Source organism: Lichenostomus cassidix, chromosome 11 (genome assembly GCF_008360975.1).
Source record: "Lichenostomus cassidix isolate B80296 chromosome 11, HeHo_3.0, whole genome shotgun sequence".
Classification (NCBI taxonomy): Eukaryota; Metazoa; Chordata; class Aves; order Passeriformes; family Meliphagidae; genus Lichenostomus; species Lichenostomus cassidix.
In genome coordinates, this window is record NC_139492.1 from 18,823,913 (window position 1) to 18,967,045 (window position 143,133).

The 143,133-nt window shown below is 41.1% G+C and overlaps 5 protein-coding genes across 12 annotated transcripts; 2 read left to right on the forward strand and 3 right to left on the reverse strand.

Moving 5' to 3' along the window:
* Window positions 1-5,488: 5,488 nt before the first annotated feature.
* On the reverse strand, window positions 5,489-32,612 carry DYNC1LI2 (dynein cytoplasmic 1 light intermediate chain 2). The gene is made up of 13 exons (XM_085072026.1): window positions 32,455-32,612; window positions 31,751-31,824; window positions 31,216-31,332; window positions 24,847-25,077; window positions 18,448-18,614; window positions 18,027-18,120; window positions 17,308-17,443; window positions 16,868-16,979; window positions 16,132-16,191; window positions 15,368-15,409; window positions 14,820-14,937; window positions 13,718-13,834; window positions 5,489-8,492 (listed from the first exon to the last, which is right to left on the reverse strand). Exons 1-13 carry the CDS (start codon window positions 32,547-32,549, stop codon window positions 8,386-8,388), a joined length of 1,470 nt encoding a protein of 489 aa, XP_084928152.1. The 5' UTR covers window positions 32,550-32,612; the 3' UTR covers window positions 5,489-8,385.
* Window positions 32,613-34,280: 1,668 nt separating this feature from the next.
* TERB1 (telomere repeat binding bouquet formation protein 1) lies at window positions 34,281-55,064 on the reverse strand. 3 transcript variants are annotated; one of them, XM_085072022.1, is made up of 21 exons: window positions 53,606-55,064; window positions 51,554-51,611; window positions 50,498-50,608; window positions 50,184-50,312; window positions 49,600-49,731; window positions 49,117-49,177; window positions 48,908-49,023; window positions 48,646-48,765; window positions 47,963-48,115; window positions 46,760-46,891; window positions 45,247-45,372; window positions 44,110-44,267; window positions 43,022-43,377; window positions 41,383-41,444; window positions 40,308-40,400; window positions 38,784-38,954; window positions 38,216-38,296; window positions 36,984-37,097; window positions 36,478-36,590; window positions 35,739-35,948; window positions 34,281-35,212 (listed from the first exon to the last, which is right to left on the reverse strand). In XM_085072022.1, exons 2-21 carry the CDS (start codon window positions 51,585-51,587, stop codon window positions 35,183-35,185), a joined length of 2,502 nt encoding a protein of 833 aa, XP_084928148.1. In that variant the 5' UTR covers window positions 51,588-51,611; window positions 53,606-55,064; the 3' UTR covers window positions 34,281-35,182. The 3 variants fall into 3 exon arrangements, with proteins under 3 accessions (XP_084928148.1, XP_084928147.1, XP_084928146.1); XM_085072021.1 differs by having other exon boundaries at window positions 48,646-48,768; window positions 54,918-55,062; XM_085072020.1 differs by having other exon boundaries at window positions 48,646-48,768; window positions 53,606-55,062.
* Window positions 55,065-55,205: 141 nt separating this feature from the next.
* On the reverse strand, window positions 55,206-68,950 carry NAE1 (NEDD8 activating enzyme E1 subunit 1). 2 transcript variants are annotated; one of them, XM_085072024.1, is made up of 20 exons: window positions 68,798-68,950; window positions 66,755-66,858; window positions 66,611-66,671; window positions 65,687-65,717; window positions 64,997-65,068; window positions 64,618-64,697; window positions 64,021-64,130; window positions 63,590-63,699; window positions 62,945-63,007; window positions 62,632-62,695; window positions 61,460-61,551; window positions 60,135-60,194; window positions 59,914-60,047; window positions 59,570-59,645; window positions 59,270-59,309; window positions 58,227-58,313; window positions 57,112-57,204; window positions 56,587-56,701; window positions 56,462-56,511; window positions 55,206-55,463 (listed from the first exon to the last, which is right to left on the reverse strand). In XM_085072024.1, the coding sequence occupies exons 1-20, from the start codon at window positions 68,851-68,853 to the stop codon at window positions 55,354-55,356; spliced, it is 1,608 nt and encodes a 535-aa protein (XP_084928150.1). In that variant the 5' UTR covers window positions 68,854-68,950; the 3' UTR covers window positions 55,206-55,353. The 2 variants fall into 2 exon arrangements, with proteins under 2 accessions (XP_084928150.1, XP_084928151.1); XM_085072025.1 differs by lacking the exons at window positions 66,611-66,671; window positions 68,798-68,950 and having other exon boundaries at window positions 66,755-66,857.
* A 6,368-nt stretch (window positions 68,951-75,318) lies between these two features.
* On the forward strand, window positions 75,319-84,945 carry CA7 (carbonic anhydrase 7). 3 transcript variants are annotated; one of them, XM_085072028.1, is made up of 7 exons: window positions 75,319-75,406; window positions 77,410-77,607; window positions 80,398-80,516; window positions 81,385-81,480; window positions 81,719-81,781; window positions 82,772-82,927; window positions 83,134-84,945. In XM_085072028.1, exons 1-7 carry the CDS (start codon window positions 75,367-75,369, stop codon window positions 83,137-83,139), a joined length of 678 nt encoding a protein of 225 aa, XP_084928154.1. In that variant the 5' UTR covers window positions 75,319-75,366; the 3' UTR covers window positions 83,140-84,945. The 3 variants fall into 3 exon arrangements, with proteins under 3 accessions (XP_084928154.1, XP_084928155.1, XP_084928153.1); XM_085072029.1 differs by having other exon boundaries at window positions 83,137-84,945; XM_085072027.1 differs by having other exon boundaries at window positions 83,162-84,945.
* A 5,820-nt stretch (window positions 84,946-90,765) lies between these two features.
* On the forward strand, window positions 90,766-95,746 carry PDP2 (pyruvate dehydrogenase phosphatase catalytic subunit 2). 3 transcript variants are annotated; one of them, XM_085072031.1, is made up of 2 exons: window positions 90,766-90,937; window positions 93,634-95,746. In XM_085072031.1, the coding sequence occupies exon 2, from the start codon at window positions 93,703-93,705 to the stop codon at window positions 95,305-95,307; it is 1,605 nt and encodes a 534-aa protein (XP_084928157.1). In that variant the 5' UTR covers window positions 90,766-90,937; window positions 93,634-93,702; the 3' UTR covers window positions 95,308-95,746. The 3 variants fall into 3 exon arrangements, with proteins under 3 accessions (XP_084928157.1, XP_084928156.1, XP_084928158.1); XM_085072030.1 differs by having other exon boundaries at window positions 90,924-91,065; XM_085072032.1 differs by lacking the exon at window positions 90,766-90,937 and adding an exon at window positions 91,106-91,126.
* The last annotated feature ends 47,387 nt before the right edge of the window (window positions 95,747-143,133 follow it).

Genomic DNA, 143,133 nt, shown 5'->3' on the forward strand with positions numbered 1-143,133 from the left:
CTTTTAACAATGAGCCATTCACAGAGCCTTGGGGTTTTGGCTTTTTTTGACTCCAGGATTAGGGACTGACATTCTGTATCATGTACTGGTCCAGTTTGGTGGTGAAGAAGTCACTGACTCTTTTCACCTTGAAAAACTTCTAAGGGCATCTGCAATCTGCAAGTGCCAGAGAGGGGTTACCATGCAGCCCAGCTGAGCTCAAGGGTAGCCGACATTCTACAGAGCACAAGGTGAAATTAATTCCTATAAAAAATAGAAGCAAAATGCCAGATTCTTAAGAAAAGTGCCAACAGACCTTTAATGGTGCTGGGAACCAGCCAAGACTGTGAGTTACATTTCTTTTGAAAGAATACTGTATAATGCAGCACACTGAAAAAATACGCAGAGAGACTGACAGCAGTGTTTATTTTATTCATGGCACTACATTTATTCAGGGAACAGAGGGGGGAAAAAGTCCTGGACCGAGAAAAAAGATGGTGGTCTTCCAATAACACCATAAAACCACACAGAGCTAGCGCAGAAGGCCAGAAAACCCTTGTTCCCTCTGCATGGACATGGGGATGCTGCCCCTGCAACACCCAGCAGTTCTATAGCAAGTGATGGAACACGCAGGCTACAGCAGGCCTTGGAGGGAAAGAGCTGGGTTTACTTTTTGAGGAGGTAGGAAGCTGAAGGGGAGAATGAAGAAATGGTATAAACCATGTTTTATAAGCAAAGTTTTAAAGGTCCCTTAGCAGGCTTAAAAAAAGATGAAGTACACTCACTACATTCTTTCTTTCCACGGACGGAACGGGCCAGCGAAAACAACTGACCTCAACTGTTTTAATCCTGTGTGTGTTGTTATGCAACAAGCCAAGCAGTCCCCTGCACTTCTGCTGGGGAGCTGCACATGGGAGAGAAGTTCATTCTTTAATTGCCCTCCTGAATTTGTTTTACTTACAGCTAACCTGCAGCTGATTGCTAACATCAGCAACCATAATAGCAGCTCAAGAATATTCCCTTTTGCAACAGCACTTAATTTCTCCATACGATAGAACTTTGTATTTGGCTCATTTGGCTCGTTCCGCCGCAGAGCATTTCTTTTGGTTACATGGGTCTTCTACATGCAAGGGAAAGTCTTGGCTTTTTTTGCTTTTTTTCAACAGGAAAAATAATTTCAAGTCTTCCATCACTGGCTATAAAGCCAAGGCAGGCATATGGCCCCAGCTCTCTAAAGCCATACACAAAGGAACTAATAAATCCTGATTCCTTGCAGACTTGTCCTCTCTTCCCACCTTCCCCAGCTCACCCCTCCCTCCGAGCCCACTGACCCAGCACCTCCCCAGGGTCCCTTAGCACAGGCAGCAGCTTAGCTCCTATTTATGTCCTCCAACTACTGCTCCAGCAAAAGGAAGCCAGTGCTGCGCCAGGTTCCGTGTGTGCAGACCACAGATCTTTGTTTGGCCTGGCTTGCCTAGGAATCAGCCAAACTTCCTTGGCAATCCTACCTAAAGCAGAGGAAATCTTTGGATTTATCGTCTCCACCAAGCCCTTAATTTTCATGCAACTGGGATTAAGTCAGCTGTCTGCGAGATCTTTCTTGTCACTGAAGCTGGCCAAAAGATTTGTTATTTTTGAGGAGGGGGTAGCACAGGACAGAGCACAAATGCAAAAGCAGTGGAAACCATGCTAAAAATATTTCAAATATGACAGCATTCCCTTAATAGTTGTGTTGTACTTCTGTTCAGCTGAAAGGTGACTTGGGAGAGATTTTGACAGGCTTTTGCTGTTTCAAGTATTTCAGATCCTGCCAATTTCTCTGGCAGTTTCTCAGCATTGCAAGGTATTGGTCAAAACATCCAAATTCAGCCAGTTAAGCACAGCTAATTGTAGTCACCTACTGACAATTCAGTGTTGTCCTGGGGCACGTGTGCTCTTCCCAGGAAAACAAACCTGTGAGTAACAATTCAGGTTCACAGCATAAACAAATCTCAGCACTAAGTCATTAGCCCCCATCTCCTGCACAGATCAAAGGCTGATACTGCACTGCTTGTTTCCAAGCCAGCCCATCACAACAGGAGCTCCCAACCCTTCCCAAAGCTGGAGCTGGTAACAGGCTCCATCACTGACCTCCACACCTGAGCAAGAAAGAGCCAGTTCTGGTGTTGGTTGGAAGAGCCCAGAGCTCTCCCTGTAGGAGATCTGCCTTGGTTTTGGATTCACGAGATATTCTGTGCAGTGACTGGTCTTAAATGAAATGGAATTTTCTCCTACCTCTTCCTCTCTGCCTGTAGGCACAGTAATTGAACTCTTTCAGAACATCAGAAAACGCTGAACATCTTCACTTTCTAATAATCTCCAGAGCATCATCAGTGTACCAAGACCTTTGTGGATAATTGTTTTCCTCCTCTGGAAAGGAGAGAGGTTTTAATTTGGTGTGCAGCGTCAAATCCAGTCCCTCTCACTGAGGCCCTGAACAACAGAGTGGAGCTGATCTCAGCAGCCCTCTCCCTCCATCCATTATTGCTCAGTGGTCTCACTCCCTCTGTTCTGTCATTTAAGTCCATTCCACTCCCTCTCTAAAAGGCAAATTCCTGGTTTTTGGAATGCTGCCAGACTGGTGAGTATCAGAGATCTACAACTGCATTTGCCTTTCCTCAACAACTTCAATATTTTACTCTGCACATGCTTGCAGTAGTTGCAAGTACATTTCTGGCATGTTTTGAGGGATTGATTTTGGTTTTAAGCATTTGGCAAGCCCAAGATAAGGATGACATTTTTACATATGTCATAAAGCTTTGCTGGGTGTTACATTCAAAACATTCATATTGAAAACTCAGACACTGTTTAAAGGCAGCTTGTGCAAGTTAATTCAGCTTTCTTGTGGACAGATACAACTGTTGGCTTTCAGTGCTGGACGCTGCTATTTCAACTTTTGTTCTAAAAGAAACAAACCTGTCAAACCAGTGTCAATTTAGTGAACTCTAAATTAGAGAGGAAAACAACTTAACTCAGTAAAAATCATAGAACGGAATGACATTGCTTTTCTTTGGGAAAAATTCAGCAGGTCACTCTTTGGAAGATACATAGATGACAAAAATAATCTGCCAAACAGCAATTACTGACGGAAGCTGACAAGCAGCTCACAAAGGCACATCCAACACTGTTACCTTCAGGCACCAGTCCCACACCTGCCATCTCCTGGCCTTAGAATATTTCAGCTCCAGAAACCTTCAGCAGAACATAATTGTAATTAAGTGTCAGGGAAAGGGGAGTGAGGGATCCTTTCCTTCAGATGAAAAGTTACTACTCGCAGTGTTGGTTCTGCTGCACGAAGTCTGCAACCAAAGGCAACAGAGAAAATGAATTGCTTCCCTTGGTCCTGACATCATCTCACAGAGCTCCTGCATGTAATTACCAACGTGCTTCCAATAAAGCCCTCCAGGAACTCACAGCCTGGGGCTCTGAATCCTGGAACAAACCAGGGCTTACACAGCTCTGTCACAGGGGCACAGTGCTCCAGATCAACTCACACTGCCACGTCACGCCTCTGGCACCAGGATTGCTACCCATGGAGCACCACTGCTGGTGCTCTGCTGCATTGGCACAAGACATGGCTGTGCTGCTAACACTGCAAGCCTTTCTGTTCTGTTTAACACAGAATTAGGTGCCATATACTTCAGGATTTTGGAGACATGCATGATTTTGAAGCATTGTAACAGCATATTTATACTACCACTTGTAAAGAACTTATTTTAGAAGTATTAACTTCCTTGAGGTTTTTTCTAAACATTTGAATTTCATTGAGGTACCTGTGCAAGCAGAGATCACTTCCTTTCACTCTTCCCAGGAGCAGAAATCCCACTTGCTCCCATCCTACCCTCACCTGCACCCCTGCAGTGCCCATTCCATGGAGAGCTGTTTGCAAACCACTTCCATGGAGTGCAGGAATCTCAGCTGAGCTAGAGGTGTCCCAAAGCAGCATCTCAGACTGTTGGCTTTTGTAGTTATTTGTGATTGTTGTCTTCTCCACACAATCTGAGTGGGTCAGTGAACCACTAGTTCATTATTACAAAGGCTGTAGCAGATCAGGCTGGAATTTTTATGTCAATGCCTTCAAGGGAAACTGAATTCCAGGAAAAGAGTGCTTTTGGAATTCAACTGCCTCTATGCTGTAAATGTATGATTTATTTTTAAATTTAAAGAAATGAATAACAGACAAGTTTGGGTTTGGTACCAATCACTCCATTCAGCTCTAAACACAGACCCAGACAAGCAGAGTCTTGTTTAGGTCATTGACAACAACCTCATAACCCCAAGCCTCCCCCCTGTAGGTATTTGAACTGCAATGACCCAGAAATTGACTGTTTTATTCAAGCAAAGGCTTTTACCTGAGAAGTTAATTCTCTAACAAAAATCTACCATACCTGGATAGCCAGAGGGGTTAACACCATTTGGAACAACACAAGCAGTGAAAAACTCCTCTTCCAAGAGTACCTTAGAGCCTCCTGAAAGATTTTTTTTTTTGCATCAAAGCCCGTTTTTTTATAACTTGGGGACATTTTGCTTTGAAAAAAATAAATTACAGTTGAAGAGCGGCAAATGTAAGAGTTATAAAGGGTGTTCTTCCACTTTAATCCATTGTCACCATCTTCCCAAAGTCAATTTCAACTTCAGCACACCTGAAGATGAAGTCTTCACTCAGTTTTCTCCCAGACTAACATAAACAATAATTCTCTTCATATACTAAAAAAAAATTTTATAAAGCCCATCTTAAAGGGCTAAAATTGATCCTTCACATTAATGAGCTAATTAAAATATTATGGCAATTCTAAAATGATAATTGTTTCATGGCCTCATTAAGGTTTCCTTCTGGAGAAATTGTAGTTCAGAAAGCAAAAGCTTAGCTGATTAACGTTTCAGAGGCTGGCTGACTCAACAAGCATTCATACCTAGAGCTTCAGTCTGGCCAGAGGAACAGAGGTAATCCAGCTGAAGTAACAATGGAAACAACCAGCAGAATGCTAAGGAAATGCCCACTCTTTCTGTGCTCACTAGGAAGCTCTCCTTACACCCAGCCAAGGGAGAACACTTGGCTACTGGCAGAGAAGAGGCATTTTCAACACTCCAGCAATTCACTCCTTAAACTTCTTATAACCTGGATTTGAATCCTGCTAATAAAGGACCAGTGCTCTGCTTTGGAACAGTATTCCACAAAATATATTGGAATGCATACATCTGCAGCTGGTGAAGCATGCAGCTGTGTCCCCATTGCATTATTTGGGAGCTGCCACAAGCACAGCTCTGCTCCACTGGCACAGGACACAGCTCCCAGCTGCAGAGGACTGGCAGTGGCACAGGCTGGGACAAACCCCCTGCCCAGGAGCTCTCACTGAGGCACACAACTGCAAAGCCAACCTGCTCCTCTTGCTCACAGAGCTCACCCACACCCTGCTCCCACAGAAACAGCTCCAGGAGGGGATCTCAAAAACAACAAAGCACAGCAGAAGGCAGTCTGGATTCATGTTTATTGAAGCCAGTAATTAAAGACGTCCTCATTTTGCCAGCACTAGAAAGCAAGGTTCCACATGACTGCATACTGCACCTGGTTAAAGCCATACAACTGGACTAAGGTTTGTTTCATACATTTGCAGTCCTAATTGTAAGTTGGAAGAAAAACCAATAAACTTAGTATACAGGACAGTGAACTTTCATTTACAGCATGTATATTGTTAAGTTCACAATGTACAGAGCAGTCACTTTCAACGTAGTTAAATTAAATAAAATACGAAATTCTGTTCAGTTTAAACAGGTTTTTTAAAAATGCCAATAAAAAAAGTGCAAACTTAAAATCAAGCAGCATAACCACAGCATTTTTATGGAGGGCCAATCTTTAAACTTTTCTATTTGCTTCAAGTTGAATGCTTTCATCTTTTGTTTTCTTAGTTTAAACATGAACAGTAGATGCAGTCACTATAATGCATATAAATATAGGCATATAATAGTTTAAACAGTCTACCATACAAGTGTATCTGCAAATAAAATGAAATTTCACTTGAAAATGTAAAGGCTGTTTGCATTTGGCCTTTGGTTCCAATGCTTGAAGACACCAGAATAACAACTGTGCAGCTCACCAAAGCCAGCAGACTTTGGCACCCACAGGATGCTACATTACTTACACGTCTCTTCAGTAAACTAGGAGCATTCACTTGCAATTAGAAACTGGAAAGCTGTCCCTGTTTTGTCTTTCTGCAAAGCTGGTAAGTTATCACACAGTAACAGTTTGGATCAATTTTAGTATATTAACATTTGTATACATCTGGAAAGTACTTCAATTTTAAGTTTTAGCCATATTGCTAGAAAAGTGCTTATCAGGTTAGATGACAAAAAAGGCAGTTTCAGACTGAGGTTTTTCAAACTATTCCATTACAATCACACACTGGTTCAATTTTCCTGTCCAATTGTTGATGGTTTAGTCTCCAATCTCAATTCTCAGTGTCAGGAGGACAGTGTGTAATTACTTCTGGTGTGGTAACTTGCAACTGGCACCCATTACACCAGGAAGTGCATCCACATCACCATCAGCCAGCCACAGTCTTAGTCTAACTGTTATCTAGACAACTGTATAACTTCAGGTCATACCATTTATTAAAAAAGTAAAAAAAAAAAAAAGAAAAAAGAAAAAAGAAAAAAAAATAGTATTTTCAACAAAAAAAAACCTGGCACAAGTAACATACTCATGTTAATGTTTGTCAAAGAGGCAAGTAAATACTCTTAGCTTTCTAGATGTCTAGACAGACTTACATGAACAGCCTCTTGCTGTAACATAGGAGTTGAGGTTAACACCCAGCACTGTGTTAGTGGTCAGTCTAATTCTGTATATTTAAGTAACAATATATATTAGGGAAGTTATATCCAGACATCAGATTTAGTACAACAAGTTCATATCAATAAAAAGTAAACTCTGTATAATTCAAATTGTGGTTTTTCCCTTCAGCATTAAGAGCACAGAATATGCTTGGTATTTTTAATTTCTGGTAGTGTGTACATGTAAAACAAGCATACCGTGTATAAAATCAAAGTGCCATTTCAGTAACCATAGCAGTTGTGTTTGTTTGTACAGAATGATGGTTTTATGGGACCATGGAGAGTTCTCCCTTTGAGCAACAGGGACAACCACAACCCATCTTTCCAAATGAAACGCTACATGAAAGAAAATACAAAACAACTTCTTCAGGATGTCCATTGTCTACACATTCATAGTTTTTAGGTTACCTTCAGAATTGGAGTTGGCTGCACCTGCAGCAGATGTGGTTAGAACTAGGGCCTCGAAAGTTTTTTTGAAAAACCTCCATAGGTGTAAGGCAGGAATCCATTTTAGCTTGGTAGCTAATAATTAGTTACAAAAAAAGTAAGAAAAAAAAATACTGAGAGAGTTCTGTAGCACTTTTCATTATGGGAAAATGATCCATCACCCACCATTCTTTATAGGCCAGCCTCTTGGCATAAAAAAGGCAGAAGCTATCAGAAAACAGGATTTAAAATTAAATACAAATTGCCAAACTACTGTTTTTCAAATAAAACCAAACAGTGACTGTTTGTACTACAGTGCACAATAAGTTCAAGCACCTTCTAAAGACACATCGCATACTGTGCCAGGCACTTGGATCTAAACAAGTTTAGTTTCTCCCTTTGTCAGCTACACCAGAAAGGGCATCCACACTCTTAAGACTTCTTTAAAAACTAAAACAAGATTTATAACAAGAATAAATTCCCATGGTTCTTAGTGTTTGGCCTGGAATTCTCCAATGTAAAGTAGTCTTTTAAAAACAGTGACTATTTACCCCCTGTGAAACACAGGATTTGACAACATTGCTCCTCTCCAGTCAATCCAACATTCCGGTTCTCGCTGTCCCAAATCTGTTTCCCCTTTTAGGGCTCCATTTCCCATCTCGGCTTCTTTCCCCAGTTAATGCTGTTACACCCCCACCACCACCACTCCAAGAATATAATGCATTGCAAACATACAAGTAGCCAATTCCAGTAACTCTGAAAGAGGGTTTCAGTTCTCTTTCTTGCCCCGTGTGCAGTCAGTAGTACTTTAAAAAGAATTCTCCGTTTTGCTTCTCTGTGTTCTTCACAACAGGAAATGCAGCTGCACCTGGCTTTACCTCCAAACCAAAAGAATTGCCCTATATAAACTCTAAATGGTTATCTTATACAGAGGGATTTTATATGCAAACTTCCTGAATGTGCACTTTTTACTGGGACAAGGCAATGATGTAGTAAGCTCATTTCCCCTGCCCCGAGAAAACTGATAGCATCTGCCATAGCAGAAAATTCCTGGTCTTATCAGATCACTATACATAGTTATTTGGTCATTTACATATGCATTGTTCTGCCCTATCAAGCCTCATTCTCTGTTGGAGGAGAGTTTGTTGTCACCATGGGGTCAGGCTTGCGAGTGATCCTGTCCAGCTCCTCCTGAGCATTTGCCAAAACTGTCTTTTGTCCTAGAAAGCAAAAGGATACAAAGCAATCAAATTTCAATGATGTTTTAACCAACGAGCACAAGTATTCAAAAAAATCACTTTTAGATGACAATATATTACTTATTTCTCATTGTTTTGCCACCTCCCCAAGGCCACAGAGCCTGGCACAATGCATGGTATTTTTTGTGTAAAAACTGATAAAGCCTCAGGTTTGATTCACTTCAAAAAAATGAAATGCTGAACTATACAGCAGCAGAAAGCACAACACGACCAGTGAGTGATATGTTTTATAGCAAATAACATTTAAAAATAACCATATTTAGAATTCTCCATAACAATCAACCACACACAATTCTATAATTAGTACTGATAGCAAGGACTTTATTTAAACCCAACTTTTAAGCACAAGGTATGTAGGACATCTGCCAAAAAAATCCCATTTGTTTGGTCGCACTTGTACTCACTGCATTTGAATATGAAACAACTAACAGGAAGAACTCTCAAATCTGCAGACAACACTTCCCTCAAAAAGGGGACAGGAATTGCATATTCATGTAATATCTCCAAGCAGTCATTTCAAAGCACTTCTTCAATTGGAAACAGACACACTGAAGGATTTCATGGAAAGGCATATCTTATGTTTCTATATTAGACTCAAAACTTTTTTAACAATCCCCTAACTGAGCCATCAACTAACTTCAGTGATTCTGCAAATTATAAACCCACAGACAAATTCATCACCAAAATTGGAACAATATATCCTAATGCATGGAGCATACAAGCATTTAAGATTAAAAAGCTATATTTTTAGACAAAAAGTAGATTATATAACCATGTACAGCTTCCTTACATAGCCAAAGAATTTAACAAGCATCTGTTTTCCAGCTCAAATGTGTGTGAAATATTAGGTGGATTTTTTCCAGGGTACATGCTGAAAACATTAAGAAGGCAAGACTTGACTGTTAGAGATTTAAGTGTTTTTTTCCAAAGACATAACCAAGTCAAAAGGTTACCTTTAATCACTAGGAAGGTTTTAGACCTAAGCACTAGTCATAAGCCACAACACTCTAAACAGCATCTACTCAAAGTAGGAGTATATAAGCAAAATTTAGGAATTAGTACATTAACTAATGTACTGTAACAGAATTTAAAATACAAAACACTTCACGTGTAAACTAATGGCACCTTGGAGTTAAAAAAGCCTAAACCCTAGAACAATAAAGGCCACACAAAATCCTTGCTTAAACAACAGCAGATCTAAACAAAAACTGTGACTTTGTGTTTTGTGTCCGATGCACTGGCTCCTCAGGCCTCCAAAATAACACCAAGCAGTGTCCTGCAAATACCGCATCTCCCCTTTCCCACCATGAGTGAGCACCTTCCAAAGGAGAAGAAATCCAAGGAGCTGTTTTTAAGAAAAGAGGAGTTTTCCCTCAATTATGAATTAGAGTGACACTTGCTTTCAGTTTTCCTATGAATTTGTCACGGGTAATGATGGCCTCATCCAGTGAAATGTGTTCTGTACAATTACATGCATTCCCCTTGCTGGATCAGAGTGAGAGCAGAGAACCTGAGTTCTTTATCTAATAGAGACAGAAGGCAACCTTAGAATTTGCAAGAATCTCCTTGTGAATATAAATGAAGTAACTTTTTAGCTACAGAAGTTCATGTGAAGAAAAATAATCCACCACAGAAACAACCAGTTGAAATTCTTTGAAATATCATGGTCTAGACATCAAATAGAGTCCAGAAACAAAGACAAACAAGAGGAATTGCACAGCAGGAAAAAAAAACTGGACACGACACTGCAGGATCTGCCCAGGGAGAGATTTCTCTCAGGTAAGAATTGTCACAGTAGAAACCAACCCATCAATTAGGCTGATCAGTACTGTTGAGATCCACAGTGTCTTTCATCCTGGACAGAATCTCAACATTTCAGCCACAGGATATTCATAGCAATGAGAGAAACAGATGGTCCCTTTAAAGATAAATATTTTTGTCATGAACCTTCTGAAAATGTGGGGCTCTTTAAACAGTTTAGACATTTGAAATGCCTACAAAGATAATTTTAGCACATTTACTCGCACAGAGGCTGCTGCTGGAAATAAGGCTTTCTCCAAGATGTTCTGCTCAACTCTTCCCCAAAGGAATAAGTCATCTCTCCTGCTCTAACCAGCAGCAGGTACCTCACAAACTCAACAAGAGCTTTTCAGAGAGCAGCATGAGGAGCCCTTACCTTCTCAGGACACTTTAATCTTACACTGGTTGATCTAAGGTGTGAGCACAGCAGGTGACAAGAACAGGCACCTTCTCCTGTGAGTGGAAGCCGACTCTGTTCCCAAAAGCAGGAAAGGAATGGGAGCTGCCAACTCGATGCAGCCAAGAAAAGCCAACCTTGAGATCATTCAGGAGAAGCACTTCCACCCAAGAAAGAGAACTCTGCACCAGGCACTACAATGAGATAGATCTGCAGTGCTGAGTACAATCATCTGATCACTCGTGTTCAGGACAAGAATAAGCCAATGATGGGAACTAATGAAGAAACTAGTGGAGAAAACAGAGCTCAGCCTCTAGCAGGAGACTAGAACTTGTCTAATTTAGTCTAACAAAATCAAGGAAGTTAAGAAAGGATGTATGATTGCTGTCTCTACATGTTTCAGGAGAGAAATTATCTATTCCAATTAGAAGTTAATGCTGACACGAGGAGAAAAAAAAAGGGAAAAAAAAGCCACTTGTTATCTTTGAAAAGTCCTGGAAGGCACACAGTGTTCTAGAAGATTGAAAGAGGAAAGAGTAGAGCCCATTACAGACTAATTTAGTAGTTTTTCCAGAAATTGCAGTTATGTTTTAGGTGCTTAGAACAGCCTACCAGCACAACAACCAACAGGGTCTGTTCCCGACAAGCTGTGCCAAGCCACCCACATTTCATTCTATCAAAGGGTAACAGGTCCTGTGGAGAAGGGAGAAGTGGTCGATATCACATCTCACATAACCTTCACAGAAATAAACTTTTAAAAAAAAGCCTTGATATTTCAGAGAAAATTAATGGATTTTAATTCATAAAATTACCCATTAGTTATCCATAGTACTGGTCAGTACTTTTATTCAGCAATCTACCCTGCCCAGCTGTTGAAGATAGCAGACATGTAGGTAAGTGTGCCTGAAGGGACAACAAAGGGTTTGAAAAGATAGGATTGGAGGGAAAAAGTTATTTACATAAAGTACCAAAGTGGTGCATGATGGTAGAATGGGAAACATGATTAATCAAACACGCAACCTTTTGAGACACTGAGATAATTTAATACAGACTAGAAACCCTCCAACCAGGAGGCAGAAAATGTAATAAACTGGCTGAATTGTCATAAAATATCCTGCTCAGTGTCATACAGATGAAAATCCATGTCCCCCTGGGAAAGATGTGAACAGAAGCACAGGGCAGAATCTGTAGCACAGATCAGTCACCCTTTTTGAGGGCAGGCAAAGCCTTGTCTGACACCCATGGTTGTTTCTGAGCACCAGAGCAAACAGGTGCCCTGAGCAGAGTCCCAGGAGAGCAGAAGTGTCACAGCCAGAACAACATGTCCTGTACACAAATCTATTGTTGAGGGCCACACAAAAGTCACAGCAAAGGGGAACAGCTCTCCAATCCCAACACTGCTGCAAAGACAAAGGGTACTGACTTCCATCTCCAGCCAAACAAGACAAAGAGTACTGAGATTCAGAGACACTACACAAGAGAGCAAAGTAACTGAGAAATTAAGTACTGCAATCAGCTTCCTAGGGAGGTGATATTACGGCTTTTATTTCAGAGTTTGTTTGCTTTTTTAATCACCAGCCAGGTACTTCCTAACTGATTTTGCTTCAGATTAAAAACATGGATTAAATAACACCTAAAAATATTTCTAGTTCTATTTCTGTAAAAAGTTATTTTGACCTTGTGGTGAATAAAACATGAAGCTGCATTTGATGAAGCAGGGGACACCTTACAGAGTTTAACTGAATAGGGCACTCTGGATTACGAAAAAATTAGTTCAGTATTTTAATTACATGGATACAATATTATGTAAATAATATATAATACAACAACCATTTTGTTGTTATCTTCATAATAAATAAATTTAATAAAGACAAAATTACAGAATTCATCACGCTGAAACAAAACACACAAAAAACCCACACCTGACATGCTCTAAGTCCAATTCTAGGCATTTTTGAGCTTTCAGAGCACAGAATCTCATATATAAACCTTCCCAATTAAAAAAACCCCACCATCTACTTCCCCTCTCCAGGAATACCTACACTCCAACAAGTGCTCTGATTGACAGAACCATCAGTGTGGTTGGGAGCAGATATTTTTCATTTCCAGTTCAGAATGTCTGGGCTTCACACTGCCCTCTCAGCATGAGGAACTGTGGGTTTGACATCACTGCTGAAGTCCACATGATTGCACAAGCTTGGGATCAGAAGTCTTGTATCTATCAATAATTTAGCATTGGAAGAATTTTGGAAGGAAAGCTCCTGAACATTCAGTGTGATGGGAATGCCAGTATTGAACAAAAACAGTCAAGTAATCAGAGTAGTAAATTTAGTGTATCAGGTGGCCAATGCATTTTCTACCACCAAGGTCTGGGTAGGTACCAAGTATTCTAACAGGTTTCTTTAATTTTCACCTAAACTGCTGCAATGATTTATCAGCAAGGATCTCACACAGTGCAGTCACAGGCACATCACAGAATGCATCCATTTGTCAGTATTATCAGCTGTGTTGGATCACAATAAAATACTAAATAATTAATGAGTGAACAACTTCAAGCTGTCATAAGTAGTAATTCATTTCAGCTTGAACTCTGGGGAGATTTCAATAGTTTGACTGCTAACTCCAGTCCAAACCCAACAAACTGCATCTCCTTCAAGCAACAGCAAAGTGTCAAGAAAGGAAGGAATTCTGACGTTGAAAAAGAAATCAGCCCTTTCTGAGTAGGATCAAGGCTCAAATGTCACTGAAATTCCAGAAGTGGAACTTCACTCAAAGAATTAAGCTACATCAAGCTTAACCGAAGGCCTGGAGTTGTGAAGTTGGAGTAGTTTAGTTCTTTTTTTAAAGACTGTACATTTTGGCACTGTCATCTGTGAAGGTCTGTCATTTTCCTGACCAGTGTAAGAGACACTCCCAGATAGACCAAGGTGCTAAGTGAAATTTTAAAAATACAATTTTTAAAAACAAGCTGCAATAACAAGTCCAATACCTGATTTCTTGGCTGTACTTTGCACGCCTCCAGCACCAGGACTTCCAGGAGAGCCAGTCTTTTTGCTCAAGAGACTGTTAAAGAAACTAGCCAAGACACCTTCACTTGCAGCATTATCTAAACAAAAAACCAAATACAGATCACACAGAATACTTAGACCTGGTAAATGATAGCAGTTATTTTCACATACATACGAAGATCTTACTAATCAAGGAAATAAACCTCAGCTCTGAGAAAGTCTGTCCTTGCTCAGATTAAAGACCCCAGTCCTTTGCATGCCTTGCATAGGCAGAGATGACTGAATGCACATTCCTGCTTTTCTGGAATGATGGGGACGTGTCACGAAATTTTAATCTAAATATTTGTATGCTTTTAAGTTTTTAATAAATGTAGATGCCAAGAGCAAGATTATTAAGTATGGACATGCAATTCAAAGACTGATAAGCCCATTAACAACCTGCACAGATGCTCCAGTGCAGCTTTTCATGCCACACTGTTTTTCATTAATCAAAACTTGGCAATTCAGCAACAGGACAGGATCCAGAAGGGCATTTTAGCCCCAAGAAGTGGGGTGTGGCCCTACAGTGCACAACCAAAAACAACATTGGCCCTGCAGACCTTTTTAATGCCCAGAGGGGAGAAAAACCCCTCAATACCATGGAGCTGCATCTCAGGGCTGGGGCAGGGAAAAGTCTCATTTCCAAGTTACTGCATCTACTACAGCAAATGACATTCCAGAGAGGGTTTAGTAGAACAGGCTTCACTGTGGATTCCACAATAAGTGATATGAAGTATACAACTCTTTGTAGTTTAAAGCAGTCTCCACCCTAATAATCCAACTGACGCATAATAAATGTATTGAGGCAACCAAAGGAAATCAGAATGTATTTAACCTCTGACTGCTTGGCAGTAACACATCTCTATTTCAAGTCATATAAATGACAAGTAAAGAAAAAAAATCAATCCTAAACTATGTCATAAATCAATTTCTGTTATTAAACTAACTATACCATTAATGAATAAATCCCTAAATCTTTCTACAAAAGAGGACTCACTTTAAGGGAAATAACGCATGATAGAACAGTAAAATGCTTATTCGTACTTTTAATATTTGGATCTGGTTTCTTAACTGATGTGATTGGTGAGGCACTGGGTACATTGGTGGGACCAGCTCTGCCTTGAGTTCTTGGGGATCCTGCAGGGCCTCTTGCAGGAGATTCCTTAGAAAAAAGTCCAAATCACACAAATCAGAGAAGAACTTCAATGCATTAGTTACATAAAGAAAATTTAACATTACATACAAATTACTTTTTCAACCTTTGTATTAGCACTGTAGTGATGCACACTGGAGAAAAGAAAACAACCACCCACACAAACATCAGTTATTTTGGGGATGTGCCTCTACTACAGGAAAGGCTGAATCACTGCAGGAAATTTTCAGTTCAGTAATCAGATACTTCTATGTTTCCACAATGAATTTATAAGCAACGTTTTAAAATATTGCCTCATTATTTATTCACTTTCTGCAGTTTGGGGAGATAATGTAGGTTACATTTAAATATAAAAAATGGGCCTCTGCAGGTTAGAATCATTTCCTTCTCCCTAGAAGGAAACAAAACACCTCCTACTCCTTTTCTTGCATGTACTTACTGATGCTCTTGTAGGCGTTGCTGGCTGTTTGGCAAGGAATGACTGCAAAAACAACATATTAAGCATATTAAACATATTGCAGAGAATACAGGGGAATAAAATACAGTGAAGCTGAGTAACCATTAATTTATTTGATCTTTTTTTCTGATATTTACAGGATTCAACTTTGGTATTTCTATACTTCCCAACTCTGCCTCTAGAGGACTGAGCTGCAAGCAGTAATTTTGGTCCTTTGTCTCACACAGCCAGTCCAGAACTCAAAGCCAAAACCACAGACACCCCAGGTTGTAACCTCCAGGATATTTATAATCAGCTGTACAGGGAAGTATTATTATATTTTTTAAATTATAGAGTAATAAGGAAAATAACAAGTTACAGTATAGCCAAATTTGACACATTAAAGTCTTTCAAGATTCTGGCTGTAAGAAAACTGCAATGCTCAGATGTTAGGTTTTAAATGTATTTATATTTTACAGATCAATACAACTTTGTGGTGAAATCCAAACTCTTCTTCCCCTTCTCCTTTACAGCACCTTATTTCTATAATCAGCATATCTTCCCTTCAGCTTGCCAAGACAAGTGACTATATTTCCTACTTGTATTTTTTAGAATGAAGTCCTACTTCACAATTACATCTGAGTTTGCAAAGCTGAAAAACAGCTACCTGGTGATTTAAATGAGGAATGAAAAACTAAAGGCAATAAGGGGGGAATTAAAGTCAAATCTTACATAGTAAAGACTTATTTTCATTCTTCCATTCTTACCTGCTGCTTCATAAGAAATACTTGCTCATCTTCTGCTGCCAGCTCTTTATCATGAACTAACTGTTGAACAAAACATTTTGTTATTACAAGTGTAAACTGAAATTACTGTAACTGGTTTTTATGTTTTGGTGATTGAAAGGGAAGAGAGAGAGGCAAATCTTTAAGACCACTGTTCACTTTTTTTATCTGTTCTTTCACATTTAAAATAATAGTAACATTAAAGAAGTTGCCATTAAAAAATGTAAAATAAAAAATACTGGAGCAGACTAACAGTGATGCCAGCCTGTGAGCACTGTCCTAAAGAAACGAGCACTTGGTAAATAGCTACATTCCTCTTTTTAAATTTGTTTATTAATCTCATCAGCATCTCTTCAAAGACCTGAGATGACCTTGCTTTGCCTTTGCATGGTAACCTCAACACCATGTAAATACAAATGTAAATGTCCTACAAGAGCATTCTCCATTTTCTGGGTGCTCCTGTTCCACACATGCAAAAAAGGTAAAATGTAAAATAGCTATTCCTAGACTGCCTTTCATTCAATAAGGTGAAGAGTTTCTGTGATTGCTTGCAGTATTTTAAATAACTAATAAATGAAAGCCTAATATTTCATATATCTGAATTTAAAAAAAAAATTACATTTATATTTGGAGTTCTTCAGTATTAATAGTCCTTAACAGCCATTTGAGCAAACTCCACTTTATTGTTGAGGTACAGGAAGAAATAACCCCTTTTTACCTTTCTTACAGGAGGTTTTACAATGAAGTCCTCATATGCATCTTCTGGTTTTACTGTTGTGAAGTTTTCATGTAAAATGGCAATTTTCTTCTCATTGTCCCAACCAGCAGGTCTGTAAAAAGGAAGAAAGCTTTGCCTTTTCTGTCACTTCTAGCAAGACCATTTACTTAATGCCCTCTATTTAAATAAGGAATTTTCTTACAGGTCAGTCCCAATTCTCAGCTAAATTCCAAGGATACAAAAGCTGGGATGGTATGCTCTGAGTCAAATATCCCAGGTAATATTCACTCAGTTGCTTTTGTAATTTGAGATTCCACAAGACTTGCATACTAAGGTTTTGAACAACAAACCATTCCATTTATTTTTATATACTTGTTACATGCAGTGTAGTGATTAATAAAAACCAATCTGAGCCCATGCTGCTTGTCCAACTGACTTACATAAAAACTGCATCCTTCTCTACCACTAAGGCAGGGGTGGTAAACTGGAAACCGTATGTTTTATGTACAATGTACTTATACAACAGGTCAAGGTTCTTCTCCTCCTTAACTGATGTATAAATCAAGGCAGCCCCATCTGAGTTCCTACTTAAGGAAAATTATGGAAGATACGAGTTTCTAAATTCTAGTAAAAATTTCAAAACAGGAGTTAATAGGTTTATAGCTACTAGACCTAGCTTTGAGAAGTAGTTCAAGGCAAAACTAGAGACATTTAGTATTCAGGGGGAGGAAGGGGATAAAACATGGCACTTTTCTTTGACATACACAGAAGTTATCCATCCTCCCAGACTTACAAGGAAATATCATCCTACTTAACTTAGAAAAATTCAAAAATTTAATACGCAGATGAGATCTCAGGGTTGCATGGAAATTGCAAATTCTGAGGGGAAAACCAAGAAAAAACACTTTACAAAATGTGAGACCAGTCTTTGGTAAAGGAACAAAAACTCCAAATCCCACACACAATTTAAAAACTATAAAAGGTTTTATACATCTGTCAACATTTAAAAAAAATCAAATGCTACACAGCAAATAACTCAATACCAAGCAATATTGGAGTGCAATTTCTTGGATTAACTTAATGTGCAATTCAACATGAAAACATCTTTTCTGCCTTCCAGGTTAGAGGCAATCTGCTCAACACAGTTTCGAAAGGATACACTGTAAGCAGAATCTGCGGATGTGTGACTGGATGAAGTCAAAGTGTTCTTCCCTGTAGTCGTGCTCCTTCTCCAGGACACTCACTGCATCACACTGGGAGAGGCAGGAAAACAAACCAGAAAAACCCAAGCATTTACTCCTAGCTCATCTTAAAACACCTTTAATCTTACACACTCACATCACATTTACTTTGAGTCTTTGGTTCAAAATGCCACTGATAAATCAAAGGCTAAAGTAATTAACATAAGGTTATTACTATTTCCTAAAAGTAAAAATGGATGTTGATAGCAGAAGCTCAGTTGTAAAACAAATCTCTTCACTGTTGATCCAGAATTCATTTTTCATGTCTGTAGAAAGCAACCCTTCTAAAAGAGAAGAAATGAAACCCTTGCACAGCAGCAAACAGAAGCAGACACTCACTTTTGTGCACACCACCAGCACAGGAATGCCCAGGTTGTGAGTCAGCACATTTTCTCCAAGGGGCAAGGAAACATGTTCATCTTCCTGGCCAGAAGAAGGGCCTCTCCTCTGTGGTGATCCTTGGTAGCCTTCCTCAGGTTCTACATACTCCTGAAACTCCTTTATAACTATCAAGAGAGAGATATTCTTAGGGTACAACAAAGCAACTAGCTCTTCTAAAGCCATAATTAACCAACAACTAACTAGAAATCCCAGTTTTGGGGTTTTTTTTATTTTTATACTACATGAGAACTGAATGCAAGTTAAGCCTTGTTGCCCTTTCAAATGCCACAACTCTCCTCCATCAAAACTTACAGGAAGTTAAATCAAGTGGGATCTGGAGCCATTACAGATAATCACAATTAGCTGCAAGAGCTATAGTATGTACAAATGCATATTCCTCAACATTTCATTATAGGGCAGTTGACAACAGAAAACATAAATGTAGTTCAGCAACACAGCCTATACCCTGCAATTTGTACCTATGGTGGAAGAAAGCATGGTTAAAATGTAAACATACACAGAAAGCACCAACCTGAAACAGCCACTTTTTCTTATAAACAATTACTTAATTCCTGTTACTTAACATTTCCATTGTAGGCATCCAGAGCTAGAAATACAAAGCCTACCCTTCATAAATACAGGCTCAGGGATGTCTACATGTTACCTGAAGAGACTCACTTGCATTCTGGAAAACTACAGTGGGGTCCAGAGGAAACTAGGTGCTTTTTACATTTTCAGTATTTTAATTTTCTGGCAACAATGAGTATTCCAATAATACTCAATACTATCAAATACTGAGGCACCTAAGGAATAGTATTAAGGCCATTTTGGAAATGCACAGTGACCCCACACATGCTTTATCAAATCTGGGCTGCAATTTCTACTTTAATGTCTTTTATTCAAGACCAAAGCCCCAGATCAGCCAATCTGTGTACCTGGATGTAGCTGCTCCAGGCACAGCACTGTCCTGAGGCTCAGGGCTCTCCCCACCTGAAGCCTCCTCCTCCTCACTCAGCCATGAGGAACTCTCACAGAAAGAGCCACACAAACTCCATTATCTGCTCCCATGAAGGCACCTTTATTTTAGAGACAGTGGGAGCAGAGTGACTGTAGGGACAGTGAGGAAAACTCCTCAGAAAAGCCACCAGTGTTCAGCCCAGCCACACAGAGTCTGTTCAATACATTCTTCGTGTGACAGGGAAGGAACTGCAATACTCTGCAAGCTTGCTGAGGCTTGGGAAGTGGTGAAACCTCAGAGAAGTTTCTTACACAAACCTTGCAAAAACAAGTCACTGAGAACCTTTTCAAAATAGGAATCATTCCTGGAGCAGAATGGGTGTGTGGAAGGAAGAATAAGTCAGAAAAACTCTTCTGTTTAAAGCTGCACAATCTACAACGTTTAGCTGAAATATAAAATTGTGCAATTCTTGTGGAAGAGAGCTCTAGTCCAGAGAAAAGCTTAAAAACCCTAAACTAAATATAGACCATAAGACTTCCAACCACCAATTCAATATATGCTAGGGTGCAAGGAAATACAAATTAAAATGGAATGCAGTTGCTTTAAACATGGGGAGGCAGTGCCTTCTGGTGGAGAGGAGACAACAGTGCTCCAAGGGCTGATTCTTCCAGGGCTGTTTCTTAGTCAGCTACAGCAAATCAAAATGCCATTACACATTCTGCACATTCCACATGTTTACCAACTCAGTGAAAGCATTTAACTAGAAATGGTTTTTTTGAAGTACTTCTTGACTTTTATTAACTTTCCCATTACTATTTAGTATTGAGGCCAAGTGTATCAGAGCAGTTTAAAGAATACCATCTGCATCTCCCACAATGGTTCAGATAAGCCTGACTATTTGACGGTACAGCTCTCAATTCGCCAGAGGGTTATGATCAGATAGGATTCCTTTCCTGGGTTTTGCTCATATCAAAGCAGAAGAATCTTTTCCTTACTGAGATACTTGGGGGCATAAACCCCTTCAAATCTGGGAAACAAAAGCCTCTCCTGGAAACAGTAACACTGGACAACATGAGAAAATACAAGATGCTCCGAGAATTTTAGTAACATAAGAGCACAATAAAAGCAAATGCAAAATAGAAATTTTAGAAGATTGATGGCTTCATCCTCATGAATTTCTGCTGAAAGGGAATAGAGAGCACAATCCAAGAGAGTCACAACTTCCAGCTCCCCCCTCTCCCCAGGAGTCAGCAGTATCCACCTCACCCATAGTGACAGAAATCCCTTCCCTGTGGAGCTGAGCTCTGTGTGGATTGCTAATGATGCACCTGGTGTGCCATGAACCCCTACCCAGACACTGAGCAGTGGGACAGAACACTCAGCTGGAGCCAACAGGGGCAGCTCTGCACAAAGAACCACTCCAGGAACAGAAGGTAAAAGCTCAAGGAGGAACCTCTGACTACAGTGTCTTGAGCACACAGAAACCACTTTAACTCAGAACCAAGTGTAAGTGCCTGTCAGCACCAGGCTCTTAAACACTGCTCAAAGCTTCCATTCAACCCCCATTCCCATTCAGAACTCCGTCCTGTTAAATCCAAGGGAACCCCAGGTACTGTCATGTGCCCCACTGAGCAAACTGCACTCTCACAGGGTAATAAACCAGCTCACTGCAGTTAGAGCATTTCTCTGACACACACCAGTTTCATACTTTTTCTTACCTCCCACATCCAGTACTCATTTGAGCTCTACTCTCGGGCTTTTAATGGATATAAAGTATCCATATTTAATGGACATAAAGTTGTGTACCCAAACAGTTCACAGAATATTGTCTTTTTCCTTTTCTTCTAGTGAGCTATGAATATTTTCTCCTTCACACAGTTCTAATTGACGAATCATCTTCTATATGGTATGGAAAACAACTCTTTTCTTTGTTAAGAAGTAGAATTACTTCAGTTTAAGGTTTCTGAACAGGAAATACACCTAAGATGATCCATATAAATCAGGAAAGCAGAAAAACAACAGTTCCTCTGGCAAATCTTTAATATTCTGCTACCAAGCACTAAGATTGAGTACTCAGAATGGCCTACTATGTTTGAAAAATTCTCACCAAGTGATGATGTGCCATTAAAATCACACCTCCACTACAGTGTGCTGATTTATCTACCAAACCTTTGGCTTTTTAGAGTTTTGCATTGCACACAGCAAATGAAAGCAAGGTTCCAGCAATGTGTTTTGTTCATGTTGCTGTTGTACACATGAGGCACTGCAAGGTGAAACTGCTGCATCACTCAGGACATGCATTGACTGGAAGCACCACTGAGACAGCAATCCACAATTATCTTAGGTTTGATTGTTCCAGCAACAATAAGATGTTTAGGCTTGGAGTGCTATTGAAATGCAATGTGGAGATGCAGGCCAACATTACAACTTAATGGATAAATCCCAAGGGCCCTGAACAGCAGAATGAGAAAAATGAAGATTTTTCTGAGACAGCCAATTCATATTTACACTTCAATAAAGTTTCACAATCAATTCACAAAACTTTTAGGTTTTTATTGCCCTATCTTTATTATCATAAATTTCAGTCTTGTGAAAAGAATTCCTAGACAAAAGATGCCTGGACAAGCTAATTTTTAAAAAATCTTTTAGCTTAAGTAATCTTTCAGTTCTATATCAGATCAAAAAAGATGGACAATCTGAAACTAATTCACCTTGAATGTGACACTGCACAATTTTCAGAAAAATGTTACTGTGTTTCATTTTTTTAGCTTCAAACGCTCCAGAGGTCATTGGTATAATTGCCATTTTACCAATACACCTCCTTTCTGCAGCTCTGGATTCCTGACAGCCACCTTATCTGGTCTGCTGTCTTAAACAGGAAGGCAACACTCACATCTTCCCTGAAATAATTATTCAAATATGTGTTATTTAAATAATGATTTATCATAATTGAGCTGAATTAGATTAGCATAGTTGACATTATGTATCTGAGTTCACATTAGCCAAGCTCTTAGCAAGGACTCTGCAGAGCAGCTGAGTGATGGGAGTGAGTGCAGGCAGGCAATGCTCTTGGTACATTCTGAACAAGGACAGCTGTTGCTTCCATGTGTGTCCTGTCTCCCATTGTGGAAGCTCTTTAACTCCAAAGAGAAGTGTCTCATCCACCCAGGAAAGCCAAGAGTCAGTACCTCAACCAACTAACCCAGGAGCAAGGACTGGGTGGAGAAGGCCACACAAACCCTGAGAACAAAGACCAGCAGTCCAAAGTCCAACTTCTCTGAGGAGGGTGGGTGAGCTAACAAAAGGATTCCTGGAAACTTTCAGGACCTTAGCGATGGAGAAGGAGCAGCCTAGCAGCACTTCAAAGGGATGGCAGTGGGACAGGACTGGGCAGTGTTTCCCCAGCGTGAGTGTGCTGAGTGTGACAGCCAGGGAAAGCACTGTGGACATGCAGCTCGGGATGGAGCAGCAGGAGTAAGGGAATACCCTGCAGGTGAAGTCAGGAAACACATCCATCCACGTGGCCTTACGCTGCAGGGGGCTTTAATTCAGCACATCCCATCACTCTGCACTCCATTTCTATGTTTTGACTGCCCTCGTGCATTTTATTATCCTGGTCTTTACATATTTGGGCTGCTGCAACCCAGGGACTCTTCATGTTCTAAGTGGCAGTCTACCCCAGGAGGCACAGGCAGCAGCATTTCAGTAAGGACAACTCTGCTGTGTAGCATTAGGAAGGGCAGCAGTCCCAAAGCATTCCTCAAGCGTGAGCTGCTAACAGAATCACAAGCCATGGTGGCCAAAGTTCTGAGCACAGAGCTGGCCCTAGGGACAGTCTGCAAGAAGCCAGAAATACACCCAGGTGACACAAGTGTCCTACAGAGTGCCTGGGAATAGGAGATGGAAGTTTGGAGACATCAGGGCCCTGTCTGCCACAGCTGAGCCAGGGGGTGGCACCAGAGCTGTGCTGGGGGAACTTGGCCTCTCCCCAGTCTCCCCTTGACTCCAGCAGAGCATAGAAGAAACCAGGAGTTTCTGTGATACTTTAATTTAGAATTCTCTGAGATAGTACTACTGGGAAGTCTTCTAAGTTCCTCAGACAGGGCACTAGAGCTTTGTCATAGCTCCTTCACAGAGTGCATTCAGCAGTGAAAGCTGAAAAGCTTCTCTTTTCAAAAGGAAAATTTAAGTGCACAAACTCCCCCTTTATTGGGATTGCCATAACATTTGCTGTGTCTCAGAAAAGGGAAAATTGGGTTAGCTGCTGGATTTTGATACTAGAACTGCCTTTCCATTTGCCATTCCCAAAAAATCTCTCACACACATAAAAGCCCCCAAACTTTTTCCCCTAAAAACTCTTACATTTTACTTTCTGTTTAAATATAACCTGATGATCAAACCCAGGTGGTTTCAATCATTGAGTTTAAACTCTAGCTGGTATGCTGTAGGACCAAGGCTTTTGGGAAGACAATATTTAACATTCAAAAAGGATTATCAGCTATACAAATACACCTGAGTGCTCACAGGCCAAACAGACCACACTGCTCCCTAAAGTGACCCTCAGGAAGCTGCCAGACCATATTTGCAAGGGTTCCACACTCCAGCACAGAGAGCCACCAACCTGGAGCAAAAGCAGCAACCAGAAAGGATTAGTCTGAATCTACTTCATCTGAAAAGGAATGGAAGTTGCTATGGTTTTTTCCACTAAAGGAATTTATTTTGGAGTAACTCAACTTGAAAACAGAAAAAATAAATCAAGAAACGTTCAAAATTACTTTAGGGGGAAAAAAAGCAGCTGCAGGATACAATATTGCAACAATGACTGCTGGCCAGTGCCACATTCTTTCCTGCCACGGATATGCCAGGAAAGGTTAATTTATACAACGTTCCTGAAGTCACAGGGTAGGAATGGCTGTAGTGAGACACAATTAGCTGCAGCAGGATCACAGTCTGAAAAACAAGGGCAAAGAGACCTCCAGAAAAACAAGGGCAAAGAGACCTGCTGAAAGACAAGCACAATATGGGAATGGGACCTGGCTGAGATATCACAGGAAAGCAGACAGCTCACTTCATCGCTGAATTTCGTCACTGTCTTTTAAAATGTGAATCTGTCATTTTATTGAGTTATTTTTTTTAATTGCCCTTTTAAAAAATCAAATTATCAAAATCTCATTATTGCACGGGATTTAGACCAATAATTCACCTGGTTTTTTGTCAGGACAGCAAAACTGGAAGAGTTGTTTTAAAACCTAGCAGAACCTATGTGAATTAGAATTGCAATCACAACTTCTAAGTAATTCTTACCCAACTCATTCTCAAAACACCAACCCAAAGAAATCTATAAAAAGTTGTGAGAGCTAACTAAAATCGAAAGGATGTATGGATGCACAAAGACTTACACTTCTGCTCCATGTGCCTCATCTCTTCTGGAGGAATTTTCATTTTATCAATGTGTTCTTGCAAGACACTGGCCCATTTCTGTAAAGACTCCATAACAGTCCAAGGTCTAGACATATCTGCAACAAAGACCACGATGGTGTCTTGCAGGGATTCAGCAGAAACTGCAAACTTCAGCAGCCCTTTGTGGTACAAGTCTCCATCCAGAATCCAGACGTTGCAGCGGGTGTGATCTGGAAGGAAAAGGCACAGTTGGAACTCAGCAGATGCCAGGGTTTGCTTTGCCAGGCCGGCAGTGACCAGATGACAGCTCAGTGCTCAGTGGAGGCTGCAGGCCCAGCTGTCAGCAAACTCTGCCTGCTTGTTTATAAGACAGGTTCCCATGTAAATGCCTATAATACAGTAGATGTGTTCATCTCTGGGTTGAGAATATTTTCCTTTAAAAAGACAATTTCTGCCCTTGGGCTTTTACTCCGGGCAGCTGACATGAGAGTTTTTAAATACCGCACAACAGTCCTGAATTTGAAACATGCACAATGCCAGTGAACCCAGAACACAGAGGATGTGGAGGTGCAGGTCCAAAGGGGTGGCTCTGCCCCTGGCCAGCCCCTGATGAATGCTGCCTTTGGTGTCTCCCACACACATAAGCTGGTTTCACACACTCAAGATACCTCCCAGCAGAAATAAGCTGCAAACAAGATACCAGCAATAAGCAGCTTAGGTTTCTAGCACAGGACTGGGAGGAGCAAATACAGGATGAACTTCCCACCTTCCCAACAAGGTTGTGCCACCTCCTCTTAACTCACTCTGACTCAACACTGGCTCCTTCTGCGGGCTCCTGACAGAATGAGCACTGCAGAAATGACCTGGTATTTTAGCTTTCGGGTTCTCCCACAAGTGTTTTGATAGTGGCTGGACACTTTGTTGGAATGCAAGGCAGAGTAGACAGGGATCAGCTGGAACAGACAGCTGGCATGAGCTGACATTTTACCCCAAACCTGAAGTCTTGGCAATACAGAAATGAAAATGGAGTTTCATCTGGGAATGATGTATCAGGTACTGTGAACAACCAATTTTGTCCAAATTAAAAGAAGAAAGAAAAAAAAAAAAGAAAAAGAAAGAAAACAATTACATTATCCTCAGAACTTCCTGCTGAAGAGGAACAACTCCGTTGTTTCTATCTTCTAGGCTCTTCCTAGTACCTCTTCCTAAGTATTCCCTATTCTACTACAGCCATCCAGAGAGAACTGCAAGTCACTCTTGCACTACATACAAAAGATGTGACTTCTGAAACACACAGCTCTGCAAACCAGTCACTGCAGAATGCAGATTTTCAAAGCAGCTTCTGAATTTCATAATTACCCTGCCTCACTGTTTTACTTCTGTGCCCTGAATCTTTCAGCTTCACAAAGTAAATCCAGTTACTATGGCTATCATAACTTTATTCTAGGAAGGAATCCATCTCTCCTGACTCCAGAAAAAGGCAAAAGCTTGGCTAAGAAGTCTGGAAGAAGAAAAGATTACAGATATATACATCCTACCCATTTAATCAGGACAAAATTACTGAGCAGCCCAGTTTCAGACAGACCACATCAACGTGCTGTGCATGGACAGTCTGCATATAGTATTTGTAATGCTCCTATTAAGTTCTGTTGGGCTGTCCTAAGACATTCCAACATCAGCCATCACACAAATAGGCCAACAGCCATGCTGTGAACTTACAGCTCTGCTTACTCCCAGCTGCACCCCTGGGATCCATTCTCCAGTGATCAGTCAGGGCAATCCCTGCAGAGCTGAGCAATGCGCCTGTGCACACCCAGCACTGCTCCCCCTCCCTCGCCCCACTCCAGGACACCAACCACTGGCACCACATGGGATTCCCACAGCACTGCAGGGCTGAATCTAAAGTTCCCAAAGAACTCTGAGGACAGAGGGAAGGTCTAGGAAAAGTCTGGAAAAACAAAAAGCAAGGTAGGACACAATGTGAACACATTTACATGTTTGCTATTACACAACAGTGAATGAAACATCTGTGCAGGACTCCCTGCACTCTAGAAACATCCTTAAGATGTGCCCTAAAGCAGCAGCCTCCCAGTAAATAAAAACCCCGTGAGCTTTCTATGAGCTAAAGGTTATTAATAGACATGAACTGTGTGTATGTACAACTGTCTCCTTGGAGCATGAATGGAAGTTTTAAAAACCTAATGCGAATCTAGCCACAGTTTATGAAAGTTTACAGCGCTCATCAGCACTGATGGATTCTCCTGTGGGCAGTACTCTGATTGCAGAAAAGACTTTCACACCTTGGCAAGTAACAAAAATTAATAATATTCAAACTCACTGCTTCTAAGTCACTTTTTAAAGCCAATATCTAAGGTTAAAAATGTTTTGTCTGCTAAGTACCTTTGTCCCCCTTAAGGATTTAATTTTTGCTTGACATCTGGAATGCAGAGTGGAACTAGAATGCAGGTGGAACAGGAATGCAGTTGGAACTACCACTCAGAATCAATCTGCTAGAAAGCCTGGAAGCCCTGCACTCACATTAAAATGTACTTTAGCAAAAAAATGTAACACAGTAGGAAAAGGAAAGGTTTTGCTCCTTTCTTACAGCACAGAGTTATGTCTTGTGATTTACACTTGCTGAAATATAAAACACACTTAAAAACACAGTGTTGTGTGGCTGCTCACGATTTGGCAAGAGCTTGATGTCAAATTCAGCTTTGTCAGCACCACATCAAGCTCCTACTTAGCCATGAATGTTAACTGGGCCCTTCTTACTGGCCATGACACAAGATACAAAAACAGAGCAAACAATTACCAGATCCTGTTGGAAAAGCAGGAGCTACTTATTACAGGCTATTACAAAAGCTGCTAAAACCACATCTCTAAATCCTGTCAATATTCCATTATCTCTTTAGTCCTGAAAAAGATTTTCCAGCTTTGATGAATTTTATTGCACATGGTTGATTCTGTGAACTGCAACTACATCTACACTTATTCAAAAGATATCAGTGGCTGTTAGATATCCCTTGCTCAAGCTCTGAAGTGAAGCAAAAAAGGAGAAAATTTTCAAAAGAACCACTTTAAAGATATTAACAAAAAAAAAAAAAAAAAAAAAAAAAAAAGACACTTTTCCCATTAGAAACCAGTGTAGCAGCAAGACTTGGCTCAATCTGGAACAACCAGTTCAGCTGGAATATGTATATGATATGACTGAGCCCAGTCCAAACCTGAGGTAAAACCCAAGACTACTTGATTTTGTTACAAGTAAGAATGCAACCCCAGAATGGCTCTTCTTCCCTGGCACACTGGGCACAGCTGAGGGGCATTTGCAGTCTGGGCAGTTTAGAAATGTGCCTGTGCTGGTTTTGACTCCAGCTGACACACACAGCACAGAGCAGCCCATGCAGTCTGGCTCCTTGTTCTGCTCTACATCCCCGCTGTAACTCTGCCCTAGCCCTGCAAGGGCCTCTGAAAGCTACTCTGGAAACACAGATCCTTGAGGGAAATTATGCACAGCTTCTCTTCTACCTCCTACGAATTCAGATTCCCAGTCCTCAAAAGCAGACTAACCAGCAGAGACACAAAACATCTGTTCAGGCAAAAAATTAAAACTTGTAACACTCTCTGAGAAATTCCACTAATGGAGAACTCTGGGGCCTGAGCTCCAAGATCAGTTAATATTCCAAGCTAAGTTTCCAGCCAGTGCTATAAATGCTTTCATCCACATGAACTATGGTGTCATGTATGCAGGAGCAGCCATATGCTCCAAGGATAATGTAGCTGGGGATTTAGGAGAATCCTCTCCCTCTAAGGATTGCTTCTCAGGCATCTCCAAACCTCTTCTTGAGCAAATAAATGCCTTAGCCTAGGCAGGATTTGGGTGAGTATCCTAGGAAAGAGACTTTTCAGGCAGAGATTCAGTGGCAGACTTACATTCTAAGTGACCCTGAGCCCTGGGGACCAAAGCCCACACTTCACACTGCCAGACCTGGACCAGCTGGTCACCAGCACAGTGGCCATGTGCATCCAGCTGCCAAGAAACCAGCAGGTGACAGGGAAAACCAGACAGTCAGTGGGCACCTGTATGAGCCACAGGGGTTCTTGCAAGGCACAGATGCTTTCTGAGCATTTGTTAAACTTTCCTACAAACTATAAAGAACAATTTAATTACTGAGCTGATCTTTAGGAGAAAAGTAACTAAGTAACTTAGTAAACTAAGAGTGCATGCAGCAATCTAGAAAAATTCTACTTTAAATGGAGGAGCCAGGTTCAAGCACCCCTTGAAGAGGAAGGGGGAGGACAAACAATGGCATAGGAAACAACATAGATTTTCCTTAAGGTTTCCAAGGGGAAATGGGGGATAGATAATGAATGACTCAGCACTATGATGGAAATATTTCTCCTGGACAGAGTAAACTTGTCTGAAGTGAAGAAGAATAAGGCAAAGAGAGCAAATAAATCTTCTACTGTCTGGGAAAAAAGCTGAGATCACCTCATGGCACAGCAGTTTCAGTTACCAGTGCTGTTCTGGCACCCCTGGAAGTCCTTGTGATCTGATTTTGGCTAGGTTTGAGTATAATAAAAAGCAGAGACCCTCAGAACCACTCATCTGCTCCTGAGTTTCTGAATGCCTACTCTGGGCTTCTTTATGGCTTCCAAGAATTGCAGGTCAATTATAAAGGCTTTGTTCCCAAATCTGTATGTGTGCATACACTCATCTGAAGCACACAGTTTAAAAACCAAATCCAAACCTGTCCTAGAGAAGAAAGAGCGTTATCTCTGCCTGCTGGGAGGTCCTGACCCACTTTGCTATTTATTTTGCTTGTGGATGACACTAATGAGACAGAAAGGAAAAAGGCACGTATTATTAGATCCTAACACACCCATTAGAGGGATGCATCAAGACCTGAATTGGCCAGCTGAGCCTGTAGTCAGTCAAAAAGATCTCTTTTTTTTCTGCTAGCACTGCCTGAGTTCTTATGACAGGCCTCTCCTAATCACTTCACATACTTATCACTTTCAGACACTCAGGAATAGCCCCAAAATATTTCCAACGTAGGGATATACTTGAGGTTTGATAGATAACACCAGGAAAAATAGCACAGCAAACATGTTTCTGCTTGCAATATCATCTCCTTTGAAGCTGCAAGAAGCCTGATGACACAGCCTGTCTTAGCCCTCCTAATCATAGGGGTTTTTTTTCCCCCTGAAGTGTTTATGCAGGACTGAAGCAGATTGGTGCATGGTGGAAAAGCACTTACACCCAGAACCTGAAGAAGCCAAGAATGTCTCAGCACTTAAAATTACAGCCCAGAAGATTTTTAGGAGCTGCAAGGAGGCCACTGGAAGGCATTGCAATATACTCATCCTTTCATTGTGCCTAACTTAGTATCCAAAAGCAGCTTCCTGCCACGTGAGTGCAGGACCAATCTCCATAACAACCAGTCACATATGGCACTTAATCACTCCTGCAAGCCTCCAGTGCATCTCCAGTTTCAAAATACCATTATAGGATCTTCTTAGTCTACTTTGTTTCAGGAACAAGGATGAACCACCACCACTAGCTCCCCTCTGCTGAACTCAGAAGGAAGTCATCAATAGGAAGACTGTCATTCCCCATTTTTATAGGCAAACCAACCCAAAGAGATCTAGCAGCTTGACCAAAATGAGATCAGAGAGGCAGATTTGGGAGCAAAGATAACAAACACACTCCCCATCTCTTCCTGTCCCCAACCTCCCCAAAAATACAAGTAATCTGACTACGAGACCTGCTTTTAAATGGTCTTTTGGCATAATGTCCCCCCCATACAGTAGAGACAAGCGATCATCAGGAAGAACAAAAAGACAAGGGGCAAAAAAGACTAGCTTCAACTTGAAAATAGGATACACTAATTCTGACTTTCTGTTCTTCACCCAGTCAACTACAGCAAAACATCGGTTATAATTAACCAAAATTCCACACACAGCCCCCATGAGAAACATCAAACCCCTGTGCCCAGAAAGTCACCCTGAGAATAAAATTCTCATGGATGTATCACTCACTTTCTCTAGTCACAAAGTATCCACAGCACTGCCATTAGAGCTGCTACAAAGACACCATCAGCACAGGGATCTCCCCTACCCGGAAAGCAAGTCCCAGAGCTGCCTTTCCCTACACACAGGTCGGGCTGTCAGAGGGGCAGGAGAGAGAGCAGAACTGACGGTGAAACACCTTTCCCTCCACAGAAATGGACACAGCTCCTAAAACTCACAGCACCACGCTGAACCAGCTACTTGGGCGGAGCCCAGAATGCACTCATCAAACCACAGTTTATTAACATAGCATGTAAGCCACTTAATTAAAGATATTACATATGAAATGAACTTACCATCTCTGTCTTCATCGTGAATATTCAGATACAAGTATTCCAGTCCTCTTCCTTTCTTGCCATGTTCTGCTCCCTGTATTTTAGCCATAAGTGTGGTTTTACCTGAACCATCATCACCTGCCAGTAAGTTTGTACAGGAAAAAAGGCACCTTCAGGATTACATTTAATTTCATAAAAAAGATTTTTTCAGAACTTGCTTAATTAATGAGAAGCATCCTTGTACACTACTGAATCACAGTTATTTGCTGTTCTCTTTCAAGTATTTCAGCTAAATCCAATGGCTTATACCAGAACAATAAGAATGAAGAACTGTGTTATTCTCTATTATTATTTAAAATATGTTACAAATCCAAGAGTATAAACCAAAAAGAAAGTAGATGTATAAGCAGGAAGACAAGACCACAGATCAAATTACATAACCCAATTGTAACAAACCCATGTGTCAGTTTGCTCCAATGGTGGCTTGAAATACACTTTGTTTCTACAAATAAAAATGCAACAAACCAGCACCTGACTGGTTGCACATGTTACTTACCGAAAACAAGAATATTCTTGCCCGATGGCAATTTAGATCTGGACCGTGTGGAGACTTCACTGAGTATGGAGGACCTGGGAAGCAGCAGAGCAGCAGCGTTATCCCGCGGCGCGGAGCGAGCGCAGCCTGACAGCACCATGAGCTCAGCACATCCGCACCGCCAGCCCCGCCACATGCGGGCTATTTACAAACCGGGCTGCTGCCACAGCTGAAGGCCAATTCCAGTCTGAACCACCAAAAGCATCCCACCTTCTTGAGAAGACCTGTCATGATTTCTAAAACGCCGGCAGGAACGTTTGGAGTTCTCCCTTGTAAGAGGCCCCATTACTGCAGAACATTACTTTTCAACTGATTCTCATCACAATCGAGTGCTGTATTCTATATGCGCTTTTCTGCCACTAAGGGTATTTTTAAGGCGTTCGTCAGAAATAAAAGCCGGAAAACCAAGAGCTCGCCTGTGCCGGAGCCGACCCGGCGGACATCCCGCACAGCCGCGGTCCCGAGCGGCACAGCCCGCTCTGCCTCAGCCCCGCTCTGCCCCAGCCCCCCGGTCACGCACCCCCGGCGCTGCCCCCCGGCCCCGCCGCTGCCGCCCGCGGGGCCCGAGCGCGGCCCTGCCCCGGCCGAGGGCCCGCGCTCCGCTCCAGCCCGGCCGAGCCCGGGCTCGCCCCGCCGTGCGGACCCCGGCGGCCGCCGGCGCTCACCAGAGGTTCTGCCCCTCGTCCTCCTCGCCGGGCAGCTCGGCCCCGCCGGGCCCGTCCGGCCCCAGCAGCTTCTTCTCCGCCAGCACCGGCGCCATCTTGGAGCCGCCGCCACAAAGAGTGACCTCACCGGGCCGCGAGGACCCCGCCCCGCCCCGCCCGCCCGCGCGCGCCGCCGGCCCCGCCGGCCCCTCCGCCCCGCGGCCGCCCCGCCGGGCCCGCGCGCGCCGCGCCCGCCCCGCGATCAGGCGGTGCCCGGGCAGCCCCGGCCGCGGCCCGCCCTGCGACGCGCCGTGCGCCCGGGACCGCCAGCGCCCCCTGCTGCCCGCCGCGCCCGGGAGCAGCGCCGGCACCCGCTCGGTACCTCCATCCCCGTACCTGCCCCGCACCCGCTCGGTACCTCCATCCCCGTACCTGCCCCGCACCCGCTCGGTACCTCCATCCCCGTACCTGCCCCGCACCCGCTCGGTACCTCCATCGCCGTACCTGCCCCGCACCCGCTCGGTACCTCCATCGCCGGTACCTGTCCCAGGACCTGCTCGATACCTTCTCCTGCATCCCCGGTACCTGCTCGGTACTTTCCCCTACATCCCCGGTACCTGTCCCGGCACTCGCTCGGGTACCTTCCCCTACATCCCCGGTACCTGCCCCGTACCTGCTCGGTACTTTCCCCTACATCCCCGGTACATGTCCCGGCACTCGCTCGGGTACCTCCTCCTGACCCTCGGTGCCTGCCGCGATGCTGTGCCGCTAGTCCCAGTACCTTCTCCTGCACTCCCGGTTCTTCTGAACCCCCCAGTCCCCGCTGCCGTGTCCCTGCCCGGTGCAGTCCCGGTGCCCGGCGGTGCCGGGGGCAGTGCGGGATCTGGCTGAACACACGGTCTCAGTTATTGCCGACTGATCAAGCTGTAATTACTACCCAGTCCTCACACCCCTGACACCCTTTGCTCGTCCAACAGAACCACAAAAGCACGGCAGGGTTTTTGCAAACAGACCTTCCTGAGTGGTTTGTCAGTCATTCCAGCCTTTCAAAGTGCTGAAATAGTGCCTTGGGTGGCCCAGCCAGCCTGAAAGTGACATCAACTATTCTCATGCAGTTTTATTTTGGTGATGCCTGTTACGTGTGGATTTCAAAGCACTTGTGCAAGAAAATTAAGCTGATCAAGACTGTGCAGTCAATCCAAAGGAGAGCAAAAGACTGACTTGCACAAATTCACACCTCAGGTTTCTGCTTGCTCCTGGTCCATGATTTCCCTTTTGGATCCCACCAGAATATTCCAGTGATGTCATTCCAGCTCTTGCTTTCCAAGAGGAGGTGAAGCACCAGCAGAGGCTGCAGGAATTTCTTCCTTGAAGAGACTCAGAACTTGGCAAGGCACTGAGCAACTGGACTAACTTGGAACTCAGCCCTGCTCCAAAGAGGAGAGGAGATTATGGGCTCTACAGGGCCTTTCCAACCTCAGTTATAGCTAAGGTGAGGGAATTGTTGATATTCTCACTTTGAGTCATGTAAAGGTTTACACCTGACATATTTTAGCCACTTGAGACATATTTCAGGCCAAGACAATATGGGTACTAATACACAGTCAATCAATAGATGAAGCTGGTCCAGACCAGCTTTGAGTCCTTGGAAAAATACTTGGAGTGTGCAAGGGACCCCAATGTCCCCATGGTGGACACCTCACGTCACACTGCCAATAGTTCCATTGACACTCAACCCTGCTGCTGGCAACAGCTCCACTCAGAGACATCTTTTACAGCTGGTTGAATATTTTAACAACAAATCAATAGCTGAAAATATTAGAAGATGTATTTATTATATTATTGGCATCATCTTTATTGCAAGTCTCTCAGGTTTTGGTTATCTTGCTTGTTTTCAAGAATTTAAGTTACATCATAGTGAAAACCTAGTGCTAATACAATAACTAAACTTCTTCCATCATAAATCAACTATTGATTCATTATTTCTTTATCAGAAAAAGTAAAAAATACAACTGAAATACTAAGGCTATCAGCGAAAAATGAAGTTACCAAGCCTTTCACTAAAGCTTCCTTTAAAAAATGTGTAAGTAGCAGAAAATCTAATTTCTGCTCACTTACTTTAAAAATGCACAAAAAAATTGTCCAACTGTAAACAGAATCTAAATTTTTTCAGTACCTACTTAGTTTAACATGAGTACAGTATTTCTGTAACAATGAAAGATTTGCCTCCTCTATCAGCAGTGTTTAACCACACATTCAGTATTTTCTGACAGATACATTTTTCTGCACATGCAGCACATTCAGTGCATGACAAAATATTTTACCTGCTTTAAATATTTCAGTTATTTAGAGGAAACAGATTCAGACACAACAACATTAACACCAGTTTCAGACATAAAATATTCATTTTAGCAATATACCCTTCTCTTACAAAGGGTAGAAAGCAACTTACAAAAAGTTAGATCAAAAGTTGCAAAAATCAGATGATCAAGAAGGGTTAATTAAGTTCCAGAATAATGTAACTTTTATGGATAGAGATTTTGCCTATGATAGCATCACTTAAAGAAATTGTAATATTATGGTAAATCAAGTATACAAAGCATAACAATTCTGTCAGTTGTCACTGAAAAACACGAGTCCAAGCCAACCTAAATTCTCCAAGGGCTTGTGTTGTTCTGGCAATACCTCACTGTTACAAAGGCTGTTCCTGAACATTCTGCAATGAAATCCAAAGCACTCTTAGATGGGGTTATTGATGTCCTTTGTGGTTTTTTTTCATCTATAAAATGGAGATAAAAGAGACAATATCAAGGTAAATGTTGCCCCCAAACACTGCACAATTAAAGACCAGCTTTTGGTAGGTAAGGGCTTGTCATTTAAATGCTCCCATGGTCTCCAAAGCACAGGAGCAATGCTCCCTTTTGAGGGATGTGTGGATGAACCCCTGGGAAACTGCTGGAAAGGCTGTCACAGACCAGCATCACAAGAGAGGCTGAGCAGAGAAGAGCCCAACTTCCTGACAAACACAGGGATTAATTTGTAGCCAGTCAGGTGGCACTGGCAGGTTCAAAGGCTCTCTGGTATTTCCCTACTTTAGTTCTCTCTCTCCAAGCACCAGCCCTGACAGAATTGCACCAGAGCCCATCCTCATGGCAGAGTGCACAGCACTGCACTGACACAAGGCACAATCCCATGGGCTGCACATTCTGACAGCCTGTCCTTATTTCTGCAACTCAGTTCAGGAGCTAACAATGAAAACTGAGCTCACAGCATTCACAATTACTAGGAAATTAAATTATTAGTACCTGCATCTGTAACCTGTAGTACTTCTTGGAAAGATCAACACTTGTCCGTCCTTTCTGGAAAGGGTAAGACCACAAAATCAAATTCCAGTGGTCACCCATTTTTTGGACTCCTTTCAAAAGCCAGTTGATTTCTTCAGTTGTAAAATCTTTTCGGGTCCTTCTCTTTCTCAAGGGTCTCATGTTCATGGCCAGGGAACATATTTCATTGCTCTGCAAATAATTATTTTGGTGTCATTAAGAATTATGGAAATTTATGTTCTATTTTGCATGTGGAAGTAACATATTACTGGGAACACAACATTTAGTAGTTGTAAAGAAATGGTCACACTGTCTGGGTAACAATGGTTCTTCAAGGTTTCTCCACTGTCACCACTTACTGAAATATAGCATTTTTCTGTGATCTTTATTTCTGTTGTGCCTACATAGATTACACCTTTAGTAGGTTTATTCCTTTCGGTTTCTGTTGCTTCTATACTGTGCAAATTTTCATCATTACAGGAAAAATAATACCTCCAGATCCATCATTCTGAAAAGATGTCAGCTGAAAAATGCTGAACTTAATTCAGGGATAAATCCATATGACTGGAGTAGAATCAACACAGGAATATTTTTTTAACAAGGTTAATTCTGTTACTGGGCTCCTGTTACAGGTGACTAAAAAAGAAATTATGCAATTCATAGTACTTTTATGTGGACATTTATTAATATGGAGTGTATGATTAGGCTGTGCATAACTAACCTCATCTTTGTCAAGTGAATGTGTGCAATTTTCTTTTAAGTGCTGACATTTTTGGCTGCACATCTCTTTGACTCTCTGTCTCTTCAGGTTAGCATCTTGGGTTTTTTGTGAAGCTAGAAATAGTGAACAAGGAGGCCACTTAGTCACTTTAAACTAACTAAAATCTACTGAAAATCTGAATATAGAGCTGTAAAAGAGCTTTTATTCTAATGAATATGAATATGTAAATGCTATTTTATTTATAATATCTCATTCTCCTTAGATATTTTTCTCATAATTGATATTAACACATAAGGACTATTTATGCATTGGAAGCAAATAGCAATTAATTGTATTATTGATGTTTGAATGAATTTCTATGACTGAAAGTGTAAGAGTTTATTGAAATTCTCAGCCATTTGTCTCCAGTAGCAAGGACAGGTGCTTCTCCCAATGCCCTGACCTAAATGCAAACACTGATCTTTCAGTTGTGCATATTAGAAAATTAACCTTCTGGTAATACTCACACTTTCCATATGCAGGTGTCAAGTTATAGTTGCTAGTCCACCTAATATTTCTACTATGTTCATCTCTCTTTGAAGTATGGGGTTTGTCATTTCTACTTGGAGTCAAAAGAATACCTTAAAAGAAACCCCAATCAATAAAAAATTATACATCTTTCTTAGAAAAAAACCAGAACAAACAAATAACAAAACACAGGTTATGTTTCAGGAATTAAAATTTAAGAGTGAACCATCTTTTGAGCCATACCACTAATCTGGCCTTGGAAGAAAGACTGGAAATTCAGTTGAGTTCAGTTTCATTCAGCTTACAGAAAAAGTTTACTTGCTAAAGATAAGATATTGCTGTAATGGACTTTCAAGATGAAATACAGTTGTTTTGTTTGGTGGTTTGTTTGGGTTTTTTTTTTTTAATTTTAAATACCTTTGTGGCTTTTGTAAGACAAATTAATTAATTTCTGAATCTGAAGGGGAAAATATAAACAAATTTAAAACTCAACCTACTAGCTTTTACTGGGCATTAACTGAATAAAATAACCATGTAAACAAGGCTTTTTAAAATAAGAGTACTAAAAATAAACTCTTGGTGGGAATTTCAAAATTCAAATTTCAAGTCTCTTTTCAAAAGAGAATGCATTTGAAAGGGTTCCCCTTGTAGCTGTTTAGAACAAGCCCTAAGTCCTTAGCAGAGCTCCCAGCAGGAACAGGAATAACATGGCTGGAACTGCATAATGGAGTGGTGCTGAACCCAGGAACAGGCAGCTGAACTCTGCTCTGAGCCTGACTAAACCTCTTCATTTTAGAAATCAATGCCACAAAACCAAAAAATACTAAATGCCATGGAAGTAACCCTGACAAGATTCAAACCAGGAACAACACAGCAAGTGCCAGAGAACTTTGCAGTGAAATAATGTGTATCACACAATTTCATGATTATGGAGTATGCATTTTCTGGCCTAATAATATTCAGATTATTCTCAGAATCTTGAGGAAAAAAAAAAAAGAAAAAGAAAAAGAAAAAGAAAAAGAAAAAGAAAAAGAAAAAGAAAAAGAAAAAGAAAAAGAAAAAGAAAAAGAAAAAGAAAAAGAAAAAGAAAAAGAAAAAGAAAAAGAAAAAGAAAAAGAAAAAGAAAAAACACAACATAATTTCCTGTCCACAGCCACCCATGGTAAAGATCTGCAAAAGAATTAATAGACAGTAAGGGCTTTTTGCATTCATTTCCAAGCCAAGCCCTTACTTTGGAAACTACTCTTTTTACTCCTGAAAGTTGGTACTTCTTTATGTAGCCTGTCTTCTTTCATTGGGGCCAGCGGTACTTCTGGAAAATATAAGATGAACACCAGTACAAATGCCAGTAAGTAGTAATTGTTTAACTTCCAAAACCCTCTCTTTAAAACAGAAAAATATAGGATGTGCTTCTATTAAATTCATTAAGAATTCTAAGTATCCTAGACCTGTAAGTGTGTAATATTAGAATAAAATTACCTTGTTATGATGTCATATACATCTATTCACACTTATTTCAACTTAATACATTCCTTTCTCTTAGGACTTGACTGCTTCTGGCACATGAGAGTCTCATCAAAGCCTATAACGAGCATCTGTCACCATGGCAAGAAATACACAAGATCCTCGAAACACAAGTGGCCAGTTCTGATCTCACTTAGTACACATCATTGTAAATCAAATGTAATGAGTGAGTTTAAAACAACAGGACAGTCAGAATCAGATTTAAAAAAGTGCAAACTTTTGCATGCAATTTAAAGCAATGGTTCCAAGTACTGAAAATAGAACTCCATAGTTACTCTGGTGAGTTGCAGATCTGCTGTTGTTACCAACAGCCATTTTGCAGAGCTCCCTTCGATATCTTTCCTCAGCTTCCAGGATGACTCTGTGATGCTCACACCTGTGCAGACACCTCTGTAACATCTTGGTGAAGGTTTTACTGTTGAAGGACAAACCTCCTGCTGTACAACCTGAGAAAAACAGGATACTGTAGACATAGCAATCACAGCTTTAAAGAAACCACCACAAAGTTCAGTGTTTCATTTTGCTCACTAGGATCAATTTGACTTCAGGTTTTCCATATTCATATCATTCTTATGTGCCTTCTTGGAAATGCTTTGTATTTGCTCTCTTGAAAAAGAAAATTGTTTTCAGCCTTTTATGGGACCATGTTATAGTGCACTTCAACTCCAGAAGTGATGAAAGATTCATGGGATCCTCTACAGAAGTAAAAATGAGCGGGATGGAAGACAGGGGCCTAAGTTCCATTTACACATTTCTCCAGGAGCCTCCATATATTTATTTATTTATTTATTCATATATATATATATTGTATACTGTAAACATTTTTGAAACTTTGTGTTGTAACAGTTACCTGTATTAACCTGAATCAATGGTAAGTCTAGTTGAGGCATGAATTCCCTCACAGGAAGGCTTCCTGTTTATTTTTGAGCACCCTCCTAGGGTAATTTATGGTTTAGGTATCCTTGGATCCTCTCACAGTTAAGTTACATCAGCTGAAGGAGAACTTGTGTGTGGAATCATAAGAAGGGCACGAGGTCATATCAGTAACATTCTACCATAAGATAATGAAATGCTAAAGCTCAGGTTGAATTTAGTTTGACAACTTGGATTAAAAAAATGTTCAAAGATAGGTTATGGGCTGCTTTGGGGTTTCTTTGGTTTTCTGTGGTTTTTGTTTTGTTGGGGGTTTTTAAATAAAGAAACATTGGCTTGATTACAAAATCCACTCACAAATTCTGAGTACCAGCAGCATTCCAATGACTTACTGATGGAACACATTGAGGCAGTAGAACCTGGGGTAACTGAGGGCTGCAGTCATGGATTATGAGAAAACTGCCTGCCTGTATTTAATAGCAGTGAGGCAGAGAGAACAGAAGGGCTGCAGAACAGTTAGGAGCTTTAGCAGGAGAATAAACGAGGGAAATGAGCAGGGCTTCGTGTTCTTCCTCCCTCTCTGCAATCAGAGAAAGGAGGAAAACACTGATCAAGTATTCTTCTAATTAGTGGGTAATTTTTTAAGCTACTGTATGTTCTGTTTGTCAGTAAACCCACATTATTACATGGACCAAAACTGCAATATGTCAGCTTTATTTCAATATTTATCTATCATTTTCAAGGTAGAAAAAAGAAAGGAAAGGAAGCAGCTCAGGTTTTATTAATACGTAATAGGTAACAGAACAGATGTGTTACAATTTCTGTAAAGTCAATCCCCTTACTGCATTGCTGACTCTTTAAGGCTTTTTCTGCATAGTCTGGTAAGAAAGAATAATAATATTAAATAATATTAAAATAATATTTACCTGAACACCTTAAATCTGCCGTTTTATGGGATGAAGACACAGCTGAAATACTTTTCACTTTCTCAGTTTTCTCTGAGCAGAATGAATGTTGATCTAAATGAGGGAGGAAAAAACATCGCTAAGAAAATGTAACCTATCTTTTGCCATGGTAATCATGCATCATCTTACTTACATTCAACTTCATTTTCTATTTGCAGATTATTAAACTTTGATTAACATAACAGCAGAAAATCTAAATGAATTTCCTCAAGTTAAATGCATCACATTTACATTTTTGCAATTCCAGAATAACCACGTTCAATTCAGTGTTTTTTCATCACTCTCCCAAAGGATATTACTTCAGTTTGAAAGCAGCAAATTAACCTTGTAAACCTATATAGTTTAACTAACCTCTATAAACTTTATTTTTGTTTGGAATCAGATGCTGAAAAATGTGAAGTACTGGAATACTACATATTCTCAGTTTAAATAGGTGTAACCTAGAGATCAGCTTTTCACCTGTAAAGCTCCCATTCTGGCAAATTCTAACCCAATGAATACATGTCAACTTTACAAATTAACAGGAAACTAAACAACGAATAAAGGCTTGGTTGAGCAGATCCCCATTCTGAAATAAATGTATCAGACTTAGATCAATGCAAATCTGAAAAACAATTCTCTTAAACACATGCTCAACACGCAGGAACAGCATCAGAAAAAAGTCACTCTCAGAGGCAGGTGGAGCCTTACAGGCACAATGTGTGTTCTTTTAGTGGCTTTCACTGGTCAGTGCAGATTAAAGACTAAGCTTAATCTCTGATACATTCATTTGAATAGTTAAAATCAATTTAATAAAAAGAAAGCTAAAATATGTATTAGACAAAAAGCAGAATGAATGCTCTCCTGGTAAAATTGCGTACAATATAAAATCCCAACACTATGCAAACCAGTTAAAGGATGTTACACATAATGCACTCTCTGTCATCTAATGATATATAACAAGTGATAAAAAGTAGTGATAAAAGTGCACAAAACCAATTAAAATCTCATTAAGAACAAAATCAACTAAGGAAGGAATATGTGTAGCTATTTGTACCTGATGTGCATTTCTCCTTCGTATTTCTAACAGTCACTGCTGGTTGTTTAAATAACTGTTCACTAGGAAAGGCAAAATGTGAACAAATTAAAAACAATAAAATGTCACAAGGTACATTTACCTGTAAATGAATACACACATTCCAAGGGCACAACAAAAAAACCCATATTAAATATATAAAAGATAAAACTCTAAAAAAAATATTCTAATTACCCCAAATTACTGGATTTATGGCACCCAGCATATAATCACTGCATGTTAAAACCAGTTTACCAGACATCTGTGATTGGCATTCCTTGCAGTCTGTTCAGCAGGGAATGCAGAGCTTTCAAGGGGTACAGGTTTCCAGAGTAATTCTGATTCACAGAAAAATTATTTAGTGCACATAAAGATTTCACAAAGTCTTCAAAATACTGTAGCCTTCACCTTTTGTAGCAAAAGCTCTAAAAGATAATTAGCTTTCTTCTTTTCTTACACTGATTAACTTCTGTGCAGTCAACACATTGCTATGATACCCTGATTGAGCACTTTTGTGTCTCTGACTGACCCTGGAAGCTGCAGGAGCAAGGAGCCTGATCCATGGTTACCTTTCAGTAACTCCTGGATTCACACAAATACTTATTTGAGACATTTTTTTTTAAAATTATGTCTTAATAGTTTTGTGCTTCAGCACCCAGAACAACAAATAAAGAAGCTGTGAAATTATACTAACCAGTAGCAAAGCAAAGTTTACCTGAACATACCATGAAAAATCTCCAAGCTCTTGGTAGTTGCAAAGTAACAATATAATGCATACTAGGAAACTGCAAGGTTTCATGGAGCAAGGTGCAGCCAGACACATAAAAAAAGCACAATAAAAATTTGGAACTCAAAAAGCCCAAAACAGAACATAAAAGCCCCAAAGAAATTTAGTTTTGCTTATATTCTCCCATTGACTGTCTTGAGGGATATTCAAGATATAAACTCAAGAGAATACAATCTGTATTTATCATTGCAAGTTGACTATAAATAATTTTGGGTTTATTAATAGGAAAGATAACCATAAGAAGCAATAGAAAAGGAGGAAAATAAGCATTTGTGTGAGAGCAACGTGTAAGAGAACAAGGAATGACTAAACAGGGCTGCTCCTTTCTCTTCCTGTGCAGGGGAACAATGGAACATGAGAGGAAAGCAGAGGTGCAGAAACTTTTTTCCCTACTTTGCAGACACTCCAATATCTTTCTGAGCATTTCTCTACCTGTTGTTTTCCTAGTAACTGCATATTACAGAAACTATTGTGGTTTGGTCCAAACAAAGGGGCCAAATCTTGATCTGTTACATCAGTGAGAACTTTGGGGCAAAAGCCATGGATGATTTTCACCACTGTGCTGGAGGCACTCGAACATGCCCTGGAAGAGGCTCTCTGTACACCACCACCACTCAGAGAGAGGTCAGGAGCTTTTGTTACTACAACATCTATAAGCTTGGATCTGTGATCTCAAAAACAATTCCAGAGAATATTCTCTAGTGGGCCCCCTAAAGGCTGTCTTTTCTCTGGAAGAAAAAGATAGCATTAGTAACAGAAAACTTAAAAGACTGACATTCAGCTTGGAAATTACTAAAGAAAAACAGTATTTCTGCTGAGGTGTAATATTCTTACCCTGCTTGAAGACCAGACTGATTTTTCACACAACCGGTTTTTCCATTTTTCCTGTGATTTTGAGGTCCACTGTCTGTTTGCAGCACATTAACTGAATGTGGAGTATTCCTCTGTTCAGTTTGTCTGTTAGAAGCTGCATCCATAGTGTTCAGTGTTAGACTTTTTTGTGGAGCAGAAGTTACAGATGGAGCAAGAACCTGCTTATTCCATTTTAAGGTCAACTGTGGACAATATACTTGTTCATGTGTTCTTTCTTTGTACATTTTTGGATCAGCAGGATTCACTTCATGGGATTTTAATGCTTCAGAATTGGCTACTGAAAATTTGTCTACAAATATTTCTCCTTGCAGTCTTTCCTGTATTGAAAAATACTGGTTAGTGACAATGTGAGCTCTATAAAAATGTTAAATCTAGTAACAGAATTGACTAGATAGACTAATCTAACTCTGAGGGTAAAGCAAATTCCAGAGAAGCTTCAGAAAAAACCCTGACTGAGGTGAGAGCCACCAAGACAGCAATGCTACTGAAGGTGCTGAAGGGGTGCCTATCAAGTGGGAATTTCCAGCTGAAGCAATAAATTTGCTACTAATGCAAGGTGCTGCTAGAACTTAAGATCCATCTAAATGACTCAAAAACTTGCTGTTTCAAGTCCACAGATACTTTGCAGCTTTAAAGCACAAGGGAAAAATGAAACAACTTTATCTCAGTTTATGTTCACATTCTCCTTTATCATCTATCCCACCACAGCTGCACAACCCTGGGCATTTCATGCAGGCAAATATTAAAATTATAGGTTTGAATGTCCAGCAATTAAAAATAAATTCAACTTCTTTTTTCTCTATCTTGTTGAAAATCTGGTTTTATAATAAACTGAAATACTTAATAAAATACAGATGCCTTTATTTTTTGCACAGGTGTAACTTGGTCTCTTCTACAATAATGACAAAAGTTGTAGGTTGTAGTTTCACACATATCCAATGTTTTTCCTGGCTTTTTTGCTCACACTGAAATTATCTTAAAGGTTTACTTTCTCCCTAAACTCTGGAAAGATGTGATTAGTTTTATCCTATTTTGGTAAATAGGCCAACCTCATCATGCTCTTTTTCGATCGAGTTTATTCTGTGTAAAATTTCTTTTGCTTTCTTCCAGTAGTCTTGTAGACATCCTTTTCTGACTTGCACATCCAATTCTTCTGCATTGTTCACATTTAATGAGTTATTATATAATTTCAGAGACAACTGTTTAGCTTTATAAAATATAGAAAAACATTAGTATTTAAAATGTTATCAATCAACATTTTTAAAACTATTTATTATATTTTAGTATGCTGAGGGACAGCCCCAATAAATTAATGCAAAATATAATCTCCAAATAATAATTTTTACGAAGTATTTATACATAAATGTTAACACACTTGAAATACAAGCTGCAGTCACAAGATGTGAGCTTGCAATTATAGTTACTAAAACTCTTTGAACAATGATGCTGTGAAAAAAAAGAGACCTTTTCATTGACCTAATCCTAACTTTAGGGGTTCCTTACCACTATGACTATTTGCTTTTTAAAAAACAGTTCCATATCAATGGAATCTACAAATCCCCACACCCCCTTAATCTTAAACAAACCTCTCAGTTATGCTTTCAGCACAAAAATGTAGATACAGTTTTGTTTTTTTCCTAACTAGCAATTGCACACCCTCCATGAGATTAGAGGACAAGGTCTCTCTGTTTCATTGGTGGTATTATACAGATAATTAATAAAAAACTGAAACAGGGGACCTAAAAATACACCCTCCTTCAGAAAAAAAAATCAAGATTTCCTAATGTTGGAAATGAATGTAGCCACTGTGATTTCAGACTTGGTTATCTACTGGTTTATTCTCTCTCTATAGTGGTACATCCCCAGGAAGAGAGTATCCATTGGGTGTTAAATGATAATGTTAATATTTTCCACAGAATTTATAGATGGGAAACCTTTTAAGGACTGGCCATACATGGATAGCTTTCACAAATAAATTATAGCAATATTGTTGGAATTTTTACGTCTCTATTTTCTGCCTAAATCAGTTCTTCGTGGCAAATAGGCAACTTTCTCTGCAGAAAACAAACATCTCTTGCAGTACACAGAATTTCAAAGCTGCCACAGTTAAAACCACTAAGGAAATCAGCAGAACACAGAGATGGAAATAATCAGTGCCATTTTTAAAGCAATACCAGCAAGCTTACTCATTTGTTTGCAGTTCTGCAGCACAAAAGTAGCAGCTTTGATGAGTTCCTCGTCCTGAGATTCTGTCAATACCTGAATCATAAGTGGCAGACCATTGTTCTGAAGCAGTTCACACTGGTTTTCTTCTAGAACAGGACATGGTGAAGGAAAATAGGTTGGTTTCAGCCTCAGACACCTTAACCTTACAGTAATTTTAGGAGCTAATACTAGGAACTTTCTGTAAGTTTTGGGGGAAAAGAGATTTTCATTACAGACCCAAGCCTGCTGCAATGACCCATGACCCAGCAGGAGAGGTTTACATCACACAGGATGATTTGACCAGAACTCAAATTTCTGCAAGAAAACTAAAGGATGACTGAGACAAATTGTATCATGGGAGTTCCAAACTCACTTAATTGTAGCCTAAAGCATTCAAATAATGACTTCTGTATTTCTTTTCCTCCATTACATACTCTTGAAGTAGATATGGTACATTTCTGTAAACCCTGAGATGCAGAAATATCAAAATCTTGAAGTTTACAATTAGCAAAACTGTAATAAAATTAGTAGTCTAATCCTGGTCTAGCCAATCTGTTCTTCCTAATATACTATTTAATTAGCTGTATTTTTTTATTGTGATCTTATTTGCATATGTACTCATAAAAATGATAGAATAGTTCTTTCCTGTTTAAACTGAACTAAAAAAGGAATAAAAAACCAAAACATTTTTATTTCAATAGTGTTGACATTTTAAGAGAAACCTTTTTTCTGTTCATTTAATCATATTTCTATTCAAAACACTTTTTCCATTAAGCTTTGTTTCAATTAATTTTTCATGAAAAAAAGTCTTTAAAAATAGATTTATGAGCTATTGAGCTAATTATTGAACATGTAATTGACATTCAGAAGATGATAATCAATCAGAATTTTTGAACATAAACCCCTCTACTCATTTATCTGAAGATACATGAAAAAACCAATAGTACAAATGAACCTCCTTTTCTATTTGCTTGTACCACCATAAAATACCAACTGAAGTGTTACAGTTTTACCAGATATGCATAGGCAAGCCCTGAGGAACATGATGAAAACATTTCAGGGCTGTCTACTGCTTATGTTACTTCAAAACCAATGTATTACATGGCTTTACAAATATAACAAGCCTTGTAAGCAGTGGACAGAAGCTGTATGTACCAAGGAACAGTAAAAAAAATCCCAAGACAACTCACTTGCTATGTCTGGATTGCAGGATTTTCAGGTCTGGATTAATTTTACTCTGTGATCCCTAAGCCCAGCTCTGAATTCTTCCATAATCTACTTTTTCAAAGCTATTGAAAACACTATCTGCTAACAAGCTTTAAAGTTTAAAGATGGAACATAATAGAAAACATTTTTTTCTGAGTATTAACATTTTATTATTTAATAGAACTCTCCCTTACATCCGAGTCTTGATGAAGCGACACCACTGGAGGAGTTAGTTTATGAGAATTTATGGGAAGCTGAGAGAAAGAAAAAAGAAAAAGCAGATCTTACCACAAACCTCAGTACAGTGTCCAATTGTTAGAATAACACTGATTTTTTCTCCTGTGTTCAGTGTCTCATTGGATAGCAGCTTCAGCAGCTCTGACACAGTGTGATACTTTGCCAAGACAACACCCATGGCAGCTGTTTGTTAAAATAATTGGAAGGAAAATAAACTAGATAGTAAGTGTATGGGCATCATCCAAATATAAAATGCTGTTCTTTCAGGGAACTCTACAGACCCCTCAAAGCCTTGGGCCTGCACAGCCCTGCTCTGCTCTGCCTTTCACTTTAACACTTCAGATAGCCACATCCCTCCCGTGCAGCTCCCAAATCCAGCCCTGCCCTTCCTCCCAGACTGTGCTCCATGGAGATGAGGCAGAAGATCTGATAAACAAGGGCTTTGCACTGTGCAAGCCTTGGAGATCTTTGCTGAGTTTCTCCAGATCCTTTATCAGCTCCAGTCCAGACCCAGAAAGAGCTCAATAAAGTTTGACACCAAGTATCTGCTACAAAAAGAGCAGAGGGCAAGCCCTTCCTGAACCTGGGAACACCACTGCTAGTCCATCCATGCTGAGGCTTAATCCTTTCACACACCAACTGATTTGAAACTTCACTCAAAACTTTACACTTCTAAACTTCTGTGAACTTCCATTTTAAGCCCTTATGGCAGAAGTGTCAGATATAACAACATGGCCACAGCACAGATTGATCAGGATCACAGGATTCTCCAAACCTTCTGATGGAATACACAAGACCTCATTTGGAGAGCACTGCCCAGCCAGCAAATCAGAGTAGAGGTGTGTTGTGCAGAAATTTCACATTTGTTCAGCTCCACCTCTGAGTTACTAAAGCTTCCTAAAGCTACAAAATTTATTATTCAGGCACAGGCCTAACTCCAGGACCCAAAGTGACTGCCATGCCCAGAGCTCAGCTTTACTTAGTCAGGACTAGCTCTAGCACCTAACTTGTAATTTTCAGTATGGTTTAAATGTCACTATGTTCATTTTAGCAATAACAGGAAGGTAATCCACCTCAGATGAAATGAATCACTCCCCATATACACCTTTGAATTAAAAAAAACTAGGCAACATCCACTGGGATGTATATAGCTAAATTGCCTTTTACATCCATTTATATACATTTTCCACCAACACGAGACTTTAAAAATTGCATTTTACAATTACCATAGATAAAAAATGTCTTTTCACTCACAGTTATTAGCAATGCAGGCATCCAGAGTCTTTGTTACTACCACTGCAAGTTTTGTGCTGGTGTGACTCAAACAGGAATCATGCATAACCTCAAGGAGAACTTTAGCTAACGTATCCAATCCTCCAATAGAAACAAAATATTTCTGCACAAATGCTTAGTGAAAAAAAAAAAAAAAGCATTTTAAGCAGTACAGTTTGCAAATTATTTCAGCATTTTACCAAGTAAGTTCATCACAGTTTTTTTGTGCATGTATTAGTCATTACATTTCTTATACAGCAGAAGCTGGATTTATATTAATCTCAAGAAATGTAGTAACTGCATATAAAATAGTTCCAGGAAACAATGACCCTAATATGTGCATACAAATTGCAAACATTCTGCCCAAGTTCAACCTAAGTCATTGTTTTCAGTTACGTAATAGTGAATTTTATTTAGAGAACACTTTCAATCAAAACAGTTTCCAAATGTATTTTACTGGCCTTAGGAAATGTAACCAGTTTGTGGCTATTTGAGGACTTAAGCACAGGGTAGTCTAAGTGAAGATGGTGGAATAGAGTTGTCAAAGTTGCAAGAACAGCAAATGAGTTGGTAAAGATTCACACGAAAGAAAGAAAAAAATCTAACTCTTTAATTAAACTTAGTGTTAACAAATGCAAAACATGTAAAGCTTGAACTGCACTTACAGTTATTTGCAACTGTGTGACCCAGAAATGAACAAATGGGACGAACTATCTCAGGCTCTGTGCAACTCTCGAGCCACTCTTTGGCAAAGGGAAGAACTGAACAGCAAATGTTTTGATTATCTTCTGGAAAAATGAAAACAAATTACACCAAAACAAAATGTAATTAAATGAAATTTCAGCCAAACAGTAAAAATGAAATCCAAGAGTTGCCAGTTTGGAGAATGACTATAAACTTTTTCACAATTTTTAGAGCAACACGTACCATTCTGGGGGTTGTTCACACAGGCACAGAGAGTGCTGCACACTGAAGACCAGAGCTGATAGCAGGGATCAGTATTTTCATCTGACAGATTCTTCTCAGAGGTGGAGAGAGTTGTTCTGTTAAGGGCAATGCAAACAAGTTCCAGATAGTCAAGTAAACATAACTCCTATCCAGTTCATGATTTGTCTGTTTGAATTGCCCCTGTTTACCTGAATAACTGCAGCAGCAGGCTGATGCAGCCTGTATCTCTGACACAGGTTTGCCCATTTTCTAAAAGAGAACACATATGAGATTCCTGAGACAAATGCAAACAGAGACAAAATCTGAACATCAATTTACATTCATACATTCAATTTCTTAACCACTTATCCTCCCCAAAAGTAAATACAAAATCACATCAACATATTGGTAAAAATACCTTTCTATGCCTGTCTTTTTCTATACACTTTCAGAAACTATAGGTTTGCATTTGCAAACTATATTTTTAGAACTAAACCACGTTCTACTGTTTAAGGAAATCCCAGTGAGTAATGACCTACTTAGACAATTCAGGTTCAGTTACATACAAACATTCATATCTTTATAAATTAACTTTACCAAAACATGACTTCTTGAATGTTCCAAATTTTGTACTACAGATTGGCAAATAGAAAAAAAAGTGTTGTCGCAACATAGAAAAAAACCCAACTTACTATTATTTGAAACCAGTACTAAGATGACATACACAGACATTCTTTTCAAGTTCACACCAGAATCCTTTTTCATTAAAAATAAAATGAGGTCTTCAAACAATGCAGAAGTACACAAAGTCTGTTGACAATACACTGAAAACAGAAAGTGAAAACCATTAAGTCCTAAAATAAGCCATTCATAATCCTAAATTATTAACTCTCAGTTGTCCCACTCTGTGGGGAGTGGAGACAAAGCAGGACTGTGAAGGGACTGAGGGCTTCCCCCTGCAGTGAGTTCTACACCAACCAGGGCCTTGGCAAGCTTTGGAACAATCTAGGGGACATTTAACACTTGCAGCTGAGGGAGAGAGTGAGTACAGGTGTCTGGTAACTTAAAGAGATGCTGTGTGCACAAATCAACAAGGTATCGATCAAATCTGGGGATGGACAGTGGAACTGGGGCACCTTCACTGTCACTTGCTCCAACTGACAATCTTGTAGTCTCATTTTGTGAGACCACAAAAAAGGGAGACAAAGCACAAGCAGAAGTAATGACAGAGGGCCATAACTCACTCAGAAATATAGAAAATATTATTTCTGATTACCATTACTCTCTATAATAATCCCCAATGTAAATAAAGCAGCTTCCTTTACTATGCAATGAACACTCGACTTGGCAAGGTCATTTATAAACATCAAACCACCAATTTCTCGGAAGTATTCACTCGCTTCACCTACAAGAGGAAAAAACAACAAAAACTTTTGCTTTTGTTTCTTTCCAAAATGAAAGCCTTCTAAGATTTTACAACATCTCAAACCTTATATCCTTTAGACAACATTTTTACAGTGATCACCAGTTTATTAACACACATGGTGAACTTAAATGACTGCATTGTTTCTAAGGAAAAACATTTCTTACTGTTTTGTTGACAAATTGAATAGATAGTGATCAAAGCCTCTTTCTGAGACTGAGGGCAGTCCATCTGATATTTAAGGCACTCAAGCAGTAAGTTCAGATCTGTTTTCATATCTAAGAGCAAACACAAAAAACTCAGTGAAAATTGTTATCTTTTCTATACATTAATCTGTTCAGTATTAGAAGAAACCTGTCCAAAATGTAGTATGTATATGTATTCAAAAAAAGGGGGAAAAAGTGAGCCAAAATTGAGCCACATCACTTATATTTATCCATAAACAACAAACATACCAAGCCTAGAAATATTCCCATTCATAGTTTGTTGTTTGAGTATGATTTCCTCTGTTAGAGTAAAGCCTCCTTTTAATACTTCTGGCCTTTAATTACTAGTAACTGTTAGTAAGTGTGATGTAAACTACTAAATATTAAATTCACAATTGCAAGGTGCATTAAGTATACAGTAAATAATACAGGGTCATTACAATAGTAACAGTGAAAAGACAGTTGAAAATCTACAGAGTAGTAAGGAAAGAGCCCAACAGCACAAGGCTGCTCCACAGTACTGAGTTACAGGAGACACAAAACATGCACTACAGCAGCAGAGCCTCAATCAGGTGGTTAGAAAGGTAACACAAAGTATTCTCTGGGCACCCACATACAACCCTAGGGGGGTAAACAAACTTGGAAAATCTGTTTCTTAGTCTTTGGGGTATAAGAAAAAGATTTACTTGATAATTATTTGCAATAGTACACAGGAAGTATTGTATATCGTAAACCCTTGTAAGGTTTAGGGTTTCTTTAAGAAGTTAAAATACGATAAAAATGTGGATAAATATCAGCAATTTTTTTTCAAAAAGTGAGTTGGTGGTGGTATGCTTTACTACTTCAAAGTTTGTCATTGGAGTTACCCTTTATGTATCCAATATAGTATCCAAAATTTGGCAACCAGGAAAAAGAACATTTTCCCAGCAGCTCACCACCCCATGGCAAGCCTATCACAGTCTACTCAAGCTTTGCAAAACTGATGCAGATTATGACAAATTATATTGTATATCTTACCACATTGATATTTCCGCACCTCTTGAGTGTTCATTTTTGATTTATCTCTGTTCTTTTCCTGTAAGGAAAAAGTGGTTTTGTTTCTGTTCAGATTAGCAGTGTTTATAACATATGCAGTATAAATTACATAATTTTTTTAAAAATGCACTCTTTCTGGTTTTCTGTCTTTATTCTGTCATTTGACACACGGAGTTTAATGTGTTCTTGCATGGCAAAGTTTTCCTTTGGAAATACAGTATTTTATAATAACCCTGCATTTGTACCTACTGGGTTATCATCTTTTGAAAGGGGACATTTTCAGACATCAGGGAATTCCATGTTACCATCGAGGGGCACTGTCAATGTCTCTGTCAGCAAAGAATTTCCCCTGCTCTGTGTCAATGATCATAATGAAGCTGATCCAATTTTCCTTACAATAGTGGTCAACTTTGCTATCAGCCAACAACTGGCACTAAGACCAAGTAATGCTACTTAGGGGGTGAACACTGTGCAGCTGTACAAAACACTCAGCCTCCTGCTGCCCAGGGAGTCACTAACCCATCAGTGCTTTTCTAGTGCTACTGATCAAACCAAAGACAATGAGCTCAAACTGAGGCATTATTCCTTAAATTAAGAATTTATTTTAATGCACCAAAGACATTGTCACATTGCATGAACCACGTAACCCACAAAACCCCACAGCATTGATTCTTCATAAACCCAGCATGGGAGGCTCTGAGAGTTGAGCAGCAGAGTGACTTTCAGGTTTGGAGGCAGAAGGATGATCCCTCAAACATGCCCCAAGTCCCAGACACAAAGGGTTGATGCTAGCATCACAGTAACTTACTACAATTTCTCAAAAAATTACTTAGCTCCAGGCAGGAACTTTAAATCAGTGGTGAATCCAGCTTAATAATGGATTAGTTTTCCTTCTCAAAGTGGAGCAAAGGCTCTAAGCAGTATCAGTGTCATCTTAATGAAGACAGCCAGCCCTGCTTTCTGTTTAGAGTTACTGATTGTCCCCATTCCTTTGCTGCTTCCGTTAGAGAGGGAAAATTCATCTCCCTTTAGCCTTTCAAAAGTGATAATACTCATACATTTTATTTTCCAGCAAATCCAACCCTGCCACAACAGGGAAAAGCTTGCAAGTCTTCCTCAGCTTTTTTTGCCCTACTGCAACAACCCTGCCAGCCTAAAACAAAACAAGAACCAACCTAACAAGAGCAAGGCTATAAAAATGAGTTCGCTCCAGAGCAAACTGCATTTCAGAACAGTTTAGTTTAATATATGTTTATACAGTTATACAATATAGGAAGCACATGGGTTTTAAAACTGTATACAAGGATAGCTCTTGAGCTTACCTGGATCTTTTATTTTGCAACGAACAGAAGGTATGCAAAATAGCATTTATAAACCAGCCTACATTAATTAGATGCAAATAGCTCACCCCTGTTGTTGCATCACAACAGGGCAAAGCAACTAGATTTGCTTCAACAAACATCTGGCAAATTTTGCATACAAAACAGACTACCTCTTCTCCAATAGTTATGGAAAATAACCCAGTAATGTCCCTTCAAACCTCAAAAACCACTTCTAGGGAAGTGTAGATCTGTCAGTGTATGTTTTCAGCAGCGCTAGAGCACATGGCTGGCACGGTCAGTGGGATTTATCCTTTGAAACTCAGGGACCAAACTCCCTAGGGAAGACAAGTCCGGATTGTTGGCATCCTGCGGAAAACAAATCCCGCAGCAGCAGCTGAGGCCGTGAGGAGGCTGTGCTGTGAGGAGGCTGTGCTGCGGAGCAGGACGGGGAGGTGCTCTGGCCTAGTTCAGCTCCCGCCCACTCCTCCCTCAGTGAGCCGAGTGTGATTTATAGCTCACTGCCAGAGTTCCGCTTTGAAGTCTTAGTAGGGATCCCAGAGCAGCCCGAAGATAAAGGGAAAAGAACATATAAAAAATTTAAAAAAGAAGGGGGGAGGGGGAGGGCAACAGCCTACAGATGAAACAGCAGCTGCATTCTGTGGGAGGGCTGGGGAGCACCAAAGGGGTGGGAAAGGGGGCACGGCTAAGGTACCTGTGATCCGGCGGCGCCGCTGGCTCCGGGCAGACCCCGAGGCCAGGCGGTCCCGACTGCCGGGCGCTGCCCGCCGGGCTGAGGGGTGCGATGGCTGGGCTGAGGGGAGCGGCGGCCCGGCGGGCTGAGGGGAGCTCCCGGCCCGGCCCCTCAGGAGCCGCCGCTGCCGCGAGAGCGCCTCAGGGCGCGGCCGCCCTCGGGCTTAGGACAGCCCTGAGCCTTCCCCTCAGCCCGGCGGGAAGCACTTGGAACTGCGGAGTCGTCAAGGGGGGAAGAGATCTTTAAGGTCATTCAGTTCAACGTCAGCCCAGCACTGCCACGGCAAACCCTAAACCAGTTCCCAGTGCCAGATCCAGAGGCCTCTTTAACACCGCCGGGCATGGCGACTTCCACCACTTCCCTGGCCAACCTATTGCCACGCCTGAACACCTGAACAGCTAAAAAAATGTTTTCTAAAACCTCATCCGAATTTCCCCTCTCAACCTGAGGCCATTTCCTCTGGTTCTCGCTGCAGACACAGCAGAAGAGACTAGCTGCACCTCACTCCACCTTCCTGTCAGGGGAGCTGGAGAGAGCAAGGAGGTCCTTTCTGAGCCTCCTCCACACTGAACAAACCAGCGCCCTCGGCTGCTCCTTGTAAGACATTTTTTAGACCCTTCATGAGCCTTGTTGCCCTTCTCTGCTCACACTCCAGCCCCTCAATGTCTTTTTTCAAATGAGGGGCCCGGAGCTGGACATAGCACTCGAGGTGTGGCCTCAGCAGGGCCCAGCACAATCACTGCCCTGGTCCTGCTGCCCTCACTGTTGGCTAATACAGACCAGGGGCCATTGGCCTCTTGCTCACTTGGGTACACATTGGCTCCTATTGAGCTGGCTGGTGACCTGCAGGATGTGGCACTTGGCCTTGGGGAACGTCACGCCGTTGTCCTTGGCCCATTGATCAAGTCTGTCGAAGTCTCACTGCAGAGTGTCCCATCCCCACAGATCCACACTCCCACCCAACTGGGTGTCTGCAAATTTACTGAGGTGCTCTCCATGCCCACACACAAATCATCAATAAACACGTTAAACAGGACCAGCCCCAGATCAGAGCCCTGGAGAACATGTTTCAGTGTAGCTCAGCTTGCACACTCTGCAGTTTGGAGGCTGCAGTGTTCCCACAACAGAAAGAGCTGCCATTGCTTGGCATTGGCCACACAAAAGGGTGCAGGAACAAAATACTTCTGCTAGGTGAATACAGCTGACAGAACAAAGCTTTCAGGCACACATTCCCTTTCCCTAATGCCCCTGAACTCAAGAAAAGGTATTTTACCTTCCAGTTACTCTCACCATTGGATTCTCAGACCATCAGAGCTCCATCAGCCTCTCTCACCCTTTTGCACCTTCTCCCCACTCAAGCTGATGAGCAGCTTTGACAAAAAAATACTCAGCTCTGCTGCACACCAGGTGAATCAATTTGTAAATGCAACTTACCCTGCCAAAACCAGCTGTCTTTCTTTCAAAGGTGAATCTAGAAAATTCTAGATTTAGAACAAATGTCAGGATATGGTATGATTTTTTTTCCTCAGGAAACAACAACAACAACAAAAAAAGAAGATAATTACAAATAAAGGAACTTTAATTAGCAGGTAATACAGAACAGTCCAGTCAGTGGCAGAACTCGACAGTATTTACAGAACTGTAAATACTGTAAGATCTGTAAATACCGCAGCAGCAGCGCCTGGAGGCATCAAATGCAAGAGCTTATCCTACAGCTGGAAAGTTGCTGAAGTCTGTGACATTCCACTGTAAATAAAGGTGTTATTAAAAATTACAAACTGCCCTGTAATGACTTTGATAACTTCCTGTGCAGCAGCTCCTGTAAAAGAGAAGAAAAAACAGAAGGTAATTAGCAGGTCATATTTAAACAATAATAAACTAATGTTATTCACCTAGAAGTCCCTACTGGAATTATTTCAGAAGTGCCTGATAAATCTCCTAGGAGACAAAAATGACTTTCAGTACTTCCCACTATAAAAAAGGATCAGAAAGCTGCTACTTCAAAAGTTAGCTTTGCATACACTTTCTCTCCATGTACACAAACACAGAGTAAAAATATGTCAGCAGACAGACCCATGAAAGTTGTGACCTCTCTAAACTGAGAAGCTGAATTTAAAAAAATCATGTAAAACTTAACTGCAAAATAAACTGAAGGATCACTTCACTGTGACCCCTCTATGTCTTCTTGTGGCATGAAACATTTGGTCATTTCTTCAGAAGTTACCTTTATGTATTTTTCTAAAGAATGATACATACCAAGCTTTGCTTTATCAGGGAAAAAACTCCTACATGCACAGAGTATTTAATACATAATGCATGAAGCCAAATAAAGAAGGTAAGTTAACTGATTTATCAGTTTTGAGCATCCATTAAAACGTATCTGCAGGTTGAATGAAGGTAAGAAACCAAACCTATTTATATTTCATAGATCTTTAACATAAGTGTACTGTGTTAAAAGAAAATGTGTTCTGCATCAATTTAAAAATTACTATAATTATCACTTTCCTTTAGAAAAAATTAAGTCTCTTTCAAGCATTTTATTTTTAAACACACTTTTAAGCTTGAAGAACTGATGTGCTCAGATTGTTTTAGAAGTTTATTTGGTTTCTTTAAACACTTGCTGTGCCCACTTACTCTATATACTATGGGAGGTCACATCTAGAGAATGAAGGGGAGGATTCTGCCCTAATCTCATCTTTGACTACAGCCTGTGATTCCAGCCTTTGCTCTGACATTCTAAAGTAATGAAGCCAGCAGAGATTGTGCCTCAGCAGGGTGGTGTTTGTGTGGCCCTGGCAAAGGCAGTGTCACCCTTACCTCCCATGAAGGCAGCAACAGCGTGAGGCTCAGCAGCTCCGTAGCGACAGCTGCACAGGAAAGGAACAGTCAGAAAATCCCAGGCAGGTTTACTAACGAAGCCAAACTTTCAACTGAACACTTACAACTCATGAACATAGTCGTCTCTCACCACTACAGACAGCCCATGTTCTTGGAGGAAACCAGTAAGGCATGATTTTAGTTTTCCAATATCATCTTCTACCTGGTAGTTGTAGACACCTGGAAAATAAATTAACTGTTTCATCTTACAACTGGTAACACCACAGTCAAAGCTAATGGGTTTAAATGGCAGCCTAAATACTTTGTTTTTCTAAGAAGTTTCTAAGCTGATTAATATATTATTAATAGTAGACTGATAATAAGTGAATATTCTGTTGATGCTACTCATGATAATGACAAATTACTGCATAGCTGAACTGATTCATAATCCACACAATCCACTCCAGTGGTACTAATTCAGATACATTACTTAAGTTCCCAAAGAGAAAAAAAAATCTCTTTAAGTTTCATGCTCTTGAAGTTGTATTATGGAAACAAAACCACAACTAATGCTGTATTTGTAGTTTATAACTAGTGCTACAGTAACTACTGGAAGTCTGTATTTCTTTTGATGATGTGAAGTAACATACCTGGGTATCTCCCATGCTGCTTGTAAAACCTATTGACAGCCCTCAGCATCAAGTATAGCACTATCTCACTGTCTGGGTTATCCATATGGGAAACTGAAAACAGCAAGAGAACTGGTTAGCTGGTACAGATGAACTAGAAAAAGAAAGGTTTTGAATTCCCTGAAAACAAACAGTAAAACAGTTCTGACAAAGAAACCTTAACGAGTACAACCTGTGACAATCTTAATGAGTCAACTGTCAGACACACAATTTTGCCTCCAAAGTTTATGACAAAACCATATGCATTTAAAAGAAACTATTCAGTGAAAAGACTCACATTTCAATTCTGGCAGCTGCTTCATTTAAATGGGGTACTCCTTAGTTATAAGTTTAGGATTTGAAACAGATGCTTTAAGTATTTAACTGTAATAACTGTAATTATAAAACAGGTCGTAAATCCCTTACCATGCAGCTCAGTAGTCTTTGTAAATACTAACTACTGCTTATATCCCACTGCACATTACCACCTAATTCAAGGAGCTTTCACTGAAATTTCAAGTATTACAAGAAGTATGTACGCACAAAAGAGATACATATTTTGTCCAAAACATTCAGATGACTTGTATAAGCCTAATTTCAACAAACTTAGATAAAAAAAGTATTTCTAGCTTTTCCTTTTATTTATGCAGGCTCAAAAAAAAGGCAATATAAAAACCAAAATCAGTATTAAGTAACTAGCTTGCTAGTTCACATACTAAAGAGATAAGGTGAAAAGGGTCAAGATAATTATTTTCATTTGGTCAGGTTAAACCACATTTTCACCTCTGTCAGAAATAACTGAGGTACAGAAAAGAGAAGTTTGAAGAAAACAGTATTTTATTTATAGAGTACTACAAGTAAAATCCTCAAGACAAAAAAGAGGTGAAACATACATCAATCTGTAAGGTCATTTTTTAAATTTCAAAATCCAATTGAATTCAACATTCTAGACTTAAATACTCCATACTTGTAGTTGATGCCAAATGAAAGAACTGCCTAATGCAATAGAACATGTCGCTTACAGTGCTTTTCCTCACAAGACAAGTTTCTTGGCAAGGTGGAAATGCAGTGAGGTATGTGCCAAGAGCAGTACTTACTGATGGCATCCTTGTTGAAGGAGGTGAGGCTGTACTCCTCAGCCAGGGAGCGGCAGCGCACCACGCGCAGGAAGGCGGCGTTGCTGCCTGAGCACAGGGGACAAGGAGACATCCTGTCAGTGGCACCCTCACTGCAGCTCTGTGTGTCTGCCTCACTGCTGGGGGACGCAGCAAAGACTAGAACTTCACAGGATTTTATTGAACACTTTCCTGTTTCTTCTTAGCTTGCAGTATTGAATATCTGTTTAACTACGTTTAGAACTATGGTCTTGAGTGTTTTAGGGAAATGCTTTGTGCTTATGTGAACCTCCATGTCTCTGCCACGTTAATGTAACAGCTACACTGCAGCAGTTCATCAGTCACAGCCACCAAATTCCTGTCTCTCTCTTCCACACTGCAAATCAGCATCCATCTTCCACTACATCTAACACTGCCTCACATGTTCTCAATTAATACTTTAACAGCACAGCCATGAGCTGGCAGAGGTTCTTCTCCAGTATCACTGCTATGAACTAACCCAGGGTGCAGCTACATCCCAGCACTGAAAAAGTGCTGTGAGGTTCCCAAATGCTTTATCAATGTAGGGGCAGCATGCTCTTGGCTGTATGCTTACAGGGGAGTTTTCCAGCTGCAAGGAGCCTCAGCCATGCTGCTGCTGGACAGCTGTGCATATCCAGAACAGGCACAGCCTGGAGTGCCATCAACTGGCTTATAGCATTTCAGACTACGTGAAGTTTACAGAGCCTACACTCTGAAATCAGTACCCCAGCATGGGCAAGAGTGCTCAGATACTCATCACAGAAGGCAGAAGGCAACTCTTTTTTGGAGTGAACAGTACATCTTTTAAAAGTCAACCTTTACAGACTCACTCCTGAGAGATGCTGAACATCTACTTCTCCTGAAAATGAGGGATGCAAACCACTTAGCACATACTTGAAAAATTCAAATATTGACTTATTGCTTAATAACTACATGATCATTTGAAAGTTTTTGATTATTTGATTATTTGCATAAACCCAGCAGCAGAACTCAAGCATACTCACAGAACAATTTAAGTTCTCTCTCTGAAATAGACTCGGGTGCCTAAAAGAGAGAATATACTCATTCCAGTACACACAATGGTCCAAGAATTTCTGTTTTCAGATATATTAATAAATTTATTGTGAAAAAACAAGTAACTTATGTACAAAAAGAAGTGTCTTAACTTGTAAATTTACAGTGTATCCTTGCATGCATTTTATTTTTATATGATCAAATCAAAAGTGATAAATAAAGCAGATGTTTCAGAGATAGTTCACAGGTACTTCATTCCATTAAATGCATGGCCATAGGTTTGAACTCACCTTGCCCAGGGACTGTAACAATTTAGCAGCATGGTTACCCACAGCAGCAGCATCCTTCTTTGCTTTTTCACGGTAGCTGGTAATAATAAAGAAGTAAATAATTTCAGCATAAAGCCATCAACTCCATAGTGAAGGCCATTTTTTTGTTTGTTTGTATTATAAAGGCAGACAGCACCTACACAGGGAGCAGTGTCAGGCTGCTGTGCTTCCCACTCCCATCCTCACCTTAGTCCCACATACACACTTGTTCCTTTAAACACAGAAATTGATGCACTTTGTGAGGTCTGACGTCCTCGCCATTTACCATCATTAGTAACTATTAAAGAAAAAAGTTGTCTACCTACACATTTTGCAATTTGATGAATTTACTGGAGTCTGCTGTCATATCAGGAATGGTGCCCCGGACAGGTAAGCTTCCTTGCCCTTCATTTTCCACAAATTCCTTTAAAGCTCGAACCAAAATCCAGAAGGAAGGTGACTACAAATGCACAGGAGACAGTCATGCACACAGATGTTATTTACGATGTTTTTTCTACACGTAAGTCTTACCCTTAAGTACTCATACCTGCTCTGTGAGCTTCAGGCAGCAATCATCATGAAAAAGCTCTTCAATGCCTCTTGGAATCTATGAAAATAAATAAATTTGGTTTGTAATTATTTGACTTTGGCTTTCTTGAATTTCTCAACACTCACTACATAGGTGAGGCAATTCCAAGTGACCTCAGAGTTTCCTACCAAAATCTCCTCTGAATCCTACACAGTCAGTGCTTCTCAGACATGTTTCAAATAGCAGCCCTGCCCAAGAACAAGGCAATGCTTCTGAGCAAGATCAATGTTACAATCAGAATCTCACCTGATTTCCATCTCTGACAGAGTTTTAAAAAATCTGCAGCAGCAACCATCCCAACTGCCCACCCTGCCTACCAGGGAAGAGCAGCAAAAATGCCAGAGAAGGGGAATGGAGTTACAAAAGTCAGTATTTTGGCTCCTTAACTGCTGCAGGTCAGTCTGGCACATAAACTCAAATAAATATTAGTATTCTGGGCTATGTCTTGTGGTGGCTTGGATGACACCACTAAGTTTTTACCTGCTGCTTTCTTGGGAGACTTAATTTGACTGTTCAAGCAAGGATCAGCACAGTTCAAAACAACAGAACATAATCTAGAAAGAATCACAGAATGTGCTTTTGCCCCATGTGGCCTTTGCAGTTTATCAGAAATGAGAAACTAAGGAAATCAGAGCTCAATTCTAAACCACAAGTTACTACATGAGGATTATTTAAAAAACAATGACAACATCACTTCTAAAGCTTTTAAGCTGGACCGGTTTATGAAGGGAATTTAGTAGTAAGTTTCTTCAAGAGGAAAGAAATGAATTCGTTGTGTCAGGAGTCCCTTGCAGCCCTTCATTTCTACACAGAATAAATACTACAGCCTCTGGCTCCAATGCAGCACAATTTCAGTAAATGCTCTCTTGTCTCCCTCCCAGCAGTGTCTTTAAATCAGCGCCAGCCACACCAGTCACTGCTAAGTCCTTACAATTGTACGCAGCACTTCACAGAGTTTTTTACAGACTAAACTGTACAAGTCTGAGACAAGAACTCACTGCTGATGCACTCTGGTTGCTGACTCATTCTAGACTTGAATTCATGTCTTCAGGAGGGAAACGCAGCTTTCTTGCGAGAGCAAGGGAGTGAGAGAATTTCCGTAAGCTACAGTGCCAGCTAGTCTATTTAACTACATGATTTCAGCTCTAAACATTGTACTAATCCTGTTTTATTTAAATACAAATGTTACAAATGGGATTTCTGTAGTAAAAGTGCATAATATGTTCTGAGAAAATGAGGCAGTTGAAATTGCTTCCATTTTATCACAGAAATGTGTATTTTACCTCTGTAGGATTTAATGCTGTGTTCACATTTTTTATAGCTTCTTCAAAGTTTTCCTCATCTTCTGGGGTCCCATTTTCATTCTTTAAGATACCTTATTGAAAAAAAATTAAAATACACAACTGCTTGAAGAAGTTCTCATCATTTAGCTCTTACCAGCAGAGTAGACTGGCTTTAGATGTATTTGTGGCGTAACAGCTACCAGCAAAACAAAAAAACAAAACAAAACAAAAAAAACCCCAGATGTAATTATAAAGTCAACTTCATTTAAATTTTGCATAGGATTCATTTTGCTGTGATGTTAAGTACCAGTTACTTAGCACAAAACCACCAGTTTATTTGCATGAGAAAGAGATAATGAAGTTCCATAAGCACTAAATTAACAATTCAACTCTCCTTCCCATCCCAGTCATGTTTTGCTGGGGTTTTTGGATCAAATTTGCAAACACTTCTGCATCCACAGAGTAAGCCAGCCCAAGAAAGGGCCTCCACCAAAAACGGTAATCACTACAGATCAGACCAGATCAGTTCCCTATCACAGCCTGGGGATAAGGGTGACAGAAGCACTCTAGATTTCCACACAGGCCACCTTTAAGTGAGGAAATACCAAAAATTCAGTTATGGTGTTTTTCTACAATAATTTAAGACAAAGTATTTATAGATCTTGAAAATGCCACATGAATTTTAGCATCCTGTAAAGGTATTGGACTGAAACACCTGGATGAATGAAGTCATTCACACAGTGGTTACAGAGCACTCAGTATTACAGAACCTCTCTCTCCTGGTCATTCACAGATAGATGAGTGATTACCAAGTGCCTGCTGGGTCAATGGACACACCAAATATTTGCAGTTAATAACAATCCCGGTGTCAAAAGCCACTTGCTTTCCTCTTCATCACATTTTTAACAGGATTTGAGGCTTTTCCTCCCACCCAAATCGAAACATACTCTGGATCTTAGACAAGATGAAACACTGACAATGCACATCTATAAGCAAGTCTGGGATCTTAAGATCCACCTGTACAAAACAATCATTTAGCAGAAGAATCACACAGTATATACCAGCAGACTTCTCACAAATTATACCAGAGAGAATTTGTGATTACTTTTCAGATACCAGCTTGTGTCTATTTCTGCCAGTAGGAAGAAGGGACTCCTGGGATATGGGATTACCTTGCTGAATCAGTTGTTTGAAGGCTTCTTTCTCTTTGTAACTCTTAGGCAACTGTTCACTTTTCTAAATTTAAAAAACACAACAAGATTTTTGTCTTTAAAATACCTACTATTAACCTCACTGTGTTCAGACTGCTGAACTCCAAGAAACTGTCACTGCTCACACACATTCACCTGTATTTCAATTAATAATCTTTTTTTTAATGATTCCACCTTGTTTTCTTTATGTTACACACTGCCAAAATAATTAACTAGTTCAGAAAAGACAGATCAATACTACTGATACTACTACTATTACAGCTTTACAACATACCTCATTGAACCATTTTGATATATACTTGGCTACAATCACAATCCATGGAGTGTGGCTGTGGTCCTGTAATTGAACAGCAGAGAAATCTTTGTCAGGTTGAGAAAAAAAAAAATAGGAAACAAATTAAAAACCTATTTTAAATGTAAACTACTAACATCCCTTCCACTGTTCTAAAGACATAAGACATGTTCTAGATTTTGATTCAGCCATAACATTCTCTAACACTATAAAAGAAATTACCAAATTATTATTACTTTCTTTAAAAAAGGGTGAGCCAAATTCTCCATTTTTCTTCTGGAGTGGAACTTATCCTATGCACAAATCCACAGTGCGAAGCTCTGCAGTAGTAGCTAACCACAAAAATTAAAAAATAAATTCGAAAAGAGGGTGTGAGGGGGTATTCAATCTAACAAAAGATCAAGTTGTGCAAGAATACTCCTCACTTCCCAAGACCCCCACCTGATTCAGATTTAAATAAACTGGAACATTTGGGGAAGAGGCAAAAATAGTTCCTCGTGACTGATTCTAGAGTCGCTTCTGTTCAGACGAGACTTGGCACCAGAGTCATTTGCCAAGAGCCATTTTCACAGAATCCCTGTGCTGTGTCTGCATCTGTCCTGGGAACACTGCAAACCACACACCAACCTTTTTGTCCATATGATCCAAGTCATAACCCTGAATGTGTTCTGTCAGTTCTGGAAACGGTTTGTCCAGTCTCAGATCTTCTAGCATATTGTCAGGGTGAGATTCAACAACTGTGAAAAAATGACACAGTGCATTTCCCAGCTTTATGTCTGGCCTTTAAAACAGAGCTACACAAACAGCACTACCTGCTCCTTTGCCTGATTCTCAAAGTAAGTGTTCTGTGTAAGTCAACCATAACATCAAGATAGTCCCAAATTTTATTATTTGTTTCAGTCTATAACCCCTATGGCATTCCTCAAATAATGCAAACTACCTAAGACTTAACAAATACTAAATATATCACAAGATGAAGAAAAACAAAAAAAACCCCAAACCCCAAAGTGTCATTAGTTATTGAAGCTTTAAACCTTATAGAGAAGACTTTATCTCACCTGTATGTTCTTTAATAATGACTCTCATATAACCAACCAGTCCATAAGTCCTGCAGACCAGCAGAGGAATGTTGGAATTCCAGAGAACTTCAGCCAGGCGCAGCAATGTACTGTAAGGAAAAACATTCTTTTTTCAAATATACAGAAGACAACAGTTAACGATAAAGTTAACTTCCACACCAGCTACTTGTGAAAGAGTTCTGTCAGAAGACTTCTCTAATATCATCATAACCCTGAGCACATAAGGTGATTAATTTCATACAGGAATTTACAGTGAGTTGGAAAAATGTTCATCCATTATCATACTTATGCCTCATTCCATCCTCCCAAATGCTCCAAATATCAAACAAAAAGCCTCAATGAGTTGTGAAAGAGAGAAAAAAAATTAGATCCATGTGTTGGACAATGATGACTTCCAGCAGAGGCAGTTCCAATCAGAGGTACAGAAAGGTCTCTAGAAAATGGCATCACTTGCTGTTAGTTTCCTTCACTATGACATAGTTCTGTTCTGTTGAAGTTTTTCTGCAAGAAAGTGCCTGTAGCTGAAACCTGCTTTTACAACTGAGTGGAAACAAACAACTTTAGGTGATTCTTTACCTTTCTGGTAGTTGTGTTGCAACCACTAAGTTAAACCGATTAAAAAAGGAAGGGTCGTTGTCTAAAAGCTTTTCTGGACTCTAAATAGGAGAAAAAAAAAGTATGTCAATGAACACTGAAACTTTCTGAGTACAGAGCAAGTCTGTTCAACGTTGAATATAAAGAGTTAAGTGAAAGTTACAAAATTAAGATACAAAATAATGTTTGAAAAACATAAAATGATTTTTTGCGAAGAACTTAAGATCATCTTCCTCAATTGCTGTTTTATCCTTTAAATCTCTTTAAACTGCAACATGATAAAGCAGCACAGAGTTGTTTTTTCATACTTTGATCATCACACTCTATAGCACACACACAGTACTAATTTAGGAAGACAAACCTCTTCAACAAAGTTTCCAGAAACATCACTGTTCAATTCCTGCAGGAGCTCCATGGCACTCTGGGCACGATTCTGTTTCCGAGCAATAAAAATGAAATGTAGTTTATACAGTGTATCAGTACTACATAAAGTCACATGCTAACAATGCCAACCAAAACCTCAGAAAACACCCCACAACAAAACTCATCGTAAGTTAGGCTCCTTATTCCAATCCTTGCTCATCTGGAGCAAAAATTCATCCCGTAACAGCTGGCACTTAGTTTGAGAGCATTTTCAGTAATATCGTTTTAAAAACATAAATTGCATAACAGCTATTTCCTAATTTCCAGTTTTATTACAGAATTTCCAGGAGTTATCCATGCCTCTTGTACTCCCTGCTGTGGTGGTATTTTTTTTCCCCATTCACCTCTCTACTCTTAGCTTTACTCTTTCAACCACAATGATCTTCTACCTTCTCCTTCCAAAGATTTTAACCATTAGCTCTTCATTTTTTTCTATTCAATCTTGCCACAATTGAGTTTATCTTCTCACTTAGTGCAACTAAAAACTAAACGTGGGGAATTCTGTCAAAGAATAAACAGACTTTAACACGTACACATTTGTTTTTAGCATTATCCATAATACTTTATTTTAATACTCAACATTTCCATGCTTTCAATACATATAAACTGACGTGTATCATGTCCTTACCTGACCAATATGGCTTTTCTGTAGAAAGAAACTGAAAAGGAGACAAGAGAGAATTAAATGTAAACTTTTATTCTGAAGAAAAAATAGCATTAAAGTTACATTGTGTACTGCAGAATATGTTGCTGACTGTCACACACAACAAACCACATTCCCCCTTAAATCTGCTTCTTCCCACCACTGTTGTATTTTCCTCAGAAACAGTTTCTTAAGAAAGAGAAATGCCCAAGCGATAAACTTAAAATACAAGGCATGCCAAACTCCTCTAGAAGACAGGATCATGCTGCAGGTTCTTTCTCACCATATTAATTGAAGACTCACTAGCACTTATTTCTTCACATAACAGAATATCCTTGCCCCTCACATAACCCCTGTACATATCCATGTGCACCACAGGAGAACTTGACCAAAAATTAGTAACCAAATTATTTTTACAGGATTTGCAGTTTCTTATCCTTTCCTCTGCTGTACAGAGCCTTTCAAAGCTATGGAAGCTAATAAACGTCTAGCAGACAGAGTTGCACAATGAATAATAAAAATTAAGTCATCGACATCACCAAAATGAGGGAAAATATATTGAGCTACACTGAAACACAAACAAATCTTGTGCTGTCATAGCTCAAGACTACAACAAACAAGCTAATTTTAAATATTTTTATATTGAGTAGAGCACTGGCCTTATAAACTTGATGTGTGAAGCAAACAGAGCTGTAAGGTCCATACCCAGCAAGTAAAACAATTTAGCAGCTAATATAAAAATGACCATGCATGCTGTCTGTCACCAACACCCAAACCCACAGAGGACTTGGAGAAACACAGAGAGGCTTTTAAAGAATTTTACAGGACTTCTTAACAAATATAAAGATGGAACTATCTATGAAACTCTGTCACTTTTCAATTTGAAACTGAAATCAGTAAAAAACCTACTTATTTCCAACATCTTCTCCAGAGACTTGATTCCCATCGACAATTGTAAATGAACCAATACCTTGGGGGGAAAAAAGCTCCTATGAATAATTTGGCATTATCAAGTTATCAAATTCATTTCAGAGAGAAGAAATCTCTACTTACCTGGCAGCACCAAGTTTTTGAGTATTTCGGTTCCTGTTGCTGTCGCATTTATTACACAAACGTGGGCAGATTCCAATGCTTCTTGGCCATGGTCACCCCACAGTCTGTATTGGGAAGGAAACCAAAACATAATGAAGTTGCTTAACTTCAGATTGCAAAGCCAATATAAACAAACAACAACAAAAAAAGACAAATGGAAGGCTGCTGTGCTACTGTCCACTCACTGCTGAGGGCTTAAATAGTACTAACCAAAACAAGCATCCTTAAGGAAACTCACTGTGAAAACTCTGAGGCTTCCCAAAGAGCAACCCAATTTCCCTGACATTTCATTTGCCTCAACTTGACACCATATGAATGCCCACACTTCTTTCTGTTGTAGTGTATTTACCTTTTTAAAAATCAGCATGGGTTAAAACATGCTCGCCCAAATTTTGTCCTAATGCTGAATGCTCTGTTTTTCCTAACTTTTATTATAAATAATAGATTTTTTTCTTTTTTATGATTTCTCATACAAGATGTACAGGAGACAGAAATCAGTCTTGCTGAGTCTGGTATTTCAGACCCCTAGAAAACGGCACTGAGGCTAAAATCCACCTGGGACAGTCCTGAGTCACACATCCTGCTGATTTCACGGAAGCACAGAATAGCTGGAGCTGGAAGGGACCTCCAGAGGTCCTCCAGTCCAACCCTCCCTGCCCAGGCAGGGTCACCAGGAGCCGGTGACAAAAGAGTGTGTCCAGGTGGGTTTGGAATGTCCCAGAGAGGGAAACTCCATGCCTGCCCTGGGCATTTGCTCAGGTGCTCCCCTCCAGGAAAATAAGTTCATATTGAGATTAAACTTTTTGTGGTTTAGTTTATGGCCATTGCTCCTCCTCCTTTTACTGGGCACCACCCAAAATAATCTGGCACCACCCTCTGACACCCACTTTTGAGATATTTCTGTGCACTGATGAGATCCCTCTCAGTCTTCTCTTCTCTGGGCTAACCAGATCCAGCTCCCTGTCTCTCCTCACCAGAGAGATGCTCCAGACCCCAAATTCTCTCTGCGTCCTCTGCAGGACCCTCTCCAGCAGCTCCTTGTCTTTCCTGTACTGAGGAGCCCAGGACTCTGCACTCCTGAGCTGCACAAAGCTGTGGAGGGGACAGCATGGAAGGAGACAGCACAGTGGTATCACCACTGCTGAGCCCGTCCCTCACAAGTATCCATGTGAAAACTAACCATCCACACTGGAGACAGATACCCCTGACTCTGGTGCCAGCCACCCTTCCCCAGTAACCAGGACCTTTTCCGCCCTTTCACAGAATCCAAGAATGGGTCAGGCTGGAATGCCCCAGGGCTGCTCTGGTGCAGGGCAGCCCAGAGCACAGGGACAGCAGTGTCCATGTGGCTCTGCAATGTCCCCAGGGAGGAGACTGCAGAGCTCTGTGCACAATGTGCTCAGGGCTGGCACTGCCCAGGGAAGGAGTTGTGCCTCCTGTGCAGGGGGAGCTCCCTGGGCTCAGTCCTGCCCTTCCTCTGTGCCATCGCTGCCCCTGGAGCAGAGCCTGGCCTGCTCTTCTTCTTGGCACCTCCTTTAGGTATTTATATATATACACAGAGACGTATATACACACAAATATACATAACAGAAATACATATAGAATACATTTATGTAACACTGTAGAAAGATAAATAACTGACATATGTTACATAAACATATATAAGTTACGTATTATATAGATACGTATCTATCTATAATCTCCCTTTTTATATATATAAAGGTATAATTAATATTATGTATGAATATATATATGTGTATATATATATCTTAGCATATCCCCCATAATACATATTATTTATTTATTTATGCATATCCATCTCGGTGTGCCCCCAGGCTCCTCCCGCCCCGCCGTTCGGACAGAGCCTCCTGCCCGCCGCGGCCCCGGGGCCTCTCTGTGCCCCGCGCGGGTCCGTGTCCGCCGCGGGCAGCCGGAGCCGCGGCCCAGCTCCCCGCCCGCTCGGGGCCGGCAGCACGGGGGGCAGCAGCCCGTCCGCCGCGGTACCTGAGCTGGCGGTCGTAGCGCTGCTCCTTGAGGCCGGCCCGGCCCGGCCGCGCCATGGCCGCTGCTGCCGGCGCGCAGGCGCGGGGCGGGGCTGGCAGCGGGGCGCCTCCTGCCCTCAGGAGCGGGCCGGGGTGCCGTGCCGTGCCGTGCCGTGCCCGGGGTTTGCTGGGGCAAGGGCGTGTTTCTGCTCCTTTCGGCCCTGGCTGAGAGCGGCCCCTGCACTGCGGGAAGCTCGAGCCCAGCAGGGCCGCTGGTCCCCGGAATTTCCCGCTGTTCACCGCCCCCGCCCTGCCCTGAGCGGCCCCTGCCGGCTCTCTCCGCACCTTTGCCGCCATATGCGGCCAAACACGGACCGATAGCAAAAAACCCGGCCTTCGCCACATCAGTTAGGACTAGTAATAGTCACAATGGGACTAAACCTGCCCCCAGCAGCCCCTGCTGCATCTCAACCCACCCGTTCTTTAAAGCAGTGTTACTCTTCTCAGGGTCCATTATACACAGCCTCAACAGAGAACAAGGCATTTGAAAAATAGGAGGCCTCCAAAAAGTACTTTTAACAACCACTTCATGCCTAACCATCAGCATTCAGCCCTCACAGGACCCCTATTCCTAGCAGGAGTCTACTCAAAAGAGCTCACTGAGGGTCTAAAGACATCCTGCCTACACCTGAGCACTACTGCTAATAACAATTATAAAGTGTGGAATATGTAAAATTTGGTAAAGAAAGGATGTTGTTTGCTGTTAGAGGCTTGTAACTGATTCGCCCCAATCGAGCTCAGAGGCACTTCAGAGACCAAGTCAGAGAAGTGGGTATTTGCTTTATTCGATGCACCAGGTGTGTGGGAATTGTTTCCACCAAACACACACCTCAGTACCCCCAATGACACAGTGTTAGAGGTAAAATTCATGAATACTCATTACATTCTTCAGGATAGGAGAGGTTATACAAATAATTTCTTGGAAGTCATTAATATGTCGTGGTGGTCTTTGGAGACCCCTCCAGGGTGAAGGTTTCTGTGCTGGTTTCAAATGCATGTTTAGCTGATAAGCCATCAGGCCAGAGCTGTTACCTACAATTTGAATTTGAATCAGGAGTTCAGCCCTCAGCTCGGACAGGCACCGTGGAAGGGGGGCAAAAGCTCAGAGAAACAAGGATGATTGAAGTGCAAATAGATTTGGGGTTTCTATTTGACCATATCTTTCTCATAACTTTCAAGCCTAATCAACAAGGAGGGAGATTTGATCTGTGAAACAGAACAGCCGACAAACTCTAAGTGATGTCCAGGTATTGGAAATACAAATTCCTGCTCAGGAAGGAAGAGGAAGAATTGCCCTGTTAAGGTTTAGGGCTGGACATGTTTCAATGATCTCAGCCCAGGGGAGGTTAACAAATCTTGGGGAGAAGGATTTCCACTGATACACGAGGAATGCAGAATTTACGGGCAATGAGGACACTTGGCAGAAGCCCAAGGTAAGGAAGAAACCAATAAACTAACTCAGGAACAGCACGGAATCAGCTCTGACCGGGTAAGGAATTGCAGCAGGGCAGATCACACCCACCAACCCACGGACCATGGACACGAGAATCCCCCGAGGCAAAGGAAGAGAAACACTGAGCACGGCACTGATTGGCGGGAGAAGCAAGAGACTCGATATCCAATAGAAGACAGAATGCTAATTAATAAGAGAGCTATGTAACCTGTAGCCAATGAACATTCATGCCTTTGTTTGCTGAAATATATAAATAGGAAAAAGTTTGGGTAGTCGGGGTGTTTGATTTGTGGAACACCACTGAGCACGAGGCTTGGCACCTCTGACAGAAATAATCAATGTCTCTCTCAAGTGTGTATTTACTGGCTGTTGCATACCAGGTAACAGATCCAATTTTTCTCTACAACAGTGCCATTTCTAGAATTTATGTTCAAAATGTGCATTTCTCTGCACCTCTCAACCCATTTTCTGGTATGGACTTTCGAGGCATTTTCAGGCAGACTGAGGCAGAAGCCCTGAAGGTACCTGCAGTCAGGAAAATCTGGTAAGATATATTTTGCAGAGATATTGTACATTATTGCAGTTATTCCTGCATAGTATGGCGACAAGAACATGGGAAATTTGTTGTTCCTATGTGCTTCTGTTATGAAGATCTTTCCATATAGGATCAGCTTTGGCTGGACCTTGACAATGTACAAAAAAAAGAGAAAACTTCCACATCTTAAAAACTTTCAACCAACATTTCTGGCACTAAGTTTCAACAAGAAAAGAGAGGTTCTAAAATATCTGCATCATTCCACCTAATTTGTGAGTCCATAAAAAGTTCATTATTCTTTTAATCTGCCTCTCTTCAGTAAATTTAATTTTCTGTGTATCTGCTGGGATGATGTACACAGCAGTGCATTATCGTGGAGTGATTTCTATCTTGCCGGTGATGTACTACAATACAGTGCTTCCTCTTTTGTTTCCCATCTACAGCATCTCTACCAATGTTCATTTTTTCAGGCTTTGTGCTTGTTGTGCCACAGTAAATCCTTCTTTTTGCTGTCATTTCAGTGATTCTTGCAGTATTTCAGGAACATTCTGTTTCCCAAAATCAAAAGCAGTCTCCTGTTCTCGCTCTCTGCTACACTGTTTAATCTGAGCAAACCATAAATTGCAAGAATTAATATTTCAGGCTTAGTTCCAGAATGTAGTTCCAATATCTGGTATAGGGCAGCCAAGTGTGTATAACTTTAAAAGTCAAAAATAAGTAAGTAAAAAATGGTGTATGAAGGCTGGGAAAGTCCTAGAGAACCAGGTACCCCATTCCCCTTTTTCTGCCTCACTTTCCCAAGAGTGTTCCTACTAAATTCCTTCTCCCCCCTTGGCCATGTTGGCCCATGTTTGATTCAAGCTTTTTCTCTTGCATAACTGTCTGTTAATTATGTGCATGTCCTTTTTGTTGTTTTCCTCATAATCCCTTCTTTACTTTTGCATCCTTTTTTTGTTTCCCCCTGATGCCAGGAGATTCCCAGTTGAGGTTTTTCCCTTAGAAATCTCACAACTCTCCCTTTGTAGCTGAGGGAGAAGGATTACCACTTTCAGCTCCTGAAGTTACACTACATGCATGAGAATCTCAATATATCTCTACCTATATATAATCTTAATATATCAATATATACATAAAAGCCATCACATTTTTGTGTTTGCAAGGAAAAACTCGAGAATATAAACTTTGGTGGTCAATCAAGAGCTGTAGGCAGTCTCTTTTAAAATAAAGTACTAAAAAAATAGAAGAAGTATCTGGAATGATTGTGCTTTTTAGTGTTCAGTGTTGGCAGTACACCATTCTGCTTATATTTACTGTATGGGGTATTTTTGTACAGTTCCTGGATTCGTTATAAATGCCTTTAACACACATGTAAAGAACAGATGCCAGCTCAGTGTAACCCGCTTTGGGAACTGCCAGCATCCATAGTGGCAATGTAAGAGGAGAGAGGAGCTGCCTGGATAAACAGATACTCTGTCGAGAACCTGAGGCACAGACAGGCTCTGGAGTGATGAATGTTTTATTTAACATTTCATCTGCTCCTGCCCACGGTATGTGAACGGCTTGGGGTGTGAAGCCTGTATCTAGACTGGTGGGATTTCTGCCCTGTTTTTGTCACTATGCAGTGACACACCAGACACATTGGGGTGCATTAAAGAAGGCACATGACACCTTGTTGAAATGTGTTACCATTATTAATGATGTCAGCAGATGTAATTGCCAAGTTACTTAATACACTTAGAGTGCCATTGAGCCATTCACCTTGGAACCAAATAACCCTTATTTCATCTTACATGCCTTAGAATGCAGCTCTGCCCTTCCATAGTGATGCAGTAATATTTATCAGAAGCATTATCCTCAAGTGACATCTGCTTGTGCAAAAACCTCCCAGTGACTCCAGACCTGTAGTATTATAGAAACATTTTACCAAAGAGATTAAAAAATCCAGCTTCCTCAAACCTGCAAGGCGTAAATATGTCCAACTTCAATTCAGAATTCCAATCTTATTTGGAGTTTTCTAACCATCATGGTTAGTCCTTATGTGGAAATTTTAATAAAGGGAGCTCCAATTAAATCATAAAGAAAATTAATTCTATAAATACAGGCGGGAAACCTTGAGCTTTTGTTGTTAGTTCTGTATCACAACCTGGTGACATATTCAGAAGAACGTGTGTAGTTGTTCTGGGCTGCTGCTCTGTTCACTCATCACTTCTGTCAAAGGGGAATAAAACCATAAGTGAGAAGGCTGGGGAAGACAGATTTCTGCTTTAAGGCAGCTTGAAACATCTCACTGCAGTGAATGGAATTATTTCTTCCTGTCATTCATTTCTAAGCAGACACTTCTGAGATAGGAGTCAAGAGCCCAGGAGAAATTTGTGGACATCCTGAGTACTTCACTTTTAGCTCAGCATTGGAGAAATCTACCCCTTAAGCACCTACCACCCAGTTGTTCTCACTTCCGTAAGTTCATGAGTGTGATGTCATTGTCCTGGATGCAAAAAAGCAAAACCGAGAACAGAACTACATGGTGACTGCAGTTTTTGAAGTGATAAATGATTATTTGAGGACAGAATCAGTGAAAACCCATTCTTAGAGTCAGCCAGTTTCCAGAGGTGTCAGGGTTACAGAATAATGTGATACTTGTATACCAGCAGTGTTACCTTATATTTAAGGAAAATTAGGATTTTCCTCATAAACAAAGAAGGCTGATTGGATTGGAAGTACATTATGTTGTCATATACACACTGACTCTCATAGCTAAAATTTTATTCAGGCTCTCTTTCCTTTCCTGTCAGGTATTGTCATTGCCTCTTTTCACTTTTTTCTAAATCCATCCATTTAAACCTTCATTTTGTGGAGTTTGCTTCCTGCTGTGTCTTCAGGATACTTGTCTCAGAGCTCTCCCTGTGCCGTGCATTTGTAGTTCAGCTATGCAGATGTCTGTGTGGACTTGAGTGGGAGGAGATAAAAGCTGAAGTGGTCAGTGGTGTCAAGTGCAGGTTGGGCACTGCAGAGCCTCTGTGCCCTGTGGGCTCACCTGAGCCCAGTGTTGATGTTTCTCTTGAAAACATTTGCTCAGTATTTCCTCCCTTGCATGTGGGTTTCCCCAGTTTACGGTCTGCTCTTTAAACGCACAAAATTCCTCTTCCATTTCTTTTCGCTGCTGCATTGGTATTTTTTGTACTTTTCCCTAGAGCAGCTTTCCTGACTCTGCATCTGAGTGAGTATTTTAAGGTTCTAATTCCAGTGTAGGGTTCCCATGAGGGCTTGTGTGCCCAGACTGTTGGGACACAGCTGTACCCACAGTGTCTGTGCCAGGTGTGGGTCAGGGACCCAAGCAGCTCACAGCAGCTTAATAGGAATAAATAAATGGAGGAGTTGACCTGAGTAAGTCATTGAAGATCTCCTGTGGAGACCTTTGCAGCAGTTTACATCCCTCAGTGAGTGATTTAGCTGGCATCAGCAACTCTCAAAGGTTTTATAGCTGACTCTCATGGAAGCCTCCTGGAAAGGGAAATTAATACTTACAAGGCAGTACCACAACATAAAAGTTGCATAAAATGTTCTTATTGATTTTTTTCTTCCATATTCTTGATTGCATAATAGAAAAATCCTTATTTTTGTGTGCTATTGTCTTTGTGAAAATCAATGTGTTTATAAAAGGTAGCCTTGACATACAGCATTTCTGCAGATCTAACAAAATTACTACCAAGGAGCAATTTTCCTTGCCCCAGGGATGTCTTAAGACCTTTTACAGCTGCAGATTGGGTATCTCATCATAGCTTCTCCATGGGTTTAGCAGGGTCCAGGCAAGTACTGGGTAATTCCAGATAACTGAGGCTTCACAGATCAGCTCCTTTCTCTGGAGTCTGCTGTGTTCTGTCTGCTAATATAACCACACTTTTAATTTTTTCTTTTTAAAAAGTTTCTTTAAAGTTACACAGAAGAATAAAATCAGATTTTCAATTCATTCTTACTTCATGTGATTTGTACCTTGTTTAAAAGTAGCATAAGTAATTTTTCCCAAGATGAGAATGTTCTCCATCTCATCTAAGCACTGATTGTGATTATTTACAGAGCTGGTGAAAACATCACTCCTTTTTTGCAGCTGGAAGGAGGGTTTCAGAAGAGAGGCAGTGATGTGTCTCCCTGCAGAACACAGATGTGAGAAGGGCAGGTCCCTCCTGCACCTGACTGTCCTGATGCTCAGAGCACCTTGTGGCTTTTGCTTCCTTGGGGTGGAGAACAGGAAAACACTGATATTGTTTCCTAAATTTGATCCAGAGTTTGTCTTTCTCTCTTATCTTATCTCAGTTATCTGAGTTTTAAGTTTTCCTTCACGTGTGCTGCCTTAGCAAATAGGGGGAGCAGGAGCAGCAAGGCTGGCAGAAGCAGAACTCGGGTGCTTTCCCTGTCCTGCAGGAATTGCTTTGGCTGCTCTGTATCTTTAAGGGGCTGACCCTATCCCACGGTGAGCCGGTATAAAGGCAGGTAGGCAGCAGTGCCCTGCTCGGGGAGCTGGAGTCAAGCAGGGGCAGCTCCCAAAATGACTGGCCACCACAGTTGGGGATATGGGCAGGCTGACGGTAGGTTATGGCATTTCCGTGCTGCATCTCTCTGTCTTCCCCCACTCGTTTTCTTTCTAGAGCTGTTGCCTGAGCCCTGCAGAGCTGCCTGCATTTTGATGTCTGCAAGAATCAAGTATATACAGCAGGTAATTAATTACTTTATTGATAATCAATAGCACCCAGAAAGTGGCACCAAAAGATGCACAAGTTTACATTTGCTGCCTTTCAGTGTTGCAATCAACATTCCTAAGCTGAGGGAAGCAGTATCGAGTGGTTTGGGTTTTTTTCAGACTGCAGATATTATAGATGGGTCCCTTTCCAAAATGCTGTTATAAAAAAGATTACCTGTGTCTCTCTCCAAAAGCAGTTCTATGAGGTAAAGAAGATTTAGTAGAGCAGTAATAGATCTCCTGATTCTGTGCCGCTGCTGAAATGTGATATCTAGGCTTTCATAAAAGTGAATAAAATAAGCTATATGTTATGTATGTCTAGTACATCAATAAATTGTACAGATCAGTATCAGATCTCTTACAGAACAACTTATGCTTTCTGGTTTGACAGTTTTTAATTTAGTCCTCCTCCTTTGCTTCCCACCTCCAAGGATGCGTGTCACAGCCTGAGGGGGGATGTGGAGCTCCTGAAAGATTCCCTCAGTAGTGTTTTATAGTGCCTGTATCCTTTACAGAGAGGATGGATGAGTGGCTGATGCTGGCCAATAAGACAATTGCATAACTTCCAGGAGTCTCTCTCTTTACAGCAATTATTTTAACTGCTGAGTGTCCGACAAGAGTCTTTTGCATAACCTTCAGGGGCTAGTCTCTTTCTTAACAGCAATTAATTTAGTTTCTGTGAGCCTAAAAGCAAGTTTGAATACTAAGTGGAGCTGGTTAGTACTAGTACATAATGTTATGTGTTTGTGCATGTAGGTAGCAGTAATAAAGCCATGTATACTCTTAGGAAGCTTGTGAGAGCCAAATGATATTGCCTTAGCTTGTGTATCAGCATTTAATTCCTAAATCTGCTTTACAATCAGGCTGAGAAAAGATATTATTTTATAAGCTTAGCTTTGCAGAAAATGTCAAAGCCAAGTAAGAGTGTAATAGATCACTGTTTTGTTATGTAAACTCAAGGAGACTAAATACCTATGCTTGACTTTAAAAGAGCTTCCCCTCATGAAAGTATGTGAGAATGCTACAATTAAAAATGTGCTTCTTGAGAATCCTGAAGTATAGTTGATACTGTTATACTTTATGATCAGAAGCAGCTGAAGAATTTAATTACTGCTTTCACTACCATAGCAAAGTAGAAAATGAGCCATAAGAAAAAGAAAATATGGATAAGCTTTTGTTATCTCAAACGGCTTAAGAATGTTCTAGCTCTGGCAGCAGAGCTGGGCTATTAAATTGGACTTTCTCCCCACTCTATTGAGGTCAGGAAGTCCCAATGTGTTAATTATGATCCTGTACCCTTCACTCAGGTTAGAGAGATACCATAACGGGCATGAGTGAAGAATGGAGCTGTCTCAAAGATTTACTGCAGTCATAAAATGATTTTAAAAATAACTGCATAGTCAGTAGCTAAGAGATTGAGTCATCTGCATCTAATTTGAATTGCTGGAGCTTTTACACTCTCTTTCCCAGGGAGAATTAAATGCTGTTTCTTTGGGGGAGTGTTTGTGCGTGCAAGTGTTTACACCTGTACCCACCTTGGAACACCTTGGCAAGCTAACTGCAGCCTCTGCAGAGAGACAGTGGCACAAGGAGCTGAGGGTACAGCAGTCTGTTGATGTGCCATGATCTCCTCAGTGTGTTCTGTACAAGATATTTGAATCCCCATCTTGTTGCAGCCTGCTTGTGCTAATAAAAACACCAGCCTGGAATTTAAATGGATTTCTCACATACCAAACATTCAAGTCACTCTTGCTGAGCAAGCTTTATTTCAAGCTTCATGAAAACCCGTAATGACTATTTTGTGTATAGTGGGAAGGAAATAATGGTGCTTTCCTTTCTATGCTTTTGAAGGACCTTCGGAGTGGCACAAAGCTTACCCTATTGCCCAGGGGAACCGCCAGTCCCCCATTGACATTGTCTCTGCAAGGGCAGTCTATGACCCCAACCTGAAGCCACTTGTCATCTCCTATGAGTCCTGCACCTCTCTCAGCATCTCCAACACTGGCCACTCAGTCATGGTGGAGTTTGAAGACACTGATGACAGGACAGGTGAGATTAACACAGCCAACTCACTCAGAACACCAGTTTATGACTTAGTGGGGGCTACATCCTGTATAGTGTAATTATATGAGGTATAATTTAAGTTTAGAACAAGGCATGTGACTGGAGCCATTTCTGTTTTGTCTCTCTGAGCCTTGTGTTCCTTGTCACTTTGAGCTTCTCCAGCAATGCAATATCACAGATCAATACAGTGTTCCTTCATTAGGAAAAGCTCCTGCATCAGGACAAGTAGAAGTTGGGTTGCAGTGCTTTTCTTTTAGATGAGAATTGAAGTTTGCTGGGCACACCTCCAGACCCCATGCAGCACGCAGAGCAGGGATGTAAGCTCCTCGGTGCCCAGGTTCATGGTCACCCAAATCAAAGATGCCAACTCACATGCCAGCTCTGGCTCAGTGCCCAGCTCTCACCCACAGGGAAGGGAAGAGAAGAGGATTAGCAGAGATGGGTCATACAGCACAGTCATCATAATTATAATCACTGCACCAAGCTCTACCTGGACTGGTCACTCTTACCTTGCATTTTCTTCTTTCCTCCCCGACTCATAGCAGTTTGGTTTCTTCAGAAATTATAAAATCTTTAGCTAATTCTGGATTCTGAGTTGGTAGCAGCCAGCTCTGGATGTTGGACTGTCTGCAGTTGTACATTATTCTTGTCTCAGCTCTTGGCAGAGAATGTAAATTCCTTAAGTGATTGACTGTTTCTTGTGTTAGGTCTGTTTCCATGGTAGACTGTGCTTTTACATCTGGGGGTAGGGGAAGAGCATTCAAATGGAGATGATAAAGCAGCTGATAAATGGAAAGAGTGCATTAAAAAAACCTGAACGATTTTTAAACCCATCATGTGTTCTCATGCTCCTTTTGGGTGTGCTGATTGATACAAGCTAAATAGGTTACTTTGATATTGAAAACAAATTACTTTTTCTGTGAAGTGGCTTGTCTGTGCTGGTAACCCTTGGGAATAAGGGCTAGAGGTTAAAATTCCAGCCATTTTGTTTTAAAGTTCCTTTTCTGGAATGAATTTAAGAACCTGCCCAATGGAATGGCCACGTTTTCAAGCATCTTACCTTAACTGAATTTGAAAAGAAGATTCTGGGTGTGTATTTTCCATTTTTACTGCACAGATCTGTTCAGAATGTCACCCTATAAACAGAATTTGTAAAAGATCTCTGGAAATATTACCTTAGCTTGCTAACTACTTTAATGCAGCTTTCAGGTGAACTGTATCTGTGTAAGAGTGAACTTTATTCAGCTTTGGAAGTCTAAGAACATCTATTACTCTGCATTTAGAGGTACAGCCTCAGAGCACCTGTCAGGAATGAGACCCTCTCTACATTAAACACGTCTTGTTTCAATAACACTTTTTCAAGGAAGATGACTGCTAGGAGTGGAAAACATGGTTTAAACTGGTTTTAGTGTGTTGAAATAGATCTAGTGACTCAAAGCTCTGCATAAATGACACAACAGAATTTTGACAGTAATCCATAATAGCTAAATTTCTTAAAATATTTGGGACAGGTGATGCATTCTTCTGCTAAGTTTAGAAAAACATGCAAGGAGATATTTATATCCTTAATTAATACTAAAACCTTTGCTTTGGCAAGGCAGATTTCCTGCTTAAAGGCCAGCTGGAACCATGCACGTGTGGTAGCACTGTGCAAGTCCCAGCTTTCACTCTCAAAATAAAATGTCATGAACTGTGCTGAGGATACAAGCTTTAGAGATACGAAATGTAGTTTTAATTTTCTTAATGTGAGACTCTGATCAGGTTTTGACGTCTGTTGGGCTAAATGTATTAGATGTGGTGGTATATAAAATTACAGGGGATCCTGATGCTGTTGATAAAGTATTTTCTATAGGTGGCATTTTAAACATTCACCTGTTCTTACATGTTATTTCTAAATTATGTATGAAGTGTCTCTGTGGCATTTCCTTACCTTTAGAAGGTGATTTGAGGTTGAGTGGTGTTGTGTGAAGTACCAGCTATTATATTTCCTCTTTTATAGGATCAGGTGCTTAAAGGAAATGGAATATAGATAACCTCTACTGGAAGTAAAGACACTGTAAGAAGGAAATACTTAGCTGAATTGTCTACCTGATGTTCAGGGTATAAGGTTTCCTTGGAGCCTTTGCTTCTCCAGGCTGAGCAATCCCAACTCTCCCACCCTTTCCTCCCAGCAGAGCTGCTCCATCCCTCTGCTCATCCTGCTGCCTCCTCTGCACTCTCTCCAGCAGCTCCAGCTGCTTGCTGTGCTGCCCAGGGCTGGGGCAGCTCTGCAGCTTTGCTCTCACCTGAGGGGCAGAATCCCCCTGCCCTGCTGCCCACGCTGGGCTCAGCCCAGGGCAGGGTGGGTTCAGGGCTGGGCAGGTGCAGTTCTCACCCACAGCAACCCCAGATCCTTCTCCCACGGCTGCTCCATCTCTTCCACCTGTAGTTATTGTGTTTAACAGGAAAGCCATCACCACAAGGGTGGTTATCACATCTTCATGTGTCACATATACTCTTTCAAGAGAACTACAAATTCTGTACAGGTAGTCACACTATGTTTTTAGTTTACATTTTCAAATGAATTTAGGCATTTTCCATTAATAAATCCACCCCTCCTAAATGCCTGGATGATGCATCTTTTTCATGCTGGCAGCTGGGAGAGGCTGCTGGGAGAGGCTGCTGGCTTTTTTCGACTGTTGTGCCAACAATGGTTAGTTTTACTAGCAGGAAGATTAAAAAGCCAAAATGCTAAAGCTTTTTTCTCCCTTTTCTCATTTTTGCTCTTCTACCCAGCAATCAGTGGAGGGCCCTTTCAGAACCCATTCCGGCTAAAGCAGTTCCACTTTCACTGGGGCACCACACACAGCCAGGGATCAGAGCATACCATTGATGGAAAACCTTTTCCATGTGAGGTAAGGATGTTTTGTCACACACGGGATTATTTCATGCAAATACTGTCGTCAAATGACTTTATCTGCAGTGGGGACAGGATTAGGATTCTGATTCCTTACACACCAAGGGCAACCATCCCTGCCCTTCTCAGCTGGATGGGCAGAGAAAATGGGCTTATGGGTTGGGATAAGGGCAGGGAGAGATCCTTCACCAGTTACTGACAAAGCAAAACAAAAAAAATGTTTTACAATCAAATGTATCACTTTTTTCTCACCCCTCCTTTCTTCCTGGGTTTAACTTTATTCCCAGCTTCTCTGTCTCCTCCCCTGAGGGGTGCAGGGGGCTGGGGAATGGGGGCTGTGCTCAGCTCATCCCAGGTTGTCCCTGCTGCTCCTTCCTCCTCAGGACTCCTCACACTCTTCCCATGCTCCAGTGTAGGATCCCTGTCACAGGAGGGGAGACAGGAGGGAGCTCTATGAACTTCTCCAGCCTGAGAGCTTCCTGTGGGCTGCAGTCCTTCATCAGCTGCTCCAGCCTGGATCCCTTTCCATGGAGTGCAGTCAGTCCTTCAGGCATTGCTCCAGCCTGGATCCCTTCCTTGTGATCACGAGCTGGGGAAGCTTCTGGCAGTTTCTCACAGAAGCCAACCCTGTACCTCCCACTCCCAAAGCCTGGCCATGCCACCCCAGTGTGGGCTGTAAGATAGAAAACTTGCCTAGTGCCTGCCCACACTTACAGACCTGTCCAGAAGATTGAACTTCATGTTTCCAACAATGCCTTTGATACGAGACCTTTCTGTTATGAACAACTGTTAGTGCTGTCAATGAAGAAACCACGTTCACAGCTTCTATCACTATTTTATTTCTTATTTGTTATTTTTCTTTAAAGCTCCACTTAGTTCATTGGAATGCCAGAAAATATGCAACATTTGGAGAGGCAGCAGCAGCTCCAGATGGCTTGGCAGTAGTTGGTGTTTTCTTGGAGGTAAGAATTGCAAAAATAGCATGTTTACATGATGAAAAGCATTATGCTGTAAAGTGTTTGAGGACCATGCCACACATTTAAGAAGTGCTTAAGGAAAACAGATGACTTACTGGAAGCATTAATCCATTGCAAATTGCTGATAAACTTTGGTAGGAATGTTAAGATTCGGGGAAGAAAACAACACCTATTCAAAGCATGGTTGTAGTTCTTATTTAATCTGTCTATTCCATTATTTTAGATTGGAAAAGAACATGCCAGTATGAACAGACTCACTGATGCTTTGTACATGGTAAAATTTAAAGTAAGTTCTCAGCTCTTTAAATTTGTTCCTGGGATATCCTTTAAAAATCATGCTCATGTACATGTTTGAGACAAAATGAAAAATCACCCACCCACAGATCCTCCCATGACTAGAACATAACTGTAGTTGTAGTTTCTTCTCCAAAGTTCATGTTTTCCTAATCTCAGGTGCCTCACAAGGCTGTGCTGACCCCACTGGCCATCCAGAGGTTCTGCCTTTCCCAAAAAATCTAAAATCAACAGGTCCATGACCCTTGAGGCTCAGCTCTTCGACTAAGCAAAATAATCCTTTTCTGTTGAGCCCAGACTGGAACAAGTGGAAGCTGCCTGTTTGTGTTTGCTGCAGAGCTCTGTCAGGAGCAATCTCACTGAGGTCCAGAGCTAGTCTGTTCCTGAAGTGACTGAGACCCTTTTGGATGCTCCTACACTCTGAAGGGTTTTGCTCTAGACTGTGGTACTGAAGACAATCACTACTTTAGGCAGCACTTCCTATTTCTACCAATCTTTTGGCTGATCTCTCTTCCTCTATCAATCCACCTTCCTCTAATTTTAGTCTTGAAGATTTGATTTTTTTTTAAAGCCAATATTTAACATAGACAATGACTATAGGATTTAAATTTTTCTTCTAAAATAGATGAGAAGAATAGAAAATAGGAAGTAGTGAGACAAGAAATTCTGCCATGATATTATCTATAGCTCACACTAAACACTATGTACAAAACACGCCTTCTGTGTTATTTTTAGGCCTGTTGTGATGAGAAGTGATTTTGGTAGAGACAATAGGGCAAAACCTCTAAGTCCAGTCAGCATTAGGCATCACACTTGCTGTGCTACTTTTGGCTAACAGTTATTATAAGGCAGCCAAAACTTCACACACTTTTCCTTTGCCCTATTTTTAATATTACTTTAACACTTCTTTGAAAGAGAAAAAAATATTTAACCTCCACTTAAAAATAAAAGGATACATTTCAAGTAAATTTTCTTTCCCCAGGGAACAAAAGCTCAATTTAGAGGCTTCAACCCTAAATGTCTCCTGCCCTTGAGTCTAGATTACTGGACATACCTTGGTTCTCTGACAACCCCACCCCTTAATGAGAGTGTGACATGGATAGTGCTGAAAGAACCCATCAGAATCTCAGTGAAGCAGGTAAACCTCTGATACTCTCTCAGTTCTTGTAGCATTCAGTGCTGGATAAGCAGGCAATGATTGTTGATTTCATGGGCCTTTTGTTATTTTCTGTTAATGCTGTCTAGGAGTGTTGCTTGAACCTGCTCTATTAACTGATTAAAATATACTGGATACTTCCTTTTAGTCCTTTTAAAAAAACCGTTACTGTTGATTGGCCCCTTAAGCAGTGAATTGTTTCCCCTGAACTTCCAGCTGGAGAAATTCCGCATGCTGCTCTTCACTGGGGAGGAAGACCAGAGGATCCAAATGGCCAATAATTTTCGCCCCACTCAGCCTTTGAAGGGGAGAATTGTTCGAGCTTCCTTCAAGGCCTGAAGAAAACTGATAATGGTCCTCAGATATCCAAGAGCTTCCTTGTGTGAGATATTATAAACAGAAATGCTGGTGTTCAGACCACTCATGGAACACACAAGACAGGCATTTCCATGAACCCTCTACTTGGAGTGGGACAATCTTCTGGCTTTTATTTTATTTGAAGTGCTCATTCTTTGGAGAAATGGGATCTTTTTAACCAGCACTATTTAATATAAGGGATAGTTGAGTGAACTAGGTTGTTAGCCAAGACCTGAAACTCTATAAAATTAAAATGAAATTAAAATCTAACTTGATAGAAAATGGGAAATTATGTGGTCATCTACTTGTGCTGATGGCCACAACTTCTACGTGTCTAATTTAATACATAAGGAAACAGTAATCAAGAATTTTGGATAAATTTGACTTAAATTTTTCTTACTGATATGTTGTTAGCATTTGCTGAGCTCTGATTTAAAGATTGATTTCACTGTATTTTTGCTGCTTGATGACACAGAGTGTATGAGTAGCGCTAGAAAAAAGGTTCTTTACTCGCCTCAAGTCGGTCCGGGTATGAAAACTAGATACATACTTTAAATTTACTGTTATAAGATGCTATCTTATAATGAAAATAACAATGTAATGCTGTGATGAAAAGCAGAGCCCTTTACTGCACAGTGTTATTTAGGTATTTGTCCTTTTAGCCCATGCAGAACACAGGACCACAGTGCCCTGGTCAGGCTCAGTTTGGTTGAAGAGTCCATCTATAGTGATCCAGGTGTGTTTTGTGGTCCTCAGTTGCTCAAATTCTACCTCAGTTAAGTGATATGCTCTGCAATGTGACCTCCTTCAGTGTCTGCCCTACAGAAAGCAGGTATTTTGTTTACTTTAGGGACCTAATATGGGTAGATCTTGTCTGCAGTGAGTGTACATTGCTGCACAGACCGTCTCTGCCCCAGGGCTGCCTGGCAGGGATGCTCCCTGCACCCACGAGGCTTCAGCACTCCTGAGTCCTTTACCTCTGCAAAAGTTGCTTTAGAAAAGCCATGTGTTGGTTCTGCAGCTTAGTGACAAAATTCCAACTCTGGTACTCAATACTGTGATGTTCTCTGTGACTACCCACAGTCCATTTCCAGTTCCTTTAATTCTGGGCTTCAAATGGCCTGTTCTGTCTGTATAGTTCAGGTAGAAATCGCTGATGAGTGATCAACATCAGCTGAGATGGAGAAATCAAAGATGTGCAATGCCAAGGGAAGTGGGGGGAAGGGAGAACAGCAGCTGCTGTGGTCTGCTCCCCTTTCTCAAAGGAAGGAAGACTCCAGATGTGGAGCACAGTGCAAGGAAAGAAAGACTAGAATTCTGCTCCTCAGCTCTATGTTTTTTCTGGTATACTGACCTAAAACTTTGTTTCTCAGTTTCCTCTTATGTAAAAAGAGGGTAACACTGACCTCTACCTCACAGGGCTGTTGTGAGGGTGAATCTGAATTGAACAACAATTCAGCATTGTTTTAGATGTGAGATTCTTATCCAGCAGATGCTAAAGGCAATGGAAAATCCTTACAAAATGCAATGGTTTTAGCTATTATGAATGTAACTTTGCTAGTAATGCAAACTGGTATTGCAGAAAGTCTATTTAATGTATCTTAACTTCTTTAATAAATGAAATAAATGAGACTTTAAAATCACATGTGGTATCTTCATCCTTTATTTTGAGAAGACCCACCTCTCCCTATTTACAGCACTATTTTTCATGGATTTTCATTAACAGAAATGTTTAGTGGTTTCAACCAATGCATCTGTTTAGCATCAAGGAATGCTTTGATTGTTCACCTTCTTGTTTCAGTTCTATAGAAACCTTGTCTAAACTATAGTGGAATGATCTAAGTACAGATAAGAGTTCCCCCTTCCAAGTTTGTGGGCATTTTTTTTTAAATTCTAGAAATAATTTCTGGCACCTCTTTCTAGTCTATATCACAGTTTTTAGCTTTTCTGGGATTAACAGTTTCTGGTTCAGCTCAGTCCTTTCACTTAAGTTCTGACATGCTGTATACTTGAATGACTTTTTGCCCAGAGTTAAATTTGTTGTTACCACTAATTTTATGTCCCTGTTAAAATTTGCATGAGGAGATGCATTTTAAAATGTAAAAGTATTTCAAAAAAACCTTACTAATTTGCTAGCCCAAAACATTTTTACTGGGGCAAATTTAAAATACTTTCCTGGTTAAAATATAACCAATTTACTTACCCTATGTAGCATAGTACTGCTGCATTAATATTAGTGCAGATGTTCAGAGAGCAGGTCAAATCAGTATTTTCAGTGTTTTCCTCTCATTTTAGGCACAAGAGAGACAGGGAGCAGAAACCTACTTGACTCACAGCAGGTAATGAGGGCTTGTGCACTGAAACTTTGTCCAGTTTTCCCCAGCTCCAGCCCCTCAATCTAATTAAAAGTGTATTTATGCCCAGAATGTGTCTGTTCTGTGACCTTGCACACAGTACTTAAGCTTCTTTGAGGGTGGTTTAGTCATGAACAACAGAAGGATAATGTTTAGCTTACAAGGTTATTGTAAAAGCTTAGCTATTGCAAACAGCTTTAAATGCTGCATTGACCCAATGAGTTCACTTCCAGGGAGAAACTGAACTGTACCTTCCTTCAGAAATAAATTTGGTTTTACCTACTGGGGTTTTTGATTGTTTTGGGGTTTTGGTTTTTGGTTTTTTGGTTTTTTTTTCAGTTATTGGATTGACAAACATGATCTATTTTTACCACAGTGAAGCAAAATAGAAAGGGAATGCTTTGTTGTTGCTTGAAATCCTGATCATCCAACAAAAAAGCACTAATATTGTATTCTATACACACCCATTTAATGCACTTCATTTATTTTGAGATTGAATGATTCTAAAACATTTTTCTAAAACAAGATTTGGTTATCTTTTACCAAATGTGTTGAAAGAAAAAGGGGAGTCGACTGTAATTATCCCAGCAAGAATTCACTTACCCTCTCCTGGGCTTGCATCTGTCCTGCTGAGAAAACAGAGGTCTCACATTCAGGACTGTGACGGAACTTGCACAGCTGGAAAAGCTGGATTCAAAATGCCATCTAGTGGCTCTCCTTCCATTTCTTGCTGCAATGCTTAAAACAATTTTTAAGGCCCATTGACTCGAAATACAAGAGATGAAGGAATGTAACTCTGACAATAATAATTTTTAAAGATGTAAGTGATTGTAATTGAACACCCCTTGCTGGCTCTATGTATGTAGTCATTGGAACTCCTTTCTCAGATAAAAATCAGTCTGACAAAAGAAACTTGATAAACCAGTTACAATTCCTTGTTCCTCATTTCACTGCTGAAGGCAGATAGCCTCTGCTTGGTGAACTGCACACTCTTTAGCTTTTAAACTTTAATAGTTATAGTTACAGTTCAGCTTTGGGGTTTTTCCCCAATCTTTTCCAAGCAGAAAGATTTTTAGGCTGTTTCAGTCATACAGTTGCTATGATGTAGCAGAGATTCACAACTATACACTTCATGATGAGTGTAAATTAATCCAAATACAAGCATCAGGGGAAAAGTTTTGCAATGTACCTCAAAACCAGATTGTCCTTTTGGTGGAGTTCAAAGGTCAGATAGATAAAAAAGGGAGCATTTCAGGAAAAAAACAGAGATAAGCCTGAAGAAAAATGGATGTTATCTTAAAGTCAGTGTAGGTGTTTTCCCCTCTGAATTCCTTTGCATGCAGAAGTGACCATTCAGTAATAGCACAGAGTATCAAAGCACTGTCTCCACTGGGCCTGTGAGAGTGGAGGTCTCATTTACCCTGAGGAAAGCACAGCAGAGGAGGAAACCTGACTGACTTGCACAGAACTACTCCCAGCTTGCACAGCTGTAAGGCAGGGAAACTTTAATTCCTCTGATTTTTTTCATTTATGCTCCTATTTGCATTACACTTGAAATTTAGTAAATTTTCGGCACCTTACTCCAGGCTGTGAACAGCACCATAGCAATGCAAATAATTTAATTTCATATCAATATAACAGAATATTAAATACAGCAATTTAGGAGCCAGCTCACCCTGTTTGTTTGTTGGAGGGGAAGGTGGAAAAAGGAGAGGGAGGAAAAGAACGTAATCACTTTTTTACACATGAGCACTCCTCCCAGGTCAAAAGACTTTCCTGCACGTGAAAGCTGACCCCAACAAAATGTAAACTTACTTTTACAGTGGCACAGAACCTTAATGATAATTTATTTCAGTTTAACTTAAACCAATTTGTAAGCAACATCCAATAGAAACAATACATGTGGAGTTCAGATCCCATTATAGCAACTGGAAAGACCTTTGCACCAGTGCAATAACATTGACTAAAACTGGGTCTTCAGATTAACCCCTGCAACTCCAGCCACACTGCTCAGCCTCTGCTGCAACAGGAGAACAGTTGGAATGGCACTTTTCCTACAGTTGTTCATTGTGTTTACCTCTGTTCATCGATGTTTCTTGCAGCTTCCTTCCTTCCTAGCATTTAGGTGTTTGGTTTAGATTTTTTAGGAAGATCAGACTTGAAATAGCTGCAACCAAACTAGAAAATGCAATTGCTCTAACAGAACTCAACCCTTCTTCATTTTCTCATTTGTTTGAGGGTTTCGTTTGTTTATAGTATGAGATCTCTGCACCTACGGTGCCAATTTGCCTTCTGTGAAAATCCAAAATGCCATATACAGCAAATGAAATGTCACTATTCACCGGACAAGATACATCCAGCAAACAGTGGACATTCTCAAAGGCTCTCAGCAAGAAGATTTCCAGGTGTTTTGTGGGCTGGTGCTGTGGTTCCTTTCCAAAAGCTGGTTATTAGACTGTTGAGCTTTTTGTGCAAAAAGCACAAAACTCAATCTGTGATCACTAAGATGGGCCAGAGAGACAATTCATGCAAAGGACCCACCTTCCTTTGCATGATAGCCACTCACAAGTTTCCAAAGGGTTTGGATATATGGCTTTTTTCTAATCTGTATTACTACACTGAGTCTCTATTTCAGAAAAACTTCTGAAAACTAGGAAACTACTTTTAGTAGTAGTTTACTACTTTTCTTTGGATCCAAATCTTTTTTACTAGTCAGCTTTTGGACAAAAGGATTAGCTATTTGTTAGAAATAATCCAATTTCTAACTTGCTTTCTTAGGGATATCTGGCTTATTTGGTGGTTCTGATCTTTGTGTGTCCCCATAACAAGAAATGTTTACAAAGCATCAGGAGTCTCATGCTTTTCATGAATAACAATGAGGTCATGGAAAGTAATCCATCCTAGCACCTGCCGTGAAGGCAGTGGGGACTGAGGGGCATCTGTTTGCAGCCTCTGGAAGCAGAGAAGGTTGAAATTGCACCAAAGTAGCCACAGCCAATTGTCCAAACGAACAAGCAGGGGGGAAAAATAATTTACATGGGAAAGAAGGAAACCACTAATAGTGCCGTTTGGCCTAAACAAGAGCACAGAAATGAGTTCAAGAATGCATTTCCAAAGAAAACCAGAGTTCCTGACTGTACAAATCAGCAGATAAAATTGTACCTTGAAAAAATCTAAATATAGGATTTGCTATGTTTTAAATTATCACTGCACCTTAATACAATACCTTGAATTAGACTCATTTTCTTATAAATATAGGTAAGGATTTTCTTATGTCACAGGGCATTTTGGTACTGAATTTTAGTGCACCTATAATCAGCAAAAACCAAATCTGAGTTTTATTTAAAGAAACTTGGGCTGTAATTTTTTCAATGCAAATTAAGAACAGAGTGCTATGGCAACCAAGCACTGTTGCTACAGAATTTTGCCATTTTCATTAGATATTCCTTAAAGGCAAAAATACTGCAAGCCTGAGCAATACTATTTCTTTCCTGAGATCATATCAGAGAGAAGCATTTCTACTATTTTTCCTTTAATTATACACCATTTTAGTTCATCAGCATAATCAAACAGTCCAAAGCAGAATGCAAATCTCAATTCAGCTTAATATCCAGTCCTGTCAAATACCTTCAGTATGGTATTTTCTTTCTTGTGTTTATAAAACATGGAGAGAAAGGGACATCTCCTGCAGGACTGTTAATTGTTTCACTTAGTTTACATGGTTCCCAAGTCACTTCAGCTTATGTGTATGAGTTTATGAAATTACTGAACCTGTGAACAATAAGTTATGGCTTTCAGCTGAAGAGGAGCATTTAACCCTCATGGGAGCATAGGAAACTCAGAGAAGTCAGGTTTATTTTCAGGCTGCTGTATGAAGGTTTATCAGTTTTGTAAATGGTACAGAAGCTGAAAATTGGTAAGTCAGAAGGAAAAATCATTGAGTCATGGAATCTCCTGAGTTGGAAAAGGCCCACAAGGATCATCCAGTCCAGCTCCTGGCCCTGCACAGACACCCGAACAATCCCTCCCTGTGCATCCCTGACAGCATTGTCCAAACACTCCTGGAGCTCTGGCAGCCTTGGAGCAGTGACCATTTCCTGGGAGATCCAGACTGCTGTTGGTGCATCTGAGCATTGGACAGAGCAGACAGACACAGGCAAGGGCTGCTGTGGGGATTCTCTTTCAGTTTAGCAGATTTGTCAGGCAGATAAAATAATCATGCCAAAGTTTTTTTGCACGTGCTAAAATATTGTTCTGAAACTTTTCGTTAAGGTGACCTATTTATTCCTACCTTTTTGCATGCAACATGCAATTGTGTTTCATTGTTCTAATAAAAACAAGAAGCAAGTGATAGCTCAGACTCATTGAAGATGATCCGCATCTTTCCGCACGAGATAACCTGGGAATGTGCTTATCTCATCTAGGATACTTGCACCACATTATTTAACTAAAAAAATCCTTCCGTACAAAAACCCATGCGAATTTAAAAATGCACTGATAATATCAAAACCTCTTGTGACTTCCGAGCCTCCGTTTTTGCAAAAATCAGCGTTAGAGGCTTTAGAGCAGGGAGTACTTAGTAAGCACTGCGTTAACAGCACTAACTACTGATTAACCGCCATGCACTTTGGGCCCATTCCTTCCCCTCGCCACCACTCACTGGAAATTTTAACCGAGACAAGCAGTCATATGAAACCAAAAAACCCGGGGAGTCAGCAAAATGAGCCCTTTTGTTCTTCATAATTTATATGGCGAATCAATTACGAAAGAGCTTTGCGATTTTGAGCCTCATCAGCCGGTGTGCTGAGCGCTGAAGGGTGTAGAATCTTACTGAAAAGAAACGAAAAGCCATGGGGCCTTCACTCAAGGGAACAGCGTACTTTTGAACGTTATTAATGAGGAAGAAACCCGTTCTGGTGATTTTTTCCCCTCACACGAGTCACTCGCTTCCTTTCTGCCCACGTTACAGCGCTCGGGGCCAGGCCCGGCGCTCCCTCAGCCCTCAGGGGCGGCGGGCGCTGGGCAGGGCCGGGGCCGCTGGGGAGCGAGGGGGACGCGGGGCCCCTCAGCCCGGGCGGCTCCGCCACAGCCCCGCCCGCCCTCAGAACATGGCGGAGAGGCTGAGCCGCGCCCGCCCCGCCGTGTCCTGACGGGAACCCGGCGGCGGCCGGGGCGGGGCGCAGAGGGCGGGTTGGGTGGCGTGGCTGTCGGTCAGCGCCGTCTCTCAGGCCGGCCGGGGGCAGCGCGGGGCCGGCGGGCGCGAGTGGCGGCTGCTCGGCCGGTGGGTGCGCCCGGGGCGGGGGACGGGGCGGGCCGAGAGCGGCCGCCGCCGGGCAGCCGTGCTGGGGCACGGGGAGCGGAGCCGGGCCTGGAGCGGCGCGTGTGCGGAAGAGGCAGCGGGAGCGGGAGGTGGGAGTTGTGCGGGGCACGGGGTGCGGCGGCCGCGGGGTCGGGATGGTGTGGGGTGAGGGTGAGTGTGCGGGAAACAGGGCGTGTTCTGTGCGGGGCAGGGCGGGTGTCTGTGTGCCGAGCAGGAGGGCGGTGGGTGGGTGGGTGGCAGGCGGGTGTGTGCAGGGTGCGGTGTGGGGGGACACGGTGTTGAGCAGAGGGGTCTGTGTGTCCGTGTGTGGGCCTGGGGCAGTGGGGAGGTGTGTGCCGGATGTGTGTGGGATGAGAGCTGGGTGTGGGCACTGTCAGGAGAGTGAGTGACGGGAATATGGTGTTGTGGGGCTCTCAGAGGGGCTGTAAATCCAGATGTAACGGATATCTGTTGTTTCACTGGGAAAAGCGGGTTCTGCAGCACTGCGCGCTCCGGCAGCTGCGGGCCGTGCCGGGGCCGGCCGGGCTCAGCCCGGGCCCCGCTGGGACTCCGCGTCCCCGGGGAGGCAGTGCCGGCGCTGGAGCGGGACCGAGTTTATGTAATAATTGGATCTTACATAATGGTCTTTAGCACATCGCTTTAATTAGCACTGCTACCGGGGACGTCCTGGGCAGCAGCGTCTGCACACTGCGGCTGGGGAGGACCCCGAGGATGGGGACGCAGTGAGCAGCGCTGGCTCGCAAGTGCTCCAGGACTCGTCAGTGCTACCTGACCTTAGGAAGTGCAGGGCTAACTGGTGTCAGTGACTCTGCTGCTGGGAGGAAAACCACACCGCCTCGCTCTGTCAGCCAGCCGCTGTGAACGGGGGAGGTTTCTTTAAAACACTGTTTTTATCGGCTTTTTGATCAAATACGTGAAAGTCATCGTTGTTTCAATCTCATGTGTCTGAGAGGGGCAGGAAGAGAAAGAAGGATAAAGAGGACGGGGAATGGACTGAGAAAGGTTGGCAAACCTTGGCTTGTCTTGTGCTGTAGGTGCTTTTTGGATTTAGCTAGTGCTGGAGTTGGCAGTATCAGCTGTCTTCCTATTAGTTTGGTTGCATTCTCTCTGCAGTACAACAAAAGGCATTGTGTGTGTTGGGAAATGCAGTGTCCCAGGAGACTGCAGGCGAGCCTTGGACAGTGAACTGGCATTGCCTTTTCCGTATGCTCTCCTGACGTCGGCACTAAAATTATGTTCTGTCTTTGCCTGTTCTCACTGGATCTCCAGAATCGTAGTGGTGGGGTCTGTTGAAATGCTTGTCTACTCTTTTCTGCATTAAGGCTGGGTAGCGCACTTCAGAAATGTTTTGTGACACGTTGCTTTGCATTTCCAAATGGGATTTCAGCTGCCCTTGGGTAGTATCAGTAGGCCTTCTGTTTAGAATAGCTCAAGTTCACTTTTACTTCCTGCCGATTTCTTGGAAACATTTTCACGCGTCTGATCTGGCTGTTTTTTCATTATTTCTTGTGAAGTGCCCTGCTAGAAAAACAGTATTGTGGCAGCATGTAATATATTTGGCCTGAGCAAGTCGTCACAGGCCACAGAAAAGTGTTTGAAAGCTCACAGAAAACTCTGTTGTTCTCAGTGGCTGCTAGTGGGATCTTTTGGGAGTAATTGTACTTGCAGTACTGCCATACAGTGAGTTTTTGAAATCCATGGGGCAAAATTCTGTAGTGAGTGAACATCTGGTTGTACTTAGCAATATCCCACAGCTGGAATACCTCATTGAAAGCAGGATACAATGTAAGGACCTCCCCCATGGCAACTGAAGAGCTTCAGCTGCTGTAGTGCCCTAGGTTTGATTGCTGTTGGCAGCAGAGGTCTTCACTGCTGCTTGTTCTAGTTGCCCTCTAAATGACCAAGCCAAATTGTGAACCTGTAAAAGTTGTCAGTGTGACTATGTTATAACTTTCACTGCACCAAAGTGCACAGTGCTGTGAAAAAAGCATTACTTAACCAGCAGTAGATTCTGCCTTCATCTGTGTAAAAGGTCCTGCCTGCCTGAAGGTTGGTTAAGACCTTGAAGGTAAAAAAAAGAACAGCTGAGCTTATAAGCTGTAACAAAATTGGAAAGGTAGACTGGTTTGTTCTAGTTGTGAGGATCATGGTAGTTCACATAAATCATTAACAGGCCACATCTTTCAGTCTTTCCATAGGGCTTAAGTACTTATCTTCTCTTGGGTTTGACGTTTCGAGTCTATGAATAGAGTTGTACTCTAGCAGGCTTTTTTGAGAGTTGTGCATTAATTGTCACTTAAGTCCCTATTTTCTAGCTCGTTGCATCTGTTTGTTCTGTGTCATGTTAGATGAGGCTTTTCATTGTACAGTTTCCAATAACATTTCTTGTTACGCTGCTGTTTCTTCTTGGCCTTGCCACAATGAGGAAAAATCTATCTGCAAAGTAAAAACATTCTTTTCTGGTGAGACAACTGAAGAGGAGCATTTGTATCCTAGGTTGTAATTAAGTGATGGAAATTGTATCACTTTTAAGATGCCTTTATCTATGGCTATCTCTTTTGGAAAAATTCTGAATATTTCTGAGAGCTCTAAATGTGCTTTTGTATTTCTGTATGGAAAGCTTCTTAGGAATTTTCTAATTATTTTTCCTTTCCTAGATTTATATTCCAGGCTGCAAGGACATTCCGTGTTACTGAAGGAAGGTGCTCTATTTTTTGGAGTGACTTATGATGTCAAGAACTGTATCATCCTGGATTTTAAGCTCAGCCAGAAACAGCATTGTTTTACAAGGGAAAGGACGTCGGTACTCCATCTGTATCCCAAATAGAAACAAGGTCAAATGGAAGCTTGTTTGCTCCAAAACATGTCCCTACCCTGCTGGGAGCTGCAGCTTAGACAGTACTTTCTCCTTACGCAGAGCATTCCGACACACTTCCACCGAAGAAGAACATTTTTCTTTCCAGTTGTCTCCAGCACAAATCAACGACATACTCAGAGCAGGTGAACTATCCCACAAAATGCTGAATTTGAATGGTAGGAATGCAAATTCCGTGCTGAGGTTTGAAAGCAACCAGCTGGCCTCCAACAGCCCCATCGAGGACCGGCGGAGCGCAGCCACGTGCCTGCAGACAGCGGGGATGATGTTCGGGGTGTTCGATGGCCACGCGGGTGCCGCCTGCGCCCAGGCCGTGAGCGAGAGGCTGCTGCACTACATCGCCGTGTCCCTCCTGCCCCGCCAGAGCCTGGAGGAGATCGAGCTTGCCGTGGAGGCCATGAAACCAGTCCGGCCTATCCTGCAGTGGCACAGGCATCCTAGTGACATGGAGTACCAAGAAATCACCTCACAGTACTTTGAAAATCTCCGTGTTTACTGGCAGCACTTGCTGGACCTGGACACTGAGCTAGGGTTGAGTTTAGAAGAAGCCATGATATGTGCATTCAAAAGGTTAGACTCAGACATATCGCTGGAAGTTCAGGCTCCTCATGAAAATGAGTTGATGAGAAATATTGCCCTGCAAGTAGCTTTTTCTGGTGCAACAGCATGTGTAGCTCACGTTGATGGTGTTCACCTACATGTGGCAAATACCGGTGATTGCAGAGCGGTTTTAGGGGTTTGTGAAGAAGACGGAACATGGTCTACTCTCCCTCTAACCCGAGACCACAATGCCTATGATGAATTTGAAATTAGAAGATTGAAGAGAGAACATCCTAGATCTGAGGAGAAAACCCTATTTGTGAATGACAGATTACTGGGTATTCTCATGCCCTCCAGAGCTTTTGGAGATGTGCAATTAAAATGGAGTAAAGAATTGCAACACAGCATTCTTGAGAATAGCTGTGATGTTGAGGCTCTAAACATTTACCAGTATGTTCCTCCAAACTACCATACCCCCCCTTATTTAACTGCAGAGCCTGAAGTCACATATCACAAATTAAGAAGCAAGGATAAGTTTCTCGTTATTGCTTCAGATGGGCTGTGGGAGATGCTGAGTAATGAGCAGGTTGTAAAACTTGTTGCTGGACACCTTACAGAGCTCAGTGTGCAGAAACCACCACTGACTTTTAAGAAACCAGTTAATTTGGGTTACATGCACAACTTGCTGCTGCAGAGGAAGAGCAAAGGCCTGGCCTCCCTGGACCAGAACATTGCCACCCATTTGATCCGGCATGCCATCGGCAGCAACGAGTACGGTGAGGTGGACCCAGAGAAGCTGGCAGCCATGCTGACACTGCCTGACGACCTGGCCAGGATGTACAGGGATGACATCACAGTCACTGTGGTGTACTTCAACTCAGAAACCATTGAAAATTACTACAGGAACCACAAATAGAGCCTTGCACTGCTGCAGTTAAATACCACTGGTGGACTTTGATACTGAACCATTCCTCTCCTTCTCTGGTAGTTGAGCTACTACCAGTGTCTGCAAGTTCCTAAATCTTTTTGTTACTTACTGGCTTTGAAAATAACTTTCTAGAAGGTGAAATTTCCCTGGATTTCCAGGTTTGTATACACTGAAGAAAAATGTTTTCATAAAACCTCACTGAAATGTGACGGAACTAAAGATCGTGGACCAGTTCTGATTCCGTGAACACCTCTGGTAAAACTTTCAAATGAACAAACAAGGCAAATTTCACTGAGACTGGTACAATTTAATAGAGGTGGATAATAGGTGTAGCTGCATGGAGTGTCAGGCTCTGCTCTTGTGGAGAACAATTAGCATCCTATTGAAGCACTGTAACTGAATTAAATAAATTAACTACCCAACCTTTTTTGGATGTGTCAGGTATTTTAACTAATTGCCTCATATTTATAAAACAACATGGAAGAAGGCTGTTCAAAGAGCCCTGGGACTGTCAGATTTCTTTCCTAATTCTCTTCCTTAAGTAGGGAAAAATTGTATTTGAATCTTGTGCAATTGTTTTTAAGTGTGAATGCATATTCTCTTAACTCTGTGTGGACTTGTGTGACAGCTTCCAGCTCAAACACATGAGGATCTTCACATTTCCCTGTTTAGGATTTAACAGTATTAGGTGTAAGCATTTAAGTATTTTGCTTAAAGAATGTACCCTTTGTCAACTATTGATCTATGAAGCGGTGTGCATCAAATCCACCAACTATAATTAAAGTTTGTCCGAACTAAAAGTTCAAATATTCACCCGAAAGTAAATATTGCAAAAGAGAGCACTTTTCTCTCCAGATTTAATTTAGAAGAAATAACAGTGCTGATATTTCACCACCACGGGTTTAATCTTATTCTTGATTTTGGACATCAACTTTTCCTTATAGGTACAGAGTTACTTTCTTGAACGGATGTTTTAGTGTATTACACTAAAACGGATGTTTTAGTGATACACTTTTGTGTATTTTACAATGGTTTGCTTTTATACTGAGCTTTCCAAAGTGTCATCCAAGCTTGCAGATTAGCTTTTACATATGGTGTTCTCTGGTGACTCTTCTTTGTTTGCACACAACAGGAACTGTTGCCCAAAAGGATGTGCATACTGGGAATACAGGACTGTTTACTGTTCTTGCTGCTGAGTAAGAACTCATGTGGGTGCAGCAGAGCAAATGAAAATATTGGGTTTTTTCCTGAAATTCTCTTAAAATAAAAGCATTCTCTTTCTACAGTTCAGCAGATTAAATGTAGTTATTTTGTTCTCAAGATCTTAAGTAGATGAGGTCTTGGGGCTTAAACTGGTAGTAATTGTGGGTTTGGGGCTCTTTTTTACATTTCCTTACACATGAAATTTCTTAGCGCTTTTTTCAGCATTTAAGTAATCTTTTTTGAAGATGGGACTAAAGGAGAAGAAAGCTAAAACTTTTCAAAAAACAGTCATGATTTTGGCTATTCAGGATTGACTCTAATTCAGTGCTACAATTTAATTCACTGAATTCATCCTTAAAAACCCTTCTCTGAAAAACTAATTTTTTTTCGTCTAGTACATATTGGCATACATCCAGCAATTCAGCCTGGAGGCAGATTAAATGAGTAGGTGTGTTCCCCTTGACATCAACAAAACAGGATTTACCTCAGGAAATCTGACCCTGTGCTCTGGGTGATAAGGGCTGCAGGCTGACCTTAGGTTTGTGCCAGAGACTACACAGGTTGCTGAATTTCTTGTTGCTGGAGTCCAGCTTGCTTTAAAGTACGCCCTGCTCTCATCCTTGAGGCTGGTGCTGTGGAGACTGACATTCCATCTGCCAGGAAAGGCAAGCAGGGAAGGTCAGGCCTGTGTTAACCTCGGGAGGGATCTGCTCTGCCTGCAAGGCAGTGCCTGAGGAGGGGAGAGCTCAGCAGCATCCCTGAACCCTTCTGGCTTCAATGGGCTGTTTCTGTTTGCTCTTAAAAATTGAGTCTCTTGTGTGATCAGTTACATGCTTCACTGCTTGAAATTTAGCCATAAAGTCGTCCAAAGAAAGCTACCTCTAAACTTCTAAACTCTAAGCTTCTAAACTACCTCTTAATGGAGAAATTACTTAGCGATGTAGCCAGAGGCACAAAGGTGCTAAACCATCATCAGTGAACTGAGACTTGTTTTATGAAGGTAGTCTAGAAAACATTTAATGTAGAGCCAACCTGCTGCTGCAAAAGTAGTGTAGCAAACCAGCAAGGGTCTAATAAAATAAACACAAATTTCTGTTCCTTTCACCATCCAATGGTGAAATCCAGGTCATCTTTTGAAAGAATCACTGTGGCACTTTGTCATGAAGTGTAACTCCTGGAGACATTGTGTGTAGGTTGTAACTGCACCTGCAAATTGGAAATGATTGTTTTGGGGAATGTGTATTCCCATTTCATGGTAGGGCTGCTCAGTTTTAACATGCAGCACTATAATCATCCTACAGTGAAAAAGGATAATGTTAAAGTAGTTAGAAGTTTGATTGAGGTGTTTTGTCTGGTTGTTTTTTTAAATACAAATCATGGATTCAACTGCATATTCCCTGAAATTTGTTTCTGTCAGTGAAGGCAACCCATCCATCCTTAGAATCGTTCAGGTTGGAAAAGATCTCTAAGATTTGAATCCAGCCATTAACCCAGCACTGCCAAGGCCACCACTAAACCATGTCCCTAAGCCACCACATCTATGTGTCCTTCAAATATCTCCAGGGATGGTGACTGCACCACTGCCCTGGGCAAGCACAGACACAGGGCAAGACAGGAACTGACAGAAACTCTTCCCCCTCCACAAAGTGAATGGGAACTAGAGCTAAGCAGGATGAGAAAACTCCTGGGTAGAAAGTCCACAAATGCAGAAGTGTGTGAGAACTCTCAAAACCCAAAACAGATTTGCTGAGATGCTAAGCACTTGGCAAAGACAACCTTCAGGTAAGCAAGATGTTATTCCGCATTCTTATCAGAACATTGCAAGGTTTGTATTCCTAGGTTGTATCCTGGGCCTGTGAGATTGCAGAGCTATGGATTCTTACCTCAGAAGCCCTGGACATCCACTCTCTGTCACTGTAAGAGTCACACAGGTGACTGAAGCACCCACCTGGAGACAACACCCCCCAGTCACCTGCTGTGGCACCCAGGCTGTTTTATTCATCCAGTGGAACAGCTGAGCAGCTGGAGGCACCTCAGCACTTGGATTCGTTTGCACTTCCATGCTTGCATACGAACAAGATGACAACATTGTCCTCCCTCCTGACAGCTGGGAGACAGGTGACCAAAAACTGTACCTCGTGAAAATCAGGGGATGTCCTCTCAAGCCTGAGGGGTCTTCAGCTCTGAAGAGCTGCTGAAACAGAATAAAGTGGCACAATTCCATCCTCCAACATGCTGAGATGTTGCACTTTTCTTGCAATTCATTTCGGTTTCAGTTCTCTGCAGTATTAGGTATACATATTTACTCAGAAAAAAATCACATTTTAAAGTCACTGCAGAAATTAAAGGTGGTACTGAACTGGGGCAGTGTACACACAACAAAATGTTTAATGGTGAATTCTACAACCATGGTAAGTTGCACGAGTTCAATAATTTACTGCACCCTGAAATTACCTGAATTGGCAGCAATTAATTGTGTCTTCTATCCAATGTATTTAAAAGAAGTTCCAGATTTCAGTCAATCTAAAATCTCAGTAATGTGTACACTATACACTTGTGAGGAAAACAGTATTTGAACTGTATCATAGGCATTTTCATCTCTATTTGCTCAATCAATTAGTGCAATCAGAGCTAATTTTCACTAATAAACTTACTGGTTTGTGCCTTGGAGAGTCAACAATGTTTGAGTGAGCAAACTAACTGCATTAACCTGCTTCTGCCAGCTTGATGATGTGAAGATTTGTAAGAATATTTAGATGCAGCTCCTGCAGTATTGAAAATCTGTTGGAATAAACATATTTGTAGGCAGTCTGTCTGGTTTTGATAGTCTGTTTGCCTTTTGTGTTCTTCACTTCCTTAGCAGTCAGAGAAGTAATTGTCAATAGCAGTCACACAAATTCTGTGTCTTAAAATGTGGTATTATGGATATTATGACCCTTAATTGGAACATCTGAGGTTAAGCATGGATACAAATAGAAAAAATATTATATTCTTCCCTAGAGCTTACACCTTGAGCTCAAATACAGCTTTGTCAGTTTTTTCCTCCAGACCTCCTAAATTATGATGCTTTTTATACAATACTATTTAAAGTATTTAGACCTCCATAATGTAGTTGGAGTTTGGAGAGGGGTGGGGTTTTGTTTTGTTTTGGTGTTTTTTTTGGGGTTTTTTGTTGTAACTTTTTTGGCAAATGGTAAGGGGCGATCACTGTTTTTTAAGCAAAAATGTTCATTTCACACTTAAAACTAATCTTTATGAAACGAACGGAAGGCAATGTTTTGGTTGCTGCACTGGAATGTAGCTCCTAGGGAAACATGCCAGTTCCAGGTCAGAGAACACAAATGTTCAGCCTGAGGTAGAAGTAAACAACTTGAGTAGTGTGAGTTTGCTGAGGGGTTTGTAGCTCTGTGGGTTTTCCACAAAGAAAACAACTGTTAATAAATGAAAGTAAAGGCATCTTGACACTATTGAGGTTTCACTAAATTAACCAGGCAGCACAGGGGGTACAAGTTCACTGGCCCAATACCCAAATTAAGCTTTAGTTAATTTGACACTTCCAGAAAGTTATTTTAAGTTTGATATGTATGTGTTCATCAGCAGTTAAAACATCTTTGTAAATTTCAAAATGTTGTAATTGTCTTAAAATAATGCATAAACCCCCTACAACACCTGTAGAAACAATGAATCCTTAAACTGTGATAGACCAGTGGCAAAGCAAGTGTTCCTGTACTTAGTCTTTGAGGCTTAACTTTATTTTCATTAATTCCAAGTATTTATCCTTCAGGGCAAGTAAAAAGAAAAGAAAATTATTTGAGACCGATTTTTTTGTTCTTCCAAAAGAAGATACTTTTTTAAACTTTGAGGAAGAGTTTTTTGGTATTAAGTTAGACATAGGTTCTCTGTTCAGAGCTGTAGTTGTAATGAGAACTGAAGGCAGAGCCGTGCCCACCTTGGGGTTTTGTCAGATTGGTGACACTGCTGCTGTGTGCTCTGTACTGCCGCAGGCTGCAGTAGAAAGTAGAAAGGTGAGAATCCAAGGTGTTTCTCTTGGTGTTCCAAAGCTTGGTGTGACACGGAAAAAAAGTTTTCCCTTCTTTGTATCTGGGGTGATGTTGACCTTCAAAGTGTTACTGTCCCCTAGAACACTCGGCATTTTACCAAATCCTTGTGTTTATCCTGCAGAGCTGTTCACTCTGCTCCCGTTGGATCTCTGCCCTTGTCAGTGGGCTGACAGTCACGTCTGTGCTAGTGGCTCAGGGACATCACAGCCTGTGCCACAGCACCCCTTGGCACACAGGGCACCTCTGCTGGAGCTTGGCCTCCTGGAGCCCGAGGGGCACAGACTCGGGGTGCTCTGACTGAAGTTGTTGAACCAAGCTCAAGGAAAAACAACTGGGAGCCAGCAGCTGTGGCAGGGAAGCATAATTATGGTTTTTGTTTGGGCTGATGGAACTTATCTGGGCACTTAGAGAGAAAAATAGTATGGCTTGGAGAGCTTTTTTTGAATTAAACAGTGCAGAAGGGGAAACTGTGGTCAGTGAGCAATGTTTAAAATTTATGGGCAGCAGATAAGTGGGTCATAAAGTATACTTGCCATACTCCCTTGCTGAAACTTTGGAGCCAACCCTACAGACACTTGTTCTAGGGTGGGTAGTAGTTCAGACTCTTTGTACTTCTCTCAAACCCGCCCAGAGGTGTTCCCTGTAGAAAAATCTCTTCCCATCTGTAGGTGGGAGCAGTGCTTCAGGAGCCAGCATCCTGCTGCCGGTGCTGCCAGGGAGTTCTGAGCTCCCGGGCTGGAGCCTTGGATGTGCTCCTTTCTGTTTGTGTTCAGTTGCTTTGTTCTCTCCTCTCTGAAATGGACTTGGTTGCTTTGAGGATGCTCTCACACCACAACTTCCCACTCCACTGTTCTGTGGTGGTTTTATTAACAGAATTCCCATTTCCGTGTGCTGCTGGATATTCCTCGATTTGGCGCCTGCAGAGCCAGGGTTGGCCAGACGATGTCACCTGAGCTTTGCAAAAGGATTGCTGTGCTGTGACCAGTCTCTCGCTCTTACGTGTTCATAACATAAATTTCAGATGCTCTTAAAAATGGAGAAAAAACCCCACCAGTCATCTACACGCATCTCAAAAATTCTATGTGATTTATTAGGACTTCAAACCTATGAATGGAGTAATCTGAGCAAGAATTTGATTAGCCAATTCTTTTTCAAAACCAAGTTTGAATGGCTCAAGTACCCTAAGGGGTTAAGCCTTGTGGAAAAGTCTCCTTGTCCTGGCACTGTGAGGTACAAGAACATGCAAACTTGTCTGAGCTTCCCGGAGAATCTTCAGGCACAAGAGGAAAAGATGCTTCCAAAGCTGAGGAAATCTTTGCTCAGCCATAACCTGGGTGTTTGGCTGCTGCTGTGGTGCAGCTCCAGGCTGCCCCAGGGCCGAGCTGTGGCTTAGGCTAAAACGTTTTCCTTTGGACAAACTTCCAGGCTGGGAATTGCATTGGAATGCTCCTGGAAGAGCTTGCTGCGGGGAGGAATGGGGATACACTGTTAGTCTGGGTGCTCACAGAGTTGTCTTGCTCCAGCCTCGTTGTCAGCTGGCATTTTTGAGTAAGACGAGGGTTTCCCCACCCTTTTTCCTTTTCTTTTATCTCCAGTTCTTTTTTTCTGGACATAGTTGCCTGCTCGGGATGCAATTCATCCAAACTTGCATTTTCTGTGTATTCTTGCTGTTGCATTTCCCACCTCTCTCCCCCTCCTATTCTGTTACTCCATGGTATTATCTTTTCTGATTATTGTTCTGAGCAACTACATCAAGAAAGAGGGCAACATTGTAATTTTAGAGTAATATGAGAAGGGGAATATTATTTTCTTCCACACAGGAAGGTGAGGGAATTCCAGAGTGTGACCAGACATGTTTTCAGCCAAGTGCACATGTGAGTAATCCACAATCCCTAGAGAAAAGCTTCTCCCACTGTTTGCTGCTATCACAGCAGTCCAGTTTTAGCACAGTAAATTACACTCATCTGAAGTGCTGGGGGACAGAGGAATCACTTTGTCCTCTTGGTTATTTGATCAAAGTAATGCATCCTCCTCTTAAACCACTTTTGCCTTTTGTGTAATCCCAAACTTCAGCCTAGGATTTGTTTGAGTCTGTTTCTAACCACTCACCATGAAAATAAAATAATTGGACAGTAAGTGGCAACTCAGCTGAAAGCTTAAGACTCTGGGCAGGGGTGGGGCAGGGCAAAGTTGAGGGGTTTGAGGCACAAAGTTGGACCTGCTCCACATATGGCCTTGGATCAGGTTTTGCTCTCAAACCCATTTGGTGTCTTTGCTAACCAGACCTCTTCTGTGCTCTCATGCTATTAGAAGTAAAATCCAGTCATTTGGCCAGATTTTCAGAGAAAATAAGTCACAATTAAAATCTTCCAGGGTTGGGGTTCACATTGCATCATTAAAAGAAAACTGGAATAGTTATCTCTGACTGTTTGCAAGCATATGTAAAACAAAATCAGTATGTCCACCCCTAATTCTGATTTTGCCATGCATTCAGAAACTTGCTGTCTGCCAGGGGTTTTCTCTGCTGTGAAATCCCCTGTGAATTGCCAAGGCATGCACATAGAACCTTCCCCTCATTTGCAGATCTCAATTTATCAATAAGAGATAATTGCTGTCTTATTGAAACTGTGACAATAGCAGTAAAATCCTGACACTGCTGAAAAAGTGATTTATTTGTTTTTATTATGGCTTTGTTTGTGGTGAGCGCTGTGTCTTTGAAAGCTTTGGCTGCAGTAGAGCAGATGGCAGTGGCCAACTCTGAGTTTCTCTGGTGACATTTAGGGTTCTCTGTAAAACCCACAGAAACAATGGGGCGTTGTTGCCCTTCTATGACCATGTTACGTAAAGGAAAAGGGGCTTCAATTTTTGTTTTGGCTTCAATTTGGTTTTGACTTCAATTTTTGTGTGGTTTTTTTAACCACATGATGTAAAAGTAGGTGTGCTTGGTTATCTTCATTTCCTTTCCCGGAGTGTGAGTTAATTTTTAAATGGCTTTTTAATTTTTTAATTTTTTTCCCCAGGCAGGCTTTTAGAGGCATTCTAGTGTCATTCTCAGTGCATGCTAGTAATAAATATTTCTACTTGATTCACCTGCCAACTCATCTTTTATTCATCCTGCTGATGAAAACAATCTCCCACGAAACTTCTGTCACTGAGAGAGTTCAAAAACTTTCCAGTTATGCATGTAATAGATCCCTTTTTCAGCTTAGTGTAAGATTTTTCTATTACTTTTTACACATTTTTAAAGAGGTTAGGAATTGTAGAGTTCTGCTGTTAATTAGAGCAAGAGGAAGAATGTAACCCAGAATGTAGCAACAGGTGAAGCTGCTCTTTATGCTGTTCTTGCAAAATATCCAGGTGGTACCCAGCAAATAACAGCTGTAATCAAACAGCTCTCCTCAAGCTGTGGTTTGCAATTATGTTCTGTGAAAACTGCAAATTGCTGCATGAGCCTACATATCTAGCTAAAATATAACAAAAGTACTAAATAAATTTGAAACAGGTTGTACTGTTCACCAGACCAACTGGTTGCTGCAGCTGTATATATTATATGAAAGTGTGGCTAAACACATAGTTTGATCTACAGAGGAAGATCAAGACCTGTAGGCAAGCTGGGATCCTGGACAGCCATAAGCACAAGGATCTTCCCACTTTAAATACATTTTTGTGATGAAAAAATGGTCTGTGAAGAAAAAGGAGAGGTATGAACATGCATCCATTTAATCTTTTATTTCTATCTAAGGAGGTTTTCTCTACTTAATGAAATTTTAGCTGCTCTAAGAGCTTTGCCATGATGTGAGAGGCATGACTGCATTTCTGACCTGCTCCTTAGGAACACATCAAAGTCTGGCTCTGATTCCCAAGGTGCTGTTGAATTAAAGCCAAACGTGCTAGTGATGTAAGCATTGCACCTGCAGGCAGAGCTCCTGAGGCACTGGTCAATAGGATATTTCTGCTGGGAAAGTAGAAAGAGAGCAATTTTCCACCTCTAAAAAACCAGAGGGTTTTTGATTGCTTGGCCTGGAGAAGGAAATGCAGTGTTGTGCTCTCCCTTGAGGTCACATAAATTTTCACTACCACGACATCCTGGGATTCTGTCCAGAGCCAAGTGACCTCTCCTCAGAAAACTTGGGAGGAGTAAGAGTAGGACCCTCTGGATGTGCACATTGTGATTTTAGCTCATGACACTCATGACTGATGGTCAAGGATCTCTATTTTTAGGGCTGTGCAGGGCTATTTTGGCTACTGGCTGATAGGGTATATTTTTGGTTATTGCTGACCAGTCTTTGAACTTTGTTCTGTTTGTTTTTGTAGCAGAAATAGGTTGGATCAATAACCTATTAATAACCTATTCAAGTCCAAAGTTCTATTCATCTGCACTTTCCAAACAAGAGATATTTCCATTGTTCATTATTACGTGCCATTTCCATTTCAACCCTGAACTCATAAATCATAAATGAGCTTGAAGTATTCATTTCCCTCTTTCAGCACTGCCTTTATCTACTATTTGCTGACATGGCTCATTGTAAGTTATTTCTGAGCACAGTCAGAGCTTGTTTTCTGAGCAGATGAATTCATTGTTGGAAAACTCTATAAATAGAATTTAGGGGCTCCCAAAATGAGAAATTTTAGCTCATTAGGATCTCAGCTGGAACAATGTGAGCAGATATACAGAAATTTTGAGGTGATGAAATTAAAGCAAAGACTTAGCTAATTGGTTCTAAACCTTTAAAGGACACATGGGCAATTTTTGTATTACTGTTAAGGGTGATAGAAACCATCTGGAAAAAGAGATTCAAGGCAGCATATACTGGAAGGAGAAAAAGGAGAAAAAATGAGGGTAGTTAATGCTAAGGAAAATAAATGAAGTGTATACAATGGGATAAACAAATTATTTCTGGTATCTCCTGCTATTCTGAGCTATCTACACAAGAGGCTTGCATGAAAATAAAGTCTAAGTAACCTCTGCCAGTCTTCCTCATGTGTAAGAGGCAGATATGTCTCCTGTATCAACACTTGGTGCTGAAGTGGTGAGGTGAATTTATGGGTATGTGACTCTCATTCACTGTCTCAAGTAGGATTGGAAAATACTTAATCCCCTGAACTATCTACCCTGGTGGCAGAGCAAAGGCTCAGTGCAGCAGGCACAGCTGAGTGCTCTGGGAACTGGGGACTCTGAGCACACAGTGACTTCCAGAACTGGAACTCAGGAGCTGGGCATGCATGAAGCCTTTGCTCTAATTCCTCCCTCACTGGCATGTTTCAAACCTGGCTGGATGCCAGACTAGTCACTTTTATTATCATGAAATAAAACCCTAACTGATGTCTTGACTTCTTTCCTCACTGAGGAACAAACTCATTGTGCAGGATGAACACCTTGAGGCCCATAAGGGAAGGAGGGGGAGCTGGAGAACATTTTTCTAGGATACGAACATTTGATATTTAAGAATTACAGTATCATAGTGTCATGGAAGGATTTGGGTTGGGAGGGACCTTAAGCCCCATCCAGAGCCACCCCAGCCCTGTCAGGGACACCTTGCCCTGTCCCAGGCTGCTCCAAGCCCCAATGGCCAAGCTGCCCTTGGACACTGCCAGGGATCCAGGGGCAGCCACAGCTTCTCTGGGCACCCTGTGCCAGGGCCTGCCCACCCTGCCAGGGAACAATTCCTGCCCAAGATCCCATCCAGCCCTGCCCTCTGGCACTGGGAAGCCATTCCCTGTCTCCTGGCCCTGCAGCCCTTGGCAATTGTCTCTCTCCAGCTTTCCTGCAGCTCCTTCAGGCACCAAAAGGCCACACTGAGGTCACCCCAAAGCTTCTCCTCTCCAGGCTGAACAATCCCAATTCTCTCACCTCTCCACATACAAAACATACAAGAAAATACATATATTGGAAATGCTGAAAAAGGAATGAAAGGTAGAAAGGGCAACCATTGAAATGAGAAAGTTTTCTGGGATCAGATCATGCTGGAAGCAGATCAAAGCTGTGAGCTCTGAGCTCAGACTCAGCCTTGGCAAAGTCCTCCTTCCAGTTCTGAGTATGGAAGAGTGAAATGCCTTTGCCATCAGGTGTTTTTCTTGTTTGCAGCCAGAACTGCAAAATCAATCTAGTTATACCAAGAATTCCATCTTTTGAGAGGACTATTTACAGAGATACTTTCACAGTACTGCATTAAGAAAAGAAGCAGACGGGTGGTTGATTTTCCCAGCTGTTTCTCACATGGTTTTTGGTTGGTCAGAGTGGCTGCTGGATTTAGACAAAACTGCAAATGTTGTTTTAGGCTTACTTATACCACCCCAGTGGGAAGGACAGAGGCAGGACCTGAAATTACAGTTAGGTTTTGTGTTTGTGACTTGTTTGTTTCTTGTGCTTGTCATTTCTGCTGTTAATGCACAGAACTCGCATAACTTCAAGGCGATATCTGTCTTTGCTCCTGTGTTTTTTTACACTTTTTAAAAAGATCATTCTTTCACTTCCCTAAAACTGGAAATTTCTGATGTAGCTATGTAGATGTACATGACTAAGCATTTTGTGGCAAAATTAGACAATTAAAACAGTAACTAGAGTCTTCTGAAGTAAGAAGAAGGAAAACTGAGGCTCAAAATCACTGTAATCCTCCTTTGAATTGGGCCTCATTACAATTTTGGTCCCTTCTCCAGAAACTAAAATAAAACCCCCAAACCCCTCAAGCTCCATGGAAACAAATACCATCTTCTCAAAACCAAGCAAGTGTAAGTGGCAGTCTGTTTAAGCAGATTTTGTAGCATTTGTGAAGCTCAGAGGACTTGGAGACTGTGGCAAAAAACCTGTGCACACTGTTCAAAACTACCACCTCACATTCAGCTCCTGCTGTGACTGTAGAATCCACGATAGCACAGTCTGACTTTTAAAAATCTATTTCAGTCTTAAATTAAATTAGTGATCTTAATTACACTATAGGTAGTGTAAGCCAGGAATGATTAAGGAAAAGAAAGTAATAGAAAATCATACACTGACCTGAAAAATAAATTTGTCATGCTTGTTTCAAAATTACTGAAGTAATTCTTGCATGATTGTCTTTTTCCTTTGGTCTCTGTGGATTGGCAAACTTTTTCCCCTCTTACAAAGGATGTGTTGATTTACATCATATTACAATGCTTATGAAAAGAAGAGGTTAAAAATAATGTGTTTCCTAATTGTTTTAGGCATACACACGAGATTCATAAGGACAAATCTCAGCAAAAGCAGTGAGGAAAGAATATAAAATACTCATAAAAGTCAAAACATTGGCCAGCAAAAGTAAATTTGGGTTATTCAATAGGAAAACCTCCATGGTGTACCTTGCTTTGTTGTTAGTGGTTTAAATATAACCATACCCATCCTTAAAACATAGATCTGGTACTTGGATTGCTGCCTCTGCTCAGGGTTGCCAATCAGCATCAGTTCACTGAATTTCTCCAGGTATTGGTGCTGCCCTGCCTCGCCAGCAGCAGCAGCCACCACGGTCTGCTCCTGACTCAGCCCCTGTTTAACTGGCACTGAGGAGGAGGGAATTGTTCAGACGAAATTAGAAGCTGTTTATGATTGTTGAGCTGAAGGAGGCCCTGTGGCTTGGTGGCAATGTCCCTGGAGGAGCTGAAGGAAAGCCTGGATGTGGCACTCAGTGCCATGGTCTGGTCACAAGGTGGTGTTGGGGCACAGGTGGGACTCGATGATCTCAGAGGTCTTTTGCAACCTGGTGATTCTGTGATGTTGTCCAGCCCAAGTGAGAGCAGGGGACATTCCCAGAGTGCCACACAGAGGGTGTGTCCTCGGGAGGGACACTTCTGAGCTGCAGGTTAGCTCTGGGACTCTGGAAAAACTCCAGCGAGCTCTCAACCACCTCTGGCCATGCATTTGCCATCACAGACAAGCTCAGGAGCCAATTTTAAGAAGCTGTTACATTTCCCAGTCTTAAATCTTTTAAAGATGATGATTCACAATCTTTATTCATTAATGGGCATCTGATTCATCGCTGGTTATAGGGGAAATAGATTTTTATATTGCAGCATAATTGTTCAGATTGCTTTATAAGGACCGTGCAATTACTTCTATTATTGATGTCCCTTTGGAAGGTTTGCAAGTTGTCTGTAAAACCCATAACATGCCAAGTTACAGCATTAGGGCAATCACTGAAGTGATGGAAAGTGGTAATTTTTAATTTATGAAAAGGTTTCTCTTTAGAAAAAAGAAGTTTTAAAGTGCTCACAGCTTTTTCAGTAGGGTATAGAACTCTAATTTTCATGTAAAAATGAGAACTGCAATAATTTTCTGTTGGTTTAAATAGACTGAATTGTTCAGTCACACATTTCACAGTCTTACATACTGATTTTCACAGGATAGAACCTCGAATAACAAAAAAACCTCGAATCAACAAAATATTACAGGGAAATAAATTCTGCAATAAATGTTTTCCCTCCCTCAGGGTAGGGACGAAAAATCCAAATCTCCTGTGAAAAGGCAATTCAGAATTTCCATCAGCACTTCTTAAAGTTAAATGGCTTATTCAGGAGCAAAATAATTTTTAGAGTTTCGCTGTCTAAGAGTTAAGCAGCCTGGTTCAGATGGAATCATGACAGTCCAGTGTCATTAGTCCTTAAGGACTAATTTGTTTCATCTTCCCTTGGGAAGAAATTTGTGCCATGGCAGAATTGGGAATGTGCTGCTTCCTGCACAGGACAGATGGGGATCATTCCTTAGGGAGAGCTTTACAAATCCCTTTGGGAATGGTCACTGGCTGCAGGCTGACTTCTGCTAGTGGTTGAGTGTTGTTTTGGGGTTTTTTTAGTGACGTTTTGGGGGTTTTTATTAGTGTTTTAGCACCTTATCCTAATTTGCCTGGTAATTCCAGGGATTTAGCTTATTGCTAGGAAAGCTGAGCTGTCCAATGACACCAGATTGTTCCTGTTCTTTAGCACCTCAAGATTAAAGAAACTAGCTCATCTGGGGATACTTTTATTCATCATTATAATAATGACAACAATAACAGTAAAATAAACGTTGTTGCTATAATAATAATAATAATGATAATAATGATAATAATAATTATTATTATTATTCCTCCAATAATTTGGCCCCAAATACTTTGGCTTTCAGCAAGCCTTTGGCAAGCAGTAACTCTTAGATGTCCCCTCTGTAGGTGTCTGTTGCAGAGCCTGGGACTGCTGAGCTGATGGAGTTTATGCCAATGATGCTGTGAATTAATTATCTGAGAACAGATTTGTCCTGGTAACAAGGACAGAAAGCTTTCCCTGTTGTTTAGAAATGATTGCTAGAAATCACTGCTCCTTCTTAGTTGCAACATGTGTAGGGAGTGGGTGCAAACACAAAAATAGTTAAAACCTGGAGTTTTATGGGAAAAGGGAAATCCATGAGAAGTTTTCAGCCTGTTTTCAAGATCTGTTTGTGTCCAAAGGCCAGGCAGTCCAGCTTAAAAAATGCTAACCATAAACTTCTAGAAAATGGAGAAATCTTGAAGCCAAATGAGTGATTCTGATCTCCCTTTTCAAATACAAAATCTCTGCATAATTCTGTAACACTGAAAACTCCAAGTAGGTGAATAAAATCCTCTTGGATCAGGCAAGGATTGGTGGTCTCTATCTGATGGGTGGTGTGGAAGCTTTATCTCTGTCCCCTTTGATGGGCTCTCCCTGAAGTTTCTATCTCTGGCATTCAACCCTCATATCCTTTTGGACACTTGATTTTCATAATGTATTTTTTACAGTTTTGATGACAACTCTCTTTCAGTTTCATGTGTTGCTTTTTACTCTCCAGGGCTTGTTATTTCTTTCCTATGATTATCATTCAAATTTTGTAAGAAAGGAGCTCACTCAGTGTGAAGGCATTTTTTTAGTTGTAAAAGCACCAAATGGGGAGCCAAACTCCTCTGTGAGTTATACTCAGGAGATGTGAATGACTAAAACTGTATTTATGTGAGCAGAAAGCAGATGAACCTCTGAACACCCAAAGTGCTACTGAGGCTCTTCACAGTATTCTCTTCCTTTTATTGGAGCCCTGATGGAAATTTCCATTTTCCAACTTCACAGAGCTCCCACTACTTTCACAGTAACTGTGGAAATGTAGTTTGTGCAATTTTATTTGCTTTTACAACAATCTTCTATGCATTTCTTGTTTAATATAAATAACTGATTGATATAAAATATTTCACCTTTTTTATTGTCTTCAGAACTAATAACTGGTGTAAAAATTAGGAGGGTGAGTATTAGGAGGGTGGGGAGGAAATATATCTGCTTAAAAGATAGCTAAAAGTGTATTTATATAGATAAACAGACACACTTCATAAATACAACGATAAGAGACAGCTTGAAGTGTGTATATACATATATATATATATATAGTTGTATTTCTTTGAATGGGGAAAAAAGGCTCCCTTTTGTCACAGTTTTCTCTGAGGCTCTGAGGATTGAGAATTGTTAAGAGACAAAGTTAGGGAGTAACTGCAGCAGTGGATGAAATATGTCTGCTTTCTACTACATTTTAGACTGGTCAAAAAGAGCTGCTTTTGTGTGTGAATCTAGGTGGGAGATTTGGAATGTGAAGATTCCTAATTTAATCTTCTGCTTTTTCAGAAGCTTTGGCAGCATCCACAGCTTTGCTCTGATGCTCTGGTGTCAGACACCACTTTTCAGTTGCTTTATTTCTGTGTTCTTCTGTCTGGTGTTTCCCCTCCTGGGAGGGAGCACAACAGGATTAATGAGATAATCTTATCTTTTACAAAGCAGTGGAAATGGCACATAATGGGATCTATTAATGCTGCCTTTAGCCTGATGTACGAAGGATTTTAAACATTAATTCTATGATAGGGTTTGCCCTGTTGCATTTAACTCAAAATGCAGTTTCAAGCCAACACTTGTGCAGAAAGACAGGGAGATGGAACAAGTGGAATATCACTTGTTTACAGCTCAGAAGGCTTGTGATCAGTTAAAGCACAACTGGATGCATGTGAACTTGTGTTAATACACAGCTGCCAAAAACTTGCCAAAACCTGCACTGCCAGAAACTGCACTGCAAAAACCTGCACTGCCTCCTCTGCCTGAGCACTCAGACTTGGTGTTTTGGGTTTACAAGGGATCAGGGATGAAATCTCAGCCAAGGACACAAATTCATGCATTCAATTTACTTGCTTTTGCATGGCATCCAAGATGAGCTCTGTTTTACTGGAGAACTGAAAAGAATTGTCCCTGGCTGGTTAATTGCTGCTGATGACATGATTTTGACACCCTATTGCTAATGGCTGTGCATCCCTGTCACTTGGGACTTCTCTGCACTGCAGCTGTGGCTGAGGATTTGTGTTCTGGAAGTGAGTGTGGGGACCCTGTGTGGGGAAGTACCAGGTGAAGTTCTGTCCACTTCAGACAATAATTGCAAGATCCATTCATCATGTAGTTTTGCATGCAGATGGATTCAAAGTTTAAGCTGGAAGTGACTGAGGTGTGTAAAGCCCAGGCTGACTGAGCAGAATGTGTGTTTGCATTTCAGTGTGAATTCCCTGCTACCTGTGTTTGCACTGACTTCACCCTTGGAAGAGAAAAGCCAAAAGCTGTGTGACCATAAATGTCTGAAATCCTACTGAGGTCTCTAAGCCATCCTACAGAAGGGCACCCAGCCCTCTAAAAGTAAGGAAGGCTTGAACAGAATCTGTGGCTACCATAAACTGTTCTTTGGAACTAATTTCATAATAAAAGTTTCCCATATTTTTAAAAAACAGCAATACTCTCTTGAAGACTGAAGATTTTTTCTTTTTTTAACGTGAGGATATTCTAAAATTATCTCCTCCTGAGTGTAGAAGTACTAGTGCTTCATTACTCTGCTGAAACTATTAACCAAGCTTCCCAAAGAGCTCCTAAAGTCTCAAATACCCACAGTTAGAAACAGCTCTTGTCATACCAAAGTTGAAGGTAGCTGCTACCAATACGGGATATGTCCACACAGGATTCTGGTTCCAGAGCTCATGCACAGCAAGATCTGCCATCTCTAAAGCAGCAAAGCAGTGTCTGATATTACAGCACCATGTTGTTGGGTTTTTTAAAGGCAAATTTGTGAATAACTATAGCCAGAACTTGCATGCTAAAGAACCAGCATTCCAATAACTTGTGCACAAGGAAATGTGGGATTAATGAGTCTGATCCACCAGAGAGAGCAGTGTGGGAACTGGAGTTATGAAAACATATACACACTTTGTTCAGGTGGGGAAAATCACTTACAGAAGCAGCATTAACTGTGTCCCTGGCCCAATGCAAGAACAGAGCTGAGCTGTAACCAAACCACAGCATAGAAAAAGAGTAGAAGTAGTAGCTGTTCAACTTTATTTTAGCTTTCAAAATTTGTCTAGAATGATCCAACTAAACCAGAACAATTTTGCAATGGTATGACTGCATATGAAAGCAAAGTAGGTAGCACATTTCGCTACAATCTAAATGAAATGTAATATAATAATTTATTTATTTTGGCTAACTTTTTGTGTCTGTTCTGCAATTAAGAGGCTGACAGCCTACATTTCAACCAAGGCTTTTTAGGAGCAAGAGTGCATTCTTTTTACAGTTACTCTTGGGCAAAGATGGCTCCTCCTCTGCCTCCTTACAATTTATTTTTTTCTAAGTATAAGGTGGAAATGGAAGAACTGAGCTAAATACAAGAAGGAACCATGACAGATGTGGGTAGAATGTCCAAACTCTCTGTGTTAATTAAAGGAACAAAGGCATCTCTTCACCTTTCTGCTTCAGGAAACAAACAGCAGTTGTGAGTTGCTTTGCTGCTGCCTTCCAGCTCAGAGCAGGTGGACAAGGAGTTGGTTTGAAAAACAACTCTGAGCACTGCCTGCTTACTGTAAAAATATCCCAGTCCTTCCAGAAAACAGGCAGGAAATCTCCTGGTGAAATCTGGAAGTAAGAGGAGCAGAGGTACTGTGTTCAAGATGCTTATTTTCAAAAGAAGGTAAAAATGTTCAGGTTTCGCACCCTTTGCCATGGCAGGATAAGTCTCCTGCAGGACTTCTCTTGGTTTCCAGCAAGAGGAATGAGAACTTCTACCAAAAATGTGTTTCCAGTGCAGCTACTTTTTAGTACAGATTCTTTAGACTTTTACAGTTCTAATTATGGAAATTCTTCAGACTTTTATAGTTCTAATTATGGAAATACTTTATGCAATTTACTGTGATTCCAGTCTTTCACCTGCGAGTTTAGAAATCTGCTAACCCACACTGCATTCACATCTGCTGAAAAGTCTATTTTGGTTTGTTTCTGGCAAGGGGAAAGCTTATGGCAGCTGAACACAGCTGGCTGTGAGTCCAGAACCCCCAGCTGTGGCTGACAGGGCAGGGAGACAGAAAGATAAAAGTGTTCAGATCTCAGTGCTCCACCTGTGAGCCTCACCTGCCTTTCCCAAGGTCAGGGACACCAGTGTCTGTCCCTCTGGCACGGGGACGAGCTGGGATTGTGGAGCATTTGAGTCAGTGTTAGATGTGTGTTTTATCAGCCATTGCCTGCTGTCAGCAGCCCTCCTTTCCCCCAGCACCTCACACTGGGGATGAGAAAAGCCTCCTAAAGATTACATGCTTGACAATTTGCTTTGTACTCAAACAATGGTACTCACATCTGACACCAAGGTTTTTTAGAAATCTTGGAAATAAACTGATAACACTTAAACGTAAAAACAACAGTCCAATATTTTTGATCTTTACTTGATAGTTGTTTCAATAGTTCCCCCTAAATGCTAAATTACAAGGGTTTTTCAGACATTAATTATGAGTTGTTTGTAACTTGCATAATTCACCTTTTTTGGCATCATTTCATGCTGAAATTAAGAGAATTTGGAGTTACTTCTCTCTGCTTGCCAATCTGCTGTCAATTGTGGGTTGCATGCATTGCTCCAAGAATACTCATTGCTTATTGCTCTGAGTAATGTAACAATAAACTTCTGTATTTCAGCATGTAAAGAATATTTCCAGATAAAAACAGACATCCAAGCCAGTAGAAAAAGAAAAGAATCAAGGTTTTGACCTATGGTCAGACCAATCAGTCTGGAGAAATTCTTGCTCCATTGGGGTGACACAAGTATAACGTACTGGGAGACTTGGCTTGGTATTTATTATGGATCAGACAGTTCCCCACGGTTATAATAATCATCCTGAGGTGTAAGGTGATAAGTCGCTGATAAGATGAGGAGCAGTGTGAGCCAGAGTTTGTTTAGCAAGGAAATCAGAGCACATCAGTGGTGTGAACTGTGCTGCTGTGCTCGGTGTGCTCCTGAGGCAGGGCAGAGCCACCCGGAGCAATGGCAGTGAGCAGGGGCTGAGCAGTGCCCAGCTCTGAGCCCAGAGCCCCAGTGGCTCCTGGGCTGTGCTGCTGGTTCTTCTTTCAGCACTGGGTGCTCTGATCCTCACCCTGGTCTGGTCACAGTTTCCTGAGGGAGGTTTGCACCATCTTTTCTTTCTGGGGGAAGGCATTGCCTTCAGCTCGGCACATCTGTGTGCACAGGGACTGGTTTCCTTTCCGAGGTGTTTGCACACAGGAGGTTGTGTAAAACAGATAATAAACTGTATTTCCTTACCTTGACTGACTGGTCCTGCTGCAGAGAGCCTGAGAGTCACTCCCCAGCAATCACCTGCACTAGAAAATTTCAGCAAAAGTTTCTTCCACTTTAATTTTCTAACTGACAGGTTTTATAACACGAATAAATTGAGAGAAATATAGTTATGACAATGCAGCTCCTCTCTGATTATGGCTGCATCTCTCTTAAGCTTTGATACTTAGCAGTATTTTAGTGTATTTTCTGACAAATGTCAGAATTAAAAATCACTGCTGAATTTCTAAGGTAAAGAAAGGGAATTTCTCCCATCCAAACCAGCTCATTGTTTTCCTACACATTTTTCTGATGTCTGTATTCTGGTTGGCAGTGTAAGTTATAACTCTCTAATGTCTTTTCTATGTTGTTTTCCCAAATGAAGTCGTTTTGGCAGATACAGCATAAGATATGTCATCTTCAGTGGGCTTTCCCTGGAGCCAGGCCAGACTGTGGAGACCTGGAAAAGGTAAAGAACAAATCTGCTAAAGCACAGGGATGCACATACACAGATATATGGATATACATTGCATAACAGCTTTTAGAAATAAAAGGCAATTTTCCCCACTTACCTTAACCATAAGCATAGTAACCTTTCATCCTCTTGTTTTCCTTTGTTCTGTTAAATTTAGTGATTACAAGAAAAGCTTTCCATCAAAGGTCATAGTCCTTCTTCCAGCATTTTAAATTGTCAAATGCTAAAGGAGAGGAAGATTATGGGCAGAGGGAGAGGAAAAATTTACCAGTTGGATTAACATCCATGAATAAATTCATTAGCATGCCTTAGGGGAGAAAGGCTGAAGGACTGAGTGTTTCCTTGATGACCAGTGGATTTTGCCATCAGGGAACGACTGAAATGGATAGGTATATGAAGATATTCAGCTGCAGCAATCGCTGCCCAGGTTTTGAATCTAATCTGGCCAGGTTTTTTATCCTTTCAGAGTAATTGTGAAATGAATTGCATTCTGTATTCTTGAAGTATACCTTGGGTATAAAATAGAACAAGTTGGACTCACCCAGCCTTAATGCATTGCTATGTAGGACCACATTTATTTCCAGAAGAAATAAGGCCTTATTCACAGACTTCTTGTGAAATTACCTTTTCAATTTATTTCAAATATTGGCAAAGTGCCCACAACACTGATTTTTTTCCGCTTATACATTTATTGCCTAGATTGGCTGTAAACTTATATTGAAAGGTAACATGAGCAAGAATCTTCAGTGAAATATTTTAAACTGAGAGCTGGAGATCTTTTCCAGTTTTTCTGATGCTGAGCCATGGATTTGTTTTTACTGTATTTCTTTACCTGCCCGCCATATGTCTGTCCTGGAAAATGTAAAGGCTGCTCCCTTTGTTCTGTGAATGGTGTCAGGTACAGGGAGCAGAGACTTTCTGAAGTTCAGGTATTAGACAGCAGCAAAGCCCACACTGGACACACAAGTCCAGATGTGGCACCTTACAAGGCTTCTTCCCCCTTTTAAAGTTGTCCCTCCAGAGCATCTACTTGTTCCTGCCTCCTGCTGTTCTGTTTTCTTAGGTAGAAGTTGATTTGCTAGTTTGGACTATTATTTAATCAGCTGTAGATGAGATGGCTGTCATGAAAATCATAATCTTTCTTTGTAAAATCTTACCAGTGATATTAGGATTTGTAAGGATGGGAAAATTATAGTATATTCCAGATTCTGTATGTACTGTGGTGAACTGGATCTAATCTGGTCAGCATTCCTCAAGCTACAGAACATTTACTATGTATACACCTTTCCTTGAGATTGGGCTCTGAATGCAATAGTAAATATCAGAAATATAATTACCCAGAATGTTGATAGCAATGACTAAACCTGGTGGTGCTGCCAAAATGTTTCCATTCTGTTACCCTGATGTACTGAACTGATGTGAGGTAACATAACAAGGGCTCTGCCCACACAGTGGATTTCAGTGCTGTTTGTGGTTGGTGGAGTTGTACTAGAGGGATATTTTGTTTTAAAAAAACTGTTTGGATAAGGACATCTGCACTATGAATAAATAGGGAACTTCTATCTGCCAGAAGGGTGAACTGGGCATCTGCCATTAGTACCACATTCTCTTGTTAAATATATATGTATATATGTAGGTATGTATATGTGTGTGTATATATATCCTCTCCTGGTCATTAAATGAGGAAATACATCAAAGTGATCTCATCGTTACATTTCACTTCTAGTTCATTCAATTCAAAATTATCCTTTTCAGTTACGTTAAGTATCAAACCATCAGACATCTTAGGACTTCTTGAAGTGAAAGGTCCTTTAGACTCCAGCAACAATTTGGAAAACCTCATGTGATAGTACAGTCTCTATTTTCTCGGTTGGTTATCCCTCTAGTGACTGCAAATGTCCAGTTTGATAAATATATTCCCTATCTCCAAGAAGAGCCACGAGAACTCTGACAGCACCTGTGTGCAGAAGTAGTCATGTAAGCTAAAGATCACGAAAGTTTCTACAAGCCTGTGTGCCCAAAATAGCCCAGGTTTGGTATCTGGAATCAAAGGGCTGCTATAAAAAGCTGCCTGGATGCCTGTGGAGTATCCATGCCATCCGTCAGGGGTTATTTTTGGCCTGAGCGTTGACACTGCCACTTACAGTCAAGGCAGACAGAGAGGCACTGAGCCGTGAGCTGCAGGAGCGACGCTGCTCGCAGAGCCTGGGCCCTCACGTGAGGAGAGCCAGGGCATGTCACTGTCTGAGACTGTCTCTGAGAAGAAATGGTCATTATATAACTGTGTCCCTCGTGCTGAAGGCTTCCAAGATCTGCATTTCCCAGAAGAGCTGCAAGCCCTGCGTGTGGTGACCCTTGGTGGAGCCAGAAGGGCAAGACGCTGCGTTGGTTATCAGCAGCAGCAGCGCTGTGTAAGTGTCACAAGACATGTTCATTACCCACCAGCAGAGCTGCAAGGCTCTCTCTTATCACAGCCTTTTTCGACCCCCATACTTGAACTCTGGGGCAGTTGGGTTTTTTTTGTTTTGATAGTTGAAAGAGAAAGCTGTGTTTCCAAAAAAAGTTTGTCCACTTTTCTGGTCCTCAGTACCGTTGTATTTGAGGGCTTTGCAGTCTTATCCTCAAGAACCCCTGCAAATATTTTTCAGGCAGCATACTGAGGCCCAAACCAGCCAATTGCTTGTTCAAGGTCACAGAGGCAGATGTGAAATTTCCCAAAGCGTGGCTGTGCTCTGCAGGACTGCCAAGCTCTCCAAGCTCTGACAAGAGGTGTCCTCTGGTAAAAGAATTTACTCGGACACAGAGGCTGGGAGGAGTTATTTTGCTGGGCTTCTGGGGTGGGGTTTTATCCAAATGCCATCTTCTGGCCTCCTGCAAATCCAAGGTGCCATTCCAGCCCGCTGGGGACGAAGGTGTGGCAGTGGGAGCAGAGCTCTGCTGCCTGCTGGACCTGCTCTGCCTGCCTGGGAAAGGACTCGAGGTGACCCCAGGCTCTGACTGCACAGGGCTTGTACAAGGCTCTATCTCAGCCTTAGCATTTTTTCTGCTAACTGAAACTAATAAACTGTCCATCTTCACATTCCAATTTCTGGCTGGGGCTGAGGAAGTTTAGGAGAGGCCTCAATGCATAACAAATGGGCAAAACCCAGCTGATGATACAGCAAATATTTTTTATTGCATAGGAGATGTAGATATTCTGTTTTCAGGAAATAGATGTGAATGCAGTATTTTTTAAGATTCATAACCCATTTTTATAGATATTCTTGCATTCTCAGAGTGATCTGAGCCCATTCATTTATTGAATCTCTGTTCAGCTTTTGCTGGTGATGATAACTCTATTCCTACTCTCCTTTTCTTCCTTTTAATAAGTTTTCTAAAAAGGCTCTTCCCTAAAACAAGGCTTTCCTCAGGAGCCAGTATATCACATCTTTTTCCAGTGGATCCATTGTGATGAGTTATTTACTCCATCTTGTTGGGACACAGTTTGGGCTGGTTTGGAGCAGGGTGTGAAGAGCCCCTGTGGTTCCACAGATGGTCTGGGAGCTCTGGGGCTGTTCCATGGTCTGTTGTGTTCAATTTGCACCTCTCTGTTTCGGGCAATGTGCCCACAACACACAGACACTTTCCACAGGAAAATGTCAGGAAAACGACAAGAAACAAAGTCTAGGGGATACCCCTCTTTCCCACAGATTATTAGACAGAGACACAGTGCTCTGACAAAGCCCTGTCTTTCTGCAGGGCTCTGTTTTCATTTAGAGCCACACTTCCATTGCTCCATGTGTCTCTGGTTTACATGGGATCCCCTTTGAATATGGAAAATAGCACCCAGTCCTTGCATAGATCCCTCTGTGTTTGCCTCCAGCCTCAATGGTATCATCTTTAAAGTAAAAACTTCTGTTTTCTTCCTTATGGAAGGATTAAATAGACTAAAATAAATTGAGTAGTGTGAATGCAACTTGCTTCTAGTACAAATGTGAAGCAACTCTACCAAAATTGGTCAATTAACTGGATTCAAAATCAATTTAACCATAGCAAAATTAGACTTTGAATGCTGCTGACAACAAATTTTCTGTTGTGTGTTGGTAATACAAATCTTTCTGCACAAACACTGAGAAATTTAAATAAGCCTGAAACAAATGCCATTAATTTACGCTTGAATTGTTGTAAAACGAAACCCCTGCCAAGTTTCCAGGGAATGTGTTTGATAAGGATTAGGCATCCTTGTGACCTTACTAAATACTGTCCTAGTGTGGGAATAGATCTTGCACGCTGTGCCCAGTAAGAATAGAAACACTAACTTTGTACCAGATAGCTAAAAATGGGCTCCTTCACACCTTGGGGAGTTACTGCAGTGTCCAGAGGCTGAGCTGCCAGACCCAGCGTGGGAGATGGGAGGTTTGATTCAAAAATGAAAGGGTCTGAGCAGAAAGGGCTCAAATGACAACTCCTGGGTCATTAAAACTGCCTAATGTGGCTCCTTTCTGACTCTAAAGTTACTCCTGAGGGTTTACATTGCAACCCAGCCCATTAATGATGGATAATTGGAGTTGCTCACATCACCCTTTCCATGCTTTGTTGATAGAAAAATGGCACTTCCAAGGTTAAAATGTGAGTCACACAAAAGGTTTAGGTGACATCGCTGAACAAAAATACCACAAAAATCCTGTCCACATTATGTTTGGGTCTAGAAACAACCTCCTTTCTTCTCTCCTCTCTTCCCATTTATTTTATATTTTTAATGGACTGAAGAGCTGCAGAACCTGACGTAGGTACAGAAATCTGAATGGTGCATTAATTTACAGTTTGATAGGAAACTTTGTTAACTCCCAGTTTCTAAAGCAAGCACAGAAGTTGGGTTTTTTTAATTCAAGGTGTATAAACTCTGCTTTGTAATACATTTAACACACTACATAAAATGTTACAGTTTAGCCCAGGTGCATCAGTAAGTGAGCCTCTTACTGAAGGTGACTTTGCAGGCTTTGTAGCTGTATTTTATTGTCAGACTACAAAGTCCACCTCATAATGAAGAGTACAATTTGTTGCTGGACTGATTAGCTAACCAACAAACCAGTGAACAGAGTTTCACTGTCTAAAATAGACTGGGACATCCCATCTATAAGCCAGTTTTGAAATTGATGAAGATTGTAAAGTGTGTCAGAATGCACTGGCATGCAAATGGTCATTGCTTGTTATATTTTTGAACAGACTTGACCCAAACTTGTGTCTGTATTTGATGTTTCAGTGACAACCTGGGATGACTCAGTGATAATAAACTTTGTAATAGAATTATGAATCTGCTTTGCTTTTGGCAAAACATAGATAAATTTTCACAATGGCTCTCATTGAGCCTGCCTTTCAGAAATTCCTGCTTCATGCTTCAGGAGTGATAAATCATTTGAAAATTAAGAATAAGCTCTGCCCACTGACCTATTTCAAAGCATAAGAGTACTTCAAGTTTACATGGCATAAGAGTTGGGGGAAAAGAAATTGATGCAGGTTTTTGCAGTGTATTTGCGTTGAAAGCAGGGATGTTGAGTAAAATATGTGTTTTATTTTTATATCAGTGTAGCTCTCTTACTAAGTTGCTTTTCTTGTGGATTATTAAGTTTTTAAATGTCATTGAAATTTTTTAAGTCCTAGATTTATTACTTGGTATGTTCAACATGAAAGTGTGAGAAATTTGTAATGTTTGCAACACAAAACAAGCTTTAACTGTAAGTTCCTATCCCACGGCTGAATGGATAGCAACGTACCGCATTTTGTCAGAACTTTGAAAGCACATTGACATTAAGATATTGGAATTCAGATATTCTTATTGAAATTATTCACGTTCTGTCACACTTTCTAAAATGCCTACTGTCTCAAACATCAGAAAAATCTCACTTTTCAATCAAATGAATGATTTATGTCAAGTTTTCAGGCATTTTAAAATGCAACTAATGTTTTAGGGTTTTTTAAAGATATAAATTATTCAAACTACCTGGCAAACAAAACCTAATTAACTTCTTTATTGTATGGAATCTACCCAAATTTACCTCAGCTTTTCCATAGCTTTAACTGCAAGATGCTCACTCTGCTAACAATGGGGTTTAAAAAATATTGCTTGATATACTCCAGGCTATGCAGATATAATTTCCAAGGGGAGTCTGCAGTGTTCTGGGAATCCTTGCATAATCTGGCAGGTGCTATAAATAGCCCAAGCCCTCGATGGCAGGGAAGCATGACTTACTGAAGTCACTGAGTGCTGCCCAGCCCAGCTCCCCCAGCCCCATTGCCCCTGGGGCTGCAGGGAGGCACAGCCAGCGAATATCCCTGCTGATAATGGTGATAACCTTGATTTTTGCTGTGTTATATCAAAAGTAGGTAAAATGTTTAGTCAAAATATACAGAAATTATACTGTGCCTTTCAAATCCTGACATAGGGTTTTGCACTGCTTTAGTTAATGTACATACCTGGATTTCAATATGCTTTGATTGCTCTGATTTTCTTTCTAGTTAGAGGAAAGGTTGCAAAAATAAAATTTTTCTGTTTTTTTTACCATTTTCTTTTCTTACTGTAAATAAGGTTATAAAATGTTCTTTGAATTAAAGCTGTTAGTTAGGCTTGATGGAGCTGTGCCACTGGGCTGAGGGGAGCAGAGCACCAAGGAGGTTTCCCTGGTTTAACTGGTTCCAGTTCTCTTCCCAGGCTGCTGGTGCCTCTGGTGAGGGAAATCCCCAGAGGGATCAGAACCACTGCCCAGGAGGGCTCTGCCCTCAGTGTTGGGCTCTGCTGCCATGCCACAGCTGAGCTTTGCCACTCAGAAGGTAATGAGGGCATAGTTAATGAGCAATTAACTGTACCTTCAGCCCATTTCCAGGTGCTGTTCACAGCTGCTGGTTGACAGGAGAGCTGTCAGAACCACCTGCAGCCCAGCAGTGCCCAGGGAAGGTACAGCTCCCAGACTGAGGATTCCATTCCTTCCCAGGCTTCTCATCCCAGCTTTGCCAGCCCTGGTGGCAGGAACAGGGAGAGGAGACAACAGCAATGCCAGAATCACCCTGAGCCCAGATTCCTGTGTGGTCGATGGCTTTCTTGTTTCCTTTGTGTTTGTTAGGTGCCCATGTTTGAAGGCATTTTGGAGGAAGAAGGTGGCTCTTTCTGACTTTCTCAGATGTGTGATCTAAAGGTGTTTTCTGTCTTAGGTCTGTTCTTTTGAATTTTTCTGAATCTGTACAAATGACTTGCTGCTGCTGCTGTTACTATGGAAATCTCTGAAGTACAACTCCATTTTGTGTCATTTCACTCACTTTGTCTGTGAAAGACAATTGCTGCTTCTCATTCCCTTCTGTGAGTCATCACATTCTCTCCTGTCAGGCCATCAAATAATTGCAAAAGTCTTCACTCCCAATAGCTGAAATGAAAAAAAAACAGCCTTTCTTACCTATTTTTTCCAAAACTCCATTGTATCAAAAGACCGAATCCTGAACATTGCTGAAATATAAATCAAATTGGAGGATGACAGGGAGATGGACAAGGGGAAACTCATTCCCATATCCCGGCTTTCTGAATGATTCACTGAAACAACTAGATTGTAAAAGTAAGAAAAAGGCAGAAGAAGGTAATTTTGGGGTTCTGTCATCCTCTCTGAATGAGGGGAAATTATTTTGTAGCTAAACCATTACAAGGAGGCAGCCCCTTTGGGAGTTACTGAGATCACCACAGCCAGGGGAATCCTGAGCCTGACATTTATTTCCCAGCTCCAGTGCACCCCTTTCCTTCTCCGCCAGGAAAATTTTGTGTGGCTGCACCACTTGTCTTAACTATTTCTATTTTAATGGACCTCTTGAGCTTCCTGGCATTGGTGTTACTGAGAGCAGAGCTAATCCCACTGCTCCTCACGTTGGTGAATTTGGGCACAAATCCAACCCGAGTGGGAACAGGAGACCTTTTCTGCAAAACTGTAGGATTACAGTGGTGTTAAGAGATTCATGGAAACTCCAAAAATAAGTTTGAAAGCAGTTTCCAGACACGTGGTTGCAACTGGGAGGAATTTTGGTATTTTTCACAGCCCAGTGTTGTTTTGATAATGTGCAAAGAGAATCAGCCACCAGTTTCAAACAATTCCTGTGAAAGTCCACCTCTAGAAAGGAGAGCTTGAACACAAATCACAATTCTAAGGTACTAGGAAAGAGTAATCAAAGAGATGTAAAGTTTGCCTCTTAAGTGGTTATGATTTACAATTTTTAAAAACAAATCAAATGAATCCTTCATCATTTTGAAGGTTGGAAGCCCCAGGAAACATTTGTAGAATCATTTTTAGCACTGGCCCTTGAGTCTGAACTGTCAGCCTCCCTCTTTGGATCCAATCTGCTCCAAATCAGAAGAGAAGCATTTTTAATGAATTCAGTAAAAATAGCAGACAACAGGCACCTACTTATTTGAGACTTGCTAGAGTGTCAGGCACTATTCAGGTTTTATATCCAGATACACATTTTCTGGAGACTTTTAATCTGTTTTCCACCAATATCCAGGAAAGGTGAAAAAGCAAAAAGGCAATAGGAGCTGGATCCACAAAATCCTCACCAGGCCTTCCCGTGGAATACACACTGAACTTTTTTCTTCTGTCTTTTGTCAGTGCCTCTGGAAAATCTGCAGACAGCAGAAACATCTTACACTCTGGATGTCACTGTCCTGGAATTTCTTAGACAAGATGGGAAAAATACTCTCTTTGAGGACAGTGACTGCAATCACTGGATATTCTCAGCCAAAGAAAGAAATGAGTCTAATGATTCCTTCTCAGGTTTGCCTTCTGAGATAAGGAGGAATCAGCTGAAGCCCTAAGAGAACTCCATTGAACTTGTGGAATTTATAATCACTGATGGTCATTTCCTGTGTAGCTTAGCTTCTTATGAAAATGAGATTTACACTCTCATATTATTAGCAATAGCATCATTCTATTTCCCTGGAGATGCTTTATACCCACAGGATAATTTTAGCCAAAGCTGACAAAAATTATGGACATCTGATTCATAATTAAGTTCCAATAAAACTTGATGGCTGTGCAGAAGAGAAAATCTGTGCTAAGTGAGAGGAGGAGAGGAACACCCTGAGTGCTACACTCAGCCCAGCAGGCCAAGCCACAGGCAGGGACATTGCAGAGCAGGAGAGAAACGTGTTAATAAAATGTGTTAGTGAGCATTTGTGGAGATGAAGGACACAGACTGACAGAAAGCAGTCCTCTTGTTATTTCCAGGGCTCTCAGAAGGACTTTGCCAGCAGTGGAGTTTTTAGAAGGCTGGAGACCTGCAAAGGCGCTGGAGTTCTTCCCCAGCACTAGGCTTTGACTCTGAGCAATAAACCAGTTTGGTCAAGCAGTAAAATGAAAAGCTGCTTTTGAAAATTTGACACAGAAGCTTATCCTCAGTAATTTAGGTTTTCCTTCAGCAAGGCACATGCATATATCTGAAATATATATTAGCAGTAAACACTTGTTAAAGTACCTTGCTGAATTATATCCAAATACCATAAAAAGGTGCATGTAATATTCTTCACTACAGAATAATGAATCCCCTGAATTACTATAATCTTGATTCAAGCAGCTTTACAGAGATAGTTTTTTTTTAAGATATTGGTAGAGAACCCAAAGTCCTTTTAAACTCCCATCAAGCTGTGTCCCTGGCAGAAGTCAATATCTTGGCTTGATGTGCAGTATTGGAAGTGTGATTCCCAAAATAGCCTGTGGCTGCCAACAGGCTGGTATCTAACTGGAACAGAATCTTTTCCATTTTATCAGGCATATGATTTTTCAAAGAAGCTCAGTTGGTTGCTGTGGCCACATGAAAGATTTCCTGCATGAGGCAGAAATGGGCACAAAAATTCATTAGTGCTAAAAGAGACCAGGGTTAACCAGGATTATTGAAATGAAGTCTCTGTGTTTGATGTTATCATATCCAGCTTGGGGAGTTTGCATCACATTTATAGTACATTGAGTCTTTTTGTGTTTGGCTGAGTGTCTTTAGCAGTGGTGACATCAAGGATTGTCACTGTCCTTTATCAGTTCTGGCTGTGCTCAGACTGTAGCTCACCCAGGTTCTGTTTGTAGCAGAGCCCAAGCCAGAGTGGATTTCTTATTTCACTCGATGAGCCATGATTGCTAAGAAGCTCCTGTTCTCTTCAGAAGTTTTGTTTGGCTGGTATTTAGAAAGGAATGACAGATCCTTGATAAGTAACCCAGGTATTTCCTCCAGTTGCCTGTGTTTAGAGCCATGATCAAACCACAAACTACCATTTCATTTGATTTTTCACAAATAGGAATGTGTCAGTTAACAGGAATCTCTAATGGACGGAAGAAGTCAACCCCAAAATCCTATGTATTTGAACAGTTTTGATTTGTATCTCACCACCTTTATTTGAGTTTTCTGGGTTCCACTGTTATAACTCCTGGGTGCTTGCATGGAATGTGTTCAGTCAGTGCTGTCCCAGCAGAGCAGCGCAAAATGGGAGTGCTCGGGAGCCAGGCTCTGCCTGCTGCATTCCTGTGCTTTCCAACCCAAGTGGCAGTCACAGGGCTGGGGGAACAGTAAAAGGGCTTGAGACTGAGCCGATCGGCAGCTGATCATTGTGGGATTGTCTATTACTTGGAAACAATAATATTTCAATCTTATACAGAGAACAAAACTCACTGGAAGCTCTGAAGAGCTTTAAACCAGAATAAAGTGGGAAGTACTTCCAATAAATTCTTCTGAAAGGAACAACATGCATTTCAGCGAAGTGAAGTGGAACTCACTTCCTTAAGTTTTTTTCTTATTTCGGCAACTTCCTGAAACATATTTCTTCTGTGGGTCAATCTGCCTGTGGAATCCCTAGGAAGGGAATCTCTGTGGATGTCAGTGAGCACAGACACCAAGAGTAGCTCCAGGCAGCTGCTCTCAACACAACTGGAATAATATCCCAGCTATTTAGGGGAAAATCCAGTTGAACAGGCTGTTTGTGAGACTATCAGCTATGACAGAGATTAATTCACACAAATAGACCATCTTATTAGCAATAGGTTTCTGTTTGTTTCTGAAAGGCTCCTTCTGAAAATGTAAAAATGCAAAGAGTTTACTTTGTTAAATCAGTGGTTTTTAATATGTAGAACAACTTTATAGTGGAAATGAGAAAATTATTACATTAGGGTTTATTTATCCATTGACATATTGTGTTTATTGAAGATCCCTAACTGATAGAAAGGAGCAAAAGAAATAATTTAAGGTTAAATTCAAGAAGATATCTAACACAGAGAGATGTTTTTTGGATATACCAGCACTAAGCTTTTCAACTTTGGTGTTTTGGGGCTTTTTTTCCTGGGTTTTTTTAAAAGTGAAGTTTTTAAAGAAAATTTTGTGCAGCTGAAATGCTGCTTTTATCTGTTCTGCATCATATAAGGCGAAAATTTCACTTTTGACTGCAAGGAAAAACTCTGGCACTTGAGGCTTGTTCCATATATGAGGTTATAATTTCAAAGAGTATCTGCTTCAAGTAAAGTCACTCACAAAATAAACAGAGATGTTGTAGTATTTTTCTTTTCACCTGAATAACAAATATTTATTGCTTTTACACCTGTATAGGGCATCCTCTTTGTGTCTGTTAAAACTCCACAACATATTTATGTCCAAGTATCTTCACACACGGCTTTAGTGAGTTTATATCCACTTTGTTGCATTTATGCAGGTAATTTATGTTTTGCAAAAGCAATATATTGGATCATTCTTATCCATATCCTACAATTAGATAAATCAAGATTGTTATTGAAAGATATTATGTTTTAAATACAGCCATTAGAGAATGGGGCAGTGTGGACAGAATGTAACCCAGCAAACAGGCAAGGGGATGCACAGGAATATCTCAGTGAACAAATAATGTACATGCAAATGGACTTGTCAGTAATCCAGAATGGAGACTCATTAGCAGCTGGAGAAGAAATCATTCTAGAAAGTCAAAGAGAATTGTTCTAGGAAGCCCCAGCTTCTCTCCAGGTTCATCCCTCAGCCATACGGCAAGAAAACTGCACTGTGCCTTTCCTTAAAGACTGTCAGTGCTGAAATATTCCAGGGTCAGCTCTTCTGAATTTTTTCTATTATTCTTCAAAAGCCTTTCTAACGTCTAACCTGAACATTATTGGGTGTTTGGGTTTGTTTTTTTTCTGTGATTAAATCTCTTGTTTCTTTTCCTCTCACTCTGGGGAGTATTTCATTGTTTTCCCACTTTCAATCCTTGAAGCAAGACAACCCCATTTTGCTCATTCCTGCATGGAATTTAAGAGGTCCTTCATTGTAGCTCTCCCCTGAATTTTCTGGAACTCAGCAACAGCTTTCTTGAAGAATGGCTCCAAAACTGGGGCCCAAAATGCATTCCAGCCAAAGCTGCACAATTGCAAAGTAGAGTAAAGGTTCCTTCACTTTCATTTAAACATCTCACTCTGCCATCTCCCATTTTTGTGACTGTATTATCAGTATTGGCTCCCTGACTCACATCCAGCTTGTGAGTCACTGAGTCTCTCAAGTTCAACATTAATGTTTCCTCATCATTTATTCCCCATCTTTTATTTTTGCAGTTGGCTATTTCTATTTGGACCAGTATAGCACTTCTTCCTATTGACCTGCATCTCTTTTCAGACATTTATTTTCCAAATTTATCCTGAGTGCTTGCAGGCTCAGCTTACTGGCATTTGCAAATTTAATAAGGACACTCTCCATTCCATCTTCCAAGTCAGCACTGAGAGCATGAACAGGACTTTTCTGGGATAGGATCTGGCCCAAGTCCTTCAGTTCTCTCTGAATCACTGAACGTTGCAGTCTCAATATCATTTCCCTGCACACATCCTGCAGTAACTTCATCCAGAGGACACTTCCTTTCTTGGATGTCACAGGAGACAACAGCCAAGGCTTTACTGGAGCTCAGACATTTGACTCCCACTGCTTTCTCTCCATTCCCAGAGCCAGTTGTCTTTGAGAGAAGGGAATTAGATTTTCTTGGCAGAATTTTTTCTCAATAAATCCATGATGTCTGTGAATCTTTGGGTTTCCCAAATGCTTTTATAAAATGTTTGAAAATATGTCAGCATTTTCCCAGGAATTTTAATTAATGAGTAGAAGTTATAATTCCCCAGCTGCTGACTGCTTCACGCTTTCTTGGAATAAGAACTGTGTTTCTTTTTTTTTTTCCCTTGGTACCCTTGTGTAATACTCTTTGAAAGAGAACTCTAATGAGCTGCAGAGCTGCTTCAGTTATTTCATTAGCTAACCAAGGATAGCAAAGCTCTCCAAGCCCAAATGAAAACACCATAATCCATATTTTTCCTCTTCTAGGTTAAGATCCTTCCCCTCCCTCACTGGTACTAATTATGTTAGGCCCATGCTATTGCAACCAATCTTTGTGTAAAGGGTGATGACAAAGCTAATAAACACTCCAGTCTTTCCCAGAGCTGCCATTTGTTGATCTGTTCCAGGTCAAGCACAGAGATTTGCCTCAGACTTTTTTTTTGCAAGCAATGTGTGGGTCACACAACACACTGATATAAAGACTGGATCCTACTCCAGGAGATGCTGTTCTGGAAAATGTTTTTACTGCTATTGTTCAGATTGCTTAAAATGCAGTTACACAAAGTGTTTCCTTTTTGTCCAACAGTGCCAGAAGCAGCAAGAGTTTGAAAATCTCTTTGGCCAATCCTAGCAAAAACCTTTGTCTTGAATAGAGAACATAATTCACCAGGTACAATTTATGTAATTTCTAAAATGTGGTTTACTTTAATCTACATACACTTAATTGTACCATTTTCAGGTTACAGGCAAAAAAAATGTTCAGAGAAAATAAACAAGCAGAAATTAGGAAATTATCTTCAGAGAGATCATGAATTTAATCCCAGGACTGCTCACAAGAGCACAGATGCTCAAGTAAGAGTCACGTGGAGGATGGGAAAGCACTCATCACTGGGCTAATGGCATCTTTAATTGCTTTCCTTACTTACAAACAAAATTGCATCAGTGGAGAGAATTACAATTTAGCTCTGTTTATACCGTGAACAAATGTAGATGACATTTTAGTTATTTTGAGCAAGATAAGCTCCTAGGAGCATATCTCCTATATTCTCTTATACCCTGGGAGATACATCCTAAATTCTATGTATTACAGAATAGAAAATGCAAATATATATATATATATATACACACACACACACATATATATATATATATATATAAAATCCTTCTCCACAAGAGCTTCAAGTGGTCTGGAATTAGGACTGGCTTCAAGGACATTTCTTTTCCTAACGTTTTAGCACTTCATCTCAGGAGCAGACTTTATATTCCAGTGCTGCAGAAGAGTTTGGAGGAGCACAGGAGGGACCTGGAGGAGCCCATGCCAAGCAGGCTGCTGTGTGCTGTTTTTGGGGAAGTAGTGGGGACAAGCTGCATCTCACACACTGAGCTGCAAGAGATTTTATTCTCTGCTGTCAGGGGGATCTTCTCTCCATTCAGATTCCACAGCTCTGATTCCCCTTCCAAACAATGCCTACACCTCTGACTGCTGACTCCCAGAACAGAGTGGGATTTCCCTTCTTGTCCTGACAGGTTCCTTGGGAGGAAAGGTGGTGGTGTCTCCTTTTCTGGTGAAGGCAGCTGCTCAGGAAGGGGGTATGGAAATGTGTGTTATTCATTCTTCTTGCATTAAATATGTCAGAGTGAAAGAGCTCAAGACTGATTTCCATATTCCCTGTGCTACAGAGTTGTTCTATCTTTATGCCTCTCTCAGAAAAACAGGGAAAACTAAAAATATATCAGGCATCTCCAGATGGTTGAAAAGAATTCAGAATCACTGTTTTGGTGCCAGTTTTCAATTAAGCCCAAGTTTATTTTAGGTACCAAAGGCCTGGATCCTCTGAGGTTTATCTTCCTAAACCCCATTTGACTTTCATGACAGTTTAATGAGAGTTAATTGCCAAGTTACTCTCATAATTCTGGGCAAGTGAAGTCTTTGATTTACTCCGGCCCTCAGTTTTGAGCAAAAGACCCTTGGCATTTTGCAAGACCACTCCTGGAATGGCAAAGTAGGGAGAGGAGGAAAATGTGGTTTTTCTTCCCTGTTTGATTCCCTATTACAATTTTTCCTCAGTTATAGGAGTTCATGTTCTTCAGTGATATGAGCACCTCCTGCCTCTGGAACTTGACTGCTCAATGTACCCTGGATTAGTTTAGGTTACTGCTTCTCTTCTGAGTTGTTTATGTGCTGTTCCCTTGTCTTTGCTGTTGGGCAAATGCTAAAAATAAGAATTTGCTTATCTAATTTGTATGGATCTTTACAGTGGATGTGATTTCACTGTCTCCCTTCCCCTCGAGCACTGGACAGATTTTCCAAGCCTTCTGACTGTGGACTCTGCATTCATTGCTGTCATAAGTCCCAGGATTTTTCCTTTCAATGCTGACATGTCAAAATAAGACACCCCAAATTTTTCCATAGGGAATACTTAGAGTTTTACAGTCTCTGCTTGTTCTGATTGAGCTCTGCACCTACTGACTCTGTTCTGATTTTATTGATTTCATGTCCTGGAAATCTAATTAACACCTTGAAAATCTGTTTACTGTAAGCATGCCTAAAAATGTGCTTACACCTATGAAGTGATTTTTTGTATTTCTTTGGACTAGATGGGTAGATTTTATTTAGTGTCAGCTGAATAACTCATATGACAGAAGGAGAATCAGAATAAGCTTCCCTGTGCTGACAGCCCCTATGCTAAGAGCTTTGCTTGAGATGCCATCTCAGAGAAAGATCAGGTTATTCTGCCTTCAAGCCTGTCCTGTCACTGTCCATCCTACCAAAACAGCTCAGTAGAAGTTCCTGTTTGTCAACTGCAACATTGCTTTTTGCTTTTTGGAAAAACAACTGGAGTACAGAGGTCACCAAAAAGGCCTTTTCTGGTCCGGTTTGGATTTAATCGGAATAGGGACAGATTTCAATTATCTCTCTCATGAATCAGAGGAGTTTTAAAAGGTCACCTCAGGATGGCAGTTTGGGATACAGAGACGGTCATTTAAAGTCACGCAGACACAGTTCAGTCTGTACCCTTGCAGATATTCCAATATACAGCCAGGTGAATTCAAAATCCAATACAAAATGTGGTGCTTGCAGTGCTGAATGTGTGTCTCAGGAGTGCCTTATCTGTATATCCCTCATGAACTCTGGTAAAGAATCACAAACCCTTGGAAGCTTACAGAGGATAGGGAGCATTAAAATGCACCCTCTCTCCTTTCTATGTGCATCATTCTTTTTTGGATTTGAGCTGAGGAAATGATATTGAAAAACCCCAGAGCAGTAAGTTCTGTTTTGACAGTCTGGAACTTCTTTGAGTGAGGTCTCCAGCTGTTTTAGCACTGAGCAAACACAGCAGAGCAAGGACAGTGATCACCTGGCAGTGCTGGCTTGCAGGGGCACAGGGCTGTGATGGCCAGGGAGGGCTGGAAGCTTCCCCAGGGACAAGGAAAAGAATCCTTGTGAGTATAACAAAGTCAGCTGTGAGACCAGTCAAAATAACTACATTTTAAAAAGGGAGCCCAGGAGGAATAAACAAACTGTGATGTGGAGGGGAAGGTGAGCAGGGCTGAGCAAGGATCCTGGAGGAGCACAGCCTCAGCCCAGGGAGCGTGGGAAGGGCAGGGATGCTGCAGGTGTTCTGGGCTTCTTTAGAGCTGCACAGTTCTGGGACTTCACAAGCATGGGTGCACCTATTCGCTTCCATGACTGTGTCCTCTCTGGCTGGAATGTGGAGGAGCAGACCTGGCACTGAGTTTGAGTGAGAAGCTTTTGCTCAGCAAACGCATCAGAGATGTCATGAGCACCAACACCCACACATATCTGGAGCTTACCTGGGCCAAAAGCATTTTAAGAGCATAGGAGAGACTCAGTTTAGCACCCAGTTTAGTAACCAGCTGGCAAAACTGTTATTTTGAGAGCAGCTCTTTAGCAAGAGCCTGGCCAAAGCCACAGTGGGATGGATGCACTTTCATTCCCAAGACTCTGAGTTTGTCCAGTGAGTTCATTGTCCCTGAAAAGAGAGTTTGATCCTTCTCGTGCAATCTCAGTTTTATTCTAGGATAGGTCAGATTCCCTGAGGGAATAATGAAACATCTCAGACATCTGGCACATCTCCCCTCTGACAATGATACAGTGCTAAAATAGGTCAGTGTAGTCTAGGGCTGATTTTGAGTCCCTGAGGTTGAACACACTGGAGCCTTTTCTAATGCAGGAGGCTGAATCCTAGGGACAGGGAGAGCAGTTATTACAGAGAAGATGTAGAGAGATAAAGCAAAGCTCTAAAAAAAGAAATCCAGGAGATTCTGAGGCTGCAAAACCAGACAAAATTAAATAAATTAAATACTTTAAAGTAATTCAATACAGGGTTGACTGCTCTTTACAAATGCTTGAAAGGTGGCACAATTCTGATAAGAGAGTGTTGTACAGTGTAAGGTGGATATGCCAGCAGGGTATACAACACATATCTTACACATATCTTCTGGATATATCAGTATACTAAAATTTAAGAATAACCTAAGAAAAGCTTGAAAAGTGAAACCTCAGAATCAGGTCCTGTCAATAACATTTGGAATTGTCTGCAAGCAGATATATATTGTAGTTTTTAAAAGGTAGATAAATCAGTATTCTTGACAACATGAGTTTTTCTCTTTAAATAGAGAAATAAATCCTGATTCCAGGAAATCTAGTAGCAATTTAGGAAGCCATCTGAAATTAACCATAGTTCACAAGATAATTTCTGAAGGTATGTCTAAAGGAAGAGTTTAGCCTATTCTCATGACAGACTCAGATCTTTTAAAAAATTAATTTTATGAAAAAGTACAAGAAAAATAATCAGTAGCTGGAATTAGGTCAAGGCCAACAGAATATTTAATTTGGCTCCAATGAAAGGGCTTGGATTTATCATTTGTTGTTAATCTAGGCACTCCACTTGTCCTGATTTATCTTCCCTTCAGAGCTATTGAGAGGAGCTTCAGAAATGCATTTCAGCACATTGTGGAAACAGTCTATGCTCACAGCTAGTAATGAAGAAATAATGTAATTAATTGCTCTTATGTAACGGCACTTGGCAAATTAATGTGGACTGCTACCCAGTAAATAAAACCATGTGCTATTTCTGGAACACTGCTTGGAAATAGCTGGACCAAAGACCTGGAGCATCCAGACATTTGGCTGCTGGGTTTTCACCCAGCAAACATTTGCATCAGAGGCTGCTGGCTGAAGGGTTGTGAGGAGGACTCTGGGGATGAAGAGCCTGAGTGTGCCCAGCTGCCCCTGGCACAGCCTGCAGCTCCCGAGCTCCTGCCAGCTCTGCCAAACTGGGGCATTCCAGCAATTCCAGCAGCTCCTGGGGTGCAGGGATGTGTCTGACATGAGGCCCCCAGTGCACAGGGAGCCAGCAAGAACAAAATCCCCTTTTCCAGGGAGTTCCCAGCCAGGGTGGTGCTCCTGTGTGTGGATACTGGGAGCTGTCCTTTGGAGTTAAAACTCGGGTTTTTTTCCCGTGTGCTCCTTTGCTCCGAGATCCGAGTGCAGACGTGCCAGAGCATCCCCTGGGCTCAGCCCCACCCCAGGGGTACCCAGAGCCCCAGGGCTGTGGGGGGATAATCGGGAATGCTGCCAAGCTGCCCTGACTCACACAGGGAACTCCCACCCACGCGGGGGAATTCAGAGCCAGCAGGCTCAAAACTGAGGCACAAACTGTGCCTGGCAGTCCTAAGTGGCCTCTGGCACAACCCTTGGAGATCCTGGACCAGCAAAGCCTGGTGACAGTAGTCAGCCCTTGCTTGTTACCCTCCCTGTCTTTGTCCTAAAATCTAAAGCAAAATTAATCTTTTTCATTTTGTAAATGGGTCAACAAACCAACATCTCTCTATTGTAAGGACTAAGAGATGCAGGTAACCCTTTGCCTTGGTTTGGGAAGTTTTATAGTAGGTTAAATTATTGGTTGCTATTACTACATCCATGCATCACATCCTGAATAGATTAAAATATTTTTTATTTGGGGATGGCTTTTAAATTTTTTTAAATTAAGGTTCTTATAACATTTCCAATATATATTTAAAATTTTTTCATCTGCCCATTTACATTGATTTTAAAATTCCTTCTTCCTTTCCCATTGGTATAACAAATCCCAAATAACAAATTTAAACTGCTATTTATAAAATGCAATGGGTGAGTTGGGATTTTAGCTGATTATGAACTAAAATTGACTCAGTTTTGAAGCTTCACATTTAACCAGTGATTGTTTCTTTGCTGTTAATCCCATTGTGAAAGGGTTTCAGCAGGTGGAGGGAAGCAAAGGGAAGGACTGAGGCTGCCTGTGGCAGGGTTTTTCCGGGGTTCAGGTGCCCTTTCTGGCAGTGACAGGGAGCCCTGGCCAGCTGGAAGGGTACCTTGCATTTACCTTTTCAATGCCTTTCTAATTCAGCTTTCTTTATCAAATGAATGTTTGGCCAAAGGAGAGGAGGAGAAGGAGTAAGGATAGTTTTCCTACTCAGGGTTTGCTGACAGTATCACCTGTGGCACTGATTTCTGTGTGACACAAAAAGGGCTTTCTCAGGCCAGTTGCTTGCCCAGTTTCAGAGACATGCCTCGCTTGGTAACTTTAAACATAGCTACAGAATTTTCCTTAATCTTTGAAACTGAGGTTTTTTTCCTAAATTTGAATGCAGAAGTGAATCCAGTTCTTGGTTCCTGTAGCAGTGGTGCTGTGGCTTGTATGTTGTCAGGGTTTGACCTTGACTAAATGCTAGAGACCCCGACTCTCTCCAGCTGCAGATGTGCAGGAGAGGGGAAAGAAAAAAACTGTTAAAACACGCACCAATCTCATGAATTAAGTGAGATAGGACACTGGTAAGAGGACACACGGAAGAAAAGGGCAAACAGGCTCCAAACTTAAAGTTGCAAAGTGATTTAATTACCTAAGAGAGTCGGAGGATAAATGAGACGCAAAAATAAACTTTTCATACACCATTTTGTTCACTCACTCCCTCCTTCTTACGAACCCATTTTTTATTCACCCCCTTTCCTCTTTTTAACCAACAGCTCGGGTAGGGGGGCAGGGTGTGGGGTATTTTCTTAGTTCATAGAGCAGGTCCATAAATCTATTCATCACCACAATTCTTCTACTACAAATACTGTTTATCTCTACCTACCTCTCTTTCTCTAGACAGTTTCTCTGCTCTCACCCCCTCCCTCTTGAGAAGCAGTCTCTCCGCTCACCCCTCTTCCCTCTTTCCAGCCAACAGCACGGGCAGGGGGCAGGGTGAGGGGTTTGTTCTCTGCTCAGTCCATTAGGGTAGAGGGGTTCTATACTTACCCATGGGGTCTCTCCTATGAGTCCTCTGGGAACTTCTTTGGCATGGATCCAATCTCACCAGCAACATCTCGCCCGAATTCTGCTGCAACATGAGTCCTCCTGTCCATAAGGTGCAAACCCTCCCGAGCCAAGGCCAGGCTGCTTCCATCCCAGGAGCAAGGCCTTTCTCTCCCTTGCAAGGCCTTTGCAGCTTTAATTCTTTAGATGAGACTCCCACTGGTTCACAGTCTTTTCCAGGCATCCACCTGCTCCTCCGGCATGGGCTGTAGGTGAATTTCTGCACCCCCATGGACTCCATGGGCTGCAGGGGAACAACCTGCTCCCCCCATGGTCTTCACCACAGCTAGCAGAGGGTTTTCAGCTATGGTGCCTGGAGCACCTCCTGCCCCACCTTCTCCACTGACCTTGGTGTCTCCATGTTGTTCTCTCTTCACATATTTTCACCTCCTCCTCCTCTAACTAAAAAGAAGTGTGTGACTACTTTTGTTTTGATTTTTTCTTAAATATGTTTTCACAGAGGTGTAACTAGCACCTCTAATTGGCCCACACTTGGCCGGCAGCATGTCCATCACCTTCAGAGCCATCAGAGATTGGCTCTGCTGGACTTGATGAAAAACTTCCAGAACTTTCACTCAGGAGACACAGGAGCCATCTTTGTGCCACTCCCCACCCCTCAGACACTTCCCCAAGCTCACCACAACAGCTTCTGAGGGGTTTAAATTTCTCTTAGTTGTTAAAGATACCTTGCTGATGTTTTGAGCCAATCAAAACCACCTCAATATGGAAACATTTGAAAGCACAAAATGTAGAGACTTTGATTTTTTTTTTCATTTAAATAGCATGTAAATATATCAATATCAAATATACCAGTATGTAGCTGTATCAATGATATCGTGATAATTGCTTGCACAGGCAGTTCTTGTGGCCACAGGAACACCTTGCTTCAATAACCAAAGTAATTTTGCCCTTCTGGGCAATTTTGCCATTTTGCCCTCCTGGTGCCTTGCACACAATATTTATATAATTGTTGTTTCTCTGAGGCATTTTTGGTGTATTCCCCAGAGCGGTGTCTGCTTCTCATGGCTTCCTCAGTTAAATTCCCAACTAAAAAGCTCTGGCTTGAACAGGGAATTCTACCAATGAGGTTCATAGTTGTTAAGTGGTGTGGAATCAATACTTTGAGGGTGTGTTCAAAGGGATTTTGGGTTTTTTTTCTGAAAAGATTACTTTGGTTGATCGAGAATGTGCTGCTTTTGCGATTTGTGGTGAGGGGTCAGTCTTTATCTCTGTGCTATTTCTATTCATATTGTACCTGTCAGGACCCCACCTCTAATCCAGGATTCCCACTGTGCCAGGCACAGAATGAAAACACTCCCAGCCTCAAAGTGCAAGGTATTTTAGTGACTTTGCTGTTTAACTTTACTGGATTCCTATTCATTCCTATTTTTGTACATTCTTACTCTTTCTTCTCCTGCTTTGCTTACTAAATATGGGCTTTTTACTAATCTTTTTATCCAAGAATTCCTGAGCTCTAATTCCATGTATGAGATTCACTCTGGGTAGACAGAAATAGTGAGTCATCACACTCAGTGCAGGGAACTGTTTCATCTTTCAGAACCTGTGTGTTTTCACCCCTTTATGTGGACAGAAGTGAAGGGCTCTTTTGGAACAGGCTGTGACCACCTGAAACACCTGAGCAGTTTGTGTTTTACATTATTTTAAGTTGCTCTTGTGCACTGCATGTTTGGCACATCAGCTGTGCTGGCTCAGTGGAAGGAGTGATGTGGATGCAGCTAAGAACAGGAATTGTTGAAATTGGCAGTTTTTGCCAGAAACCAGTATGAGGAAACCAAGCAGGCTGTGTGGCCCCTCTCTGGATGCTTCAAACACTTTGCCTAGTAAGGCAAGTGGGAGATGGGGAGCAGCCCAAAGGTGGGGTGTGTGGCTGCCAGGGAGCCTGCCAGGCCTTGGGAGAAAGGCAGAGTTCCAGTTTGGGTGGAAAAGATCCTTTTCCAAAGCAGACTGACAAATACTCTTGGTGCTAATCTCATTCAGTGCTCGTCCATGAATGCTGGCTCTGCTCAAGAGAAGGGAGATATTTGGAAATCTTTTCTTTCAGTGACAATGTGATTTTATTGAAATCTGAAACACCAGTGAATCTACAGCTTTAATGAATGTAATCTTTTTCATTGAAATAAGTAGTGAATGCTCTTTGTCTTTGAATTACACAGGTGTAAAATTTTCTCCTTTCCAGGCACTGGGTATACAGGCAGGATTATCTTTCCAGTACAAGGCAACAAACCTTGTACTGGACAGATAATATTAGAGTAAAAAGAGAAACAAATATTCTCAACTCTCACTGGGAGACATTGGTGTAACTTGGTTGTCTCACTATTCCCTTCCTGTAGCTGATGGATGTTAAGTGAGTTATAAAAGACTAGATATGAACCTGTATTACTTGGGAGGGAAATGACGCAGGAAGAGCTGAGTGTGCACTTGGAGAAGCTGCAGCTGGAGTGTGAGCTTGTGAGACACCAGAAAACCTCCATGGGAGATAAATCTAGACAAGGGATGACGTGCTGCTGGAAGAAGTGAGTTCTGACTGCAGGGTGTCCCTCCTGTGCTTGTGGAATGGATCAAAAAGACACCATAATCACAAATCCTCCTCATCTCATCTCACTGTGCCACCTTCAGCTCTCTCACATCTCCTACAGCCTTCGCTGCAATTCCCCAAATCCTTCCTGTGTTTCCTAGGATTTTCTGCTGCCCTTCACCAGCTTTCCATTGCATTACACCCAAATGTCCCACCTGCCTGTCCTGTGGCACACAGAGTGTTCTGCAGCTGTTCTGGAGCCCTTCACACTGTGACTTGACTCTGCTGCCCAGGGGTTGCTTGGGGTTTTTATTCTGTTGGGCAAGGGCCTTATAAGTTTAACTTATTGCTAGTATTAGATTTTTCAATTTATGTGAAATTGTCCCACAGATTAAAAATATGTTTTGAGACTAAGAGATGCACAGGTGATTATACATAAATATGTAACTTCACAGATGCCTGAACATCAGTTCTCTAACAAATCAGGCTACAAGTAACTCCAAAGAAGCTCTTCCATTTTACCTCAGAGAAAGTCTGATGTGATGTGGAGTTTCCATGGACCAAGTTTAATACTAGTACCAGCATTAGAAATAGTAGAAGTACTGTTATATTAGTTACCCATGCAAATGTCTCAACTGAGAATATAAACCTTGTTGGGTTGCTAAATGTGCAGGCAAAAAGAGGAATCTTTGCTCTAAATAGGTGCCCATCCAAAAGATCAGGGTACACTTGAATTACCTGAATTTTAACATAAACTCAGGTGCCAAAGTTGTCAGTGGAATTGAGAATTGCATTTTCTTATCACAGATTTCTACTAGGCCAACTAGTCATATCTTTGTGAAACAGGAACTTGACTATGTGTGTTTTTTTAGGCACATACAAAATGGAAATTCATATCAATGTGTAAATCTGGGAGTATATTCTCATTTCCCAAATCGGATGCTAGTGGATCATTGCTGATTTACTGAGCAGATCACTAACAGAAATTTGTCAATATAAATGCATTTGTACATCAATTGAAAAGATCAATAAGGTGCTTACCATCCTCTTTTTGAGTTCCAGAGCAAACATTTGCCTTATTTAAGGTGTTGCACCATTCTGGGGATGGAAAAAGGTTTAAAAATATGCTTCATGTTTACATTCTTTCTGTATAGTGACTGTATTCTCATTTTTGGTTCATTTATTTAATCAGTCATTGCTCATTTTTTAATCTACTTTTGGACTGGAAGCTTGTCTCACTTGGCCCCTTTTGAGCTGGTGTTATTTCTGGCTCTGAGCAGCTATTGCACATTTCCACCATGAAAGTAGAAATTCTGCTCGGGAGGTTGAGATGAGTTGTCAGAACCATCAGCACATCCCTGTGAATGTCTGACACTTGAACTGCCAGGATTTAGATCTTAACAAATGCAATTTCAGCTCCCCTAACTACTCACTGTCTGACTGCTGAGGTAATTCTGGCAGAATATGCTTTCTGGGCTGCTAAAAATAGGAAGTTCACCTTAATGACTTCAGTAGAATGCTGATGTCCTGGAGATACATTAGTGAAGCAGCTGGGGCAACTCTCATTACATTTGAATAAAGAACACCTGGCTGCCCAAAGCAAATGCCATAGGGCTAATCAGTGCTCTTTCACTAATTAAACAATATCATCAGAATTATCAGCTGAGGACATGTAGTTCCATTTGCCAAATTTTGTGTAGTGAGGATCTTCTTTTGAAAGTGACAAAGAACTGATTTGCTTCTTACCTGCCATGAACCTCTTATCTGTCACTCAGGCTGCTTTGATCTTTCATGCCAAACTAGAGGTTGTTGCTCGTTGCCTGATTGCTTAACCCAAGCTGTGCATTTTAATAATAAAGTCTACTTTTTCAATGTGAATTTCGCAACTATATACACTAATACCCTTGTGGATACTTCTGAAATGGCATTAGATTCTGTTAGATTCTATCTAAACAAAACAGTATTCTCCAAAGCGCCCCATCTAAAATATGTTCTTGTCAAATATTGTGAAGAGACTTGGTCCATTTGTAAGTATTACAATTGTAAGGAAAAGAATACTCGTAAGAAAAAAGGAATCCCTGAATATCTGTTAGGGGAAGTTTTATCCAGCTGCATCAAAACTGTAGGTTAATACATTAGCGATAATTTTGCTGGGGAATACATAATTTTCCTGGAACAAAATGTAAACCAAACTGTAGTCCACCTGATTAGCTTCTTTAATCACTTGACATAGCAAATTCAGAATCGTGTGCCGTGGAAAGATGCAAATATTTTCTCTTTTCTCCTTAAAATTTCACTCATACTTGGCAGAAATATATGGTAGAAAAAAGTTAAAACTGTCTTTAAGTCATTAAAAAATACATAAGTGACAGGTTGTTTTTTTTAAAATGAAGAAACCTGGATGAGGAGGGGGAGTGTCCCTCTTGCTCCAATGATCTGCATTTAAATTAAACTTGGTCCTTTTCTCAGTAAACAAGATGAAAAATTCATCAAAGGTTTCTATTCAAACTTCTATCTGCTTTGCAGAACATTTTTATTAAGGTGCTAGTTCCTCCTGGCCCTAGAAAAACTCATTAGGGTAACTTAAAGGAGTTCCTGCCCATTAGCTCATTTTAGCATTTTTTTGTCTGGAAACCTCTTGGGACAGAGCAATCTCTCAAGCTTCTAAAGTTTTATAAAATAGCTTCCATGATATTTCTACCTGATTTCAGTAACCATTTTTCTCTAGATGGGATTTTTTTGGTTCCAAAAGTGACTGAAAATTGTTTTCACTTTATATGGGTTTTGTTGTTGTTATTGTTGTTTGCTTTTTGTTTTCAGTTTGATTTCTGAGCAGTGTTCAGTACCAAATCTAAACAGAAAGTGCTGTACTGCATGTCCCTGGGGCACTTCCACTGTCTCCCTGCCTTATCAGCTGCTGTGTTTCAGTTGTATTTCCAGTTAAGATTTACTAAAAAGAGGTTCAGTGGATTTAATTATTTTAAAAGTTCAAAACTATTAAGTTAGCCTCAATTATAAGAAAGCCTTTCCCCCCTTACTACACAACAAGGGAAATTCCCTCATATGAAATTCCCTTCCTTGTTACAAAGGTACAAAACCACTCTTCTAAACCACTCAGGGTGGGTATTTATTTCCAATGAATTATGAATGAGAAGTCTTCATTCTCAAAAACAATCTCAGCTGGCTGGCTGTATTTCAGTTTCCAAGGGGCACCATTCCAATGTGAACCCAGAGCAAAGGAGCTGAACTGTAATTCTCCTCCTCTGAAGTGCCTCTGTAAGCACAAGCTGCATTTACTGAAACTCATTCTTTTCAGGCAATAAAACTAACTTTTCTGCTGAGAATTCAGAGAAATTTCTACACAAAGCCGTTGATGATGTTCAAATGTAGGATAAGATAATGAGAAGATGCTTGCTGCTACCAGGGAATGAAAGGGTGCTGGAATTCCTGCTGCTTGACTCCAGAGATCCTCACTGTTCCAGTGAATATGTGTTTTCTGGTTTCTGACACAGAAACAGCTTCACTCTGAAAAGTCATCCAATGTATTTCCTACCTTGGACCAGTGAGGCAGAAAGTTCTCATTTGATTAAAAAGTTGTAGGTGCCAGTAAAATTTTAGTGGATACAAGAGGAAGAGATTGACAGGTACAGAATACAAGGAGACAAAACAATTCATAGAGCCACAAAACTGAGCTGGGAGGACCCACAAGGATCACTGAGTCCAACTCCTGGCCCTGCACAGACACTCCAAGGGTCACAGCCTGTGCTGTTCAGAGTGGAAGGGAAAGGAGGACTGGCACAGAAACCAGTCCAGCTCTTCTCTTCATGCCAGCAAGTGTTTGAGACCCTCTGATTGTTATCCTCAAGGAACAGGGGTAGCTCCTGCTGGCTCAGGAACCTCTTTGAAAATCTTACTTCCTGTTCATGTAAAACCATCCTCCCATACACTGGAGCTTGTTTAAAGCTCCATGCTAGAGCTGTTTCAGAAATAGGTACACTGACTTTGCCCACCAAAACACAAGTTTTCCTTGAATCCAGAGATCCTGAGGATCTTTGGCAGCTGTCATGTGAACAACAGCAAAGTCACATTTTGTTAAAAGAACTTCCATGAGTTTGGAGGAAAATTGTTCCTCTCTCCTCGCTAAGGTGTGCAAATACAGTTAAACAGTGGTGGAGGGACTGATTTGGTTTGCAGAAGTCACCATCCATCAGCTGATCTGCACCATGACCACCCCAAACCACCCTGCAAAGGGGCAGTTTAGCCTGGCTGGCGTTTCTCTGCAGCCAGGACACACTAAGTGTTTGTGTTCCAGGTGACAGGCAGAGCCTGAGGAGACACAGCAGGCACAAACCTGTCTGGCACCAACAGAGGGTTCAGTTACACAAGATATTCCTTGGGCGCTTAAACCTTTGGATCAGTACATGAGCCAAATAAATTCAGATTTTCATGCCTTTAGTGGCTTGCTGATGCTTTGAAGCTGTGGAGAACAATAGTTCTTCTTCCTGAGTTTCATTACT

What these genes read in the sequence shown, in the direction of transcription:
- DYNC1LI2 (XM_085072026.1), bottom strand. Translation starts at nt 32,549, where the DNA reads ATGGCGCCGGTGCTGGCGGAGAAGAAGCTGCTGGGGCCGGACGGGCCC. An exon ending in CCGCAGATTCTGCTTACAGT is followed by an intron (nt 17,444 to 18,026) that starts GTATCCTTTCGA and finishes GTAGGAACTCAG; the next exon opens with ATGGGGCTGCCTTGATTTAT. An exon ending in CAACGCCTACAAGAGCATCA is followed by an intron (nt 14,938 to 15,367) that starts GTAAGTACATGC and finishes CTTTTTTCTAAG; the next exon opens with GAATCTCCTGCAAGAGGCCC.
- TERB1 (XM_085072021.1), bottom strand. Translation starts at nt 51,587, where the DNA reads ATGAACACTCAAGAGGTGCGGAAATATCAATGTG. An exon ending in GAAGGAGAAATGCACATCAG is followed by an intron (nt 40,401 to 41,382) that starts GTACAAATAGCT and finishes TCCCTCATTTAG; the next exon opens with ATCAACATTCATTCTGCTCA. An exon ending in GACACCTGCATATGGAAAGT is followed by an intron (nt 36,591 to 36,983) that starts GTGAGTATTACC and finishes CACTATTTCTAG; the next exon opens with CTTCACAAAAAACCCAAGAT.
- NAE1 (XM_085072024.1), bottom strand. Translation starts at nt 68,853, where the DNA reads ATGGCGCGGCCGGGCCGGGCCGGCCTCAAGGAGCAGCGCTACGACCGC. An exon ending in TGGATCATATGGACAAAAAG is followed by an intron (nt 63,008 to 63,589) that starts GTTGGTGTGTGG and finishes GTTCAATTACAG; the next exon opens with GACCACAGCCACACTCCATG. An exon ending in CAAACAACTGATTCAGCAAG is followed by an intron (nt 61,552 to 62,631) that starts GTAATCCCATAT and finishes TTTTTCAATAAG; the next exon opens with GTATCTTAAAGAATGAAAAT.
- CA7 (XM_085072027.1), top strand. Translation starts at nt 75,367, where the DNA reads ATGACTGGCCACCACAGTTGGGGATATGGGCAGGCTGACG. An exon ending in GAAAACCTTTTCCATGTGAG is followed by an intron (nt 80,517 to 81,384) that starts GTAAGGATGTTT and finishes TTTTCTTTAAAG; the next exon opens with CTCCACTTAGTTCATTGGAA. An exon ending in TCAGAATCTCAGTGAAGCAG is followed by an intron (nt 82,928 to 83,161) that starts GTAAACCTCTGA and finishes CTGAACTTCCAG; the next exon opens with CTGGAGAAATTCCGCATGCT.
- PDP2 (XM_085072031.1), top strand. Translation starts at nt 93,703, where the DNA reads ATGATGTCAAGAACTGTATCATCCTGGATTTTAAGCTCAGCCAGAAAC.